At 35.0% G+C, this 129,154-nt stretch overlaps 3 protein-coding genes across 7 annotated transcripts in view; all 3 read left to right on the top strand.

The window, feature by feature from the left end:
• LOC142336404 (rab proteins geranylgeranyltransferase component A-like) overlaps positions 1-43,387 on the top strand; it is a 94,593-nt gene extending 51,206 nt beyond the window's left edge. Inside the window, exons 2-18 of one of the 3 annotated variants that reach the window (XR_012758904.1) lie at positions 9,957-10,015; positions 10,094-10,160; positions 10,241-10,313; positions 13,435-13,562; positions 15,888-16,047; positions 16,641-16,757; positions 18,918-19,032; positions 19,707-19,825; positions 20,109-20,215; positions 22,416-22,688; positions 40,394-40,454; positions 40,529-40,625; positions 40,867-40,968; positions 42,205-42,359; positions 42,621-42,923; positions 43,051-43,128; positions 43,198-43,387. Coding sequence is in view for 1 of the 3 variants with exons in the window: in XM_075385205.1 (XP_075241320.1) it covers positions 9,967-10,015; positions 10,094-10,160; positions 10,241-10,313; positions 13,435-13,562; positions 15,888-16,047; positions 16,641-16,757; positions 18,918-19,032; positions 19,707-19,825; positions 20,109-20,215; positions 22,416-22,688; positions 40,394-40,454; positions 40,529-40,625; positions 40,867-40,968; positions 42,205-42,359; positions 42,621-42,872 (1,875 nt within the window). In the remaining 2 variants the exon portion in view is untranslated. Of the gene's footprint in view, positions 1-9,956; positions 10,016-10,093; positions 10,161-10,240; positions 10,314-13,434; positions 13,563-15,887; positions 16,048-16,640; positions 16,758-18,917; positions 19,033-19,706; positions 19,826-20,108; positions 20,216-22,415; positions 22,689-40,393; positions 40,455-40,528; positions 40,626-40,866; positions 40,969-42,204; positions 42,360-42,620 lie in introns of all 3 variants that reach the window. The other 2 variants (XR_012758903.1, XM_075385205.1) reach the window with 2 other exon arrangements.
• Positions 43,388-53,134: 9,747 nt separating this feature from the next.
• Positions 53,135-113,456, top strand: LOC142336406 (lysosomal Pro-X carboxypeptidase-like). 2 transcript variants are annotated; one of them, XM_075385210.1, is made up of 10 exons: positions 53,135-53,276; positions 63,503-63,646; positions 64,326-64,437; positions 72,597-72,756; positions 78,394-78,551; positions 80,254-80,426; positions 108,300-108,461; positions 109,055-109,251; positions 112,330-112,474; positions 113,182-113,456. In XM_075385210.1, exons 1-10 carry the CDS (start codon positions 53,232-53,234, stop codon positions 113,278-113,280), a joined length of 1,395 nt encoding a protein of 464 aa, XP_075241325.1. In that variant the 5' UTR covers positions 53,135-53,231; the 3' UTR covers positions 113,281-113,456. The 2 variants fall into 2 exon arrangements, with proteins under 2 accessions (XP_075241325.1, XP_075241324.1); XM_075385209.1 differs by lacking the exon at positions 53,135-53,276 and adding an exon at positions 62,579-63,054.
• LOC142336405 (uncharacterized) lies at positions 84,095-104,546 on the top strand. 2 transcript variants are annotated; one of them, XM_075385207.1, is made up of 6 exons: positions 84,095-85,479; positions 92,381-93,137; positions 99,478-99,948; positions 100,510-100,648; positions 102,411-103,336; positions 103,980-104,546. In XM_075385207.1, the coding sequence occupies exons 1-6, from the start codon at positions 84,922-84,924 to the stop codon at positions 104,483-104,485; spliced, it is 3,357 nt and encodes a 1,118-aa protein (XP_075241322.1). In that variant the 5' UTR covers positions 84,095-84,921; the 3' UTR covers positions 104,486-104,546. The 2 variants fall into 2 exon arrangements, with proteins under 2 accessions (XP_075241322.1, XP_075241323.1); XM_075385208.1 differs by having other exon boundaries at positions 99,478-99,921.
• Positions 113,457-129,154: the final 15,698 nt, after the last annotated feature.

The raw sequence follows: 129,154 nt of genomic DNA on the forward strand, positions 1-129,154 counted from the left end.
GATTTGTACATGGTTAACTCAATTTGAAGAGGTAATTCAAGACGTAGATTTCTTTTCAGTGATGTCAGAAGAAAGAAACATAATTGAAATCTTCTCATTATATACAAGTTCCATGGTGAGATTTCAGAAAACCAAATAGCTAAATCCTTGACCGTATTCACGGGTTGATGTACTTCACTCCCAATATTTATAGAGCAATAGTACTTGGTTTTTCCAAACGATAAAAATTGTGTTTTAAAAGCATTAAACATCATTGAATTTCTCTGGCCCAATTTAAATAGGACTTCACATCATTTTGTAAAGTCTCCAAATGATAATTGTCAATGCTTTCCCATCATCAGCAATGAGGTGAAAACTTGACACACCAGCAGAAGGTAGGTCATGAATAAAAAAAAAGCAGTGGTCACAAAGTCGAGCCCTGTTTATATCCTCTTGAAACGGAAGAGCATAAAGAAACAAAAATTTTAGCCTTGATATATTGTTCTTTCTTCGCTCAATATGAAGCAAGCAACCGTAATAGTTTTCCGCCAATTCCAAAGCTTCCCAATTTGTTTAAAATCACTGACTGGCGAACACAATCATAAGTTTGGCTGAAATTTAGATATAGGCAGATACATCATCATTTTTGTCATGAGCTTTGTAAATTTCATCAAGATACATTACAAGTTCAGTTTTCGTTGAACGTCCTTTCATGAGTCCGTACTGAAGAGAGATTCTCTTTCTGATAGAAGGATATTAAACAACATAAATTATTTTCAAACACTAGGGACAATATACTTAATTTACTAATTGGACGGTAAGACTGAATACAGATTTGGTACAGAGAAGAAGGAATTGTCAATTAAAGTTCAAATTGATTCTGAAAAATGAGCGTTTGAAACATTTTGTTCGTCGTCAGGTTTAACGATAGAATAAAATTTTTTACAAAGTACATGAACTTGTCTTTGCCTCTATCTATTTAATTCTAATTTATAAGTTAAAAGAAAACCGGATATTGATTTTTGACACTATTTAAAGTTAAAATCAAATTTACAACAGTATTTTTATATTTTTGAAACCAAGATTGTTTTAATCTCTCAATTTTTATTTTTATTCCGGAGTTTTTGCAATTTACGGGTATACTGTTTTTTGTTCCTGAAAACAAGTTCTTACTTTCACTCCTGTCTGTCTTTAGCCTATACTTGTTGAGGTTGCCAAACTTTCAAAGTAACACGTACGAGAATAATTTTTGAATTCCAAAAGTGAAACTTTTCAATTTGGAGTAATACTTAAATGTCATGTCCCGTCCCATGTACTGGTCACGCGTATTTTGTTGCTTTTTGATGTATATCGCTTCTATAGCATCAGTTTTTTAACCAGGCGACATGAGTCTCCTACTTTATTCAACCATTCAATGAGGTTTTGTCCAACTAGGGAATCTTTCACTTTATCCTCCAAAAATCTAGCGATAACATATCTGCAGTTTTTGCTAACGTAGATTGACCTACATCCAATACTTGTAACTTTGAATAATATGTGCGTTTTCAGTTTTTTTTAAAAGAAGATTTTAGGGTGCGCAAGCAAATTCTTAAATTTCTTGTTGTTAAAGAAAATATAAATATCCCACAATTTTTTAGTTTCCTCGCAAGTTTTGAGTAATGTTTCTTCTATTGTGAACAAATAAAATCGGTTGAACCTCATTTGTTTTTTTGTTTTTAGGAATTTGAAGTTTTTGAAATGTTGTTCATTTTTGGGAGCTCTGGTGTAACTTTTGTTTTCGTGACTACTTTATCCTATTTCTTATTAATAATACTGGAAGACCACTCAATTGGTTACTGACTTTCAGTCCAGATCTCCTGATTTTTCATAAGAGCTACATCAAGAGATTGCTAGTCACTGGTTACATTGTACAGTCCCTTGTGCAGTCCAATGAATCCTATTTTTCCTATGTTGTAACGGTGCACTGCTTCGAATAATTAAGATCATGCCGGTATCAGTCGCTTTTTTAAAACAACGACATCTAATTTCTCCTTCAACGTTAAGATTTAGGTTCAGATCTGGGATCTCGAAGTCTCTATTACCGTTGAGTCTCTCGAGAACCAACTGTTACTTTTTGTTAAGAGAATTTGCCTAATCAAGGTAATATAGAGGGCTCTCCTTTACAGTGCACCTTTTCGTCCACATACCTCTGGAATAATTTTAAATCCTGCGTGTAAATCTATTATATCTTTTTCTTCAAATCCCTACAAATTCCTGCATTTTTGTATTCTCTGTGAGTAAAACTCTTCGAACGAAATCTATTTTTGAATGATTTGCTCTCAATTTTTCCCACGGAAAAAAATGCATTTGTTACAATCAATGCATTTTTTACAGTGAATTCCCTTCATGACAAAATTTTGGTCTCTCATGTCTAATTTGGTGTCCGCAAGTTGTTTTTAGAAAATTTCATCCAGCAACATGCCAAAATTGTCACCAACCAAGCACACCTAGCCAAGCTGTCCAAATAAGTGTACCACAATTTATTACACTTAAAGTGAACATTCGCTACAGCTAGTCTCAAAAACCTCTTCATGGCTGACCTCGGAATCTCAGGAACCTCTCCATTGGAGTTTAGTTCTTTTAGCGCAATTTCATATGACTCCTCAACCAGTACATTGGTGTAACAGCATTTAAGATCAAGAGATACTTCTAGCTCTATCTTCCTCCAAATTGGTAGCATCTAAAGCCATTCTGGCATCTCTCGATTTCGGCTCAACATTTGCACCTGGTAACCTCTGGAAAAAGGAAGACAGAACTTTATTGAGATTTTTTATCTAATATCGGGTATTGATAGAACAGACCGAAGCTGCGGACCGTTTTTATCTTTCCCTGTTCCATTGGTTGATGCTATATCAGTTTCTCATTTTTTATGTTTAGATCGTCACTTTGTCCCTTAAGAGTTTCAAATCGATTGGCACAAAGGGTTTCAATTACTTTATTTGAGTATGTTTTCTCTTTCATAACACAAATCATTGCCTCTTTTCATAATTTTTTGATATATCGATTTTTCAGCAGTGCTTTGAAAAATTTTCATGACATGATAATTAAAACTATTTGTAACCATCTGAAGAGAAAAAATGAGAATTTCTCAAAACCTTTACCAAGAGATGTAAAGGAAACCAATTTGTCAAATTAAAATTACTTCTGATGCTTAACACAAACGTTTGCGAACTTTACGTTCATCGTCAGGTTAAAACTGTTTCACAAATCATTAAAACATAAAATGATTGTATTTTTAGTTTTTTCCGAGATCACCATTTAAAAAATTCTTGGAATTATCTCGTAGAGTTAAATTAACGATATTCTCTTTCAAACATTATTGCCAATCATATTTACAGCTGATATCAACTTCTTTGAAGACAATCTTATTCCAGATTTTTGGCCATGCTTTTGTATATCTAGGGTAATTCCGAATTTCCCCTAACCCTAAGTAGCATTCTTGTGAAGGTTTTGCTATTTTCGTTTTGTCATGCACAAAATGTTTTTGGCGTTGTTTATTTTTCTGAAATCAAAATTATGGTTCGAACTAATTTTCAGTGTTTGTTCCCATATAATCGTTGCGTGTGTTTGATCTCGGCTTGAAATCAAAATTTTTCTGAAATCAAAATTATGGTTCGAACTAATTTTCAGTGTTTGTTCCCATATAATCGTTGCGTGTGTTTGATCTCGGCTTGAACTTGTTCAACTTGCTTTTGTATATAGCTTCACAGCTTTGATAGTCAGAGAGAGAGAGAGAGAGAGAGAGAGAGAGAGAGAGAATTTCAGGCATCTAGAATTTTCCATTCAATGTCGCTCGTGAAGGCATTACATTCAACAAGATATTGACCCACCTGTGAATTTTTCTTGTGGTGTTCTGATAGTCTAGTATTAATATGCCGATTTTTTCACTCAAGATAGATGGATCTGCATTTATAACCCCTTATCTCATATAACAAGTTGGATTTGAGTCTCTATCGATAGATAATTTTACGGCGGGGAGGCACGATCCTATATTTTCTCGTTGTGAATACCAGTTGCAGATCGCATAGTTTATTGAATTCGCTTGCAAAAATTTGAGAAAGGTTGCCTCTGTGTTGTAAAAAAAATTGTTGGATTATCATGAGATCTATTCTTATATTTTTTATGCTGTTTTGGTTTTGTTTTCAAATGGTCTTTATTTCATTTTATTATCTTTTCTAAAGTCTGGTTGACTATTTGTGAAGAACATTCATCTTGATACTGATATTTTGTCCAGCATGTTTTTTTTTCAAGCAGCTGATCGAAGGCCAACCAATTGGATTTGCAATAAAAACCATTTAAATCGTCTCCTGAATCACAATTTTTATGCTGAAGTGGTGCACAGCTGCAAAAATTCAGTATTTATGTGACCGTTGATTTTTGATAACAATGACAGGTTATATTACCTTTGCTGCTCACACATCCGTTGATGTCAGGAAAAACCAAAACCTTTTCCATGTTCATTTTTTCCAAAGTAAACTGCAGTTTTTTGTTAAAGGTTTTAGCAAATTTGAAGTACTCGTCCGAGTCGCCACAAACAGTGCCAAAACGGCCATCCACATAATTATTGAACAATTTCATCCACTCAGACGACTCTGTGTCTGTTGATAGTTGGAATACGTAAAAATCCAAACAACGTCCTGTATGTTGGCGTATTCTTCATTTGTAACCTTTTGGCATTTTGCATAAAACCAGTTTGTTGCTTGACTCACAATCTACTCATTTTCCTCTGGAAGTCGTTCTCCGATTGCAGTCTTTTCAATTCCCATTTTGATCATAGAGATTTCACTGAGCTCCGAATTTTGCAGTGATGCCTCAAACGATTTTATCCACACGTTTGCTAGTAAAACAGCCATTGAATCACCCATAGCTAGACCTGATTGTACATGCCAGATCCTGTAACATTTAAAATGAACATTCATCACCTCTGGCCTTCATAAACTTTTAATTGCGGGCCTTGGCATCTCTGGAGCTAGTTTTCTTGAATAGAGTTCTCTTAGAGCATTTTGTATAGCCTCTCCAACCGGCACCTTGGTGTACAAACTATTTACGTCAAGAGATATTATCAGCTCGTTATCTTCAAGAGAGAGTGACTCTACGGCCTTTTGCAGTATCTTGCGTGCAGGTTTCAATGTTTGCGGTCGGTTGTTTCTAGAAAAACAGTGCCCGAAATCTGTTGATGTTTTCGTAATTGCCACCAGGTATCGAGAGAACAGGTCGGATAGGTGTATAGTTTTTAGGTATCTTTGATAAGCCATAAAGCCTCGCCGGTTGTGAACCAGTTGATCTGAGTCTCCGATGAATTTGGTCACTGATTTTCGCTTGCTTCTGAAAGAACTGTTGAAGGCTGTTATTTATCTGTTTTTTAATTTTTTTTTCATTTTTTATCACAATTTCATAGGTTGCACTGTTTTTTTAAGCTGATCCGTGTCTAGAACATCAAGTTTTCCCCTGTACGTTGACTTCTTCATCACACAGAAACCGCAGCCTTGGTTAAATGGTACCGCCATCAAATCTTTGGCTCTTAGGAAATCATGCACATTTTTAACCCCTCTATTCATTTGGGATTCGCGTACATTTTTTTGGATACCATTTTGCGGACGCCTCAATTTCACAAAGCTTCTCACCCTCCGTTTTCTCGCGTAATTCACAAGTTTGTCAATGTCTGCGAGGAAGTGCACCTCATTAAACTGGTCTCTCACAGTGTGTTTAGGTCCGAACGACAGGATGTCAAGTAGAAACTTTGGAAGTTCACCGCCATCCATTATCACAACAGTACTATCCATTATCAGTTTCTCATTTTTTATGTTTAGATCGTCACTTTGTCCCTTAAGAGTTTCAAATCGATTGGCACAAAGGGTTTCAATTACTTTATTTGAGTATGTTTTCTCTTTCATAACACAAATCATTGCCTCTTTCCATAATTTTTTGATATATCGATTTTTCAGCAGTGCTTTGAAAAATTTTCATGACATGATAATTAAAACTATTTGTAACCATCTGAAGAGAAAAAATGAGAATTTCTCAAAACCTTTACCAAGAGATGTAAAGGAAACCAATTTGTCAAATTAAAATTACTTCTGATGCTTAACACAAACGTTTGCGAACTTTACGTTCATCGTCAGGTTAAAACTGTTTCACAAATCATTAAAACATAAAATGATTGTATTTTTAGTTTTTTCCGAGATCACCATTTAAAAAATTCTTGGAATTATCTCGTAGAGTTAAATTAACGATATTCTCTTTCAAACATTATTGCCAATCATATTTACAGCTGATATCAACTTCTTTGAAGACAATCTTATTCCAGATTTTTGGCCATGCTTTTGTATATCTAGGGTAATTCCGAATTTCCCCTAACCCTAAGTAGCATTCTTGTGAAGGTTTTGCTATTTTCGTTTTGTCATGCACAAAATGTTTTTGGCGTTGTTTATTTTTCTGAAATCAAAATTATGGTTCGAACTAATTTTCAGTGTTTGTTCCCATATAATCGTTGCGTGTGTTTGATCTCGGCTTGAAATCAAAATTTTTCTGAAATCAAAATTATGGTTCGAACTAATTTTCAGTGTTTGTTCCCATATAATCGTTGCGTGTGTTTGATCTCGGCTTGAACTTGTTCAACTTGCTTTTGTATATAGCTTCACAGCTTTGATAGTCAGAGAGAGAGAGAGAGAGAGAGAGAGAGAGAGAGAGAGAGAATTTCAGGCATCTAGAATTTTCCATTCAATGTCGCTCGTGAAGGCATTACATTCAACAAGATATTGACCCACCTGTGAATTTTTCTTGTGGTGTTCTGATAGTCTAGTATTAATATGCCGATTTTTTCACTCAAGATAGATGGATCTGCATTTATAACCCCTTATCTCATATAACAAGTTGGATTTGAGTCTTTATCGATAGATAATTTTACGGCGGGGAGGCACGATCCTATATTTTCTCGTTGTGAATACCAGTTGCAGATCGCATAGTTTATTGAATTCGCTTGCAAAAATTTGAGAAAGGTTGCCTCTGTGTTGTAAAAAAAATTGTTGGATTATCATGAGATCTAGTCTTATATTTTTTATGCTGTTTTGGTTTTGTTTTCAAATGGTCTTTATTTCATTTTATTATCTTTTCTAAAGTCTGGTTGACTATTTGTGAAGAACATTCATCTTGATACTGATATTTTGTCCAGCATGTTTTTTTTTCAAGCAGCTGATCGAAGGCCAACCAATTGGATTTGCAATAAAAACCATTTAAATCGTCTCCTGAATCACAATTTTTATGCTGAAGTGGTGCACAGCTGCAAAAAGTCAGTATTTATGTGACCGTTGATTTTTGATAACAATGACAGGTTATATTACCTTTGCTGCTCACACATCCGTTGATGTCAGGAAAAACCAAAACCTTTTCCATGTTCATTTTTGCCAAAGTAAACTGCAGTTTTTTGTTAAAGGTTTTAGCAAATTTGAAGTACTCGTCCGAGTCGCCACAAACAGTGCCAAAACGGCCATCCACATAATTATTGAACAATTTCATCCACTCAGACGACTCTGTGTCTGTTGATAGTTGGAATACGTAAAAATCCAAACAACGTCCTGTATGTTGGCGTATTCTTCATTTGTAACCTTTTGGCATTTTGCATAAAACCAGTTTGTTGCTTGACTCACAATCTACTCATTTTCCTCTGGAAGTCGTTCTCCGATTGCAGTCTTTTCAATTCCCATTTTGATCATAGAGATTTCACTGAGCTCCGAATTTTGCAGTGATGCCTCAAACGATTTTATCCACACGTTTGCTAGTAAAACAGCCATTGAATCACCCATAGCTAGACCTGATTGTACATGCCAGATCCTGTAACATTTAAAATGAACATTCATCACCTCTGGCCTTCATAAACTTTTAATTGCGGGCCTTGGCATCTCTGGAGCTAGTTTTCTTGAATAGAGTTCTCTTAGAGCATTTTGTATAGCCTCTCCAACCGGCACCTTGGTGTACAAACTATTTACGTCAAGAGATATTATCAGCTCGTTATCTTCAAGAGAGAGTGACTCTCTCTAAGGCCTTTTGCAGTATCTCGCGTGCAGGTTTCAATGTTTGCGGTCGGTTGTTTCTAGAAAAACAGTGCCCGAAATCTGTTGATGTTTTCGTAATTGCCACCAGGTATCGAGAGAATAGGTCGGATAGGTGTATAGTTTTTAGGTATCTTTGATAAGCCATAAAGCCTCGCCGGTTGTGAACCAGTTGACCTGAGTCTCTGATGAATTTGGTCACTGATACTCCCTTGCTTCTGAAAGAACTGTTGAAGGCTGTTATTTATCTGTTTTTTAATTTTCATTTTTTATCACAATTTCATAGTTTGCACTGTTTTTTTTAAGCTGATCCGTGTCTAGAACATCAAGTTTTCCCCTGTACGTTGACTTCTTCATCACACAGAAACCGCAGCCTTGGTTAAATGGTACCGCCATCAAATCTTTGGCTTTTAGGAAATGCACATTTTTAACCCCTCTATTCATTTGGGTTTCGCGTACATTTTTTTGGATACCATTTTGCGGACGCCTCAATTTCACAAAATTTCACACCCTCCGTTTTGTTCTCGCGTAATTCACAAGTTTGTCAATGTCTGCGAAGAAGTGCACCTCATTAAACTGGTCTCTCGCAGTGTGTTTAGGTCCGAACGACAGGATGTCAAGTAGAAACTTTGGAAGTTCACCGCCATCCATTATCACAACAGCACTATGGGAGCCATTCTGCAGTAGTCTATCCTGTCTCGCTGACAGTTTTTAAAGTTTTCCATTACGTCTATTTCGAACAATTGCGCAGTGGTTTACCAAGGGAAGCTTCAGATAAGGTGGTTCGAACATCGTCCGTCCTAAAGCATAGCTCATTTAATGCCGTTGTTCAAAGTGGTCAGAAGACCAACGGCAGCTTGATAGACTGTCATAAAAAAGCATTTAAAGCATTCGCAATGGACGCGAAACCATAATGCATTGTACTTCTGATCTCATTTTAGGTTAGAGCTCTCTTGAGTATAAAAAACGAATGAGTATAAAAGAAAACGAAATACGAACAACGCGTGGCCGACGTGTTAACCCGCTAGTGTTTGCCTGCTCTGGTAGCGCGGGACCTACAGCTACGAAAGCTCTCATGCATGTCCACTAACATCAGCGAAAAGAGCAAGGAACCGTACGCTGAGGTCGTTTCTGATATTCAAAGATCAGTTTCGCTCTTCGAAGCTGCTTCTCCTGCCTTAGAGGGTTTCGGTCTAACGAAAAATAGAAACGGAAAGTTTGTCCTCTGCCATTGTTCACGATGGACGGTTGAACGGTTTCTAATATTTTGTTTTTCTTGAAACCCTTTAAGTTTTGAACCAAAAAACCCACGTTTTCAAGTTTTTTTCTTGAATATAACCGTTGGCACTGAGCGTAACCGAAGCACAAACCCATGCTTTGAGTCAGACAAATTTTTGAGCATTACTGTTCCTTAATATTGCGAAGTTATTTTCTCGTCTATTCATTGAAATAGCGTATGTATATATGCGGATATTGAGGTTCATATTTGCGCCTACTCATACACCATTTATTTTCAAACACTTTGCTTGTTTCCTATCTCTTCTTCATTTGATCGATAATTAGTCAAAAATGTGGGGTCAGAACATAATATGTGAACGAACATCACCGAGCGTTCTGCATTTTTGCTTCTCTGTTCCGAAAACGCAACATCACGCTGAAGAAGCCGAATCGGATCTTTTCCGTTTGGATCCCCCCAAGTACGTTATGCGCCCCCCAGTTGCAGAGCACGGGCCATTACATAGTAAATCAATATGTAAAAATATGGCACGTGCGTCTGGGGGTGCAAATAATATGCGCCCTTTAAGCTGGGGGGAGGGGGCACAAACGCAAAAGATCCGCCGAATCTTATGAGCCGTGCACTAAGTTATTTTAATCGATATTGACTTTTTCAGAAGCGTGAATGAGCGAAGAGTTCCCTACTGAGTGTGACGTCCTTGTTTTAGGAACCGGTACTTTTTTCGCACTAGGCTTATCAAGTACTAAGGTGTCTGGCTTTTTCTTGTTTCTGATATGAAGACTATTTTTAGGGTTAGTGGAAAGTATCGTTGGAGCTGCTTGCTCTAGAATTGGGCGGAAAGTTGTCACTCTAGATAGGTTTGTTCTGATTTTCAAAAAAGCATGCCAATTAAATGAACTAAAATGATGCATGGTAATTCCAATTAATGTTCTTTCAGAAATAGTTTTTATGGAGGAGACTGGGCAACGTTTTCTGTAAGAAATCTTCGCGAGTGGCTGGCAGCTCAGACGGTAATTTTAACATTTCGATTGAAAGAGAACACTATATAATTGTATAGGTATAGCTGTCGCTAAATGTACAATAAGTGTAAAAGATTTATGTAGAAACAAAAATAGTTTTTATTGAAGTTTAACTGGTCACAGGTCATTTTGAAGCGGAAGTCACGCCATGTGCTAGCTTTTTGGATAGGAACTGCTGTTGACTCGTCTATCAAAAATTTTTTCAATCGACTTTTGAATGCCTGTTAACTTAAACTTGTATCTGGCAGGTACAATGGTAGTGAGTTCCACTTCAACGGTACTTGATTAAAGAATGATTTAGAGGAAGAAACAGATGGAATGTTCCCTACAAAAATTATTTGGTTAGTCCGCTTGTTAATCCTATAGTTGGCCGTAGCTGTCTTATACCGTTGAACGAAGTTCATAGCAATTATTGTAAACATGTGCCTTTTTATGCAAAATTTTTGCTTGACCGTTTTGACTTTTTGAGTGACTTTTACGCCCTTTTTTGCGTTTCGTGTGATCTAAAATCCTCTCTCAATTACAATTTCAAGCAGCTGAACTCAATTGGCGGCAATTTAATACTAAAAGTCAAATGAAAAGTGCGCCGAAATTGGTGCCATTTTTCACTTTAAATCTTAATAGTCGTATATGTTAACCTCTAATGGGGTTATTTGAAGCCCACTATTAATTTTTTTAGTCACATTTAGGCTCCCCTCCCCCTGACTGAAGCAGGCTGCATTTGATTCGAGCTAGCACTAGTCGTTCGAGAGAAATTCTTCCCATGTTTAATCGGTTATGTTATTTTTACGTTTTCTTAATTCATTTGACGGTTTGATACTAGAACAAAAAAAAACGCATCAAAGCCCAATTCATCTGTTTCTCCAAAGAGAGCACCAAAGTTGAACTGATTTGAAAGAGACATAAAGGAGAGTACCCTCAATGTCTAATGACAAGTGCGTGAAAAAACATGAGTAATACTGTGGTGGGAAATCTATGTTGTACAGTTTCTATAGTTTTGATGCCAACAGCAATATTTTTCATAATTATTTTCTCTTTGTGTTTGAAAACAAAGGTGAGTTTGAAAACAAAGGTCTCTGGTAACACCTAAATATTTGTACTGGTTTGATTTTTTTTACTATCACAACACCTAGGCTATACCTTATTTAAACAGCTCTCCTGGCAGACTTTGCGACGTAACACTGCTTAAGCTACGCAATTTTTGAGTTTGAAAATGCCCCAAATCGATTGAAGTCATTTCTCGCAACTTCTGGCGTTGCAGATTTTCGGCATTTTAAATTTTGTGTTTTAATTTAAGTTGCGGTTGAAGTGTTAATCTCGAAATACGATTGAATTTCCCTTTTTAGATTTTTAGGCAAATTTGACTGTTAGTATTGATGGCCAAGAAGCTTTTCTGTCTTTTTACTTAGCTCTTCATTATTTGTTCTCAATCATGACTGGTCTCATTGGCTTCCTATGGATGTTTCAGGGAATTTTTTTTTACTTTGAGGTGTTTCGTCAGTTTGGCGTTTCATTTTATTTCAGCCATTTTTGTGTTCGTTTTTTGTTTTAAACATCTATGGAGACTTTTTTGATTATATTTTTATTTTTTGGTATTTAGTTGTTGAAAAATATTTAAGTCAAGTGCAGCCTGTTATTGTCTATTTCTAGTTATTTCTAAATAACTAAATATTTAAGTCAAGTGCAGCCTGTTATTGTCTATTTCTAGTTATTTCTAAATAGTTCTCCTTTTTTTGTGAATTTTAGATTAATTTCCGTCTTTCTACGTGCTATTAGTGCTGTTTGTAAGAAGAGTCCAATAACTGATTGGCCTCATGATAGTGAAATATTTTAAATATTTTCTCGCTTTTTCAAAAAACCTTTTTGCCTTCTTGTTTTAATTGTTTTTAATGTGCCGTATATGAAGTGGCTGAACACTGAAATTGCAGAATTGGTTTTTAAAGGATACAGAAAACAATTATTTGAACGATGCGCAACTTCAGGAAATCCGTCTGTCTACGGCACTCACTAAATGGGGTTTCGAATTCGTAAACATGTACTTAGTTCATTAGTGCATAAAACTTTCTTTGACTTCTTAAGTGACGTTTCCAGGCTTGATTTCTTCTTTTTATTGATATAACGATTTCTCATTGTAAAATAAAGTTTGTTGCTAATATAAAATCGATTGTGAGCAATAGCAAAACAAATCAAATCCACTGTTGCTTCTTGGTTAAGACAAACTGTTATCCTGGATCTGGTGGGTTTGAACCCCTGTTACCAGGATTTTTGCAATTAAAATACCCTCCTGTAGTTCGAGAGCAATTTGCTTTTATAAAAGTGACATCATTTCCTCAACTAATTGGCATTTAGTTCAAGACTGATTTGTGTATTTTTTTAAAAATCATAATTGAGTCGTTTCAATTCCTGAATGACTTTTAAACAATATTAAGTTGACTTAAGGTTACTCTAAACCCCTTCAAGGTCAATAAATGACTCCTAATTATAACAATCCCAAGGAAAAACATCCCCACGGGAATAAACCCCTATTAACTTTCAAAGAGCTACACATACCGCATTTGGCCGTGGGTTGCGGGCCATGGCCTGGCTTAGCGGTCCTTGGCACTTGATAATAAATTTTCACAACCGAAAAAATTATCACGACCAAAATTCGACGTTAATATGGATGATTTTCCTATTAGAGTCAGGGTTGGGGTTCTTTCGGTGGGGTTTCTTTCTAGATGTGGCTTCCTTTTTATCTTTTTGGATCAGTTTTTGAGTCAATTGTGTTATCCGTTTTTGACTTCTCTTGGAAATCAGAAAGAGGAGTATGCACCATGTGACAATATAGGGAAGCTGAGCTGAGCCCCATTATGTTGAAATAGAAAAAAGTGACACGTGTTTTAATAAATTTACTATCTAATTGGCTATTGGACTACTGTCGAGTTTTCTATGAATTGAAACGATGCTAATGGGCCGAATTGAACAATTAAGAACGGGCATCGAAAAGCAGAAGTTTAATAGACGTGGATTTACTAATAGAATTGCTGGAAAGTTTTGCTTGTTCTGCTGTATTTACGGGCACAGAAATTACGCAGATTTTACTGTTTTGATTTCAAGCTTCATGAACTTTCAGGTTTCAGAAATAAACTCAGACTTGACAAAATTGGTCTCACTGTCTCTTGGCACCGAAGACGTTGCTTTTGACATTCCTCAGCTCACTGCGCCAAACATATCTCACATCGACTACTGGTGCTATTCAAAGTAAGTTTTATTTGTGGCCGGTTTTCACTGGTTGATGGAATTGTTATGCTTGGAGATGCCCAAAAATTGTCTTTATCACCGACGGAAACCTGAATTTTGGGCTCCTGAAGCTAATTTTAAAAATCAAATCACTTTTGTACATTAAGATGATGCATCCGCCCAATTTTCCTGTTTATAATTAAGATTTAGAAAATTTAGAAACGTTGTAGTGGCTGGCGTATGTATGTGATGAAATTATATGTCAAATAATTAAATATTTTTGCTACCAATTATTCGCTAATTATGTGAATCAGGTTTCCAGTCACAGCTTTGTGAGATTTTTACGAGTATTGAAAAGTAGCTCAGACAAATGCAATGGAAATGCAATCGACCTTATCCTTCGTTTTTGTGACGAATGTCTCTATCACATATAATTTAAGTTTTAAAATTAAGGATGAAATTTGTTTGGTCTTAAAGTTTTTCCGGCAAAATGGTTTTTCAATTTCTCTTGAACGAAGTTTGAAGCAATCATTGTAGAGGTGTTAATGCCAAATTTGCTTGACTGTTTTGACTATTACGCCATTGACTTCTTTGTTTTGCCTGATCTAATTTTCTCTCATGCAGAAGTGTCGGCAGCTGAGCTCAATTGGCGGCAGTTCGCTACTAATGGTCAAATGAAAAGTTTTCCATAATGCTTCTCAGCGTTGGGTGGGCAACAATTGAAATTTTTGCTGAAAAATTTTTGTTACCAGATTTTTTATTTTTGTTATTTTTCCTCCATTTTCTCGGTTTTTACCTTTTGATTTATCTCTCGAATGACATTTGAATAGGTAACGCAAGATGTGGAGAACCCTTGTTTTTGAAGTTGCAACTTGAGGAGAATTTTCAAAAAGTTTATAGGTTTCAGTTTTCATTTCGATTCGAATACGGAGACTTCTGGCCGTATGAAATCTGTTTACACATTTTGATGATTTTCGAAGTCTAATAAAGGGGTGAATTGTTCACATCGAAACATGAAAATGAGCGTTAAAGTGAGCGATAGTGAGGTGTAAAATTCTCATTGATTTTTAACTATAGTGAGAACAGTGTTTTGACAAAAATTCTTGTTACCGATATTGGTTTTTTTCGTTAACATGAGGCATTTGGACTTATTCTTTCGGAATTTTATCGGATTATTTAAATGACTCGATGGAAATTCATCCCTAGTCATTTCTAAGTCTAATTTTTTGTTTAATCAGTGAAAGTTCTTTGAATTGTAGTTCACTACCTGTGCTGTTATGTTTTATAATCGTTTTGCTTCACCTTTCGTAAATGCTTTTCGGTTTACTCAAGTGAGGATTTTCGTATTTGCGTTGTGACATGCCTGACTCTCAGTTTTAACTGAATGGAATTTAGCATTCATTCAACAAATTTAAGCGATAAAATGAGTGCGGTCAACGTCAGAAGTCCAAAAGCAAATGAAAATTGGTAAACCATTAAAGCCCGTTTATTAATTCGCAGTGCATTAGGTTATCTTAATTTGTTAGTTCGAAAGCTAATTGGTATTGGTACTAAACTGAATAATTTTTTAGTTTAGAAGGTGAATTCATAGAAATTCTATTCCAACTAAAACAGCACACAAAATTAGAACAATTTTTGAGACTCCGAAAAGTAGGTCTCAGATTTGTATCTTTCGTTTGTTTTCTGAATGAAAATTTGACGTCAATGGGCCAATGGTGGCTGTTTTCTGACAACATACCGTCTGAAGTTTACTTACAGAATGAAGTTTTGTCTCTCGTTTCAAATGTTGATCATGTAAATTTGGACATTTTGTCTACGCTACTGCCTAAGATATAATCCTGCGTTTACTGTAATCTTTTCAAGGCAGCGGAAAATTGTTATTATAATTTGGCTCTCCAGAGATCTCATTTTAGCAAGTCAAAAATGGCCAGATTTGAGCTCGTATTTGAGTATTTTTGTTAGCGGTTTCATATTTAAAATCACGTGCGTCTGTAAATTAAGTGTATAAACTACTGATTTACGACGGACCGCTGTTAATGGCATGAAGCGAGGCCGGAGGCCAAATAAAACTATCAATATAGAGCATCGAATTCACTAACTAGCATGAGTTAATATATCTGTCTAACGAACAAAACTGTTCGTCATATCTGAAGAGGTCTACTGCCCAATAATATTACCTATTACAGGAATGTTGACGGAATAGCCAGTATTATTGACAGTTGAAGTAATAGGTGGTAGCACTTTTTTGGATTGAGGGATACACAAATCACGCACATCGTTTAAGTAACAAAAATTTCCTGTAAGGACGGTTAACTGAAGTAATTCAGTTATTTTCTGTTCCAACAGTGATGCAGACGGTGCAATCACAGATGATGTATCAAAAATGGACGATACTGACTCAAATGGTTCAGAACCAAAGGCAAACGAGTTGCGTGAATCAAAATTGAAACTGATCGATGATTTGGACAAATATGGAAACAGATTTAATATCAGTCTATGCTCAAAGGTTTGCAAAAGTTTATATTGAAGTTCTTTGAAATTCACTGTCAATTGTGTTGTTGTCTGAAAAGCCTCTCAACTGATGGAGAGCTGTAGCTTGAATTCCATCTGGTAATCATAAGAACTAAATACATGATTCGAACGTGAAGGATTCGCAAGTCTCTTGATTACCATAAGGCTGTATGTATAGTATCCTGGAAATTTTTATTAGCTATAAAATTGCAAATGAGAAACTGCAAATAGTGCATATTTCAATAAATAGTAGAACTGATCTTTCCCCACAAACTGCTTCAATTAGCCTAAAACTTGAATATCTTATATTACTTAAGACCCAATTCGGTAACCAATAAGTCTGCTTGTGAGCATATCGGTTATGTATTTTCATCTTGATGCGCAATTAGTAAAGCGAGGGACCTTTGCAATTATTCTTCGTTATGGCGTACGGTCTTCATCACCCAAGCAAATACCACTCCCGCTAGTTTAATGGGTGCAAAAGTTTGCAAGAGGGTTTGCGCGTAAAGTAAAAAAAAATCATCAATCCAAACAATTCGTTTTAAAAGGCCTTAAGATGCAGTGAACAGAGATTATAATAGTTTTTAGATCTTGATTGCTAAAGGGAAAATGGTCAAATTGCTGGTGGATTCAGCCACAAGTCGATACTGCGAGTTTCTGGCACTGCATGACCTGAACTTTCTATACAACACCAAGATTGAAAAGGTTAGTGCTTCATCATGTTTTGTTTAGACATCTACGTATCAGTCACTTTTTTCCGGTTGCTAAGCTTTACCTTAGCGAAACGAAACTGCAGTTACCATGTTTGTGTTCTGTCTTTTTACGAACAGAATGTGAATATTGTTTTAAGGCGGTTTCGTGACTTTAAGAGGAGTAGCGGTATTCTTCGGGTTTTTACAACTCGAAGAGGAGCAATGGTATTCTACAAGTTTGTATGAACCAAAGGTGAGTATTGGTCTTCTGTCGGTTTTTACGAACAAAGTCGAGTTTACGAACTGAAGTGAATTTAGTTATAGTATTCTTTGATTTTCTAGTTTTCTAAGCGCTCGAGTGTCAGTGAAACAAGATGCGGAAGTCAATTCAGCTCGTGAAAGTAAACGTTGTGACCAATCTGTTGAACAAAAGTTAAAATCAGAGGAAAATAATGATTTCTGATGCATCCTTATAAGGGGGGAGAGCGCGAGAAAACAGCGAAAAAAATGTTCGCTAGCCGAGCAAACTTTTTCTGTTTGCTTGGGCCGTTTTCCAAGCAGGTTGGCTTTTTAATTCAAAAAGTTTTTCAATTTTTTATCGCTTCAAAGCTGTAAGTTGAGCGGAACTATATTGCGGTGCTCTTGGTTTTTTCCAATTCAAAGAATTTGAATTGTATTGGGGCGCTGTCTTCTTTCTTAGATCTGTTCACACATTTTCATGATTTTTGAAGTCAAATTGGAGTAGTGATTTTGGTCACGCCAATCAGGAAGTGGAGCGAAGAAGTGAGTGGTTTTGCGGTGTGAAATCTTTTACCTCTAATCTTAAAGTAGAGTGAGAAAACGGTGTTTGGACAAAAATTCGCTTCCTCGCTAGTTATTTTTTGTTCACATGCGGCAATTTCACTTTGATTTTTAAATTTTTTTCTGATTTTTCTAGAAGTGGTTTTTCCCAATTCACTCATAGTCTGTTCTAGCCTCTAGTCTAGTATTTTTTAGTCAGTGGAAATTCTTTGAATTGTACGTCAGGACTTGTCCTGCTATGTTTTTTGTTTCGTTGTTGTCTGACGCTCTTTTTCGCTTTACATTTGTTCACACAGCAAAGCTGAAAAAGTCAAGTTTTCTGAATGACTATACCTCTTACTAACGGTTTTTTTCGCGCGTGACCTCATTTCTCAGTCTCTCTAGCGAAAGTTTCTTGCGTGATTAGATTTTGTTCACATGTGACTTACCTCACTCAATAAAATGACTTTTGCATTTTAAAACTTAAGTTTATTTTGAATGAATTTAAGGTCATAGAAACTCATGTGTAATAAAGGTCCCTAATGAAAAGGCTTCTGTGCACTGAATTTCAACAAGCTTTTTTAACTTATCGCTGTTTTTTTTCACATAGCTTTTCTAGCGGCGTCGATAAATTTTCAACTTATATCTGCATCTGTTTCTATCTCTATTATACGGCACGCAAGTCTGTTCTTTCGCAGCTATTCCGGCAATCTGCTAATGTTTATTAGTAAATGCTGAATAGTTTTAGAAGCAAACCCAATTTTACTAGAAATTGAGTTTGCTAAATATAATCTATTGAAAATGCAGGGCTAGATTAGTTTTTGAGCATCGGGCTGTTAATTTCTGCTTTTCCTGTTTCCGTCCCAACGTCGGCTAGTGTCGCAATCGCGCAATGGTGGCTATTTTCTGACAAGTTGCCGGTTTTGTGTATGGAGCAGACAATCTCTTTCTGGAAGCTTCTCGAAATCAAGTCCCCTGCTCCGACGGCTGGAGCTATAGACATTTCAACTGCATATAATTTTGCGCTGCTGACTTTAATGTTTTTTTTGCGAAGAGATACCGCTCAAAGTTTGGGCATTATTTGCCGTCGGTGGTCTCTTCAAAGTTGAGAGCTGTTTCTTATGATCAGATTTTAATTTTTTTTTTCGTGTGAATGTGACGAAATTATCTTTGTTTCCTATTACGCAATTATGAGATATTACATGTTCTCAAATGTGGGCATTAAGTCGCGTTGTAGCTATTATAGCTTTTCTTATCTCTAAGTGTACGATTAAACGATACTGCTCAATAGGCAATATTTGATCGCGCTGAAAATCATAGATGTTCGAAGTTTTTTTTGCCTCGCTGGTATAAAGGAGGAATTTTTGGCCAGTTGGCAAACTTTTGTTTGCAGGTTCCGTCGTCCAGGGCAGATGTGTTCAAGAACAACTTAATTTCTCTTGTCGAGAAGCGGCAAATGATGCGCGTCCTAGAGTTCTGCATGAACGACACAGCTGAAGTAACAGAAGGTGAGTAAATCGTTCCGCACGCTCGCTTTGTTCAGAAATAGAACCATGTCACATGTAATAGACATGCATATTTGAATCACTAGCAGTCAAGCAGCATTATACCTGCCGCGAGTAAAAAATGCAAAGCTGTATTTTCAAATTACCATCGTTATTCATACACAATACTACTACGTTTCGGCTAGCTGAGAATACTACAGTTCAAATGTTCAGCCCAACAGAATTTAGAACACGTCGAAAATATTTTACCGACATAAATTGCATCAAGGCTTTCTAGATAAAATCAATTGCAGGACAGAATTTTGTCTGGTTGTAAGAAAAACTACATCGATTGTATTCAACTTCGTTGTTCGAAAAATCGAGCTGTTGGTATATGCAGAGGAATTAAACACGCGGAGAGGATTATTTCAGGTTTTTTCGTTTTGATTTTAACACAATACATTTCGAGAGAACTCACGTTTGTATTTTTAGCGCAGCACAAGTAAAACTATATTTTATAAACAAGTCACCGACATAAATTGCGTTACGTACAATCAATAGCTAGCAATCAGGAAGCAAAATGTGCGCTTCAAAATTTTGTAGTTAACAATGCAAGAATTTACTTTTCGTATTTCGTCACGTACTGTTATTAATATTCAGAGAGGTGCTTGGTGTGGTATTTGATTGACATTGTTTAGAAGAACTTCTGATGTGCTTTACCGACTACTTACAAAATGTTCATTCTGTCAGCGAGAGACTATCAAACATCATTCTACTTCATGTACTGTACGAAGCTTCGGATGCGACTACCAAAAAGGTATAGCGTTTTTTCACCCTTCCTTCCTTCCTTACGGCTTATTCAACATTAAAATAGTAACTCTTAATAAAAAAACATGGTGTAGTAATTATTCAGATCCGGATGATCAGAGCTCAAGTTTGTTGAAAAAAGTTATTTGTCGCCAACTCAATTGATACAAAAGATACTGAAATTTGTGATTCTTTGTATAGAGGTATTAACAGCAAGCAGAATTAAGTTTGCATTCAAAATCTTGAATTTATTTTTGAGAATAATTTGTGACTTAATTGGGATATTTTTGTAGTGTCTGGAGAAATTGAGGCTGTTTTGTGGGTCCCTCGGAGTGTATTCAAACTCCCCTTACCTCTTCACTATGTATGGCGTCGGTGAGCTTCCTCAGTGCTTTTCGAGGTAAGCATCATACCAATTTGCCCAATAGTCTCAACCCAGTCAGTTCTTGGTGTAATAGTCATTTGTACGACGTTAAAAACTCGCAATTGAAAAGACTTTATTCACCAGTATTATCGACTACGAAAGTTGTTACAAATAATGCTATCAGTAATTATATTCTAGTTTGTCTTTTTCAATGCAAAATTTTTGCTTGACAGTTTTTCTCTTTTTTTATCTAGAACATTCTTTGACTTGAGTGACGTTATCGCACTCTAGTTCTTCGTTTTTGCGTTATCTAAATTTAAGTCGATCTCGTTCTGAAATAAAGTTCGTTGGTAAAAGCGATTGTGAGCTAAATGAAGGCAAACGGTAGTTGAGTGGCTAAGATGTCAGTCTACAAACTTGGAGGACAGATGTTCGAACCCCTGTAGGGTCGTTCTTTTTTTCTCCCAAAAATACTTCTAAGCTACACGCCCGGATAGCAATTCATCTGGCGTTAGTCGTCTTTCTTATGTTTTGATTTGGTATCGATACTGGTCCTGTATTCTCTCAGTAAGAAAAGAGTATGCCTAAATCCTTACTTCTGAGCTTCTTGTGGTGTGCTAAGATTAGATATTTTCTAATAAAATCGGAATCCTCATGTAAACAAAGATGTGAAACGACCTGCTGTCCAAAGTATATTAGCTCAGACAGGTTTGGGAACTTACAAATGTTGTCAGAGAACAATTAAGCAAAAATCAGTGGTTTATGTTTTACTTTTTATTTTTTACTTTTTTATGTTTTTCTGTCACTCTAAACTCTTTCAAAAGACAACTGCTTCTCGAGTAAAATGTAATAAGGAATTTTATTTAAATTAAAATAACGTTTAAGGATGGCATCAAGAACTCGTCAATTCTGTTCAATACCTGTTGCGTTGCAATTTATATTCCAAAAAGTCGATTTAGCAACTATTTGGGCAAACTGCCAGCTTGATTTACTTTATTTCCGCTGATTTTTTGTGACATTTCTCAGGAGCCTAACTGACCAAAACTCGGCAAATTAATTAAGTGGCATCAAATAGTCTTATTATAACTGCAAAGCTTTAAGCTGAGCGGAGCTATACTGCGGTGCTCTATACACAGCAAAGCTGAAAATGTCAAATTTTCTGAGTGACTTCTTGCTCTCGGTAACGGCGTTTGCGCGCAGGACGTCATTTCTCTCTCTCTCTCTCTCTCTCTCTCTCTCTAGCAAAGGTGTTAAGATCATTTGCGTGATCTTACCTCACTTAATCAAATGACTTTTGCACTTTTAAACTTAAGTTTAATTTGATTTAGTAAGGTCAAAGAAACTCATACGTATTTTAAGCGTCACTAATGAAAAAGCTTCTGCGGAATGACAAGCTTTATTAACTTATCAGTGAAAGTTTTTATACATAGCTTTTTGGGCGGCGCCAATAATTTTTTCAACATATATCTTTATCTGTTTCTATCTATATTATAAGGTATGCAAATTTATTTCGGAGCTATTCCGGCATTCTGCCGGCTACGTTATCTGCCTGCTTGGGAATCTGTAGGAGTAGAGACGAAACACGAAAAATGGAATAAGTTTTTAAATGTTTTTTTCTCCAATACAGTTAAACAGCATTTAACACAAACATAGCGAACAACAATTCTGCTTCACCAAGCCCCGGGAACACAAGTTTTATGCATGAACACAAGGTAATTTTGGCGGTGAGAGTGGGAACTCAACAAACGTAAAGCTTTCATCAGATTTTTTAGGTCTTTAACCAATTCTATAAAGAAACAGATGATTACTCTGTGGATCTGACGAGCCCAGGCATTGTTGGAAACGGTTGAAAGTTTCTAAAATTAAAAATAATGAAACATTAACGGAAAAGTAAACGCAGTCGAGGTAAGGAAAGTCAAAAGGATCTCCAAATAATTTTTTTCCTGTTGAAGAGTTCTCATTTTCTGGCATTACCACGTTTATTTCTGCTTGAACTATACCTACCGGCCAACTTTGACTGTACAAAACTAGCCTGTATATTTCTCACTCCTACTAGAGCTACTCGGATCAATTAATACGATAAATATTAATTGAAAGTTGTAAATTATCCTTGATTTTTCCAAATTTGACTTGTTAAAAATAGCCTTTAATTAGTACATAATGTTTGAATTTAGCTCTAATCAATGTTGGTGTGTTGAAAGTTGGCCTTGAGGAAAGACAGTTAAAATGCTTTCAGAATGAACGCCATCTTTGGTGGAATATTCATTCTCGGATCAGAAGAAGCGCCTCATAAACTCCTCGTTACCAACGGAACGAGTCAAGAGCATTCGTTGTCGAACTCTCGGGAAGAGCAAGCCGCAACTGACGATCAAATGGACGAAGATCGTGCTAAATCGATTGTCCGAGGAGTTGTTACTGCTTCTGGAAGGATTGTAAAGTGTAGATATCTTGTGGCCAGTTCAAGTTATGTTCCGACGTCAATGTTGCCTACCTTTGTCACAATGAAGAGGTGAGATTTCAAATGTTTGTCTTATCACATTTCGTCCTCAAATAGATGAACTGGTAAAGTGCGAGAGCATAAAGTCTCTGTTCAATTTCTAAAGTTTCAATTATCTCTAAGTATACGATTCACTTGAGCACGAATCGAATCCCCCTGGTGACTTCTGGCCTTGCCCGCTCATACTAGCCTCCTAAACTTAAGCAAGTGATCAGCAAAGCCAACCCCCTTGCCTGTCGCTCGAGAGATATTCATCCGACTGCAGTTGGATATATTTGATTGGTGTCATTTTGTTATGTCGGACTCTTTTAGCCTTTTCCGTCGAAGATTTTGAAATATTATATCAACTTTTGTAGGAGTGGGATTTAAGTAATGGCAAAACTTCATGTAGTGGGTTATATAAAAGTAATTTGAATTTTTTGTTACGTTTCGTAATGATCACGTAAGGGCCGAAAACTTCTATACCGTTTTTGGTCACCCAACGGAGACGGGTGCAACCGTGTAGCCTTTTTTTTTTTAAAAAAAGAGGACTTTTTATTAATAGCCGCACAGCGATAGCTGGGGCTATTATTGGCCTTCTCTTGGTTTTTTTACGACTCGAAGAGGAGTATTGGTTTTTTTAATTGCTCTCAAACGAAGTTTGTAGCAATTATATTAGTCCTGTCGGTCTTTTTTTTTATGCGATTTTTCGCTTGACCAATTTTTCGTCTGACGCTTTTGACTTTTCGTCCTCAAAAACGGGATAAACAGGTAGCGCCCAGCGGGCATTATGTGCTCTTAGAGCCTTTCAGGTCTGTTTCAGCTCAAACTGTCTTGGAGACTTATACTTATACTTATGGTGTGAGGGGCGGTTCTTAGAGGTTGACACCCCCCCCCTTTGTTGAAACCCCCACCCCCACTATTGGCTCCACACCCCCCACCGCGCTTTTGCCACCCCCCCCCCCACCCAGTGCTGCCCCCATCAGCCCCCGGTGCACCCCCCCCCCCGTGGCTAGCTACTGACCAAGCCAACCGGTCGTTTGAGAGCAATTCGCCCGACGTTAGTCGGTTATGTTCTTAAGGTTTTTTTTACCGGAAATGCTATTCGTTCAGGCGCTGTTTTGACCTAATAGCGAAAGTGAGTAAAATTGCCGTGTGAACTAATTTTTTCTGAGCGAGAGAAGTTTTTTGATAATGCGCCGCGTTTAGTGAATGACTTTTTGACTTTAAAAAGTAGTTTTTGACTGAATGGCACATATAGATAACCGTTTTTAGCCGTTTTTCGTCTAAGTGGCCCAGTTTTTTTGCCTGTAATTTGGTTTTTTGTAGAAATAAATTTTATTCGATGCTATATTGAAATTTCAACCTCAGAAATTGCTACCACAGTGTTTTGCAGAGCCCGAAAATGAGTTTCAATTTCAAAATTTGATTATATTTCTTTATTTTTTTGTTAGTTTTTGACTTTTTTCTATTAATTTCTTCATTTTTGGATCCTTTAACCGTCTTTTTGTCAAAAATCAGATAATATGGCAACTTCCTTTTGACAATTCATATACTCAACGCCTCTTTCTACCTCGATGTAATTTTGTTTTATAAAATTGTACATTTGCTTATCCAATTTTGGTAGTCTTTTCCCGATTTTTGTCCGTTTTTTGTTTGTTTTTTGGTTTTAATCACTAGAAAGAGTCTTTTTGTGCAACATGAGGGACGTTTCAATACAATATCAATCTTTTTTTGGCGTTAAGTTTTTGAAAAACACTTAAAACTTTTTCGTAAATGCAGTATTAAAAATTTTTTGACATTTTTTTCAAAATGTTTCAATTTTTTTTATGTTTGAATTCTGCTTTTTCCTATTCTTTGTTCTCTTTAGGAGAATAGATCTTTGTATCGGATTACTCGTTATCTTTTCTATGTCTCGAATAATCTATATATTAATCGCGTGAGCACATAAGGCGGCATGTTTTAGAGGCATCACTGAGCAGCATGTTTTAGCAGTACTACCGAAGAACACGGTTAAGTGGTCGCTTAAATGGGGTAAATGACCAAAAAATGGTGCTTTAAGGTCATTGAGCGATTAATGTTTCTAAAAGGTCATTGACCAAAAAATGTTACAAAAAGTTCATTGACCGGAAAGTGTTGCCAAAAGGTCATTGACCCAAAATGTTGCTAAGAGGTTGTGTCATCTAACGAAAAATGCTTTGCTAAAAAGCCAGTTGCCGAAATCTCTTTGTAAAAGGAAACGACAATAATCGGTGTTCCAATAAACAAAAACAATAGTGTAGAAAAAATCATTGGCGGATTAGTTGTTCAGAAAAGGGTCTGTGACAAAAAAACTTCTTCAGAAAACGGTCTGTGACCGAAACTCTTTTGATAAATAAATAATCGAAGATACTATACGGCACTAAGAGATACTATGATAACTCTCTCAATAATGATATCTCAACGATAAGTTTTTAAAAAAGACATCTGAAATTTATTTTGAAGCACATCTATATATTAATCGCGTGAGCACATAAGGCGGCATGTTTTAGAGGCATCACTGAGCAGCATGTTTTAGCAGTACTACCGAAGAGCACGGTTAAGTGGTCGCTTAAATGGGGTAAATGACCAAAAAATGGTGCTTTAAGGTCATTGACCGATTAATGTTTCTAAAAGGTCATTGACCAAAAAATGTTACAAAAAGTTCATTGACCGGAAAGTGTTGCCTAAAGGTCATTGACCCAAAATGTTGCTAAGAGGTTGTGTCATCTAACGAAAAATGCTTTGCTAAAAAGTCAGTTGCCGAAATCTCTTTGTAAAAGGAAACGACAATAATCGGTGTTCCAATAAACAAAAACAATAGTGTAGAAAAAATCATTGGCGGATTAGTTGTTCAGAAAAGGGTCTCTGACAAAAAAAATTCTTCAGAAAACGGTCTGTGACCCAAACTCTTTTGATACTGAAATAATAAATAATCGAAGTTGTGTCAAGACGAAGAGGGTTTATGACCGAAAAAAAAACACTGTTTTCCGTAATTCTTTGTCAAAAATATGTTGTTGATGAAAAAGGTTGTCTTAAAAATTTGTTCAGGAAAAGTCACTCACCAAAAATGTCAGGGATTAAAAGCTGGATGATGGAAGTTTGGTTTGTCAAAGTTTCCCTGTACGAAGTTTTTTTAATACAGAAGAATTCAGCAAACAAAATTTGTGAAGTGTAAAACATCCAAAAGGTGCCGATGCAAAAACCAAACTTAGGTACCAAAAAATTATATGACAAAACTGAGGTCTTGAAATAAATACAAATTTTTTAGCGCTCAGTAGAGAACATTTTCTGATTAAGGGCTCTTACTAATAAGTTTTTGCATAGAAAACTTGACAGGTATATATTTTTCCGTCATTATTTTTTTTCGAGGAATGTTTTGTTAATATTGTTTATTTTGTCCACCTCAGTTTTGTGTTTGATGACTTCTTAAAAGCATTGGCAAAGGCTTGCCAACGATTCCTTTTTATCAGCACATTCCTCGTATTAGACACATCCATCGTGTTCTCATTAGCACATTCATCCTCTTTATGAGAACCGGAATTAATTGCCTCACCAATGATCTGTTTTTTCTTCTTTTGAGCTGTTGTATCTTCAGTTTCTTCAGGTTCTTTCTCTGTCTTTCTTTTTTTCTGTTGTGCGATCTTCTATTTTTCTGTTCCTCAAGTGTTTTCTCTAACTTTGATATTTTTGCACTCACATTTTTGCTTTTTGCACCTGGTCACTATCTTGCACTTTCTCTCATGATTTCGGCTTCTTTCTTTTTCCAAAACTGTCCCATTTTCCTTCATTCTATCACTTTCTTTTTTTTCTTGCGTTCTCTCTCGCTCACTTTCCTTTTTCCTCCTTTCTCTCTTTCTTTTCTGGGTTGTTCTTTTCTTTTTTTCTGATTTTGATTCAATTTTTGTTTCCTATTGTTTTTCTTACGGTGGGTTCCTGATGTTCTTATGGTTTTTGTTGTATTGTATTCTTTCTGTTTTTTCCTCTCTCATCTATTTTGATTTTTCGTTCTCTTCTTCTCGTTAATTCCCTTTTCGCTTTTGGCTCCCGTTGGCTTTCTCCCAGACTCTTGTTTTTTTTTCTGTTTTCCTTCACTGCATTCAACCTTCTTTTGTTCTGTCTTTTTTTTTTCGCAATTTTAAAGCTGTTTGCCCTCCGACTCATTACATGTTTCTGCTGCTATCGATCTCTTTCTCTCCCTCTTTATACCTCATTCTATCCGTTTTGATTTTTTTAGTGCTCTGTGAGAACGTCTATTACTCTTAACTCGAATAAAACCTCTCTTCTTCTCTTTGACATATTTGGCTCTCTTCATTTTTTTAGTGTGTCCAAAGTAGTTTTGCAAAAAACTCATTGGAACGATCGCATTTACACCAGTTATCACGAATAAGTGTTTAATGAACTATCAGTAGTTAACGTTTCAAGATGAGATGCATTCAGATAGCCTTTACGGACCTGCTAGTGAACAATGAAATGTATTCGTTTTTCTTGATTTTTAAAATTTTTTTTCGACTTTCAAAAATCAGGAATGTCTTTTAATTACATTGTTCCGTACATTGTCCATATTCTTCACATTCTAGTTAGTATCATTCTAGCTTTTTCCTGGCACCTACATTTTTTTCGGTGTATTGATTTTTTCGGTTGTTACAAAATTGAATCATTTCAGATTTTTCTTAGATTTTCGTAATTTCTTTGTTTTGCAATTGTTGTCATTCAACATAAGGCAGTACTGAGAGTTTGGTAGCAATCCTTTTCAAAAATTTCCACTTCTTACTATTTACTGCAACTTTCTTCCGGCCTTGGTAGTAATTCAAACGATTTTTTGCCTTTGAATATTCTGCTACTTATGTCTTCTATGATCAATTTAATTTTGCAATTAGTATGAAATCATGTAGTCTAGCATATGTACAACAAACAAGAATTATGTGTTGTTTTTTGTCTTAAATGCAGTGATTAGAAATCTAATTGTAGTGGTTTTCTGGTACTTAAATTTGAGCATTCTTTTTGAAAAATTTATCGTAGTTTCTTGATTATTATCTGCCGATTGCTTTCGCGATTTTTTTGAGATTAGTATCATGAGCTATTTGAGGGCAATTGATGGCCTTGTTTATTTTTTCAGTTGAGCAGTTATTTGACCATTTTGACTATTTCGGACTTTTTTCGACGTTACCAAACGTTTTCAATAATATCAAATTTTGCTGCATCTTGTTTCTCTCGGTGACAGTGTTTTAAGTTTCACCAATTTATAGATCAGACCTGGGGAGGTAATGAGTTAAAGGTTTGATACAAAAGGTAATGGCTTCCGCTGCAATAAAGGTTTTTGTTTGTGAATTTTTGACGCTTCGAGTCGCTTCCGGAATTCTTCCGGCTATGTTTTTTTTATTTCGTCGTCATGATTTTTGGTACGACCATATGACGTCACAGCCACTTTTTGTTCATTCGTTCATGCAATTTCAACTGAATTGCATGTGTGACGTCATTTTTCGCTCTTAGTGGAGCGAGTTTTTTTGTTCATGCGCGTGATTAAATTTTTGGTCACACTTGACTTACCTCACTCTCAAAAATGACTTCCTCACTTTGAAATTGACTTTTATTTACTTTAATTCAAAGAGATAAGGTCAAATGGGTGTGTGTCACTCTAAATGAAGGTTAATTGAGATCAGCTAATAGAGGCAGCAATAACTTATACAGATTTTTAATCAAAATATAACAGATCAGCCTTCAATGAAAAGACGGGTTTTTTTGGTCTGTCTTTTTTACTGTTTTTTTTAGACTGACGATCTACGAATCTATTGCGGCTATTTTCTGGCAATCTGCCAGCTATGTTATTCCATATAATAACCGGGGGAGACCGCAAACATCTAATAAGACACATGAAATTAGAAAGAGATTGAACCGTAAGGAATTGATTGGATTGTTTTGGCGCGCTCTTTTTAAGATCTCTTCACGTCAATGAGAAGTCAGAATAGAGTGGTCATTCAGGTCACGCTAGAGTAATATAGGGAGCGTAAATGGAGTAAGTTTCAAATGCGATTTCTTTCCAGCTTTTTTAAAAGTGATGTGATAAATTGGCGTTTGAACAAATTTTCGGTTTTTGAAAGCCAGGTTTGTTTTACAATTGGGCTTTGTTTCCGGTTTTCTTTTTTTTCTGGTTCTCTTAAGTAATTGCTTTGAAAGGTCATACATGTGTTCTTATATTACAAAGAAGATTTTTTGAACTCATCAAAATGCAGTAATTGTTTTTGACTTCGACCCTGTTTGTTTTAATCGAATAGCATTGATTTTTTTGGGTTTTGTCAATATTTTTTGTTGTACTGTTTATTAGTCTCTGTAATGACTGGTCTCATTGGCAGACTAGTGAGGCATTGTAAGAGCAATGCTATAGTTTTAATTGATATTTAAAGGTTTTTAAACTACTCTGTCACAACTTGTTTTTCAAAGATTGTTTAGCAAGGATTTTGTCTTGACGATTTTTTTAGTTGTATTTCTTGTTAATAGCCGCCCTAATATTCTCAGCCGGCTATTATAGCGCTCCTATTTTTTTAAGTCGCTTTACCTCATTTTGCCGCTTTTTCAACATTTTGCGTAATATCTTTTTGACTTCTCTAGGCTAGTTTCTCTCTTCTCTCATTCTGCTAAGAGTGATTTTGAACATCAGTTGCTCAGCAAAGCAATTCAAAATGAACAGAGTCAGTATAACAAATTGAAGTCAGAAGTAGAAACGGGATAAACCCATAAAGCCCAATTTTAGATGCCCGCTATTTGAACGTCGTTCCTATAAGTCTTTGTTACCATCTCTAATGCTTATTGGTATTGATAGTAGCCCCTGTAGCATCTCTCTAAGAAACAGAAGTACGTTATGTTCAACTACGAAATGCCATCAAAATAAATCGGACTTAAAAAATGTTTTTGTACAAAAATCTTTTTTCAATATCTTCTATTCTTTCAATCCCAATTATGCTTATTGGAATCAACGGCGGCTATTTTCCGGCAATCTGCCGGGTATGTTTGTTGTTTTTGTTATCAATTATTCTCATTAAAAAATCTAATTAATTGTTTGAGTTATTAGTTAAATCTGGTCATTAGTTTTTGAATGTTTCTTTTAATAAACTATCAGCGAATGTTTGAGTTTGCTTGTGTTTGTTGTTGCTTTTAAACTTTTTTGATTTAATTATTTTTGTAGTTTGGCAGCTTTTGTTGTTTTGCTTGTGGTCCACCGAGTTTTCTCAAATGAAACAGTTCTCTTTGATTTTTTATTGCGGCGTTATTGTCGTCAAATTATCGGCGTCAGTTATTAGCTGACTCTTTGTTGACTTGGATATCATTTTACGAAATTTTTTTTCCGTAAACTTTTGAATCAGGCCGTCATTTTTTGTTCTTTTTGTCCCTTTTTCACCTAAAATGCTAATGGCTGTTATGCCTCCGGATGTTTTTTCTGTCGGTATCGAGGATTTAAGTAGTTTTTTGTTTTCTTTTTACTCCACTTTTTCAAAATTATTGATATATTCCAAATGTCTCATTTTTTGTCTTCCTTGCTTTGTCTGTTGTTGATTTTCATAAGTTTGTTGTGTTGTGGACTTAATCTCAGAACATAAAGCGTCAACATTTGTTTTTTTGATTTTCCTTGAAACTCTAGTTTTTTGAAAAATTTTTTTTAATTGTATTAAAAGTTGTTTGTTATTTGACCATATAGGATCATGTGCTTTGTTGATTTTCAGGTCCATTTAATTATGGAGTATAATTTAAACTGAATTCTTTGGAGTGTAATTCAAGACTTGCCCAGCTATGTTTTTTGTCGAATAAAAGTTTTTAGCTTTACCTTTGTTTCTATCTCGTTCAAAACTTCGCCTGAAAATTTTTGACTTCTCTGGGCTAGTTTCACTCTTCTCCAATTCTGCTCGAAATGATTTTAAGCAGCTGTTGCTCAGCAAAGTAATCTAGAATCAGCCGAGTCAGTATCGAAAGCGAATTGGAAAACAAAACCAAGATGATCCCATGAATCCAATTTTCTTGTTTGCTATTTTAATCGTATTCCAAAAATCGTATTCATCACCGACCGAAACCTGACATTTGGGCTCCTGAAGCTAACTTTAAAAATCAAATCACTTTTGTACATTAAAACGGTGCATCCGCCCAATTTTCCTGTGTATAATTAAGATTTAGAAAATTTAGAAACGTTGTAGTGGCTGGCGTATGTATGTGATGAAATTGTATGTCAAATAATTAAATATTTTTGCTACCAAATAGTCGCTACTTATTTGAATCAAGTTTTGAGTCGCAGCTTTGTGAGATTTTTACGAGTATTGAAAAGTAGCTCAAACAAATACAATGGAAATGCAATCGACCTTCTTCGTTTTTATGACAAATGTGTATCACATTTAATTTAAGTTTTAAAATTAAATATGAAATTTGTTTGGTCTTAAAGTTTTTCCGGCAAAATGGTTTTTCAATTTCTCTTAACGAAGTTTGAAGCAATCATTGTAGTGGTGTTAGTCTATGCCAAAATTTCTTGACTGTTTTGACTATTACGCCATTGCCTTTTTTTGTTTTACGTGATCTTATTTTCTATCATGCAGAAGTGTCGACAGCTGAGCTCAATTGGCGACAGATCGCTACTAAAGGTCAAATGAAAAGTTTTCCATAATGCTTCAGCGTTGGGTGGGCAACAATTGAGAATTTTGCTGAAAAGTTTTTGTAACCATATTTTGTGTTTTCGTTTTTTCCTCCATTTTCTCGGTGTTTCCTTTTGAATTATCTCTCGAATGACATTTGAATAGGACGCAAGATGTGGAGAACCCTTGTTTTTGGAGTCGCAACTTGAAAAGAATTTTCAAAAAGTTTATAGGTTTCAGCTTTCATGTGGAGTCGAATACGGAGACTTCTGGCTTTATGAAATCTGTTTACACATTTTGATGATTTTTGAAGTCTAATTTGAGGGGTGACTTTGTTCGCATCGCAACATGAAAATGAGCGAATAGCATTGATTTTTTTGGGTTTTGTCAATATTTTTTTTGTTGTACTGTTTATTAGTCTCTGTAATGACTGGTCTCATTGGCAGACTAGTGAGGCATTGTAAGAGCAATGCTATAGTTTTAATTGATATTTAAAGGTTTTTAAACTACTCTGTCACAACTTGTTTTTCAAAGATTGTTTAGCAGGGATTTTGAGTCTTGACGATTTTTATAGTTGTATTTCTTGTTAATAGCCGCCCTAATATTCTCAGCCGGCTATTATAGCGCTCCTATTTTTTTTATTTCGTCGAATAAAAAAATGTTTCGCTTTACCTCATTTTGCCGCTTTTTCAACATTTTGCGTAATATCTTTTTGACTTCTCTAGGCTAGTTTCTCTCTTCTCTCATTCTGCTAAAAATGATTTTGAACATCAGTTGCTCAGCAAAGCAATTCAAAATGAACAGAGTCAGTATAAAAAATTGAAGTCAGAAGTAGAAACGGGATAAACCCATAAAGCCCAATTTTAGATGCCCGCTATTTGAACGTCGTTCCTATAAGTCTTTGTTACCATCTCTAATGCTTATTGGTATTGATAGTAGCCCCTGTAGCATCTCTCTAAGAAACAGAAGTACGTTATGTTCAACTACGAAATGCCATCAAAATAAATCGGACTTAAAAAATGTTTTTGTACAAAAATCTTTTTTCAATATCTTCTATTCTTTCAATCCCAATTATGCTTATTGGAATCAACGGCGGCTATTTTCCGGCAATCTGCCGGGTATGTTTGTTGTTTTTGTTATCAATTATTCTCATTAAAAAGTCTAATTAATTGTTTGAGTTATTAGTTAAATCTGGTCATTAGTTTTTGAATGTTTCTTTTAATAAACTATCAGCGAATGTTTGAGTTTGCTTGTGTTTGTTGTTGCTTTTAAACTTTTTTGATTTAATTATTTTTGTAGTGTGGCAGCTTTTGTTGTTTTGCTTGTGGTCCACCGAGTTTTCTCAAATGAAACAGTTCTCTTTGATTTTTTATTGCGGCGTTATTGTCGTCAAATTATCGGCGTCAGTTATTAGCTGACTCTTTGTTGACTTGGATATCATTTTACGAAATTTTTTTCCGTAAACTTTTGAATCAGGCCGTCATTTTTTGTTCCTTTTGTCCCTTTTTCACCTAAAATGCTAATGGCTGTTATGCCTCCGGATGTTTTTTCTGTCGGTATCGAGGATTTAAGTAGTTTTTTGTTTTCTTTTTACTCCACTTTTTCAAAATGATTGATATATTCCAAATGTCTCATTTTTTGTCTTCCTTGCTTTGTCTGTTGTTGATTTTCATAAGTTTGTTGTGTTGTGGACTTATTCTCAGAACATAAAGCGTCAACATTTGTTTTTTTGATTTTCCTTGAAACTCTAGTTTTTTGAAAAATTTTTAATTGTATTAAAAGTTGTTTGTTATTTGACCATATAGGATCATGTGCTTTGTTGATTTTCAGGTCTATTTAATTATGGAGTATAATTTAAACTGAATTCTTTGGAGTGTAATTCAAGACTTGCCCAGCTATGTTTTTTGTCGAATAAAAGTTTTTAGCTTTACCTTTGTTTCTATCTCGTTCAAAACTTCGCCTGAAAATTTTTGACTTCTCTGGGCTAGTTTCACTCTTCTCCAATTCTGCTCGAAATGATTTTAAGCAGCTGTTGCTCAGCAAAGTAATCTAGAATCAGCCGAGTCAGTATCGAAAGCGAATTGGAAAACAAAACCAAGATGATCCCATGAATCCAATTTTCTTGTTTGCTATTTTAATCGTATTCCAAAAATCGTATTCATCACCGACGGAAACCTGACATTTGGGCTCCTGAAGCTAACTTTAAAAATCAAATCACTTTTGTACATTAAAAAGGTGCATCCGCCCAATTTTCCTTTGTATAATTAAGATTTAGAAAATTTAGAAACGTTGTAGTGGCTGGCGTATGTATGTGATGAAATTGTATGTCAAATAATTAAATATTTTTGCTACCAAATAGTCGCTACTTATTTGAATCAAGTTTTCAGTCGCAGCTTTGTGAGATTTTTACGAGTATTGAAAAGTAGCTCAAACAAATTCAATGGAAATGCAATCGACCTTCTCCTTCGTTTTTATGACGAATGTGTCTATCACATTTAATTTAAGTTTTAAAATTAAATATGAAATTTGTTTGGTCTTAAAGTTTTTCCGGCAAAATGGTTTTTCAATTTCTCTTAACGAAGTTTGAAGCAATCATTGTAGTGGTGTTAGTCTATGCAAAAATTTCTTGACTGTTTTGACTATTACGCCATTGCCTTTTTTTGTTTTACGTGATCTAATTTTCTATCATGCAGAAGTGTCGACAGCTGAGCTCAATTGGCGACAGATCGCTACTAAAGGTCAAATGGAAAGTTTTCCATAATGCTTCAGCGTTGGGTGGGCAACAATTGAGAATTTTGCTGAAAAGTTTTTGTAACCATATTTTGTGTTTTCGTTTTTTCCTCCATTTTCTCGGTGTTTCCTTTTGAATTCTCTCTCGAGTGACATTTGAATAGGACGCAAGATGTGGAGAACCCTTGTTTTTGGAGTCGCAACTTGAAAAGAATTTTCAAAAAGTTTATAGGTTTCAGCTTTCATGTGGAGTCGAATACGGAGACTTCTGGCTTTATGAAATCTGTTTACACATCTTGATGATTTTTGAAGTCTAATTTGAGGGGTGACTTTGTTCGCATCGCAACATGAAAATGAGCGTTGAAGTGAGCGATAGTGCGGTCAAATTGCGGACGGTATTGAATTGCCAAAGAACCGGTTGTGCATATTTTTTGTCTGTTTGGATTTTCAATCTTTTTTGGTCCTTTTTTAATAGGCTAAATGGCTATTGTTTAGGCGCTCTCCTTTTTTATTAATTGCTCTCAATCGAAGTTTGTAGCAATTATATTAGTCCTGCCGGTCTTTTTTATGCGATTTTTCGCTTGACAAATTTTTCGTCTGACGCTTTTGAAGTTTCGTCCTCAAAAATGGGATAAACAGTAAGCGCCCAGAGGACATTAAGTGCTCATAGAGCCTTTCAGCTCTGTTTCAGCTCAAACTGTTTTGGAGACTTATACTTATGGTGTGAAGCGCGGTTCTGAGAGGTTGAAGACAACCCCTCCCCACTGTTGACCCCACCCACCACCGCGCTGTTGCCCTCCCACCCCACTGTTTCCCACCCCCTCCCCATCAGCCCCCCAGTGCCACCCCTCCTCGATCAACTGCGAACAATCGCTCCCTAAAAACACTCAATTTTATACCAATTTTCACAATTTTTTTCAAGCTTTTTGAAAGTTTTTGTCAATTTTTGAGTTCTTTCAGCCTTAGGTGTCAAGGAACCTCCTCTAGGTGTTTATAATAGGTTACTGCGTAGTTTCTAATGGCAGTGGAATGGTTTAAATTTTTTAACATCACGAATTTTTGCATTTTTTTGACAAAACGTGCAAAATTTTTCAATTTTTTTGTCTTTATTTTTCATTTTTCACGTCTTTCCAGACGCAGGGGCCAGAAAATGTCCTTAAAGGTTTGATAATAAGTTATTGAAGGATTTTTTTGCCATGGAATAGCTTTCATTTTTTTTAATATAACGAATTTCAGCAATTTTTTTTATAAAACTTGCGTTTTTTCAAGTTTTTTGAAAATTTTTGACATTTTTTGGGTTTCTCCAGCCTCAAGAGCCACCTCCTTTAGGGTTTGATTATTGGTTACTGCATAGCTTCGAGATGTAATGGAATGTTTTTCGAGATTTTAATATCTGCAATTAAAAAATAGCAATTTTTTTAGGTTTGTTGAATTTTTTTGACTTTTTTTATCATTTTTCCGGCACCAGGATCCAAGAGATCTCCTCCAAGATGAAATGTTGTTGAAGATTTTAATATCTTGAATTGCAGAAAAGTTTTGAAATTTGCGATTCTTTTTTTCTTGTCTTACATTTTTTCGCTGTCAATAACTATTGTTTAGCATGCTTCTTTGAGACAATATTTTGAAATATATTTTTCGAATTTTTAGTACTTATGGTTTTCATTGCCAACTTTTATTGGTTCTCTGACAGTGGAATGATTTAGGTGATGAAAAGAGGTTTCCAAATCTGCAATACTTTGACTCTTTTTGCTTTTCGTTCGAATGGCTCTCTGCTTTCTCTCTACGCTTTCTGATAAAGGTCTGAAGGTCGTATGAGTTTGCATGTTTTGCCCTACGTAGTTTTTCGTCTTGATTTACATTTTTTTGTTTTCGAGATCAATTTTCACGTGTCGCAATCTGATTTGTTTTCTATTGTTTTTAACAACATATTTTCTTAAACTAATAATTTCTTAAGCTGAATTTTGTGAATTGAGTGTATTACCATACTATCTGGTATTATTTAACACTGATATTAATGTCAACTGACTCCACATCCTTCCAATGTGATAAAAGGATTCTTTTTAAGGAGGGATGGTAATAATAATAGTGGATGTTGGAACAATTCAAGTGAGCCGATCAATTTTCTTTCAATACGTTTTTTTGTAAACAAGTTGATTTTCGAAATCCGTATTATGTTGTTCAACATGTCTCTGAACTCATTTATGCTCATAATCCGTTGCTATCTCTTCTCCGAAACACGTAAGTCTGCGGGCTAGCTGTTTGTTAGAGGAGGCTATCTGTAGCAACAAAATCCTTCCCGGTAAGGAAATGGTGTAAGAGGACTGTGATTCTTAGTACCTTAACGCATAATTGATTTTAAAAAATCTTAAATTTCTTATTTTCCTATACGCCACAATTATTTGGTGTTTTAAGCTTTTACGATAACCGCTGATTTATTATTTTTTCGTCATGATTTGGGTCAAATTGCGGACGGTATTGAATTGCCAAAGAACCGGTTGTGTCTCTTTGGATTTTCAATCTTTTTTGGTCCTTTTTTAATAGCCGCCGTCAGCCTCTTAAACGGCTAATGTTTAGGCGCTCTCCTTTTTTTTAATTGCTCTCAGACGAAGTTTGTAGCAATTATATTAGTCCTGCCGTTCTTTTTCATGCGATTTTTCGCTTGACCAATTTTTCGTCTGACGCTATTGACTTTTCGTCCTCAAAAACGGGATAAACAGGAAGCGCCCAGAGGGCATTAAGTGCTCTTAGAGCGTTTCAGCTCTGTTTCAGCTCAAAATGTTTTGGAGACTTTTACTTATGTTGTGAATGGCGGTTCTTAGGTTGACGGCACCCCCACTGCCCCCCCTATTGCCCCCACTCCCCACTCCACTGTTCCCCATCCCCTCCCCATCAGACCCCCGGTGTACACCCCCGCCTCCCGTGCTATTGATGAAGAACCGATCGCTATAAACACACAATTTTATACTAATTTAAGCAATTTTTTTAAAGTTTTTTGAAAATTTTTGTCATTTTTGTGTTTTTTCAGCCCTAGGTGTCAAGAAACCTCCTCTAGGGTTTTATCTTAGGTTACCGCTTAGTTTCCAGTGGTAGTGGAATGGTTTCAAAATTTTAACATCACGATTTTTTTTGCTTTTTTTGACAAAACGTGCAAATTTTTCCAATTTTTTTGACATTAATTTTATTCACTTTTGCGGACGCAGGGATTTTTCGTTTGACAGATTTTTTCGTCTGACGCTTTCGACTTTTGTCCTCAAAAACGGGAAAAACAGGTAGCGCCCAGCGGGCATAAGTGCTCTTTGAGCTTTTCAGCTCTGTTTCAGCTCCAACTGTTTTGGAGACTTATACGTATCGTGTAAAGGGCGGTTCTTAGAGGTTGAAGACACCCCACCCCCACTGTTGACCCCTCTCCCCCGCTCTTGCCATCATCCCCCCACCATGCTGTTGCCCCCCACCAAACTGTTGCCCACCCCCCCCCCACCTCCCTCTACATCATCCACCCGGTCCAACCCCCCCCCCCCCCCACCTCCCTCTACATCATCCACCCGGTCCAACCCCCCCCCCCCCCCCCCCCGTGGCTCCGTTTGAACAACCGATAGCTAAAAACACGCATATTTATATTATTTTTCACAATTTTTTCAGGCTTTTCAAAAATTTTTGTCATTTTTTGAGTTTTTCAGCCCTTGGTGTCAATAAACCTCCTCTACTGTTTTCTTTTAGGTTACTGCATAGTTTCTAGTGGTATTGGAATGGTTTCAACATTCAAACTTCACGAATTTTAGCATTTTTTTGACAAGACGTGCAAATTCTTTCAATTTTTTGATGTTTTTCATTATTCACTTCTTCCCAGATGCAGAGGCCAGAAAACGTCCTTAAAGGTATGATAATAAGTTACTGAAACAATTTTATTTGCCATGGAATAGCTTTCATTTTTTTATGACAAATTTTATCTATTTTATTTGATAAAACCTGCATTTTTTTCAAGGTCTTGTTGGTTTTTAGGTTTCCCCAGCCGCAAGACTCGAGAAACCTCCTCTAGGGTTAAAAAGTAGGTACTGTATAATTTTTAAATGGAATGAATTGTTTTTTCAGATTTCAACACCACGAATTTCAGCAGTTTTTTTTGACAAAACTTGCAGTTTTTAATTTTTTTTAACATTTATTGTCAGTGTATTATCGCTATTGTCAGTTTATTTGTCATAACTGTCATTTATTCAGATGAGGTTTGACAATGAGATACTAAAAAATGTTTGTTGGCCATGGATTAGTTACCACTTTTATCACTAATTTTAGTAGTTTTTTTGCAACTTCTAATTTTTTTCAAGTTTTTTGAAATTTTTTTTATCATTTTCTTGGTTTCTCCAACCTCAACAACCACATAACCTCATAAAGTTTGAGTTTAGGTTACTGCATAGCTTCTAGATGTAATGGAAGGTCTTTCAAGATTTTAAGATCAGCAATTTTTAAAATTATTTGCAATTTTTTCAAGTTTTTAATCTTTTTGACATTTTTATCATTTTTTCCGGCACCAGGGTCATAGGGACCTCCTGAAAGGCTCCAGGAAAAGCTCTCGCATAGTTTCTAGATTCATGGAATTGTTATCAATATATTAATGACCCCAGCTTTTGCACTTTTTTGATAAAATTTAATTTTTAATTTTCGAAATGTTTTATCATCTTCCAAGTTTATGGTGGCTTTTGAGCCATTAAAACTAATTAAAGCTTAAAATAGTGATACTGGATAGTCTTTTGAGATGATTAAATGGCTTTGAAGATTTTAATGTCTTGAATTTTAGCAAGTTTTTGTTAAAATTTGCGATTGTTTTCAAAATTTTTCATTGTTTTAGTCCTTTTCTGAGTTTAATTATCCTTACTGGCCAACGAAGTTTTCAGGTCCTGCAGATGGTTTATTCGACATAACTCAGGAGAGAACAAATAGTTTTGAACATTTTCACTGCAAAATCTGGAAGCTTTATTTTTAAATTTTGCAATATTTTGCAAATTTTTTAATTATCAGTTTTCTATTTGATTTGTTTACTAACAAAGCTAGAAAACTAAAATTTGAAGAGTCGAATCAGGCTAGCGCTAGCTTCAATAAACCGTGGCTAGCTATTGACAAAGCCAATCGCTTGCCGGTCTTTTGAGAGCATTTCGCGCGACGTTAATCGGTTATGTTTTAAAATATTGTACATTAAGTATTTTCTTCCTTGTCTAGTTAGGATAATGGTAAGCAGTGGGGCTGTTTCCGGAATTCTATGGGGTATATGTTTAATTGCTCTCGTAGAGAAGCAATAATTGTAAACGTGTGTCTTTTTAATGCAAAGTTTTTGCTTGACGTTTTGGCTTCGAGTGACTTTTACGCCCTTGACTTTTTGTGGCTGTTTACGCCCTTGACAATTTAATTCTAAAAGTCAAATGAAAAGTGCACCGAAACTGGTCCCATTTTGCACTTTAAATCTTAATAGTGGTATATGTCAACCACTAATGTAGTTATACTTATGGTGTGAAGGGCGGTTCTTAGAGATCACCCCCCCCCCCCCCCACTGTTGCCACCCCTTCAGCCCCTGTGCACCCCCCTCCCCCGCTGCGCTCACTTACGCCCCTTCAATTAAGCTAAAGCTAGACTATCTACTGACGAAGCCAACCGCTCGCCGGCCGGTTGTTTGAGAGCAAGTCGCCTGACGTTAGTCGGTTATGTTTTAAATGTTAACATTGTCATGTTTTAGCATCACGATGTCACGATTTTTCTATAAAAGGCAGTCACAGTTTAAACTTTGGAGAACATCGCTAAAGTTCATTCGGAATTATTATTTTGCTCAACAATTTGATTGAAACAGCGAGTTTAATCGCTCCCAAGCATTGTTTGTGGCAATTATATTAAACCCGTGGTCTTGTCTTGCAATTTTTTGCTTGGTGGATTTTTGTCTGACACTTCCAACGTTTCTTCCTTCAAAAATGGGATAGAAAGGTAAAGCCAGGAAGGCAAGAAACCGCTGAACGGCTCTTTTTGAGTTTTGCTCTGCTCTGCTATTCGGCCATTATGCTACTAGGCTTCGGAGCTGCCGAGAAAACGTAAAACCATTGTCTTAATGGCTGTTTTGATCCCCTCATTACACCCCTTTCTCCGCCCCTTATGCACCGCCTTGTGCTTGTCTCATCAAACCCAATCTGTTACCGAAGCCAAACGCTTACTGGTCGTTTGAGAGCGATTCGCCCGTTGTTATTCAGTTATGTTTCATAATTGTTACCCTGATTTTCTAATTGGCTTATATGTTTGTGTATCCATATTTCTTCAAATATATCTGAAGAGAATATTTAAAATAAGAAATAAGCTCTGCGATGAATTCTGTTTAAAACATCAGAGTTGAATTGATGTGTTTAGATCGTATATTCGGGCAATATTTGTTACCAACAGACGTCTAGATCCTACGAAAGATGCATCGGTGAGCACTTAAATGGTAGCCGTGATTATAGATCACATCCAGTGTCGTATTTAATTTGACTTTGTTTTGTATAGGTAGTCTTGGTCAGTATAGCTCCTCCGAAGGGCCGAGAACATCCACTCCGAATAATTGAAGAAACTTCACAGGCCTGCTCAACTAGCGAGAGCTTTTGTGAGTTTTGTTAATTCTAAGCTGGTTTTCCATGAATTTAAAACAGAAAATTTATTTTTTTTGTCTGAAGAAAAATTGGATGCTAGATATCCTTTGAAGTTCTCAATTTGAAAATGAGTCTGTTAGCTAAGTTCTGAAGTAAAAAGTGAACATTTCAAGTGCTGGTAAAGCTGGTTATTTTGTTCAATTTCGATGATTTCAGATCGGGTTATTCCTTGTCTAAGTTGTCATCTTATTACAGATCTACTGCAGGCTACGACGGAAGATGAAGACCCGTTACTCTCACCTAGGGAACAGTTTGACCTTTATTTAAGTGGATTAATCCAGCCGTACTCTATAGACGGTAATTTCCAATTTTTACTTTTTACTGTTTTGCATTTCTGACATCCCAAAGCGCTGAATCAGAAGTTTAAGGAGGAATATATAAAGTGTTTTTGAAGATAATAATTAATGCTAGACAGGCACGGTAAGATTTCCGTAAGATAAATAAATTTAAGTTAATGTACAATTTTCACATTAAGTACCGTGGATTGGAATCAAGTGTTCCTGGTAAGTTCACTGGAAAGATTTGGAGACGGTGAACAAAATGCATTTTCACTGTCATAAATTTTTATAGCTGCGAAGCTGTAAGCTGAGCGTAGCTATATTGCGGTGCTCTTGGTTTTTTACAATTCAAAGAATTTGAATTGTATTGGGGCGCTGTCTTTTTTTTTTAAGATCTGTTCACACATTTTCATGATTTTTGAAGTCAAATTGGAGTACTGATTTTGGTCACGCCGAAACAGGAAGTGGAGCGAAAAAGCGAGTGGTTTTGCGGCGTGAAATTTTTTCGATCTAAATTTAAAGTAGAGTGAGAAAACGGGGTTTGAACAAAAATTCGCTTTCTCGCTAGTGGTTTTTTGTGCACATGCGGCAATTTCACTTTGATTTTTACGGTTTTTTCAATTTTTTGGATCGGATTTTTTTCTAAATGGTTTTCCCAATCTATTCATAGTCCGTTCTTGGTCTAGTTTTCTGTTTAGTCAATGAAAATTCTTTGAATTGTACGTCAGGACTTGTCCTGCTATGTTTTTTTTTGTTTCGTCGTCTGACGCTCTTTTTCGTTTTACATTTGCTCACACAGCAAAGCTGAAAAAGTCAAATTTTCTGAATGACTTCTTTCTCTCACTAACGGCATTTGCGCGCGTGACGTCATTTCTCACTCGCTTTAGCGAATGTTTTTAGGTTATTTGCGTGATTAAATTTTGATCAAACGTGACTTACCTCACTCAATAAAACGACTTTTGCACTTTAAAACTTAAGTTTAATTTGAATTTGTTTAAGGTCAAAGGAACTGATTTGTGCAGCAAAGGTCTCCAATAAGAGGCTTCTGTAGGTTGAATTTTAGCAAGCTTTATTAATTTATCGCTGAATGTTTTTTAGCCTAGTTTTTTGAGCGGAGTCGATTTTTTCAATTTAGATCTGTATCTGTTTCTATCTCTATTATATGGCACGCAGATCTATTCTTTCGCAGCTATTCCGGCAACCTGCTGGCTATGTTTGTTTTTTTTGTCGTGTTACGGAATATTGATAATTTCAGAAAATCCTGATGTTCCTGAATACTTGCTGTCGTTATACTTCCGATACACTTTTCTTGAGACCAGATCGCCCTCTCACAAGGATGGACAGTTTGATAACTTGTTTGTGACTAGTGGTCCAGACAGTGATTTGGAATTCGATCATTGCGTTGAGCAGGTCAGTGATAGCTTTTCCTTCCAGGCTAGGGGAAATCTTTTGCAGAGAATGGGAAATCGTGATCTCTTATGTACATGACCGAAGCTCCGAGCTAATTTTCCCAAAATTTGCTGTTATAACGGTCTTTTCGGGCCAATAATTTCAAGCAATTCATTTGCTGATATTTTTGAAGGTAACGGAAGTTTAAAACATAATTTTTTAAGAAGTAACGGGATTTTGGCTAATAGAACCAGATCTTACACTAATTTAATCGGGTTTCAGGCCGAAAGCATCTTCAGGCAAATATGTCCAAGTGAAGAATTCCTGCCGAGGGCACCGGATCCGGGAGACGTCATTATTGGCGAACCAAATGAAGTGGCCAATGATAACTTAATGAAGGAGCCTCAGGATTGCGAGATCCCAGTTGAAAATGATGGTGACGTTTCCAATTCCCAGAAATCAGCTGAGGCGGAGTGTGCTATGGAGACTGAAAATCATAAACATGAAATTGTCGAAGAAATATCGAACGAATGAATGCGGGCAACAATAATTGCAATGATAGACGCTTTATCGATCGGCCATGAAGTAAGACATCGCTTGATTTGTCATTACTTGCGTTTGTTGAGTTTCAGGGATATTATAATTGATTGACCTGTAGTTTTGTATCATTTTGGTCTGAAGTTCTTTGAAAGTGAATTGTTCTCGTGTTCAGACAAGGCCTAAAGTGGCAGTCACCAGAATTTGTTGCGGACCAGACAAGGGACGTATCACCTGATATTGTGAATTACAAGTCAGTTCAGAATCATATTGGCAAAACTTAAGCATTTATGTCATCAGAAATCATTGCTACTATTTACAGAACTGTGAACTGAATGAATGACGACTTTCTTCTCTCATAACGTGTGGTGCTTCTGCTTTCTCTCTCTCTCTCATTTTGCTTAAGTAAGTTGTGCCTGCCCTGAGCAAGTAAGAGCACAAGTAAGGTTCATCTTAATTTCTATTGTAATATTATTAATAGCCGCCCTCATCTTCTCAGCCGGCTATTATTGCGCTCGTATTTTTTTTACGACTCGAAGAGGAGTATTGGTTTTCTTAAGGTTTTTTTTTACCGGAAATGCTATTCGTTCAGACGCTGTTTTGACCTAAAAGCGAAAGTGAGTAAAATTGCCGTGTGAACTAATTTTTTCTGAGCGAGAGAAGTTTTTTGATCATGTGCCGCGTTTAGTGAATGACTTTGACTTTAAAAAGTAGTTTTTGACTGAATGGCACATGTAGATAACCGTTTTTAGCCGTTTTTTCGTCTAAGTGGCCCAGTTTTTTTGCCTGTAATTTGGTTTTTAGAAATAAATTTTATTCGATGCTATATTGAAAATTCAACCTCAGAAATTGATACCACAGTGTTTTGCAGAGCCCGAAAATCAGTTTCAAGTTCAAAATTGGAACATATTTCTTGATTTTTTTGTTAGTTTTTGGCTTTTTTCTATTAATTTCTTCATTTTTGGATCTTCTAACCGTCTTTTTGTCAAAAATCAGATAATATGGCAACTTCCTTTTGACAATTAATATACTCAACGCCTCTTTCTACCTCGGTGTAATTTTGTTTTATAAAATTGTACATTTGCTAATCCGATTTTGGTAGTTTTTTTTCCGATTTTTTTCCGTTTTTTGTTTGTTTTTTGGTTTTAATCACAAGAAATATTTTTTTGTGCAACATGAGGGACTTTAATTTCGTTTCAATACAATATCAATCTTTTTTTGGCGTTAAGTTTTTGAAAAACACTTAAAACTTTTTCGTAAATGCAGTATTAAAAATTTTTTGACCTTTTTTTCAAAATGTTTCAATTTTTTTATGTTTGAATTCTGCCTTTTCCTATTCTTTGTTCTCTTCAGGAGAATAGATCTTTGCATCGGATGACTCGTTATCTTTTCTAGGTCTCGAATAATGAACAACGAAATATATTCGTTTTTCTTGATTTTTAAATTTTTTTTTCTACTTTCAAAAATCAGGAATGTCTTTTAATTACAGTGTTCCTTACATTGTGTCCATATTCTTCACATTCTAGTTAGTATCATTCTAGCTTTTTCCTGACACCTACATTTTTTTCGGTGTATTGATTTTTTCGGTTGTTAAGAAATTGAATCATTTCAGCTTTTTCTTAGATTTTCGTAATTTCTTTGTTTTGCAATTGTTGTCATTCAACATAAGGCAGTACTGAGAGTTTGCTAGCAATCCTTTTCAAAAATTTCCACTTCTTACTGTTTACTGCAACTTTCTTCCGGCCTTGGTAATAATTCAAACGATTTTTTGCCTTTGAATATTCTGCTGCTTATGTCTTCTATGATCAATTTAATTTTGCAATTAGTATGAAATCATGTTGTCTAGCATATGTACAACAAGCAAGAACTATGTGTTGTTTTTGTCTTAAATGCAGTGATTAGAAATCTATTTGTAGTGATTTTCTGGTACTTAAATTTGAGCATTCTTTTTGAAAATTTTATCGTAGTTTCTTGATTATTATATGCCGATTGCTTTCGCGATCTTTTTGAGATTAGTATCATGAGCTATTTGAGGGCAATTGATGGCCTTGTTAGTTTTTCAGTTGAGCAGTTATTTGACCGTTTTGACTATTTCGGAATTTTTTCGACGTTACCAAACGTTTTCAATAATATAAAATTTTGCTGCATCTTGTTTCTCTCGGTGACAGTGTTTTAAGTTTCACCAATTTATAGATCAGGCCTGGGGAGGTAATGAGTTAAAGGTTTGATGCAAAAGGTAATGGTTTTCGCTGCAATTAAGGTTTTTGTTTGTGAATTTTTGACGCTTCGAGTCGCTTCCGGAATTCTTCCGGCTATGTTTTTTTACTTCGTCAAACTTTTTTTCGCTTTACCATTTTGCCGCTTTTTCGACATTTTGCGTGAAATCTTTTTGACTTCTCTAGGCTAGTTTCTCTCTTCTCTCATTCTGCTAAAAGTGAATTTGAACATCAGTTGCTAAGCAAAGCAATTCAAAATGAACAGAGTCGGTATAAAAAATTGAAGTCACAAATAGAAACGGGATAAACCCATAAAGCCCAATTTTAGATGCCCGCTATTTCAACGTCGTTCCTATAAGTCTTAGTTACCACCTCTAATGCTTATTGGTGTTGATAGTAGCCCCTGTAGCCTCTCTCTAAGAAACAGAAGTATGTTCAACTACGAAATGCCATCAAAATAAATCGAACTTAAAAAATATTTTTGTACAAAAATTTTTTTTCAATATATTCTATTCGTTCAATCCCAATCATGCTTATTGGAATCAACGGCGGCTATTTTCCGGCAATCTGCCGGGTATGTTATTCATTGCTCGACTAGGATCGAGTGATGTTTCAATTAATTTTCAATTCAGATTTCATTAATTTAAATTCTTTTTGAGGTACCCGTATTCTTCTCACAGGCAGTAGCGTCAAACAAGTAAAGTACACTGACAAGTACAGTATGCTTTAAATTTGAACTTAATATCTGTTTTTCCCGAAGGAAATTTGATTGCTTAAACAATTGGCCTTTGTTTCATTGCATAAAAAAATTGGCCAACTGTAAGATATATTTGTGAGCTATATAATTTTTAAATAATTGCTACTTGGAGAACCAAACAACAAAGCGTACGCAGTTTCAGTAGAATCATGTGCAACTCTGATTGAGGTTTATCGATTCAGTAAAGAAAGTGATCGATCGGGCCGTGTTTGTGTATTTTTAAGGACTTTTGTCAGATTTCTTTATAATTGACAAAGAAAAAACGATTTTATGGTAAAGTAAGGAGTTCTGTGAGGGAAGTTTTATTATTATTCATCAACTAATTGGACTCTTATGAAGATGTGAATATATTCATTTTAATGTCTGTTTTCAGTTGCTCTCGAACGAAGTTTGAAGCAATTATGGTAAACGTGTTTTTAATGCAAAATTTTGCTTGATCGTTTTCTTCTTTAACATTCTTTCAGTTCCACTTCTGGGGTGACTTTTTCACGCTTGACTTTTGATTATTTGAGTAATTTGAATTGAGCGTATTTAGATAGAAATTAAGTCACTAAAATAAAACCATTGTGATCAAAATCCGTACAAAGCACGGGTAGCGTAATGGTTATCCCCTACCGACATCCGACAGTTTCAAAACAATTCCAAAAACTAAAAAAAATAGTCCCAAAATTTTCAATTTTGCAAATAGTCCTAAAATAGTCTCAAAGTAGTGAACAGACAAAACAGTCCCAGACAAAAGAGTCCTAAATTGCAAAATAGTCCCAGACAAAATAGTCCGAAGAAAACAGGCAAAACAGCCCCAGACAAAACAGTCCGCTGAAAGCGCTCGGTAGGCAGATCAAAAAGAATTGGAGCTTCCATCTTGAAAGCTTTGAAGTCGGAAAATCAAAATCACCGTGGTGCGCAGTGGTAAGTGCTCTGGACGCACATTCGGAGGTCGCTGGTTCGAGCCCGAGTGGGGAAAAATGTTTTCGCAAAAATAAAAAATTGCGGGGAAATCAGATCGGAAGTGGTAAAAACTGGGAAAAGTGTTTAAATCCGGAGAACCCGGCCACGGGTTGTTGTGAGAGAGGAGAATATGAGAAGCTAGTTCATGATCGACTTTTTGCAATAATCAAATCGCTACTAGCGTTGTTTTTAAACTTGAAAAATTTTAATAGAAAATGAGTGAATTGAATTACAGAAACTAAAGGATTACAATAACAAAAGCAACACCTGTTAGAGTTTGATATTATAACTTCAGACTTCCAAAAAATCTATCATATTCTGATGCTGGTACTTTTGAACAAGTTCTTGTAAATTTGCATCATTTTTTGCGTAATTTGCTTTCTTTGGCCTCTTTACTTGCTGGCTAGCTGTTATCTCCACCATTATATCTGAGTTTTTTTGTTCGTCTTTGCTTATCTCAATCAGTTTGGGCTGTTGAGGATGTTTTATATTGACCAATTTTACAAAGTTAATGTTCCACAGAATTGTTTGTTCGGGCATAGCACTTCTTTATGCGCTCACAGCAATTCCATTGTTCAATCGGAAATCGAGGTTTTGTCTCTGTCCAGTAGAGTTGTATCGGCCGATTTAATTGTCTTCAAATCAGTTGAAAATTGGCTGACATTCGTCTGGGCAAGGTGACTGCAATTTTTCATTGCTGGAATATTGGCTGCTGTTTCTTGTTTCTCTCTAGATGTCTTTTTGGGCAGCAAATAAGACATCAACTTTGTTTGGCGGGGTCTCGTCAGCAATTGCTGCTGTCTTTTAATCGTGGTGCTCTGTCTTTTAACGTTGAGTGGAATTTTCTCTTTTCAATATCTGCTGGATCAGGTAAATAGCTATGAATTGTGATAACTTTGTTATGCCTTCTTCGTTATGCCAAACATCGTTATGCCTTCTTTTATATGCTTTCCAATTAAAACTAAACCTGTCATTGATTTTAACAACTAGTTTTGCGTCCCCTTTTAATATTTTGATAATTTGATTCCGTTTAGCTTAATTTTGGGATTAGCTTTCGTTAAATAATGCGTTGAGTCAAAATTTGTAAAATTTTGGGATTTGTTTCTGGTTTTTGGAACTGTTTTGCCTGGGTGTGTGTTGTCTGGGACTATTTTGCAAGTTAGGACTATTTTGTCTGGGACTATTTTGTCCGGACACGCCGAGAGTACCCTAGTTTATGCACCATATAAGTTTCCTTAGCCTCTTAATCGTTTGCATCGCCAGTCGTTCGAGAGCGTTTCGTCCGACGTTTTTTGGTTTTTGCTTCCTTTCCAAAGTTTTTGTTACGAACCTTTTATCACCCTCTATTAAGATCTATCTTTTGTTTAAGCTTTAATGGGCCCAGTAAATGAATTTGCGCTTGACATTAGTTTTTGTGGCTTGGCTATTTGCCCTTGACTATTTGTGGTAAAAAAACACTCGGAGTGCGCTTTTTACCACAAATATTGGTTTTGTACTTTTTACCACATTCTTTTTCTCACTATTAACCTGATTTTTGCTTAATTTATTTATAGTATTTTCAGTCAACTGAAGGCAACGCATACTGATTTTTTAAAATGATGATGGAATCTCTAATTGTTCTTACCAGTAACATGAAGTTGAACCTTTTAACATTTTTATTTAATAGCCGCAAAGCGATAGCTGTGGCTTCATTGGCCTTGGTTGTTTTCGCCGTCAAAGTTTTTGTTACGACCATATGACGTCACGATCACTTCAAATCTGCTTTTTTTTTCGTTCATGCACGAAATTTTAACGAAATGCGTTTGTGACGGCCTTTTTCAATTTTTAGTGGAGCAAATTTTTTCGTTTATTTGAAAGATTAAATTTTGATCATACGTGACTTAATCCAAAATGGCTTTCTGCACTTTCAGATTGATTTTTGCTTGCTTTAATTCAAGTATATAAAGTCAGCTGAGTGTATCCACTCTAATTGAAGGGTATTTGAAGCAAATTTTCCATCAGGGCGATCGACGGCAATCAAAAATAACCTTTTTGTATAGAAAACTTTGAATGATTTTTTTGTCTTTTTAGCATGCCAATCTTTGAAAGTTCAAAGAAGTCCTGAAGAATGTTTGGTTTATTTTTTTTCACTTTTCTTGCTGGCGGTAACCGTCAGGGTTGCATATGATTTATGAGTGCACGTCGTAGCAATTCGGACGAGTTTTGATGCATCTTGCTGAAATGAGAACGTGAACTTGTGTTGTACTTTGCCTGATAACTTGTCCAAATTGAAATGTTCGTGTTACAAGTTTGTATGAGCGCCGCCAAGTAAGTATTCTCCAACCAGATGAAGGCGAGAGATTGAGACAAGAATATTGACGGGGCATCTTCCATCCAATTCAAGTAAAAGTTTTTTAATTTGACAGTGATAAAAGAAGTCATCCAATTTTAAGAAGAATGCTTCATTTCACATTTAGATGAGTGAACAGTTCCATACGACAGCTAAATTCTCAGCTTTATATGAGTGTAAGCATCTGATGAGGTTTCCAGCATTAAACTAGGGGATTACATAGGAACTTTCAGAATTTGATAAAGCGAACGCAGTAATTGAAGTCGTGTTCAACAAACTGGTTGTATTGGCTAATCAAGATTTTTTCTGCACAGAAGGGCTACTTTGTCGGCTTACCAGTTCGTAGAGATTGGAAATTTTAGCGTTTAACTAGGCTTGAGAACAAAAACATGTGAAGTAAAACGAAACTCAACATGCTTGTGTTTGGACTGGCTGAAGAAACAATCAATTGTATGGGGACCAGAATAGGAACTTTCTTTTGTACCTGAACGAAATTTTTGTTCTCATTATCATGTGTGAACAAACTAATGCTTGTTTTTTCATTTAAAATGGTTTATATAGCCTGATAAGAGGTGGGACTGACTAGGCACAACAATTTAAATGTAACTTGATAAGGTGAAGGGTGAAAAGGCTGATTTGCACGTGAACATTTTAGACACAACGTGGACATGGTCACCGAAAAAAGCAAAACTCTTGAAAAGACCAGTCTGAAATGTGGGGAATACGAAAAATGGCAGCTGAGAAGAGTCAGCTGTTGCCTAATGCTGTTCTGCAGCGGCTAAGCAGAAAACACAATATTATTAAGATGTAAAGTTGTCAATTATTGAGGGTTATAATTAATCTGCTAGAAAGATATGCATTTCGCACATATAGACTGTAAACTTATCTGGTCATTTATGACAATGTAAATGACGACAGGCTGAGTTTACAATGTAGCCCTGAAGTGTTCCAAGTATGTATAGCGCTCGCCAAGTAAGTTCATCTCTTCTCTGCCTCATCACCAGAAGAACCTCTTGCTGATCAGGTCTCTTCAGCTCATCGTTCAGCCTCATAGCAAGTGAGCTAAGATTGAACTTTTGATATCACGATAGAGCCTAAATTCCTGAAAAGCTCGACTCATTGAGGTTCCAAATCAAGATTCTTATCACCTTAAGAATTAAAGAATACCTACAAATTCGTAGGACTGGAAACATCGTAGGAGTTAATAAATTGTTAAGATGAGGGAACGAACTGTTTCAACTTGAATTTGCGGGCAATATTTGCCTTTTCGGGTGTTTTGGGGTAAAGCGAACGCAGTTCAATAGTCAGTTGGCTGAAAACTTGAGTTGGATTACCGCCTTATTTTAATGATCCATGCATTTATGCGTCGAAGATTTGCAATGCAAGTGCGCTGATAGCAGTTGAAAACTGTAGGAGACATACACAAATTCTCTGCCATGTGACTCTCTTTGCACCTTCAGTGAATTATCAAGCAGGTTATAGTCTTTGCCCATGAGTACATTTAGATAATCGGTTACGGATTTAGAAGGCTCTTTCAGCTGATTGACAACTTCGAAGTTTTCTGCTTGATTGTTCATCTGTAAGATGTCCAAGTACGTATATGCGCATGCCAAGTAAGTGCCGACTCTCGTCCAAGCAAAGAATGGAGCAGAAAGGCCCAGTTTGTTAAAGTAAGTTGCTCAGATGTGATGGAAAGTTAGTATTTTCCAGTTGTTACAAAAATTAATTTCAAATTTTTTATCAGCTAGATCAATTTCAAGTTGAAATATTTGATCTTGAAGCGAACGCACCCCAGACTTCGGTTGGCAGAAAATCTAGACCAGCAGTTTTTAATGATGAGACTTCGGTTTTAAACTTAATAATGGAAGTTTGCCAGATTTTCAGCAATGTTTGAATGCTTTTTATTAGAAGCCGTTATCCTTTCAACGGCTTTCAATTAGGACCTCTAATTTTTGTACAATTCAAAGAATTTGAATTGTATTGGGGCGCCTTCTTTTCTCACAGCTCGAAGAGTAAGAATGGAGAAGTGTCTTTTCATAACGTTGTTTTACTGCTGATCAATTGTGAAGAGAAGCAAAATTAGTGATTTTTTGTTCATACCGCTAGTTGTGGAAGAGCAAAAAATTTGAGGTGAACTTTTTTGTTCACCTGTGCCCTTTTCCAGCAATTTTTTTGTTTCAACTATTGTTTTGTGCTTTAGAGCTTTGAATAGGCTATAGTGATAATAACATTAGGGTTGCTTTCAGTGAGTTTTGAAATTTGTAAAGTACTTGAGTTTTCAGCAAATTGGGAGCGTTTTCAACTGTAGGATAGTTTAGCAATTTTTTGTATTGTTGCGTTTTATTTCATCTATTGGGAACTTATTAGACACGATATGCTTTTGGGTATTTTCAATTTTAAGTTTATGATAGTTTTGATGCATAAAGCAAAATGTATTGAAAGAAATAATTACAACAATTTGTCAATTTCTTGCTCATTTTCTCAAAATAAGAGAATTTTGTTGGCCTATGATGACTTGCCTTCTCTTTGGTCAATCATTGAATGATACCAATTGCACGATAGGTTTCTTTTTCTTATGTTCAATATTTTTTATGAGGAAATAATCAAAAGTTTTCAATTTCTTGTTATAACTTTTTCGGCTATTTTACGTTTAAAGCAAAATTTTTTGCTTGACCCTTTGAGTGCTTTTTTACAACGTTATTTGCTCAAGTGACTTTTTCAAGCTAGACATCTGAATTTTTGAGTCATCTCAATTGCTCTTATTTTTAAATAAGGTTTGTTGCTAAAATAAATTCGATTTGGAAGTGATTAATTAGCAAAGCCGCAATGACTAATTGACTAAGATTTTGGACTGCCAACTCGGAGGTGACGGGTTTGAAGCCCTCTCTGGTCTTTTTGGGACACATAAAAATCTAATCCTTATCTCCTCTAATTTAAATTGCCCCACCTGTCGTTCGAGAGCAAATCACTTGACGTTAATTGGTTTAGTTGACTTCAGATAGATTTTAGTTGTTCTAGGATACTTGCGTTACTGCAATGGTGTTTTTTTGGGCGAAGACTGTTCTTCGAGTCGTTTCCGGAGTTCTTCCCACTGTTAATTTATGAAAGATCTGTTCCTACATTTCGATGATTTCTGAAATCAAATTGGAGTAATGATTTTAGTCTCACAGAAACAGAAGTCGAGCAGAGAGTGAGTGGTTTTGCAGCGTTAATTTTTAAACTTATTTTAGAGTAGTGTGAGAAGGCGGTTTTGAAAAACAATTCGCTTTGTGGTTTTTTTTCACAAGCGGAAATTTGATTTCGATTTTTGTTTTTCTTTCTAAATAGGTCTTGAAATCCATTTTTTTTGTTTCCAGGTCTTGTTTTTTTATTTAGTCAACACAAAATTCTTCTCGTGGTGTTTTTTTTGACTCGTTTGATCTTTCGATCACGATTTTCATTTTTTTGAATAACGTAGTTTTCACGTTGGACTTACCGTTTCACTCACTGTTTCAACTGACTATAATTGAAATTATTTCATTCATTGAATTACGGAATTTATTCAATGGCCAACGTCAAAAGAGCAAAATCAAAAGAGGCAGGATAAACTTAAAGACCATTGATTATCAAGTTTCATTAGAGGTATTCAATAGCCTTCAATTTAGAAGTTGAAACTAAGTTTAATTTTGAAATCTAACTGAAACTGACTCCAAATTCGAACAGTTTTTGGGACTTAGAAAAAAAACATCATTTTTTTTTCTTTTTCAATCTTGCTGTGAGTCAAGGGGGTCTACGGTAGCTATTTTTGACAATTGCCGGCTAAGTTTATCAAAGAAAGATTGGAGGAAAAAGTAAGATTTTCTGGCTCCTGAAAAAAAATTGCACCTCCAAAGAACAATCAAGCTTCCATGTCATTGAAATTCCAAAAGTAATCAAAATAAGTTTTAATATGTATCATCCAAAATTTTCTTTTGATTGTTTGAACGATACAGAAAAATGGACAATGACACCGCAGCTTGTTTGTTGTCGGTGGTGTTCAAGTACGTATATGCGCGCGCCTAGTAAGTACCGACACATCCAACACAACCTCACAGCCTGATAATTCGACGGAGGATCAATTAACGGCAATGAGGTTCGCTGTCAGTGCAAGTTGTGGCTGTAAGGTGTTAACAGTAAGTTTTAATAGTTTGTTCGACTTTGTGGACAATCAAATAAATCGATGACAACGTAATTGCGGTGCTGCTGCAAAAGTCGATTGAATAGGTTTACAAATTTATTGGCGTTGCATTTTGTAAATGCATCCGTTCGTCGCTATAATTTGCGAAACGCCGGAGGATATCATCTTTCAACCACATTACGTCATTTTACCACATCAATTGCGTTGAATTTTAGAACTTAAACTGGTATAAGAGTGCGCGTTGTCAGGAAATAAATGTGTTAGTAATTGATACCCGCAAAAGGATAGCTGTGGCTAATATTCGCCTGCTCTTGGTTTTTTAAATAGCCGCCCTCATCTTCTCAGCCGGCTATTATAGCGCTCCTATTTTTTTTTTACTTCGTCGAATAAAAAAATGTTTCGCTTTACCTCATTTTGCCGCCTTTTCAACATTTTGCGTGAAATCTTTTTGACTTCTCTAGGCTAGTTTCTCTCTTCTCTCATTCTGCTAAAAGTGAATTTGAACATCAGTTGCTCAGCAAAGCAATTCAAAATGAACAGAGTCAGTATAAAAAATTGAAGTCAGAAATAGAAACGGGATAAACCCATAAAGCCCAATTTTAGATGCCCGCTATTTGAACGTCGTATTAGTTACTTCTCTCTAATGCTTATTGGTGTTGATAGTAGCCCCTGTAGCCTCTCTCTAAGAAACAGAAGTATGTTGAACTACGAAATGCCATCAAAATAAATCGGACTTAAAAAAATGTTTTTGTACAAAAATCTTTTTTTTTTCAATATCTTCTGTTATTTCAATCCCAATCATGCTTATTGGAATCAACGGCGGCTATTTTCCGGCAATCTGCCGGGTATGTTTTTCATTTCAAAGAATTTGAATTGTATTGGTGTGCTGTCTTGTTACGACTCGATAAGCGAGCGAATATTTTGTTCACCTTCTGAAGCCATTTTTTAGTTATAGGCTTTTTATATTGTGTAAGAGGTTATTGTAAACAAAATTAATACATATTTTTTTAAAAGTATTGTTGATTTAACGCTAATTGGAAGGGTGTTTGCTGATTGTCTTTTTGCGATTTTTGGCCCATTAAATCGTTTTATTGAACTTTTTGGTTAATGAATTAAAGCCTCGTGCCTGTAGGCTTTCTTTACAACAAAGAATAATTTTTGCTACAAAGATGCCTCTTTCTATGAAATTTTACAAAAAATTGTCAAATTTTACACATTTCATTTTCTCATTTTTTATCCTTTTCTTTTTCCTCGAAAATAGAGATGATTTGTGATTTCATTAAGCTGGATTGATATTTTGTTGCTCGTAGGCAGTTTCTATTACCCATTGAATGTAGTTTTTAGTGTTACCAAGTAGATTTCACTATGAATTTTGACGAATAAAAGCTGCAATAGTAGTACAGCATTTCACAATTTCAAATTAGGCGATGTTTGTGTGCTTCTCGTGGCTTGTCCAACGTTGCGTGAGCAATTAAATTGTCTCTTCAAGAAATAATGTTTTTCGTTTGCATTTGTACCTGTAGGAAAAAAAACCTAAATAAATTTCGTGATTTTTTAATTTTGTGATTTTAAATTGGATTGTCGTTTTTTCTTCTTAGTTGAGATATCAAATACTTCTACTAGTTTTTTCGGTAGAAGTATCTTAAAACTGATATCAAATACTTTAACTGGTTGTTTCAGGAATTTTTCCGGCTATGTTTTTTTCGATCGTTAGTTTTTTTTGGATTTATTTTGAAACAGGATGGAGAAGTCAATGCTGCACGTGAGAACTGAATGTTTAGGTCAAACAGCTGAGGAACATAGAGAGGAAAGAATTTTTTCCCGAAAATGCGGCGTATTTTAGAGAGAGCAAGAAAAGTAGGTGCAAAAAAATCTTTGCTGAGCGAGCGAAATTATTTAATCACATGCTGTTTTTCGAAGCAGCTTTTTTAGTTTTCACTTTACTGTTTCAGGTAAAGTGCTTTTTTAAACCGTATTAACAAGTAACTGTAAGTTTTGGAGCATTTCAATATGAACGTGTAACCTCATATCAATCATTTATTAGAGTTTTAAATGCAATCTTGAGCTATTTTTCTGAATTCGCCGTTTTAGACGCTTTTTTATTGGTTTATGTACTCTTTTTCGTGTTTTTTTTGTCCGGGGTATTTTTTGGTTAAAATATTTTTTACATTTCCGTGGCCTTTCGATTTTGTAATTATTCCTTAAATTTTGCTTTTGTTCAAGAAAATAGGCTATATTTAAACAACTTTTTCCTTAATTTTACTGTATTCGAAGATTTTTTGCTTAATTCACTTTTTTTGCGGTCTTTATATTTTTTCCATGGTAAATTGTTTAATTAAGATTAATTGTTTGATTTTTGTTTTTAAATGAAAACTGTTTAAGAATATATTGCTCACAGTTTCATAAAAATAAACATACTTTCTGCAGTCTTTTTTTAGTTTTTTTGTCTTGCCCATGTTTGACGTATTTTCCAGAGCATTTGGGTTTCCTATGGGTGTCTAATGAATAAGTGCGCATTGTTTTTTAAAATGTTTTGAGAACAGTTACTGAGACTGCGATTTTTAAAGATTTTTATTAAAAATTGTAGCATGTTTTTATTATTTTTCTTTAACTCTTCTTTTACTCGTCTTTTTCTCCTCTTTCGCATTGTATCGCTGGTCATACTTTCTCAACGTTTGATAATCATTTGTTGAACACGATGAGTTCTTGCCAGACTTTTTTCAAACAATGCTTTTGCAGTGGCAACTTATGAAAAATTTCCAAGCAAAAATGTTCTCAATTATTTCTCTGTTAATTGTTTTCCGCCGTTGTGTTTTCAAATTAAATGATATAATAAAGTTAGTAGTTTTGTCAGTTAATGGTTGGCTAGAGTGTTAGTGAATTAATTGCTCTCAAACGAAGTTTGTAGCAATTATATTAGACATGTGGGTCTTTTTATGCGACTTTTCGCTGGACTGATTTTTCGTCTGACCCATTTGACTTTTTTCCTCAACAACGAGATAAACAGGTAGCGCCCAGCGGGAATCAAGTTCTCTTGGAGCCTTTCAGATAGCCTCACTTAACCTAAAGATAGCACCTAACTTAAAGATAGCCTCACTAAACCGTGACTAGCTACTGACGAAGCCAACCTGTCGTTTGAGAGCAATTCCCTCGACGTTAGTTGGTTATGCTTTTTACTTCGAGTCAATTCCGGAGTCTTCCGGCTATGTTTCTTGTTTTTTTGATCGATAGTTTTTTGAAGTGTATTTAACATAGCCGAGTGTATTTAAAAACATCTGAAAAGCGAATTGAAGAACAGAGAGAAGCGAGTGATTTTCATTAGCTGTCGTTTTTTTGAGACGTAACAAGAACAGTTGCTGTGAAAAAGTTCTGCTAAGTGGCCCTTCACATGCTGCTCTTTCAAAGCACGTCTTTAAGATATAGCTCCAACTTTTTCAGTCAATGGTATTTCACTCAATTATCTAAACTTTTAATAGTACTTTTGGGATCACGATCTTAGTCATATAATATTATTCATACGCAATCTTGAGCTATTTTCGTTTTTTCACCGTTTTAGCTTCTTTTTTTGTGGTTTTTATACTCTTTTGCAGGTTTTAGTGCCGGGATCATTTTGATCAATTTTTTGCTTAATTCTTCCTGATTTGAAGTTTTTTGCCTATTTCCTGTTCAAATTTTTGTTCAACTAGAGTTGCTTGTAGTTTTTTCTTGCTAAGTGAACAAAAAATGTTTTGCTTGCAGATTTTTTGAAATATAATATAATCATTTCTGCAGTTTTTGCAGTTTTTACTACTTGCTTATGTTTTAAATAATTTTCAGTGCGTTCAGGTGTTGTGTGGGTGCTCATTGAGTAAACAGGAACTGTTTGAGGACATTTGTTGCGAACTGTTGTTGAGACGTAGCAATTTTTATAGATTTTTGTTATGAATAATAACAGGTGTCTTAGAATTTGTCTTAGTTTTTTTTCTTTTGCTCGGTTTTTATTTATAAAGATGTGTGGTTGGGAGTGTTTTGATATTCATTTGCTGAATACAGTTAAATCGTATGAGATTTTTTAAAATCAATGATTTTGAAGTCGTGACGCATGAAAAGTTTCCAGGAAAGTATATTTATATTTCGATTCCCCCCCCCCCCTGATAATTTGTTTTTCCTGTTGATTTAAACTGAATGGTGTAATGTAATTGAAAATTTTATCAGTTAGTGGTTAGCTGGGGTGTGAGCTGAATTTTACTTGGAATCAGTTTTGGAGGCCTTCGGCTATGTGTCACTTTTTTACGACAAGAAAAGGAGTAATGGTCATCTATTTTATAATCGGGCGACTTCTATTTTGTGAGGATCAGTTTCATTGGAGGTCAAATGCCGCACGTGAAAATCAGAGACCGAAATTCTAGAACGGTATTCTGCTAATGCCTCTTTCTGACAGAGATAGATAGATAGAGAGAGAGAGAGAGAGAATGAAAGAAAGAGAAAGAGAAAGAGAGAGAGAGAGAGAGAGAGAGAGAGAGAGAGAGAGAGAGCGACAGCGACAGCGACAGCGAGAAAAGTTAGTGTGAGAAACATTTTGCGCTAAGCGAGCATATTTTTTGTTTACTTGCAGCTTTTTGAAGGCGGTTTTTTTGTATTAATCCAAACGTTTTCTGCCAAAAGTGATTGTCTCATTAATCTAAGCGATTAATCGTATTTTTTGGGAACCACTTTTGACACTTTGAAGTGACTATTAGTGTTTTAGATGCAAGTTTGAGCTATTTTGAATTTTTACCAATTTTTTATCGCCTTGTTTTTATAGCATTTGGTGAGTTTTAAATTGAACTTTGTTTATTTAGTGGTTTTGGTGATATTTTGATTGATAATATTTTTGAGGTATATTTCTTAAAGAAAGTAGACTAATTTTAAAAAATTCTGGCGCATTTTCTCTAAGTTTTTTTGCCTAGAATTTAGGATTCTTGCAATTGTTATTCTTTTTCTTTTTTTAACTTGGAGCTATCCTTCAGGTAAATCTAACAAAAGAGGCACTTCAAGGTTATGCATAACAGTTTTCACTGACATAAATTATACACATACTTATTTTTTCTTGATTTTTTGTTTTCCTTTTTTTTATTGCTGTTTCCTTGATTGCTGTATGTTTCTTAATAAGAATTGGGTCACTAATTGAGCAGATAGTCTCAAAAGTCTTTTGCAAAACTGTTCCCGTGGAGTTAAAATCTAAAATTTTGACGGAAAGCCCGAAACCATAAACTAACTGCTGTTAATACAATAATTCAATCTCGAAAAACGAAATCAAAATCAGAAACGAGTTGATAGGCAGACTTAAGTCCCAGATTTAGATGCCTGATGTTTGAACTGGTTTCTTTTTTTGTCTAAATTGCCTGGTTGAGTGTTATTTGGTATCGATACTATTCCTGTCTTCTCTCGCTAAGAAACAGGAGTATGATTAAGTACAAACAAACCCATTTCAAACTTTTTGTTGTAAAACAAGCAATTATTCTGTTCTTTTTTAACCCCATATTCAATGACCCCCAGAATCAATGGCGGCTATTTTATAGCAATCTGCTTCGCATGTTTTATTTATAAATTGTCAGTACTTGCAATACTCTGTAAGTGATTAAACTTGTCATCAGGGAAACGATTTTTATAAGGTTTTCTGATGTTCGTGTGTTTATTGAGCTCCCTTAGCGTTCTTAATCCAGAAATAAGAACAAAAATTTTTGAATAGCAGAAGCTGTGTTTTATAATACGCCTTGTTTTAATTTCAATTTTGATATGGAATATATATTGAAATGGATATCTGGATACACATTTCCTAACATAATCGTTTTGCAAAACTTTTTGTTTTACTTGGAGACAAGGAAAAGATAACAATGTTTGTTAGTGACTTAGCGGTAATTGGTTTCCTCAAAATGGTTGTGATGATCTTCAACAGACCTTCTACGATCGCAAGAAGATCGATGACTTGTTGATGTAGCTTTGTTTGTTTGTTTGTTTGTAGGAGGGTGCGGGCAGAATATCTTGTATCCCAATTTGTTGCATAATAGCTGTTTTTTGAAGAAATTCGCTTATTTGTGTGCTCAATGCATTTCTAGCTTTTGAAAAGCTGAGTAAATGATAAGGCATAATACAGCCAACTCAATGTAAATATAAAATTGTTGATCATAATAATTTTGTTCAAAATGTTTTGATGCTTTAGTTAGGTTCTATATTAAAATTGGGTTCTTTACTTTCCCTTTAAGAATGAAATGACTGAAAAGTTTTATTTAAAATTTTAAGTGTAATGTTGCAATCAGGGAGTGCAAATCAAGCAACTTTAAAAAAAAATTAACGATTAGACATTGTTAAGGTTTCTTGACTTGATAGCTCTCTCCAGAGGTTCGGTGATGTTCGTGTGAATATACGATTGCACAGTTGCTATTAAATGGTGTAACGCCTTCCATCAATTTTTAACGTCACTTATATTCTTGACATCATGTTTGACTCACAGAGCGCCTTGTATATACTTGGGCTTTTGGCATTTTTTTTAAACAAAATGACCTACGTTTAAAAGTGAATCGTGTAATGTTAAAATTGGCTATTATGGCTTTCTTTTTTATTGTCCAAAGAATTTGAGGTGTATTGGGGCGCTGTCTAATTTTTACGACTGGAAGAGGAGTATTCGTGGAGCGTCTTTTGTGATACTTTTTTGGAAGGTATTTAAAAGAAGATATAAAAGTCAATGCTGCATGTGAAAACTAAGTGTTCAGGTTTAACGACTGAACGAATTGAGGAGCCATGAGAAAGAGTGGTTTTCTGTTCATTTTTGTTGAAAGAGAGAGCGAGGAAAGTAGGTGTGATTTTTTCTAAGCGCGAGAATTTTTTTTATCACGTGCGGTTTTTTCACAGCGGTTTTTTTTAGTTTTAACCCTGTTTCAAGCTTTTTTAGAAATTTTTAAATTCTTCATTTTTTGGGAGCTGTGTGGTTGAAATTAGTTGCTCTAGTAGTTTTAGTTGTCTGTCAATTGGATTGATATTTGTTTTGAGTCGTTTTTGTTAAAGAAAACTGAATAAATGTCAACAAATTTTTGCCGCTTTTTGTCTGTTTTTTAAGGCTTTGGCCCATTTGTTCTGATTTTTACACTGGCTGTAGTTTTCTGGGGTTAATTCTTATTTGTTTCACAAATTTTTGTTTTCAGATTATTTGCTCTTTACATTTTTTAATTATTGTTTGGTATTTTTTTCGCGTATTGGATGACTGATATAGCAGAAAAAAAGTGATTTTTTTCTGAATATTGGATAGGTTGAAACTTGAAAGCTTAAGCGGGCACTTTTCCTTTGAATAAATTAAACAATTATCTATTTTTTTCAGGTTTTTCTGTTTTGCGTTTATTCACTATTGTTTAAAACTCGTTCGCCAAGTATTGGGCGGATGACTGACATATGAGAGTATTGTCATTAAAATTTTTCTCTGAATAAGGGTTCGGGAACAGTCGCATTTAAGCATTTTGTAGAGAATTTCGTTCGAGTTTTAAGGAAAATATTCTTTTGCGGTTTTGTCTATTGTCATCTTCTTTTGTTTTCATCAGGTTTTTCTTTATGAACCCATTATGCGAGGTTGTCTGTCAGTTCTACTTGTATTGCAGGGTATGTTTTAAATAGTATTTTGGAGTTTCAACTTAAATTAAGTTTTATCAGATGCTATATTAGTTTTTGTCAGTGAGCTGATTTTTTCCCGTTGTTTCAGAATGCTAAAATAGTCAATTTTCTACATCGAGTCGTTTCCGGATTTTTTAAGTCAAATTGAAGTGATGATTTTGGTCACGCCGAAACATGAAGTGGGGCTAAAAATGAGTGGCTTCGATTTTTACTTTTTTTCCATTTTTCGAACGGATTGTTTTCTAAATGATTTTCCCAATCCATCCATTGTCCATTCTAGTCCTAGTTTTTTGCTTAGGCAATGAGAATTCTTTGAATTGTATGTCAGGACTCGTCCTTCTATGTTTTTTGTCAAGATCTTTCTTACGAAGTAATGACGTCACAATCACTTCAAATCTTATCTGCTTTTCGTAAATTTGTTTGTCGTTTTTTTTTTTCACCCTTAGTGGCGAGAGTTTGTTGTTCATTCGTGATTAAGTTTTTGGTCTCACATGACTTACCTCATTCTCAAAAATGATGTTACCTCACTATGAATTTGATTTTTCTTGACTTTAATTCAATGAGATGAGGTCAAGTGAGTGCGTGTCACTTTAATTGAAGTGTATTTGAGGGCAACTAATAAATGCAGGAATAAGTTAAGCAGATTCTTAATCAAATTATAACACCTCAGTATTAAAGCAAAAGAAGTTTTTTGGTCTGTTTCTTCTACTGTCTGTTTGAGGCTTCAGATCTATGAAGTTATTGCGGCTATTTTCTGGCAATCTGCCAGCTATTGTTTTGTAGTTGTACTTTGTATTGCCTAGAAGTTTTATTAATGTCTTATTAATGGCAGGTCACATGGGCGTTGTAATGTGGCATTGGATTTTTTCAATTTATTAAATTTGTTTATGAAACATTGTTGTAACTCAAAGGTCTATTTCCGAAGATTTCTCATTTGGTAGGGAATATGGATGAGTGGGTTTGGAGCATTTTGTGCCAGCTTCGTTTTTTATTTCGTCAACAGGATTTTTGTTACGACCATATGAGTTCACAATCACATCAAATCTTCTTTTTGTTCATGCAATTTCAACTGAACTGCGTGAGTGACGTCATTTTTCACACTTTTTGGCCTGTGTTTTTTGTTCATTCGCGCGATTAAATTTTTGGTCACACGGCTTACCTCACTATCTAAAATGACTTGCTTACTCTGAATTTGACTTTTTTGCTTTAATTGAGAGAGATAAGGTCAACTGAGTGTGCCACTCTAATTGAATGTTTTTTAAGAGCAGCTAATAGAAGCAGCAATAAGTTATACAGTTTCTTGATCAAAATATAACATTTAAGCTGTTAATGAAAAGATTACATTTCTTTCTTGGTCTGTCTTTTACTGTCTTTCTGAGACTGCAGATCTACGAGGCTTTCGCACTGTAGGTAGCGCCTTGTCAAGAGTCTAAACTCTGAGGGTCAAGAGTTTCCGACCACGTCAAGTTTCATATTTATGTGTGGAAGTTTCCTCAATTTGTCTTTAAAATACATTGGATTGGCGTCCTGGGACATGAGCACTGATGTATGACTGAAATTATAAATTACTAAATGTGTTTCATCGCAGAATTTTTCATAATAGTTTGTTTATTACTAGTATAAATGGTTATATTCAATGTGATTTGCAACATTGCGTTTATTCCTTTTGATTTTGTTAGCAGGATGCTTTCTTTTCTGGTAAATTATTGTGGCATTGTGAAGTTGCCATGACATTTGGTTGCTTCAAAGTAATCTGAAAGTTTGTGATCAAATGTTGACACAAATCATGCCTCAAATCAATGTCAGGTGGAACAATTCAAGCTGAATGTTGCTTGAGAAAATGTAGGCTTGTTTGCTTAAATTAACTCCATTTTGAGATTATAACGATTCTGCTCATAACGATTCGCGAAATTGTTTTGTCAGTTCGTTGCATGGTTATTATTCAAGTTAGTTAATAAGTTATGAAGATTTCGATTACTTTGGCGGTGGCTTTAAGCCTGTTGTTCGTAGTATATGTTAGTGCAGGCAATTTGGGTAATTTTAAGTTGCGACATCGCTTTCCGAAGTTCAAACCGAATCGACAGAAGTTTTTTGCTTCCCAAAGTGGCCAACAGGCAGAGCCTAATTACAAAACGTATTACTATGACACCACGGTGAGTTTACAGACTAAACTTTTCAACGTCTTTTCACCTGAGTGCATTTAAAAAGAGGCAACTTCTCTATTGTATTGTAATTATTATCGTGATATAACTGTTCCTATTTTTGCCTATTATAAGGTCCAATCTCATGTTGACATGAACTTACAGATGTTAATGTAGACGTTGAATTATTTTGTATTGACTGAAGTAGTGGCAATTTTCGAAGTGATGTTTGCGGTGGAATTAATTGATTTTTGTTATATCGGAGCACCAGTCGACATTAAATTGTTTTCACCTCTTTCAATGAATTGATCCATACTGTAGTCACATAGACAGTTGTTACTTAAAGTAATGTTCAAACTAAACTTAAGAGGTCAGTGTCAATTTTTCCTATAGAACTAAAGATTTTGAACAGCTCTAACATATTGAAAGACTATTGTCATGTCGCCATTTTTTGCATTAGATCGACAAATTTGGCTTCACGACGGAGGAAAAATTCAGCATGCGCTATCTTCTGAATGACTCATTTGTGGGAGGAGTGACAAACCCACCCATATTCTTCTATGCAGGAAATGAGGGAGATGTCACTGGTTTCGCTGACAATACGGTGAGACGGTTTTTGAACCATTGGTAGTCAGTTTGATTAGCTGCTCTCAAACAAAATTTTTAAAGCAATACTGTGGGTAGTTAGTATTTATCCGTTTTTTTTGCTGCATCGTTTTTTTTGTCTGGCCGATTAGAATGATCGTTCTTAAAAATGGATAAAATGGTAAAGCTTGAGGGCACTATTTTTTATCAGTTATCTTAAAGCTTTACTAGTCTCTAACTGTGCGTTTCGCCAAAACTCTTGAGGAATAATTTGATTGTGTAAAGAGCAATTTTGGTAGTTTTGGATACCTTCCTATGATGTATGGGAAAGTGACGCCCACGCCCAGTGAGTGCGGGGTATGGGACAGTGAGCCCTCCTTACCCAGTGACATTAAGACCTCTGCTTGCTATTCATAATACCTCTGGCCATTTGACGTGTTATTTTCATTTTACAGCATGCTTTATGGCGACAGATAGATTGTAATGCGGGGGGGGGGGGGGGGTCATAAACGTACGGGTGCGGTGACAGGATAGATTTGAGGTTTTATACATTACTAAAAAGCATTACTTAACTTGATTTTTCTGGAAATAGTTTCTCCACTTAAAATGCCAATTGCTGGAACTTTAGCATTTAATGCAAACGCAATGTTCTGTACCTGCAAACAAGATATCAAGTCTTAACACGTGGTTTGTTTAAGGGAGTGATGTTTGAGCTTGGACAAGAGATCGGTGCCCTGGTGGTATTTGCTGAGCACAGGTATTACGGAGAGAGCAAAGTGAATGGAAACAAAGACTACAAATATCTATCAGGTTTGTAAATGGAGCCGAATTTAATCACAAGTGATCCATCCCAGTGATACAAATACATGCAACAATTTCCGGGTCTTTCCCATTATAGTCCCTCATGAAATTATAACCCTCATTATGGTATATTTACCATGATGGGGGGGGGCTATAATCTAAAGACCTGAATTTCCGAAAAAAGTAAAGAATATCGTAAATATTAATTGAATTGATTCCTAAGTTAGACATTTCTTTATGGAATCTTAGTGAAGCGCAAAATTCTATCAGTTAAAATCATGAACAGATTTTCTTTTAGACACATCTTTAAATTGCAGCCCACACATTCGGGTTTGCAATGTTGCAGGATAATCATCATGACGAGCCTGATCTTGTATTAGTTATTTCAGTCTAAATTTGGTTGATGTAGATCTGGTAGTTGTTTTAGTCTCCTAGGAATTAAAAAATTGAGCACACTAGCGCCATTACGCGCATCGATGTTGCTTTTGTTGTTGACATTTAGGACCTCAGGATTCGGCCGTTTTAGAGGCTTCTGAAAGCTTTTTTGTTTGTCTACTAAATTTTACATTATGCGAGGCTTTTTGGGGTGCCATTGGTTCCTTTCAGGGTTTTAGCAAACTTTTGATTCGATTGCTATCACTAAGGTTGTAATTGCTCTCAAACGAAGTTTGTAGCAATTATTTTAGACATGTTGGTCTTTATGCAATTTTTCGCTTGACGGATTTTTTGTCTGACCCATTTGACTTTTTGTCCTCAAAAACGGGATAAACAGGTACCGCCCAGAGGGCATTAAGTTCTCTTAGAGCGTTTCAGCTCACTAGTCTCCAAGTATGCGATTCACAGAAACTGTTTTGGAGACATACTTATGGTGTGAAGGGCGGTTATTTTAGGTTACCCCCCCCCCCCCACACACACACACACACACACACAACACCAATCCACTCCCCACTCGCGCCACTGTTGCTGTCTCCATTTGCGCTTTCTTCATCTTTTTAAAACTGTTTTTCATTCTCACTTTTTGTATGCCTTTTAGATTTGCTTCTAAAATTGTTTGCCTGGGACCTTTTTGAAACTTTTAGGAATTATTTGAATGTTTGGCACTCTAGTTTGTTCTAGACTAGATTATTTTTTTGATTTCTTAGGGATTGTTAATTTGATGCCTTGCTGAGTTATTTGTGGCAAAGGTAGGATATACGATTGATCTGGAACAGTATCACAAGGTTTCTTGAGAAGAATAATAGTTGTGACACCAATTGAGTCACTCCACTGTAATTCGAGGCGTTTTGACTTTGAATCGTTTTCGGATTACTTACGGCTATGCTTTATCTAAGTAATAGAGTTCTGGTTGTCGAACAAATTCGGATATTGTTTTAGGAATTCTTTTTGCTGAAACTGTTTGTTGAATAAGAGAGAAAACTTCTTAATCAAGAGAAGATTTTTCGAAAGGGTGTCGTATTACTCAAGGATGCCTATCCCTGGCATATCTTTAAACGCAGTTTCTTGATGTAATATTCATTTTCTTGACACAGTGAATTGTTTGGCAACATTTATTCTTTCGGATTTTTCCTCTACCTAATTCAAGTGACTGGATCTCACCTGATTTGCATTATTTGCTGTTTTTTTCTTGTCTTACATTTTTTTGCTGTCAATAAATATTGTTTAGCGTGCTTCTTTGAGACAATATTTTGAAATATAATTTTCGAATTTTTAGTACTTATGGTTTTCATTGTCAACATTTATTGATTCTCTGACAGGTGAATGAATTAGGTGATGATAGGGGTTTCCAAATCTGCAATATTTTGACTCGTTTTGCTTTTCGTTCGAATGGCTCTCTGCTTTCTCTCTACGCTTTCTGATAAAGGTCTGAAGGTCGTATGAGTTTGCATGTTTTGCCCTAGGTAGTTTTTTGTCTTGATTTACATTTTTTTTGTTTTCGAGATCAATTTTCACGTGCCGCAATCTGACGTGTTTTCTATTGTCTTTAACAACATATATTCTTAAACTAATAATTTCTTGTTTTAAGCTGAATTTTGTGAATTGAGTGTATTACCCTACTCTCTGATATTATTTAACACTGATGTTAATGTCAACTGACTCCACATCCTTCCAATGTGATTAAAGGATTCTTTTTAAGGAGGGATGATAATAATAATAGTGGATGTTGGAATAATTCAAGTGAGCCGATCAATTTTCTTTCAATACGTTTTTTTTGTAAACAAGTTGATTTTCGAAATCCGTATTATGTTGTTCAACATGTCTCTGAACTCATTTATGCTCATAATCCGTTGCTATCTCTTCTCCGCAACACGTAAGTCTGCGGGCTAGCTGTTTGTTAGAGGAGGCTATCTGTAGCAACAAAATCCTTCCTGGTAATGAAATGGTGTAAGAGGACTGTGATTCTTAGTACCTTAACGCATAATTGATTAAAAAAGTCTGATATTTCTTATTTTCCTATACGCCACAATTATTTGTTTTTAAGCTTTTACGATAACCGCTGATTCATTACATTTTCGTCATGATTTGGGTCAAATTGCGGACGGTAGTGAATTGCCAAAGAACCGGTTGTGTGTATTTTTGTCTGTTTAGATTTTCAATTTTTTTGGTCCTTTTTAATAGCCGCCGTCAGACTCTTACACGGCTATTGTTTAGGCGCTCCCCTTTTTTTAAATTGCTCTCAAACGAAGTTTGTAGCAATTATATTAGTCCTGTCGGTCTTTTTTATGCGATTTTTCGCTTGACCAATTTGTCGTCTGACGCTTTTGACTGTTCGTCCTCAAAAACGGGATAAACAGGAAGCGCCCAGAGGGCATTAAGTGCTCTTAGAGCCTTTCAGCTCTGTTTCAGCTCAAACTGTTTTGGAGACTTATACTTATGGTGTGAAGCGCGGTTCTTCGAGGTTGAAGACACCCCCTCCCCACTGTTGACCCCACCCACCACCGCGCTGTTGCCCCTCCCACCCCACTGTTGACTGTTGCCCACCCCCCATCAGCACCCCCCCCCCCCCCCAGATCAACCGCGAACAATCGATCCCTAAAAACACTCAATTTTATACCAATTTGCACAATTTTTTTCAAGTTTTTTGAAAATTTTTGTCATTTTTTGAGTTCTTTCAGCCTTAGGTGTCAAGGAACCTCCTCTAGGTGTTCATAATAGGTTACTGCATAGTTTCTAATGGTAGTGGAACGGTTTCAACTTTTTAACATCACAAATTTTTGCATTTTTTTTTAGAGAAAACGTGCAAATTTTTTCAATTTTTTGATCATTATTTTTTTCATTTTTCACGTCTTTCCCGACCCAGGGGCCAGAAGTTTTTTTTTAATATAACAAGAGGAAATTTTTTTAATATAACAATTTTTAGCGATTTCTTTGAAAAAACTTGCATTTTTTTCAAGTTTTTTGAAAATTTTTTTAGGTTTCTCCGGCCTCAAGAGCCCAATAGGCTCCTTTAGGGTTTGATTATTGGTTACTGCATAGCTTCTAGATGTAATGGAATGTTTTTCGAGATTTTAATATCAGCAATTTAAAAAAATAGCAATGTTGTCAGGTTTTTTGAATCTTTTTGATTTTTTTTATCATTTTTCCGGCACCAGGATTCAAGGGATCTCCACATGCGGCAATTTCACTTTGATTTTTACTGTTTTTTTCAATGTTTTTGATCGGATTTTTTTTCTAAATGTTTTTCCCAATCAATTCATAGTTCACTCTAGGCCTAGTTTTTTGTTTGAACCAATTTTCCATTTCTCGCTAGTGGTTTTTTGTTCACATGCGGCATTTTGACCTTGATTTAGTTTTTTTCAAAATTTTTTAACTGAATTTTTTAGAAATGTTTTTTTTTCCAATTCTTTCATAGTCCCTTCTAGGTCTGTTTTGCTGTTTAGTCAATGAAAATGCTTCGAATTGTACGTTAGGACTTGTCCTGCTATGTTTTTTTTTTAATTCGCTTTACCTTTTGATCACGTTTTTCGTTTTGCATAAGTCAAGATTTTCACGTTTGACTTCTGACTTACTTCAATCGCTGTTTCAACTGAGTGAATTTTATTTTCTAGCACGTTTTAAATTACGTAATGTAGTGAATTTTGTCAATGTCAAAAGAGCAAAGTCAAAGGAAACGGGATAAATCGATAAGCTTTGTCATTAAGTCCTTTAGAATTAGGTTATCAAAGTTCATTAGAGTGTTTGATAGCTGATATCGGTGTTCAGCTTATTAGATTTCATTTTAGAAGCTGAATTAAAAATAGTTTTTTAATTTAACTGAGATTGCACGCCAAATTAGAACACTTTTTGACACTGAACGCCAAAATAGAAAACTTTTTGACACTGGAAAAACACTTTTCAATACTCAACGGCGGCTATTTTCCGACAATATGCAGGATATATTTAAATCTTGTAATTCTGTCGTCTCCACTAATTTGCATCTAAAACTTTGATTTGAACATTAGATACAAAATGAGAAATATGAGGAAAATTTTGCTGTGCCAGAATAACGCTTCTGGGAAACGTTTTTGTCAAGAAACTTTGTTTTCGTAAGTCTGTAAAAACAAGCTAATATGTGCTTTTTTCTTTTGTTGGCATAGCCCATTTTAGCTTGCAGTTCACAATAGTATGTAATTGTGAAGTACCAATTATGGGCAGTCTTATTCTACTCGGGAAAAGGAATAGAACAGGAAGAAATTTCATATTGGTCTTCCTAAACAAAAATAACATAGTACATAATGTGTTCCACAGAAATAAGCTAGGTAAATATAAGTCTCTATTCTATTTTTTCTATCGCGGTTTGTGTGAGGGTTTTGGTGTTTTTTTCTGGAACGTTTTTTTAATTCCTGAGTGATTTTCTCACATTTCAGTTTTCATCAGTATGAATGACCTAAGTTGCTCTCGTTCTGAAATAATATTTGTTGTTAAAAGTGATTCTGATCGAACGGATATTAGGGCAATTGTAAAGCTTCGGCTAAGATGTGATGGCTTCTTCCGGTTTCGGACAAAAACTCCCACGGAAATAAAGCCACCAAAAATTAGGAGGTAGAAAAATCCCCACGGAAAGAAACCCCCAAGGAACCCCCTTCATGGAAATAAACCCCCACTTGACTGTCAAAGGGATTAAAAATCAATCAAATTGAATTAAAGATAATATACTCTAACACAATTGCACTGATAGAAAGCGAAAGATTGAAACAGATTCTCAAAGTGACATGTTTGAAGCAATTGCTCCCAAATATTCTAATAGTTCATATTCGTGTGCGGCACAAAGAATTCGTTTTTTTTCCGTTATTCTCACTCTCTTTATTTACCTGCTTCCCCCTTATTCTTGTGCCACGGTAAATTCTTGAAGCAATTGTTGTCTGTGTATCGCCTCCCAAAATTTCTATTCATCGGGTTTGTTAATTTGAAGCATCAATTCAATACCTCCATGGAACCTTCTTTTGCATTGTTGGTTCTCGGTAGGTGCTCAATCGTTCGATGATACAAATTCCACATTGTGGTATGAAAGATGGTTTTTGCCTACTCCAAATGCCACATGTGTATCTTGTTTTTCGTCTGGCAACAATGCATATATGCATGGCACTGCTATTCCATTCTCAAAGCAATGCACAGTAAAGATCTGATAAATGCTGCTGGGACAGCTTTTGAATATTACATCAACAAGCCATTCATTGTTGTCACTCAGCAATTGCAAATTGTGTTGTGTTCCAAAGACCAGAATTTTTTTTTCCGATTACGGAACATTTCCGTCTTCAAAGAGGAAATCATTGTCTCTCTTTGTAGTTGAGTACTTCTCCGGCCTTTCAAAGTCATGGCTCTTAGGAGATGGCCATGATCCTCTTTGTTATTGTTTAATATCGCGGGTACGTCTTTTAATGTGGGATATTGAAGGCTTTTGCACATTCGGCGCTGGCGGTTAGAACATTTTTCGATAGAATGCATTCTTGTAGAATTGTCGGCGCTGGTGGTTAGAACATTTTTCGATAGAATGCAGTCTTGTAGAATTGGGTCCTCTTTAATCCGGTTGTTAATTTTGTAAACCTCAATTAGCGTCGAGTTGGGTGCGTGCGTATGGTGATAGGACGATTGTCGAATAACTTGATCGTTAAGTGTCTAAATTTGGTGCTTACACTGTGCTTTGTTTATTCATTGTCCGGACTCCCACTTATTAGAATTTTTGAGTTCTCCCTTCTACTTGTTAGCGAAACCTTGTTATATAAGCTCTGTTCCTCCTTTGTTGGTTTTAATGTAACACAGTTTGTCTTAGGTTTCCGTTTAATCGGAACTATGGTTTTTGATTTAACGTTCGCTAAGTTACAGAATGAGCTTGGTTTGAAATTTTGCTGAAATCGTGTCATACTAATTAGATTATGATAACAAAATGATTGCTGTGAGTTGTATGTAGACGCATTTGATACAACACGTGCTAAAATTTTGAATAACCAGTCAAGTAAGCTTAAAAGTTTGGTTTGTTCAGTTTATCCACCGCCAAAACTCTTCCTATTGATCTGAACGCTAGTTGTCTCTTCCCCACCGTAGGGCAAGAGAAAGCACCATGACTCTGTTTAGGTAGCATAGCAAGGAGGATGGGTTGTCAACCCTTTAAGCAGTGCTCCTTATTGACTGCCCAAAGGAAGCACAAATTTGAAAGATTAAACATGTGGTTTAGACGGTACTATTATTGAGTGATATTTTAGTCTAGGGTAGGTTTCAAGGGCCCGCACCTCTTTTACTTCTATTTTTCTGCGTTTGAATTTCATGTTTTATAGAAGCCTTAAAAAGAATCCTTTGGAAAAATTGACTGAATCATATCCCATTGGTGACACTGAAATGCATAATTTATAAAGTTAAAGCGTTAATACGTAATGTAGAACGTTAAAATCACGTGAATTTTTTTAAAGCGTGTCTGATCAAGTTTTTGCTTTGATGGTTTTCATTTCACTCTCATTGTCTTTCTTTCAATGATAACATGGGTTTTTTCCTATGGTGTTTTTTCCTTGTTTTTTGTGAGGGTTTATTTCCTATTATAAACAGGGGAGTTTCGTGGGAGTTTATTTCCTAGACCCGTTTTTCTAGCACCCATAAAACAATAAATTATGTAAATTTAAATTTCCAACGTCTGTCGTTCGATAGCTATTCATCCACGTTAGTCTGTTTTCGTTTTTGAAATCAATGTTATTCAATATTTTCGATTACAGACGCCAGCCGGGGTGGTTGTTTTTTAGACTTGTGTTCTTTCTCAGGTGACGTTGAACATAGACTTGGAGTTTTTCTTAGAGGAACAGAATTAGCTGCCCTTGACTCTATGCATTGAAGAAACATGGCTTGAAGAATAATGTAAAACGGTGCATCTTAGATTTTGCTTACCAGCTGATAATCATAAGCAACCGGGAAAGGTCATAAAGAGACGCGGTTCAGATTTTTTTTGCACAAGTAGGACAAAAATGCTTCAATAATCAGACACAAAATTAGTTAAATTCAATCCAAGTTCTAATTAAATTGTAAGTTTTTACCTAAATTTTAATCGCTGCTTAAAAAGTAAAAATTGTGCAAATTTTATATCCTGTTATTTTATAAAATTGTTGATTGATGCTTACACAATAGAGACTGCTAAGTTTAAAGCAGGTAGCTGATGCTGTTTAAAGCTTCTCAAATGTAAGACTTCTGATGATTAAAACTTCAGTAACTGATTACTATACTGTTGAAATTGCATTGAATGAAATCATTGAAAAATCCAAATCTTAATAATAAAAGATTTAAAGAAATTTGTCAGCCCTTCAAAAGAATTTAATGCTGGAATGACTCATATTCAAGCAATATAACGTATACTGAATTATATAACGCTACATTTGGAATCAGCTGCTCATCAAAATCTATTCCGGCTAGCTTACTGGCAGTTGTTCTACCCTGGTTGAGTCGGGATCCTTATATTGTCTAAGATATCTTATATCCTAAGATCTGGATAGATAAATAGGTATCATTCAGGTTCATTGACAAGAGATTGTACAAGACAACCATTCGGAGCCGACTGGGTAGTGTAAGAAAGATGAAGAGCAAAATATTCGTGGTAGTTTTAGCAACTTTTACCGGAATTGTTGTGATGCTTGTTAAATGTTTCAAAAATTTCATTTATTGATTGCATGTGTCTATCTAAATTTCAAAGAAAAACAATATTTGGTCTCATTTAGCTGAGTTGGCTCTGGCCGACTACGCGGAGTTCCTGGGATGGTTGAAAGCCGGTGGAGGCTACCCTAATTGCGAAAAGAGCCCTGTGGTAGTGTTTGGAGGATCGTACGGTGGCATGTTGGCTAGTTGGATGAGAATAAAGTACCCATTCCTGGTCATTGGGTAAGTCTTTCGTTTGTGATTTCTGCCACTGTATACCTGACGAATTCTGCTTTTCATATTGCAGACACTTGATAATCATAGGAATTATTGACTCTGTAAAAGGGATTTTCCTTTATTAATAACCGGGGGCTATTATTGGCCTTCTCTTGGTTTTTTACAATTCAAAGAATTTGAATTGTATTGGGGCGCTGTCTTTTTTTTAAGGATCTGTTCACACATTTTCATGATTTTTAATAGCCGCCCTCATCTTCTCAGCCGGCTATTATAGCGCTCCTATTTTTTTACAATTCAAAGAATTTGAATTGTATTGGGGCGCTGTGTCTTTTTTTTAAGATGTGTTCACACATTTTTCAATGACTTTGATCTTTCAAAACGGGATAAACAGGTAAAGCCCAGCGGGCATTAAGTTTCATTAGAGGCCCAAAGTGGACGTTAGTAGTCCATCAAGTGCTTAGAGTGTTGCGGCTGCTCGGATGGGCTCAATTCAAGGTTAAAAGGTCATTTTTAGGAGTTTTTGGGCTCAAAATGGTGCAATTTTTCATGTTTTTTAAGATGTTTTTGAGTTTTTTGTTTGATTAGTCTTAGGTTGAAGTTTTTAAGAATTGATGAAGGCCTTTTGTGAAACAAAATGGCCTGTTATGACCATTTTATGAGCTATATGTTTTGGTATTACAAACACAAACACACAAAATGATACCAGTTTTTGCAACTTTTTTCAAGTTTTTTGAAAATATTTGTCATTTTTTGCCTTTTTCCAGCTTCAGGGGCCAGCAAATCTCCTTTAAGGTTTGATAATAGGGCACTGTATAGTTTCTAGTAATAATGGAGGTGTTTTAAACATTTTAATGTCTCGAATTTTAGCATTTTTTTAAAATCTGCAATTTTTTGAGGTTTCCTAATAAAGTTTGGCAATTTTTGATATTTGTCCATTCTCAAGTGCCAGGAAACCTATTCCACGGTCTGAAAAAGTTACTGCATAGTTGTTAGTTTCACTGGAGTTGTTTTCAACAATGTAACCTTTCGAATTTTGAAAATTTTCTGATAAAACTTGCAAGTTATTTAATTTTTTTCAAAACATTTGTCTCTTATTCAGTTTTTTTGCCTGAGTAGCCAGATAACCTAATACAGGGTTTGATAGTATGTTATTAAATAGTTGCTAGGGGTAATTGGATGGTTTTCAACATTTTAATAGAACAAATTTCTGTTTTTTGAAATTTAAAATTTTTTAAAATTTTTGCCTATCGATCTTTGAACCAATTAATTTTTTAAGGCTTGGAATTGGTTTACTGGATAGGCTCTAGAGACACTAGAATCATTTCTTAAGAAATGCTTCTGAAGATAATAATATCGCGACTTTCAGCAGCCTTTCATAGAAGTTTGCATCTGATTTCATTTTTTTTTAAAAATTTTTTGGTCATTTTCGAGTTAATCGATCTTCAAGGGCCAATTGATTTTTTCAGGCCTTGCAGATATAATACTGCACCAATTTCAGAAACAAAATTTGGTTTTGAACATATTCTTGAAATAGGTATATTTAAAGGGATCAAATTTTGCCTTAGGGGTAAAAGCTTAAAAGTTTTAGCAATGATTATATATTTGTTTAGTTTGATTGTTTCTCAGTTTTTTTGTGATAATTTTTGATTTTGTTTGTGTTTTAGCTGGCATCGTTGATTTGATCTGCTGGTCGAGTAGAGTAATTCTAAGTTGTCTTTCAATTCTTTGAATTGTATTTCAGGACTTGTCCTGCTATGTTTTTTTACTTCGTCGAATAAAAAAATGTTTCGCTTTACCTCATTTTGCCGCTTTTTCAACATTTTGCGTGATATCTTTTTGACTTCTCTAGGCTAGTTTTTCTTTTTTCTCATTCTGCTAAAAGTGATTTTGAACATCAGTTGCTCAGCAAAGCAATTCAAAATGAACAGAGTCAGTATAAAAAATTGAAGTCCAGAAACAGAAACGGGATAGACCCATAAAGCCCAATTTTAGATGCCCGCTATTTGAACGTCGTTCCTATAAGTCTTAGTTACTATCTCTAATGCTTATTGGTATTGATAGTAGCCCCTGTAGCCTCTATCTAAGAAACAGAAGTACGTTATGTTCAACTACGAAATGCCATCAAAATAAATCGGACTTAAAAAATGTTTTTGTACAAAAATCTTTTTTTTTTCATTATCTTCTATTCTTTCAATCCCAAGCATGCTTATTGGAATCAACGGCGGCTATTTTCCGGCAATCTGCCGGGTATGTTTTAAGTCAAATTGGAGTAGTGATTTTGGTCACGCCGAAACAGGAAGTGGAGCAAATAAGTGAGTGGTTTTGCGGTGTGAATTTTTTTTCGCTCTTAATTTAAAGCAGAGTGAAAAAACGGTGTTTGAACAAAAATTCGCTTTCTCGCTAGTGGTTTTTTTGTTCACATGAGGCCATTTCACTTTAATGTTTACTGTTTTTTCGATCTTTCGGATCGGATTTTTTCTAAATGGTTTTCGCAATCCATTCATAGTCCGTTCTGGGTCTAGTGTTCTGTTTAGTCAATGAAAATTCTTTGAATTGTACCTCAGGACTATTATCGTTGTTTTTCTACATCATTTTTTTCAAATTTATTGTTAACCTACAAATATCCAGAACTCCACTTTTGTTTTGTTTGTTTTTGTGTCTGCCCTTATTCTCTGCATTTTAACATGTCTCAGTCTATCATTTTCCTGAGACCTATAGTTTTAATGGGCTCTGCTTTTATCAGTTGCAAAAAAAATTTTAGTCTTCGTAGATTTTTATGTTGTTTAGAATTGATTTCATTTGACATAATGCGGCACTGAGAATTTGCTTGAAATGCCGTTTAAGCGTTTTGACTCATAATTGCTTTCTGCAAAATTTTATTTGGGTCTTAAATTTGATTTAAAACGTTTTTTCGCTTTTGAATTATATCATGTTTTTTTGTCTTTTTCTTGATTTGCTGTCCTCTGAAATTGATATCACTGTGTTTTTGAGAGTCTAATGCGTTTTAAATTCTACTTGGATTTAACTATTAGAAAAAGTCTTTCTGTGCACTAACAGGGATCCTATTTTTACTAATAATTGAAAGGTTTTGTGTCGTTCAGTAATTAAAATTCTGCTAAATATTTTTTAAGAGTGCAGCTCTGAAAACTTTTTTTGAAAATTTGTTTGCAATATTTCATTGTTTCCGTACTTTGAACCCTGTTTCTAAGTTCGGAACTGCTAAATATTTCTCATGACCGCAGTTCTGAAAACTTTTTTTGAAAACTTGTTTGCAATTTTTTATTGTTTCCGTACTTTGAACCCTGTTTCTAGATTTTAATCTCTACAGCAGAATAGCTACGCGATTTTCTGCGAAATAGGGAAATGTATTGTTTTTCTACATCATTTTTTTCAAATTGATTTTAACCTCCAAATATCCAGAACTCCACTTTTGTTTTGCATGTTTATGTGTCTGTCCTTATTCTCCGCATTTTAACATGTCTCAGTCTATCATTTTCCTGAGACCTATAGTTTTAATGGGCTCTGCTTTTATCAAGTGTTAAAAAAAATTTAGTCTTCGTAGATTTTTATGTTGTTTGGAATTGATTTCATTTGACCTAATGCGGCACTGAGAATTTGATATAAAACGTTTTTTGGCTTTTGAATTGTATTCTGTTTCTTTTGTCTTTATCTTGATTACTGAGGTTTTTTCAACTGTTTTGATGTTTTTAGCCTTAATGCATTTTTGGCTCATTGTATTGTTTTATCAAATTGATTAGTAATTGAGTTAAAGCCTCATGCCTGTTGATTCGTCTAATACAAAAGACTTTTACACTTTTTTGTTCTGATTTTTCTCTTTATCAAAAATAGAGATGTTTGTGAGCTAATTAACGCTTGGCTGATTTTTTATTGTTGGATAACTAGTTTTCATTGCATGAAGCAACGGTTTTTGGTTTTACCTGTTTTTGTACTACTTGAAAAATAAAATGAATTCTCCTAGTTACTCATGTTAATTTTTTCTTGCACGTTTTTTTAAATTTTACTCAAGATCGTTGTTTTTTCTTTATTAATGCGTTCTGCAAGGAGATGTTCGTTTTTTTTTCAAAAGCCGATTCTTTCTGGGAATACGAATTGGAGTCATTTCCGGAATTCTTCAGGGTATGTTTTTCGTTTGGCTTTATCTTTTGATCACGTTTCCCGTTTTACAGAGGTCACGATTTTCACGCTTGACTTCTGACTTACTTCATTCACTGTTTCAATTCAGTTGATTTTAATTTCTTTCACCTGTTGAATTACGCAATGTAGTGAATACGGTCAAATTGAAAAGAGTAAAATCAAAATAAACGGGATACATATATAAAGCGCGGTCATATTGCATTAGCTTATCAAAGTTCATTTAAGCGGTTGCTAGCTGGCATTAGTATTATGCGCAATAGCCTTTAGATTAGGAGGTGAATAAAGTGTTAATTTAGAATCTAACCAAATTTGCAGAATTTACTCACAAAATATGAACAGTGTGATACCTACAAAGTTTTCGTCAATTTCTATCTCTTAATTTCTTTTTTCTTATGTTTGAATAACAACGTGCGTCAAACGAGTCAACGGCGGCTAGTATCCGGCAATTCGCCGGCTGTGTTATTGTTTCGTAACTATGGGCTGATAAAGCAACTTTAACAATTGGTAGATAGATAACGAAAAAAATCGCGGACAGCTGTTATCGGTAGGGCAGGGGCAATAAATGATAATTTTGAGAACCTAACAATTTTACTATTGTGCATGAAAGTTGGAGTTAGACGGTTTGGCATACTTTAAAATTAGCCGGTGCCGCTTTTAAAAGTTTGAATTTGAGTGTTAAGTGTAATTCATCCTCCAATTGAGAACTTACGTTGTATTACTTTTCTGTTTTTTGCAAGCTACTTGAAAAGGATATGTTATAGGATTTTAATTTAAAATTGTCTCACGAGCTCCATTTTTGTCTGCTTTTTTTTCGTTGCCGCGAAGTTAAATGAACTTTAATTTTTATGAACATTTAGTAGTCAAAGATCGATAGTGCGCATCTAAGTATTGACAAACGTATTTGCCCTAATTCTTGAGTATTAGAGTCTTGAGTTTTTGATTTCAAATATTAAATTTCAAAAATCTATTTGGGTTTTTTCCTTATAGAGCGTATGTGTTTCATAAAAATGACATTCCCAATCTAGGCCAGAAAGTCTTGTGCTCTATCAAAGAACTGGTGGTCAATCTGTCTATCTGATTTCTTTAGTTGTTTCAATTCCATGGAAGGCCACAAGCGTCTATCGCGGCTTTTTTCCGGCAATCTGCCGGCTGTTCCATAATTTTTTTCGTCTGCTTTTTTCCGTGCTGATATGCAATCGTTCGTTTATCTGCCCTTTTTGTTTAATCAAAATCATATTAAACTAGAGAACATTTAAGCAGAGCTGGATATTTGGCTGAAAAAAGCCGGCCTGGCATATATATTACCCGTTTTTTGAACAAAATGTTAGGACGATAATTGAATGGATTGTAGCGATTAAACTTTGTCATAGTCATTGTTAGTTGTGTTGCAGGCAAGAATAAAATCTTAAAAAATATTTCTGTTCACTCTGTAATTTTTTGTCATATTTGGAAACATCTCTCAGACATTCAGTCTCTTCATTGTTCCAGTGCGTGGGCTGCATCGGCTCCTGTGGCCTGGTTTGAGAACTTAACTGACTGCAACTCGTATAACTACAAGGTGTTCAAGGACTTCAATGCTGCCAATCCCAACTGTCCACAGAACATCCTGAGGTCCTGGTACGTCGTCAACGACTACTCAAAAACAGGTGATGATGGTTTGACTGATAACTCATTGATAATGGTTTTAAAATGAGGAAATATTGAAGACTGAGCATATAATTTCTAGATGTGAGTGCGAATGATATCTGAACGCGTTAAAATATCATAAGTTTCGAAGAATGCTTTTGTGTCACTCACAAGCTGCTTAGCAATACGAAGTATCGCAATATTGCATGTACTATAGAAGGATGGTATCACATGTGGGATCTTTTTCGACCCCCCCCCCCCCTTGCTCGATTATTTTTTGCAACCCTCTAGCCCATAGCAATACAGACTAGCATCTATTGAAAAACGTTAACATAATTCAAATTGAAGCGAGCAATTCATCTGATTTTTCTCAAATTGGGTTATCCTTTAAATTTTCATTACGGTCTATCAACTTTTTACAGTGCATTATTTACTGAAACACGACATTTTTTATCGGATCTTCTGTATCAGTTATTTCATACGATCCACAATAGGATTTCCTAAATCCGTTTATCATTTCTTTTAATGTGAATTTTCTGGCTTGGAAATTTTCTGTACATATTTCAATAAGTATTATTATCATATGAAAACTATCGTTTGTCAAGTTTTTAAAGATACATTTATATGCAACCTGACGAAGGCGGGCATAATAGCAAAGAATCAAAATAACTCGGAATATTTTAAATCATTTTATGCTGTCATTTTGACCCGGTTAGACTTACGCCCGCTATCAAACAACGATTTAAAATCAGCTTAGTTTTGATAGGTTGCTCGGTTTTAGAAGAGAGAAAAAGAACCGGAAAATTAGGTCATTGTCCTTATTTACTCTTTTCAGCATTATTGGATTTGATGCTGTCATTCAATCCTTCAATCGAATGATGACGTCAACAATTTAGCCCATTGTTGATTTGAACCAAATTCAGATTTCAACTGATTATTTTCTCTTTTTATGTATGTAGTTTAAATTGTTAATGTACGTAGTTCTCTCAAATTATCGATCTCCGAGGAATACGCGCGCCGTTAATGCTATAATAATTTTTTGGCGAATATGGGTTTCTGCCCCACTCAGCCTGTGGGGGCTATGATGTGAAAGAACCGTTTAGTGCTGCCCTAAAACCTTTTTGTTCTACTTGCTTTGCCATTCAAAAGCGTTACGTATCTTGCACTGCTTTATTGGTGTTAGATCGCCAGTTTTACCTGTTTAATGTCACTATTCTTTCCTGAATTTTTGAATTCCGACTTTAGATGTTTCTCAAAATTATCCTAAAAGATCTACAAAATGTCTATCTTCAAAAAGATCTACAAAAAAGATCTACAATAAGATCTACAAAATATCTATCCTAAGAGATCTTATCTGGTTGCACGAATGCAGTTTATGTTCCTTATATTATCAATATAGCCACTAGAATAATAATATCTAATATATTTAACCAAGATGGGGATATTAATGTGAAAACCCGAAACTCGCTGCCTTGTGAATAATCATTTCAGTATTCATGCCTTCCAAAATAATACGCATATTCTAATTATTTGCGCAACCGAGCTGACGGAACTTTTGATAATGGGACATTTGAAAGTGACTTCGTTCAGTGTTCGACAGTTTTTTTCTTTGGTTTTTCAAATTTTTCTTTTCCAACATTTCAATTGGAATTTATTTTGAAGGATTGTTACCGGAAGCGATCCATTTTCTCATCGTCTATATTTTTCACTTTTCTTGTTCAGACGAGGGACGTCAAAAATTGACAGATTACTTTGACTTGTGTTCTCCCCTGAAAGACGCCAATTCTGTGAACAACCTGTTCTCAGAATTAGCCGATGCCTGGAGCAGTGTGGCCATGGTGAACTACCCCTACCCCACTGAATTCCTTCAACCGCTTCCTGCGTGGCCTGTCAACGTAAGCCACATTCAATCTCACTTGTGATTCGTTCCTCATTTGTTTTCCATTATTATTCATGATTGATTTGTTTTAATCTCCTTTTCTGCTTTTGGTTTTGTTTAGAATAATTAATCATTGTTGTTGCGAAATAGCAATGTTGCTTCTGTTATTCCCACACCCACACATTGAGGTTAACAAATGACAAGTGCTATTGTTCCCATTGTAGTTATTTGAAGTGCGCTGATAATTTTGGCTCTCATTTCAATCTTTTGTTTGATTATTTCCTGCTTGCATTATTTTGCCTTTGCTTTGTACGGCAGTTTTCTATCATATTGACGACAAAATTTCAATTACGGAATAATGATCTTTAAAAGGTCACGAATGGAACTTTAACAGCTTAACTTTTGCGTGATGGTTTATGCGTCATTAATTGCTCTTAAACAAAGTTTGTAGCAATTATATTAGTCCTGTGGTCTTTTTATACGATTTTTCGCTGGACCCTGTGTCTGACCCTTGTAGCTTTTCGTCATGGGTAAAGCCCGGAGGCCATTAATTGGCTCAGCAGCTTTCTTCATGCGGTTCACTAAAATTGTTTTGAGGAGACAATTTCATGACGTGAAGGGCTGTGCTTAATCTTGAAAGTTTGACCTCTAATAGTGATCTATTTCCTTGCGACTTGGAGGCGTTCTGGTTTTTCGTTTTTACGACTCGAAGATGGGTATTGGTTTTCTTGACGTTTTCTTAGGACTCGAAAGGTAGTAAAGGTAGTATTGGACTCGAAAGGTAGCATGAAACAGAGAAGTTTTCCTGATCATGCGCTACGGTCAATGAATGACTTTTCGACTTTGAAAAGTGCTTCTGAAAGAATGGCACATAGAGATGACAATTTTTAGCCGTTTTTTGTCCATTTTGCTCAGTTTTTGTTCTTGTAATATGATTTTTTGTAGCAATAAGTTTTGATCAATGCTTTTTAATAAGTATTCCTATGACGTGATACAAAGTGTTTCTGAGAGCTTAATAATGCGTTTCAAGTGCAAAATTGGCACATGTCTCAAATCTTTATTTTTTTGTTTCTGGATCTTTGAGCGGATTTTTTTTTCGAATAAATCAGTGTATATGGCAACGTCTCTTTGATCGTTCATTCTTTGAACGCCTCCTTCGTCTTGAGGTGCAAGAAAATCAAAAATTCGAGTTGTTAATAAAGTAGGTCAAAGTTGTTTTGGTGAAGAAGTGAATTCGAAGAACCAACAGAAGAGATAGTTGTTTCTTTGAGCGAGATGTTTAGTTGAGCGAGATGTTTAGGTGTAAAAAATTTTTTGCTAAGCGAGTGAATTTTTTTGATCTCGTGCGGCTTTTTCAATCTTTTTTGTTTCGAAAAAATTGTTGTCTAAAAGATATTTTGAACTCAAATTGTAACTTTCAGGTTGTTTTGATTGCGTTTTGAAGTTTATCGTAATTAAAATGAGTTTCACACTAATTTCATGACTTTTCATCTATTTTGGCTCTCAAGCTCTTTTTGAGATTTTTGGCACATTGTTGTGGTTTATTGGTTTTACTTGTAACTAAGACTAGGCCTAATGCTTGTAGGCATTTTTTAAAATTTAAATTGGAGACAATTTCTGTGGTACCAAGTATTTTTTCTTCGAAATTTACGAAAAAAATGAGAAATTCGTTACATTTTTTCTAAATTTTATGGCTTGTCTAAAGATGTGTGAGCAATATTGTTGTCTAGATTACTTGAATTTTTATTTTTGATTTGTGTTTGTACTTTTTACGTTGTCCTGCATGTAGATAATAGTGCATTATGTTTACCAAATCCATGTTGTTAGCAACTTCAAAAATTTTTGTTGGCTCTGCTCTTTATCGGAAGTTGCACTTTTATATCTCAAACTGGAATTTGGTTGGTTCATAATGATAAGTGCTACGTCGCCACTTTTACGGGCTTTTTTTTCTTTTTTCGTAGATCCCCGCAACTTGGTGGACGTCCAGTGGCAAAATATAGTTTTCAGTGGTGGTTAACTTTTTTTATGTGGTAGTTTTGTTCTTCCATAGCTCATGCAACATTTGCAATCTTTGTAGCCAAAGTTTGGTGCTCATAACCTTTTGGTACATGCTGTTTTTTACGATGTATCCATCGAGACCACATCAAACTGAATTTTGGTTCCAGTTAGTTTTCAGGCAGGTGGTACATAGAGTTGACCCTGCAATAAGTTCAATGTCTCTAAGAATGAGGTGTAGAATATGGCAGTCGCAAGTTTTCTTGTTGCATGCAATTTGGATATTTCGTCCTTAAAATTATCTTTTAGAGAAATAGTCCGATGTGTTACTCGGAGCTATTCTCGTGAATATAGGATTAGTTGCTTTCTTTAACAAAATAGTTTTGTAGCCCGATTTAACTCGTGGCTCTAAATTTTTCTGTTTTATTTTTCTGCATTGCATTTGCTGTTTGAGTGGTATTTCATAGGCAGGAAACTATTCATTGTCATGCATATATGTTTTTTCTTTTATACGCTGTCTCAATTAGCTGAACTGTGCTTTTCAAAGCTGTCTAGACAAATTCAATCCGGATAGATTATAAATTGATGCTTTGTAGTTGAAAAACTGTTGAATTCACATCGAGGCTACGCCGTGTGATTTCTGTTCACTTCTTTGTTCAGGTGTATTTTCCTGTTCAATAGAGCTGCGGCCATTTCCCAGGAGGTTTGTTTTTCAATCAATATTGCACCGTAGATAATTCTTTGGGCTTTTCCCGGTCCTTTATTTGAAATTCTAAGTTAAGTTTGCTTTCAATGTCACCACTAGCCCCGTTCGCCCCCTCCCGGCCTGATAAATATACTATGTGTGCTTGACTGGAAGATTATATAAAGAGCAGTAATTGATTTTTTGCGATTCCATTGTATCAAGTTTTTTTTTCCACAGAGTTTAGATTTAATGAATGGCCATAGTGCGTAATCAGGAATAGCCAAATAGAAAACCCGCCTCTGACCAGCCTTCCACGATTATATTGTAAACACTTGTGAGACTCTTATAAGATTATACACTCGAGACAAGAGCGTTTTAAGATTTCTGCTAAGATCTTGCAAGATATGCATTTGAATTCGATTAAAAACACGTTTTATACCGATATTACAGTTGTTCTTTGTTTCTCGACCTGCCGCGAAAAATTCCATAACCTCACATGAACAAATTGATGCGTTTTTTTTTGCATTGATATTGGTTTACAGTGTGATGTAAAACCTTGACAATTAAAAATGGTATTACATTGATGCAGAAATGTCAAGTATAATTGGCCATTGTTAGACATTTTACCAACTGGGGATAGGCAAAGGGAAATTTTTGACTCGTTGAGAAACAACCATTTTCATCCTTATATACCGTTGGGAGCTTTACTAAAAACATTTCCAACCTTTCGCATTTTTCCAAAGTTAAAAAAATTTAATTATTTTTCGAGGTTCTCGAGGCAGCTATGAATTTTGCATTTGTCTTTCAATCAATAGTTTTGCTTTCTGATAGCTTTTGTTTGCGGAAGTTAGAAATCAGTAACTATGCATCGAACAGTTGCTTTTAATGCTCATTAGATTAAAAATGGAAATCCGCTTGTTTACCGCAGGCGTCTTTGTGTACCGTTTTTGAAGTACTTTGTGTATTTGAGCGCAATTATTTTGTGCATTTTTGCATTGCTTAAAACATCCGATTTACGCAAGCAAACATTTTGTCTTCCTACATACATTTAAAAAATTTGTTGTTTCCGAATTCCATAAATTATTTCTGCGTTTGTTTTTGTTGACGTGTAAAAGTATTCTATTAGTGACCACATTTAGAGGGATTGTTTTTTGCCGAGAATTTCAAAATACCTCTTGCTTTTGTTAATCTAAATTGCATTCGTTTTGCATTTGATGCAACAAGGCTCTTAATTCTGACGCCTAAAAGGTTGCCTATAGTTGCATAATTGGGTTTCAAAGCCTTTATTTGCTCTGTTTTGCTGAGAAGTTGTTTTGTTTACCATTTTTTGCATCAACAGTTCAACGGTCACTTCAGGTTCTATTACGTAAGCAATTTTTATAAAGTAGGCTCCCATTTATCGGGTACATGGTTATAGAGTGTACTCTTGAACTGTCGTTATATATATCTTTTTCGTCCAGTTTGAAGTACCCGATTGCATAGTTGCTTCAAATTAACTATCTTTAATTTGTTTTCCAATCGTCCCATTATAAACAACAACATTTTACTGCAACATTATACAGCAAACAATTTTCTACTAATAAATTAAGCTGAATATTAATGAAACGTTTTACAGCGAAAATTTTTCCAAATTAAATTAAGCTGAGCTGTCTATCAATCAGTTGTTTTATTCGTTACTTTTTATGTCGCAGCCTTAAATCAATTTAGTTCTTAATTATAATTCTGCATCTTCTATTGTTTGTCCGGCGACCAATTTATTCTGACAATTTAGTTCCTCGCCATCCGTGACGTCATTTGATTTCAAGTTATTAAAAATTGTTGGTCTGTTGTCATGTCGGAGAAGGAAATTCGAAAAAACCCTCGCGTTTTCAAACAAGTATCTCTCGACGAAACTCGAACAGAACCCGTTTGGCCAACATTTTCCGAGAATATCCCTCTCCGAAATGACCAGCAACCAAGCCATTCAATACTGAAAGCGGAGGAATCGCGAATTGACGAGATCAGTACTGAAAATTCGCCTTCTAAAGCATCTTCAGTTCAACTGAGCGATGCAAATACTAGACAGAAGAAAGTGAGCGTTCACACGAAACGGAAAATGTGGGCGGGCTTGAGACGTCAGAACCGAGATTCTCAGAAAAGCAATAAAACTGTCCGATCATCGACAGGGTTGAGTGTTGGATCCAAGTTGGATGAATCGGAGATTTCTTCACGTGAGTTGTCGGCAAAAGCGTCCGAATCGAAATCTGTGAAAGATCGTGTTCAGTCGTTTATGAAGTTGAGGTGGGTCAAGAATGTATTCGAACGTCAGGAGTCGGAGGAACCTCCGATGACAGCGTACACACAGAGGCTGAAAATGATGCACGAGAAGGGACCTTTTGATGACATTCAGGTTAGTTACTTAACTCTCTTTAATAGTTTCTCTGAGCTCATGTAATGTTTGCAAGAGTTTCATGCTTGAACGACGTATTTTGACCCCCCTCCCCCGGAAAAAAACGTGTGTTTGGTATCGTTTGAGATACCCTGTAGAATTCAATTTTTTGCTGCAAAGAGTCGCTTGATTTTTTTTCAATCTTGGAACATAACAGGTTTTATAGGTTTTAAGAAATTTGGGTTTTTTTTCCTTGAAATCGACCCCGGCAAAAGTTTAACAGAGAACCTAGACTCTCTGAATAGTTTACTCGTTCATCTTATACAAAGAAATCTGCAGAGGAAGCGAACATCGGTAAATTTGTCAGTCGACTTGAGCAACACAGAAGTGTAACTTTTTCAAAGGTTGTCAAAAGTCAAGAATTTGAATGTTCTCAAAGTTTTTTTCAAAAAGAAAAACAGTCAAAAAGGCTGTCAAAGTAAATGAGACAATAATGCTTGCATAAAAGTAAAAACAGTGGAAAATTCAAATTGTTTGGTTACTTTACCTATTTTCATAATAGTATCTAGTGAATTGAATGGTATTTGAATTTGCAAACTTATTGTTAAACCACAATTTCTGGCTTGGCTCATTGTGGTTTATACAAAATATACAGCTAATTTTTCTCCATTTCAGTAATTGCTCCCAACGAAGAATGAATCAAATTTTGTCACCTGTGTCTTTTTATACAAGATTTTTGCTTGGTTGTTTTGACGTTTCAAGTGTTTTTTGCGTCTTTGATTTTTGCGTTTTACGTTTTACGTTTCTTCTCTCATTCATAATGTTAAGCAGCTGAAATTAATTTCTGGCAGTTTTTTTAAATAAAAGTCGAATGAAAAGTGCGCTGAAATTGGTTTCATGTTCTATTTTAAATCTAAATCGAGGTTTATAATAACGTTTGAAACTTGGTAGCATAATTTGAACCCCTTTATTGGACTTTGTGGCCCCCTTTTCATGCTACCCCCTATGACATAACCGGTTTTCATTAGTATCGAGAGCAATTGGTCGCACATTTGCCATTTATGGTTGAAACTTCTCTTCAGAATATATCTAAAAGTATATATTCAGAAAAAAAAGATAAATGCTTTTTTTCACATAAATAAAGATTAGTGCTCAAAATGATTAATCAGTTTTTATTTTCCTTCTAATGATATACTGAACTTTTTAGTTGTCTGGTTTGTTATGGTAAAATGCATTCATAAAAATTTCTAACTCTAATCTCCAAAGTTTATCAGAAAATTCAAAAATCAAACGACATTTGCGGAAAGATCATATATTAATCATCATTCTTTATTACAATCCAAAGAATTTGGTTTGTATTGGTGCTCTGTTTTTTTGTGAGATGTTTCTCACCTTTTCCATGACTGAGCTTTTGAATCGGGATAAACAGGTAAAGCTCGGCGGGCATTGGGTTGCAATAGAGGGCCTCAACTGACTTTTGTAGCATTTTAGCTTCTTAATGTGCTGAAACTGCTGTAAGGCCTAAATTCTAGCTGCAAAGGCAATTTTTCCTTAATTTTGTTAGTTTTCTTTAATTTTTTTGTTAATTTAATTATTTTAAAGGTTGGTAATAGTCTTTATGGTTAGTATGTTTTGCCGAATTTTTTTTAAGCAAATGTTTTTTGTTTTATTTTGCTTGTGCCACAACTTTATTACCAGAGTCAAGGCATTTTTCGCTAATTTTTTCATGTATTTTCAAAATTGTCCTAATTTTATAGGGCAAAGAGACTTTTTAAGGCATGGAAAGAGGTTAATGGCATGTTTTTAACAACGCAGAAAAGATTTTGACGATCTGGATCTTATTTTTTTTTCAATTTTTAATTAAATTTTTTGCTAATTTTTAAGTTTTAAAACTTTTTCATGTTTTATTTAGTGACCAATGAAACAGTTTGTTTTCAGGCTTAAGTTTGAGTTAATGGATACCTTAGTGACTAATGAAAAATTTTGATGTTATAAACATCACAATTTTTGGCAACTTTTTATTATTTTTTGCTGTTTTTTTTTAAGTTTTTTTTCGTATTTTTTTTTAAGTTTTATGTTCCTTTTCGATTTTTTTGTCTAAGGGGCTACGAAATTTTTATTCACACTTATATGTATAGTTAGGAATAGATAATAGCATTAGAGAAGCAATTTTTAATTTTTCATGATTTGTAGCTTCTTTTTTAGTTTGAAATATTTTCCTATGTTAGGATCAGTTTCTGCCCTATGCGTGGCTCGTGTATAAACCGAATTTTCATTGAGGTCTGCTTGTTTGCTATTTGTTGTTTTTGGCAATAAATTGCCGGTTTTGATGAAATTAGTGTCTCTGAACTGAACAACATAATTAATTTTTCAAAACGTTTTTTCTGTGGACCATAACAATAATATTGATTTCAATTCTTCTTTGGTTTGTAGCTCAGGACTTGTCCTGCTTTTTTTTGCGTTTCAGTCAAGCACAATATCTCAAATTCTCTGCCGTTTTGTTTTTGATGGTTATAGTGCAGGTACAGCTGCATTTCGCTCAACCATTTCCGAGAAAAATAATTGCCCTCAAATGAAATTTGCAGCAACTATTTGTGCCTTCTTGATTATTCTATGAATCGAAGAGTATTTGGTTTCTGCCATTTTTAGCCGGAGCAATGGAGTTTGCATTAGTGGTTTTGTTTGTATTAGTGGCCGTGATAATCAACTTATAATGCGACACCAAGAACCAATTTAAAGTTTCAGCATATTGTTTTTATAGCTGCGAAGCTGTAAGCTGAGCGAAGCTATATTGCGGTGCTCTTGGTTTTTTACGACTCGAAGAGGAGTATTGGTTTTCTTAAGGTTTTTTTTTACCGGAAGTACCATTCGTTCAGACGATGTTTTGACCTAAAAGCGAAAGCGAGTAAAGTTGCAGTGTGAACTAATTTTTTCTGAGCGAGAGAAGTTTTTTGATCATGCGCTGCGTTTAGTGAATGACTTTTTGACATTGAAAAGTAGTTTTTGACTGACTGGCACATATAGATAACCGTTTTTAGCCGTTTTTTCGTCTAAGTGGCCTAGTTTTTTTGCTTGTAATTTGGTTTTTTGTAGAAATAATTTTTAATCGATGTTATGTTGAAATGTAAACCCCAGAAATTGATAGCACAGTATTTTGTACAGCCTGAAATTGCGTTTCAAATGCGAAATTGGCACTTATTTCTTGATTTTTTAGTTAATTTTTGGCTTTTTTTTTCTATTAATTGCTTCATTTTTGGATCTTTTAGCTGTTTTTTGTCAAAAATCAGTTAATTTGGCAACTTCCCGTTGATTATTAATATACTCAATGCCTCTTTCTACCTCGATGTAATTTTGTTTCATAAAATTGTACATTTGCTAATCCGATTTTCGTAGTTTTTTGCCATTGTTTTTCAGTTTTTTGTTTGTATTTTGCTTTTAATTACTAAAAATAGTATTTTGCGGAACATGAGGGACTTTAATTTCGTATCAATAAAAATTCAATCATTTTTTGGTGTTAAGTTTTTGAAAAAACAGATAAATTTATTTCATAAATGCAGTCTTAAATATTTTTTGACCACTTTTTTGCAAAATGTTTCATTGTTTCGTATGTCTGAAGTCTGCTGTTTATTGTTTTATTCTGTTCAGCAAGTTGGATTTTTGTCTCGAATGACTCGTTGTCTTTTCTATGTCTCGAATGCTAATCAATGAAATATACTTGTTTTTCTTGATTTTTTTACATTTGATTTTTAACTTTCAAAAATCAAGAATTGGTCTTTTTGATACGGTGTTCCTAACATTGTGTCCGTATTCTTCACATTCTCGTTTTGTCCTGGCACCTACTTTTGTATTCCTTATATTGATTTTTTCAATTGTTAAAAAATTGAATGAATTCAGCTTTTTCGTAGATCTTGGTTTCGTCGGTTTGCAATTGATTTAATTCAAAATAAGGCAGTATTGGGAGCTTGCTAGAAAGTCTTTTCCAACATTTCGACTTATTACTATCTATTGCAATTTTCTTCCGGGCTTGGTATTGTTTTTAGACGATTGTTTGCCTTTGAATATTATTCTGTTGCTTTTGTTTTTCTATTTATTTAATTTTTGAATTAGTATGAAATCATGTTGTCTAGCATATATACAACAAGGAAGAATCATGTATTATTGTTGTCTCAATTGCCGTGATTAGAAATCTAATTGTAGTGGTTCTCTGATTCTTAAGTTTGAGCACTCTTTTTTGAATAATTTTGACTTTCCTGTCTTTCATCTGCCGTTTGCTTTCGCGATCTTTTTGAGATTAGAATTATTAATTATCTGAGGGCAATTGATGGCCCTGTCAGCTTTTTCAGTCTATCACTTCTTTGACCTCTTTAATTTCGGTTTTTTTAACGTTACCAAACGTTTTCAATAATAAAATTTTGCTGCATTTTCTTTCTCTTGGTGACAGTGGTTTAAATTTCACCGATTTTTAGATCAGACAAGCGGAGGTAATGAGTTAATGGTTTAATACAGAAGGTAATGGCTTCAGCTTTTTGTGAAGTTTTGGTCCTTCTAGTCGCTTCCGGAATTCTTCCGGCTATGTTCTTAAGGTTTTTTTTTACCGGAAGTACTATTCGTTCAAACAATGTTTTGACCTAAAAGCGAAAGCGAGTAAAATTACATTGTGAACTAATTTTTTCTGAGCGAGAGAAGTTTTTTGATCATGCGCTGCGTTTAACGAATGACTTTTTGACATTGAAAAGTTTTTGACTGAATGGCACATATAGATAACCGTTTTTGCCGTTTTTTCGTCTAAGTGGCCTAGTTTTTTTGCTTGTAATTTGGTTTTTTGTAGAAATAATTTTTAATCGATGCAATGTTGAATTGTAAACCCCGGACATTGATAGCACATTATTTTGCATAGCCTGAAATTGCGTTTCAAATGCAAAATTGGCACATATTTCTTGATTTTTTAGTTAATTTTTGGCTTTTTTTTCTATAAATTTCTTCATTTTTGGATCTTTTAGCTGTTTTTGTCAACAATCAGTTAATATGGCAACTTCCCTTTGATAATTCATATACTCAATGCCTCTTTCTACCTCGATGTAATTTTGTTTCATAAAATTGTACATTTGCTAATCCGATTTTCGTAGTTTTTTGCCAATTTTTTTTTTGTTTTTTGTTTGTATTTTGCTTTTAATTACTAGAAACAGTATTTTGGGGAACATGGGGGACTTTAATTTTGTTTCAATAATAATTCAATCATTTTTTGGTGTTAAGTTTTTGAAAAAACAGATAAATTTTTTTCATAAATGCAGTCTAAAATTTTTTTGACCACTTTTTTGCAAAATGTTTCATTGTTACGTATGTCTGAGTTGTGCTTTTTTCTTGTTTTATTCTGTTCAGCAAGTTGGATTTTTGTCTCGAATGACTCGTTATCTTTTCTATGTCTTGAATGCTGATCAATGAAATGTACTCGTTTTTCTTGATTTTTTTAAATTTGATTTTTACCTTTCAAAAATCAAGAATTGGTCTTTTTGTTATGGTTTTCCTAACATTGTGTCCATAATCTTCACATTCTTGTTTGTATCATTCTAATTTTGTCCTGGCACCTACTTTTATTTTCGTTATATTCATTTTTTTAAGTTGTTAAAAAATTGAGTGAATTCAGCTTTTTCTTAGATCTTGGTTTGTTCGGTTTGCAATTGGTTTAATTCAAAATAAGGCGGTACTGAGAGTTTGCTAGAAAGTCTTTTCCAACATTTCTTTTAATTAGTATTCATTGCAATTTTCTTCCGGGCTTGGTATTATTTTTAGACGATTTTTTGCCTTTGAATATTATTCCGTTGTTTTTGTTTTTCTATTAATTTAATTTTTGATTTAGTATGAAATCATGTTGTCTAGCATATATACAACAAGAAAGAATCATGTTTTTTTTAATTGCCGCGATTAAAAATTTAATTGTAGTGGTTCTCTGATTCTTAAGTTTGAGTACTCTTTTTTTTTGAATAATTTTGACTTTCCTGTCTTTTTTGAAAAGTTTTTATCTGCCGTTTTCTTTCGCGATCTTTTTGAGATTAGAATCATTAATTATCTGAGGGCAATTGATGGTTCTGTCAGCTTTGTCAGGCTATCATTTTTTTGACCATCCTAAAAGTTTCAGACTTTTTTAACGTTACCAAACGTTTTCAATAATAAAATTTTGCTGCATTTTCTTTCTCTTGGTGACAGTGGTTTAAATTTCACCGATTTTTAGACCAGACCCGGGGAGGTAATGAGTTAATGGTTTAATACAAAAGGTAATGGCTTCAGCTTTTTGTGAAGTTTTGGTGCTTCGAGTCGCTTCCGGAATTCTTCCGGCTATGTTTTTTGTTTTGTCGTCTGACGCTCTTTGTTCGTTTTACATTTGTTCACACAGCAAAGCTGAAAAAGTCTAAATTTTCTGAATAACTTCTTCCTCTCACTAACGGCATTTGCGCGCGTGACGTCATTTCTCACTCGCTTTAGCAAAAAGGTTTTAATTTATTTGCGTGATTAGATTTTGATCATACGTGACTTACCTCACTCAATAATATGACTTTTGCACTTTAAAACTTAAGTTTAATTTGAATTTGTTTAAGGTCAAAGGAACTCATATGTGCAGTAAAGGTCCCTAATAAGAGGCTTCTGTGGAATGAATTTTAACAAGCGTTATTAATTTATCGCTGAATGTTTTTTACCTAGTTTTTTGAGCGGCGTCGATTTTTTTCAATTTAGATCTGTATCTGTTTCTATCTCTATTATATGGCACGCAGGTCTATTCTTTCGCAGCTATTCGGGCAATCTGCCGGCTATGTTTTCCATTTAAGAAGTTTTTCCTAACCCTGTCTCCAATTTTTTGTTGATTTAGGCCCTCTATCGGCATCTTTTTGTGTTTAAGCCCACTGTATCTGTACCACTGTTGTTTTAGGACGATGACTGGAAAATGCAATGGCGTCGGCGAGGTCAGCGACGCACATTTGGAGTTTGCTACTTTGCTCTGGCCATCCTAGTATCAACTCTGGCTAGTTTAGTTATCATGCTACTCCTATTCCCTCGCAGCTCTCTTAAGTGCCATTCTGATAACTCAGAGGAACCCTGGAAGGTTCCAGAGTTACCATCAAATTTAGAGCCCAAAAACTACAACATATCATTAGTTATCTACCCTGAAGACGGTTATTTATCAGGAGTTTCACAAATATCAATATTTGTAAATCGAACCACCAAGTTTATTATCTTACACGCAGTTGGTTTGAACGTTACCAACGTTTCAGTTTCAGAATATACGGTTGCATATTGGTTTTATCATTCTGAAACTGAATATTTTGTGGTGAAGCTTACGCAGTGTATGATTCCATTCGAAACTGTTTTGGCAAGAATCGAGTACACCAGTGTCGTATACGTTCGAAGTAAAAGTTTTATCGATGGTATTCATAATCAAAATCGAAGCAAATCCAAACATGAAAGTTCCATGCAGATGTTGAACTCCGAAGGTATCCAAAATGAGAAGTTGTTTGACGTTTTTGCGTTTCCAGCGTTGTTCGGTTCTGCGAGACGCTGGACTCCGTGTTTCGATTTGCCTGAATACAAATCGAAGTTTTTAATTGCAGTGAAGCATCCATTACAATTCAAAATGTTAGCAGACTTGCCTGTTGTATCCGCAACTAAATTTTTGGCCTCATCTTTTGGTTAGAAAAGTTTTCAGTTCTCTGGGTTTCGTGTTCTCAACTTTGTCAAACCGTAGCAACTCTGTTACAAATTTCGGATCTTTTCCGTTTTTTGCACCCAGCTTTGTGCGTGCATATTATTTGCAACCCCAAAAAGCACGTGCCATCATTTTGTAAAATGATCAATCCAGCTCTCCATGTAATGGGGTTGGAACTTTATACCAGCTCTACTTTTTTGTTCAGACAGTTTCGGCCGATCAATCAGTTCTTTTGTGAAGAGATACAAAAAATGGTATCTGGACAACCCACGAGAAGCTGAATCGATTGTTAAAGAGACATTTTCAATTTTTTGGGTTCAAAATTCTAAAGCAAGTAATTTTTAAGTGCTCTCAAACGAAGTTTGTAGCAATTATATTGGTCTTTTTATGCGATTTTTTGCTTGACCGATTCCTGTCTGACCCATTTGACTTCCTTAAAAACGGGATAAACAGGTAGCGACCAGCGGTCATTAAGTTTCATTAGAGGCCCTTAGCCGCGTTTAGTAGTCCTTCAAGTGCTTCATTAGTGTAGTGAACATACTCGGAAGCCGTAGTTTAAGGTTAAAAGTTCATTTTTAGGAGTTTTTGAGCTCAAAATGTTGCAATTTTTTGTTTTTTCATTTCTCAAATTTTTTTTTGTTGGACCAGTCTAAAATTGAGGCTGGTTAAAGTTGTTAAAGGTCTTTTGCGAGACATAAATACTTTTTATTACCATTTTCAGAGGTATTTGTTTTGATACACCAAACAAAAACACGCGAATTTATCTCAATTTTTATAATTTTTTTCAAGCTATTCGAAAACTTTTGTAATCTTTTGAGTTTTTCGGTGTCAAGGAACCTCCTCTAGGGTTTGATATTAGGTTACTGCATAGTTTCTAGATGTAATGGAATGTTTTCCAACATTTTAAAATCACGAATTTAAGCAATTTTTGTTTAAAGAATTTGAATTTTTTTCAAGTTTTTTTTGAATATTTTTAAATTTTCTTCAATTTTTTTCGGCACCAGGGACCTCCTACAAAAGGTTTAATAACAAGCTGCTGCATAGTTTCCAGAGTTAAAGGAATGGTTATCAATATTTTAATGGATCGAGTGTTGGCGAGTTTTTTGATACAATTTATTCCTTTTTCAATTTTTCGGAAAATTAGTATCATGCTCCAAGTTTTTGGATCTCTATGAGCCGGCGAAACTATTTAGGGCTTGAAATAGGGATACTGGATAGTCTCCTCCTGAGACAATGAAATGGTTCTGAAGATACTAATTTTACGAATTTTAGCAAGGTTTTTTTTAAATTTGCAAATGTTTTTAAAATTTAACTTGTTTAACGATCATTACAGGCCAACAAATATTTTTAAGTCTTGCAGATGGTTTTAATGGCAGAACTCCTCAGACAAGAAACGGTTTTGAACACTTGTCACTGCGAAATCTCGAAACTTGTCTTATTTTGCACTTTTCAGTTTTTTTTATGATTTAATTTATAACAAGGCTAGAAAACTAGAAGTTGCTGAGTCGATTCTTATCATGAAAAATATCCCTAGCTCTCTCTCTCTCTCTCTGTCCTTTGGGGTTTCTTTCTTCTCTTTTGTTCGCGTTTCTTCATCTGAAATGTCGTTGGTTAATTGCTCTCAAACGAAGTATTTAGCAATTATATTAATCCTGTTGGTGTTTCTAATGCGATTTTTCGCTTGACCGATGCAGTGGCCATTAAGTTCTATTAGAGCCTTTCAGCTCACTAGTCTCCAATTATGCGATTCACAGAAGCTGTTTTGGAGACTTATAGTTATGGTGTGAAGGGCGGTTCTTAGAAATTGATCATCCACCCTCACCCCGCCCCCCACATCAGCTCCCCATCCAACATCCAATCACCACCCCTGCACATCATTCGAGCCCCCTTCCACCTTTGCACCCCCTCCCCCACTGTTGAACCCCCCCCGCTGCGCTCACCTCACGCCCCTTCAATTAAGCTAAAGCTAGCCTCACTAAACCGTGGCTAGCTACTGACGAAGCCAACCGCTTGCCGGTCGTTTGAGAGCCCGACGTTAGTCGGTTATGTTAAAATATAGTTGCGAAAACGTTCATTTTATGAGACATCCTGTGGATTTACCTCTAAAGAGGAGCCCATAAGAGATTAGAAGAAACTCATTAGGCAAGAAATCTCAAAGAAAATACTGAAATAATATATTTGAAACTTGATTGCCTTGCGATATACTCTTGATCAACAGTTGACAGATATCCTATTGAACTTGCTCATTGTTATTTTGTGCTCATGAGAGTGTACCAAACATAAATTATTATTGGTTTCATAACTCCGTGAAGTGCGAACTTTTTAATGTTACGCAATTTTTGGCCGAGCGATGTCATTTGTTGAGAATTATTAATGTGGTGCTATTAAAAAGGCCTTGGGGAAAATCAATTGTTGAAGAGACATTTGTATTTCTAATATTGAGTTATAGGAGAATGAGAAAATTGGGTCCTGTCAATAGTTACATATCCCATTTGAATTTTTGAAAACAATTTTTCAAAAATTGCAAAAAATGTTTAGACAAATTTTTATTCCGATTAACCTAAAGACACTGTTGCTATTAGTGATATAATAATAGTAAAAGTGTTATTTTCAAAGCTAACTTTAAAAAATCACTGACTGTTTCTTTCTCACAAACTGATTTGAAGCGAAGTTTTGTGTTTAAACTCTGCATATATTATTTGCCTTCTCTTGATTTCTTCTATTTCGTCGCCAAGATTTTTTGTACGACCATATGACATCAGATCACCTCAAATCTGCTCCGACTGAATTACGTGCGTGAAATCATTTTCCATTCCAATTGGAAGACGTGACGTCATTTTTTTGTTCATTCGAGGGATCTAAATTTTGGTCACAGGTGACTTAACTCACTCTCAAAAATGACTTTTTCCACTCTCAGAATTATTTTTGCTTACTTTAAATTGAGGAGATAAGGTCAGTTGATTGTATGTAACTCTAATTGAAGGTTATTGGAGAGCAGCTAAAATGAACAGCGATAAGATATACAGCGTCTTAATAAAAATATAACTTCTCACCAATTAATAAAAAGAAATTTCTTTTGGGTCTGGTTTTATTGTCTTTTTGAGACTGCAGATCTACAATGATATCACGGTTATTTTCTTGAAATCTGTCCACATGTTAGGAGATGCCAATATGAGAGCTTGAGACCAAGTCGTTTAATGGTTAGTAAACTAGCACTACAAGTAAGAGATGAGAATGCAAATCCAGTACTGGTCCAATCTCACCGTACTTGCGCCTGCTTAGACCCCCTACCAACATATGGGTTCAATTTTTAGAGAGTTAATTTTTGAGAGTTGAGATGATTTTGCAGGAAGTATTTTTTACCTAAAGGTTCTTAGAAAAAAACAGTTTTTCAGCTTTTTATTTTTAGCCTTGTTTTTCTTTTCTTTTTTTTTTTTTTTTTTTGGGGGGGGGGGGGGGGGGGGGGGGGGGGGTTCGGTTTGTTTGCTCAGTTTTGCAGACCTGAGATGGAAGCTGAAAGAGGAGAGAATTTATCAGATCAATTATGTAGAGTTTAATTGAAACAAAAAACTTTTCATCAATTTTTTCATAAATTTTAATGATGCGTGCAGTTTTGATTATTATGCATAGTTTTTACATTGCCAACTTTCTCCAATTTCTATAACAGAGAGGTTTGAGACTATATGCGCTGAGACATCCTTGTTAAAATTTTTTTTCGTTTTCATCAGCTTTTCTTGCGATCGTGTACTTCCCGCCAATCGTTGCTGATTTGAATTAGCGTGCATTGACTTTGTTTGTTTTACAATATTGTGAATGTATTTTTGTCATCCATGGCTACCATCTTAGAACTGAGTTTCATGTGGAACGTTGGTTGATTCTACTTATCTCTTTGGTTGTGTGTTCGAAGTAATTTTGATCTGTGCTCTTTGTGACAGAGATGAACTAGAAAATGATGAACTAGATGAACTAGAGATTTTTAGTGACGAATAATGCTTCACGTCTCTGTAAACAGAGCAAAAAGGAAGTTGAAGTTTTCTGCTACAGATTGTTTTAATGCTGCAATCTAATTTTAATGGCTATGGAACAATATTGGTGACAATTATTTTCAGTCTTCTTGGTCTTTTTATGCATTTTTTGCTATCATTTTTTTGCAAATGGCCGGCCTCTCTGCACTCCATCCTCGCATTTCCCCATTTTTCGTGCAATGAACTCTTGTATTTTTTGTGCCTGTAATGATTAAGCCTATTTTCATTATTAATTGCTCTCAAACGAGGTTTGTAGCAATTATATTAGTCCTGTCGGTCTTTTTTTATGCGATTTTTCGCTTGACCGATTTTTCGTCTGACTCTTTTGACTTTTCGTCCTCAAAAACGGGATAAACAGGTAGCGCCCAGCGGGCATTAAGTGCTCTTAGAGCCTTTTAGCTCTCTTTCAGCTCAAACGGTTTTGGAGACTTATACTTATGGTGTGAAGGGCGGTTCTTAGAGGTTGAACGCACCCCCACTGTTGACCCCCCACACTATTGCCCCCACCGCCCCCCACCACGCTGTTGCCCCCCAACTGATGCCCCTCCCTCCCCATCAGCCCCCGGTGCACCACTCATCCCCCCATCCCCCGCCCCCGTGGCTACTGACGAACAACCGATCGCGAAAAACTCGCTATTTTATACTAATTTTCACAATTTTTTTCAAGCTTTTTGACAATTATTGTCATTTTTTGGGTATTTTCAGCCCTAGATGTCAAGAAACCTCATCTAGGGTTTGAAAATAGGTTACTGTATAGTTTCTAAACGTAATGGAATGTTTTTCAAGATTTTAACATCACGAATTTTAGCATCTTTTTGACAAAACGTGCAAATTTTTTCAATTTTTTAGACATTTATTTTTCCTTATCCGCGTTTTTCCGGATGCAGGGACCAGAAAATGTCCTTACGGGTTTGATAATAAGTTACTGAAAAAATTTCATTTGCCACGGATTGGCTTTCAATTTTTTAATATGACAAATTTTATCAATTTTTTTTTTTTATAAAACTTGCCTTTTTTTCAAGTTTTTTTGAAAATTCTTGTCGGTTTTTAGGTTTCTCCAGCCTCAAAAGCCACAAAACTTCCTCTAGGATTTGATTATAGGTTAGTGCATAGCTTCTAGATGTAATGGAATGTTTTTCAAGATTTTAATATCAGCCATTTTAAAAAATATTTGTATTTTTTCAAGTTTATGAATCCTTTTCAATTTTTAATCATTTTTTCCGGCACTAGGGTCATAGGGACCTAATCAAGGCTTTATGATAAGCTGTCGCATAGTTTCTAGAGTTAATGGGATGGTTATCAATATTTTAAAGACTCCAGCTCTTAGCAATTTTTTGATAAAATTTAATTTTTTTCAAATTTTTGGAAAATTGTTATCATATTCCAGGTTTATGGATCTTCATGAGTCAGTGACACTATTTAAAGCTGGAAATAGGGATACTGGATAGTATCTTGAGACAATGAATTGGTTTTGAGGATTTTAATATCTTGAATTTTAGCAAGGTTTTTTGCTATTATTTTCGAGATTTTTGAATAATTTTGTCCTTTTCTGAGTTTAACGATCATTAGTGGCCAACGAAGTTTTTCGTCTTGCAGATGGGTTACTTGAAATAACTCCAGGACAAAAAATAGTTCGGAACATTTTCACTGCGAAATCTGGAAGCTTTTAGTTTCGCAAAATTTTGCAAATTTTTAATTTATCGGTTTTTTTATTTGGTTTACTTACTAACATAGCTAGAAAACTGAAAGTTGCAGAGTCGAATCAAGATGAAGCTAGGCTCACTAAACCATGGCTAGCTACTGACGAAGCCAAACGCTCGCCGGTCGTTTGAGAGCAATTCGCCCGACGTTGGTCGGTTATGTTTAGTTTTCCCCAATTTAGTTGATGTTTTTGATGACAGCGTTTTATTACCTTCGTTAAATAATTTTTGATCTTCCGGTGTTTCTTGTCGAATCATTTTTACGGTTATTTTTTGATAAAATCTAGATCAATTGAGTTTTAAAAGCTTACAGCCCTTGTTTTTGATTTTTTAAAGCATTTTTCTGTCAGAGGATTATAATGAAATTTCCAGTCAGTTCCAGCTGCTGTTCAAATGTTTTTTTTTAAAAAGTTGGACGTCAGATTTCCAGATTAGGTATAAATGTTTCTCGGCTACCTGGTGAAACTGATACGGGTTTCAATTGAGATTATTGTGATGAAAGAAAGATCAATATTGGTCAGTTTTGGTCGTATCAATTTATAGAAATGACAGCTGTTACTGAAACTGAAAACTTTTCCCGTCATGACGACAATTGGAGGCACTGAAAAGGAGTTATATATCGGTGGCATCGGTTTTGTGTTAATAAACAGTCTCACATCGCATCAATATCTTGATCTTAACTCTTCGCGTTTATCATTTTACGGGTTTGATCACGTGAAGGGACTGTTTGTGGAAAATCTTATGAAATTATCTCAAAATGCCGTGAAATACGTTAGAAAAACGTTTCCTGTTAATAGCAATCCAACTTTTGTAGATATCAATTTAGTCTACTCAGTTAGCTGTGGAAATGTGCAAACGTCGACGTTATCATCTCATGAGATTTTAATCGGAACAGTCCAAACCGAACACCACAATGGGAGTTGTGTGACTAGGTTGAACCCGACGATAAAGAGACGCAGTTACGGGGAAATTGCAGCTAGAACGATTGAAAGAGTTGTCGCAAGGTATCGAGCGTTGCTGATTCCGATTCCTTCGTTAAAAAGTTGGGAGAAGTTTCATTTAGTTTTTGGTAGGAATTAATTAAGCAGCTGTTTCCTCCCAGTTATGACTATAGTTAAAAACACAAAATAGCTGCGCTCGCCTTTTCCCAGTCGATCCGAGATATCTAGTCGCTATAGAGAGTTTATTTGACCTTCATGTGGTAACTTTTGGATAATATTTTCCTCCTGTATCTCCAGTTGGAATGCGCGACAGCGTCAACTTAAATAACCATTGATAGTTCGGTTTAAGAAGTTTCAGCTCCGTCTCTCGGCAACTTGAGCTGGACTTGTTCATAGACAAGTAATAATGATACGGAGATGATGTTACGGAGAACCTCATTAGGATAGTTTTTTGCGCTGACTAGGTGTGCGTTTCTTGAATTTTTTTACGGAGCTCATTTCAAGACCGCTAAAAATTGAAGGTGGCTCACATAGCAAATGTATTTAAGTAATTTTTGGAAGCGAGGGTAAAAATTTTTTGTCTCAAAGAGCAAAAGATTGAATGAAGGTTTGTTACTCTGCAAATATGACAATTTGACAGTTCTACTATGATTTATTACGAAGGAAACAGTTGCTTCGTTTGTCTTTAGGATTACAACAGTTTCTGACAGAACAAATACTACTCGATTTTCTATCAGCAAGAAGTAATGATGCTGCAAAACTTTTTGAAGACGAAATTCAGCATTATATCGATATGAACATGGTGCAACGACGGATTAATTATCTCAGGTTGATGCAATTCAAGTTTCAGCCCACACTATCAGATTTTTGATATTATTGTGTATTAGGAGCATAAAATATTTTAATGATTTTTAAAACCTCTAAAATACGGAACTCCAATAGTTTTCATTTTTTAACTCAAGTTTGCTTGTGAAGAAACGAAATGGAGACAAGAGTTTAAATTTGACGTAAAAAATTGTAACTTGACGTTTTCTCCGCCGAAGTTCATGACCGGCCTCTAAAAGTGTAAAATATTGCCTATTTTTTCCTGCAATTTTTTTCAGAAATGTTGGCAAAGTTTTTTTCTGAAAAACAAAAAATGGTTAAAACAATCCTGCGCAATCAGAATTTCTATAATTATTCAAAATGGGTTTTTGTTGCATTTTTTGCTCAAAATTAGTCATATTCTTTGAGCATAACTTTTTTCAGAGTTACGTGGATACAGTTTGAGAAATCGTTTTGTTTCATTATCCATGATCATAATGAAAATTTTCAAACCTTGTCCATCAAAGAAATTTTTGGAAAATATCGGCTAATAGCATGCTTTTCACTTTCGAAAAGTTTTGTTTGTACAAAAATGTCCACTGTTATTTATAGATCTGATATTAATATTGTGATCCACTGATTTTATATTACTTGAAGAATGTTCTCTCGAAGTCTTTGAAATGAGAAAAGTGGCCCTGGACTGTTCGTTTCGTAGATATTTGAAGTGAAGAGACATTTAAGATAATGGGCCTTAAACTGTGAAAGTTTCAGAACTTTTGGGGGTCTTTTGCAGCCGTCTTTTTTGATTGCTCTTAAGAGCAATTATATTAGTCGTGTGGTCTTTTTTATGCAATTTGTTACTTCACTGATTTTTGTCTGACCCTTTTAACTCTCCGAACTGAAAAACGAGATAAACAGGTGAAACATGAAGCCATTAAGTGACTGAGCAGCTCTCTTAGAGCCCTACATCTTACTAGTCCCTAAATATGCAGTTGACCGAAATTGTTTTCAGACAATTTCATGGTGTAAAGGGCGGTTCTTAAACTTAAAAGTTTGCAAGTGTTGGGAACATGAAAGTTTTGCTTCAAAACCTTCTCTTTGATTTACTTGTTTCGTGAAACGAACAATATTTGGTCCGGGACTGCTGCTTTTTGAAATATTTGAAGAAAGCTACTTTAAGCCAGTTTTAAGCCAAATTGTACAAATGAGAAAAGATGGAGGACTTGCTTAACCGTGGCTTTTTTAAATTCACTAAATCATAGCTTGGCAACAAAGAGTTTTCATCATAATAGCAGAAATAAGCATATCTTGGAAGAATCACGTCGACTTTGTGGATTTCTCATAACTTCGTTTCGTGGCTTTTTAAAAGGTAATAATAAAATTTATTTACTTTTCAGGCTTTAAAGTCTGAATAAATGTGCTACCTTGGTAATAATTTCGAGAAAAACCGGTGCTTATAATAAGTAAAATATATAAGTTGCGTTGCTTTGATTTTTTTATATTTAAAACAACTAAATCATATCTGATTTTTTTAGGTGAAATGAAATCAAATTCTTAAAATTCTTAAATTCTTAATTTAAAAATAAATCATCAGCTGAAACGGAAAAAAAGTTACATTGTTCTTTTTAAGACGCGGGAATTCGGTGCTGTGGATAACTGGCCTAAAGTAATAATTTGCCAAACCAACGCCGAGGCGCCAAAAATAATAATATATGGATAATTTTTAATCGTTCTGGGCAACTATAGAGTAAACATTGCATCAGCATGAACTTTCAACTTACTACAGTGGAAAGGATTTACAATCTGATGATACAGTAACCTGGATTGGCTACTTCCAATTTCTAGCCAAGGAATATCCGAAGAACTTCGCAGGTTGTCTGAGCACATTGCATAACGCTCAAGTAAAGTTAAGGAAAGTTCTTCAAATGTTCGGAGAATGCTTGGTCCGAGAATCGACAAACAAAAGTTTTGAAGAATTCATTAGCACTGGATGTTCTTTCAGTAAAGTTATTGATGATTTGAGAACTTCCATACCTGTTTCGGACTATTCGACGGAAGATTATGGTGAAGATTTTGTTTACTTATGTCCTTTTTCAAGATACCAAAAAACTATGAGCTGCAAAAAATCTCGTTGCTCGAAAAAGTTCTTGCTGGCTTTAGTGGAAACAGAAAACAAACAGGGGCATATTGATGAACGAGCGTACAAACATCGAGACATTATGGCTACAAAATTTTCAGACGAAAAGTATTCACAATTCTGCGAGTCTCGACACGTGAACAAAATGGATGCGCTTTCACATGAACAAGCCATGAATAAAACATATTTCGCTATAGACATGATGGTTCTTGCCAAGTACGGTCAAATAAACCATAAATGGCTGGAATGCTTCATATCGGGTTATAACAATTTGGTACCTGTGAAAAGTTTCGAACAGCTAAATTTGGCTTCAATGGGTTTCCCCTATTGGGCGGCGAGAAATAAGACTTTTGCAATTCGCCTTTCCGTTATATATTCGGACCTGCTTTTCAATGCTGATGAAAAATGGATAAAGTCGTTATCTACATCTCAGCTAAAAGCTCTTGAAGGTCTTTGCATTGGGGAAAATTGCAACCAGTTTTCAGTTTGTGTCGGATATTTGGCCAAGAAATATTCTCATTGCGATCGATCGGGTTTAGAACTGCAAGATGCAGATGTTGTCAATTATTCAAAAGGTTCAATTGTTTGCAATTGCAGTTTTTTGGCTTTTTCAAAACAAAAGCGATAACTTAGTCGCATTTTTAACTTTGTCAAAATATACCAGGTCTGCAAGTAAAAATGAGTCAAGAAACCATATCGCAGTGCTTAGCGGAGTTCCAACAATTTTATATGAATGCTCAAGTTGAATAAATCTATCTAAACCTAATCGAGATTAAGACCCTTCTAAAAATTGAGAAAAAAATCATTTTTCACGGGTCACGTACCGACAAAAATACTATTACCTGCTTCAATTGTTCTTGGCAAATTTGGAATGTTTTTTCTTATGTAAATTTATTGCTTGACTGTTTTTCGATTTGTTTGATTTCTTTTCTAGAATGCTTTGCAATAGTGCTATTCTGCGTAAGTAAAAAGCAAAAGCTGATGCAAACTTGAACTTAGATGAGGTTACTACGGCATTTCTAAGGTTTATTTTCGCTTTTTGTAGCTAGGTGTAACCGAAGTATAAGACGAGTGGCTCCATTTGTTTTTGTAAAGTGACAATTTCATGAAAAAACTTCTGATTATCTCAATCGAGATAAGTGCGGGCAGCCAATCATAATGAGTCAGTCCTTTAAAACATCGTTCTATATGAATGCAAACAATTCGGTTCTTCTCAAGGTACGAATTCGAATTCAGACTGTCTCACTTTTTGGATCACAAAGAATTCCTCAAATCGAGAACTTATTCTTCAACTTGCCAATCTTGCAAACGAAGAAAATATGAGCGAAAATGAATCGAACACTGCGTACGCTAAATCTTTAGCCTCGATCACTGATCGGACAATTTTCTTCAAAGTTTTCGATTCGATTGCAAATGGAACAAAATCGAGTTTGCCTTCAACTCACACGGACGTCAAACAATTGTGCAATTTTATTCACGAATCTAGTTGGTTTCCGTATAAAGCAATGTGGATACTGCAATATTATAACGTATATAATTATTATTCAAGCCCTGATGATTTCAACGCCGCCAATTTTGAGCTATTTACTGAATTTCTTGCACAAAAATGTTTATCTAATGAAGTTATTACCGAAAACTTTGTTAAACTCTTGCCTATTGCATTTCAACCTGACTCGATTGAAAAGAACTGGCTTGAAAGATTCGGTACTGAAGTTTTAAATTAGAAAGAGTTGTTTTATTTTAGCCAATTTAAAATACACACGTTAATTAAATTTTCTTTTTGTTTTTTTTTTAGTTTGACTGTGCTTGAAAAAAAGTCATTTCCCGTCAAATAATTATTATTTGCCGGGAAATAGCACTCGTAACTTTTTTTGTTCACATTTGCTTACATTTTTTTACGGTTTGCTCACCTGTGTCGAAATCGATTATTCCGTCCGTACTATCCACCCGCGCCTTTCGCTTTCTTTCAATCGCGTGTTCTTTTATTCAATCGCGCGTTCTTTTATAAATCGGAATTTTGTCACATTATTTTTGCAACAATAGGTTACCAAGTTTTCGCCATATTTCGTAAACATTATACGCTGTAAAATTCACCAGTATTCCAATTAAAAAGTACTGACGCAAAAGGGAAAGTATTGACGAAATATTGACAAATCAGTCGAGATGTCAAAAACAGCTGTTTGCAAAGCAATGGATGTGTGAACGATTGCTTCAATTTTTTTTTTGATTTTCGAATTGATATTCAAAATTTTTATGTTGCCTTGGGAATCTGCACACCTGGTTCCAGAAAATGAAACCTGTATACAGAACTTTCATCAGATGAATCTTTCCTGGTTTCAAAGTAATAAATTAGTAACCAATTGACTTGGATGCTGGTAATAGGCAATGAACAGAACACTCATTCGTGGCAGTGTGAAAGTTTGCCGAAAAGTATCCCAACTATGCATAATAAAGCACAAATCTTAGAGGAAACTCAATTTTGAGGCTCTGTACATTTTGTGGTTAAAGTTTTTTCGTAGAAGGGTACGTTCTTTAATTTTTCTGTTATTCGAAACACAATTTAAAAAAATTGATTTAATTTTTTTATGAATTTGTGATTTGATAAACTACCAAACTACAAGATCGGGCTGCTCATGAGGATTATAGCGCAGCATTGAAAACCCGATTGTGTGGGTTGGAAAAATATGTCTAACCAAAAATCCGATTAATTAATTTGACACTTTCGGTTTTTTAAATATCATCTTAGGTTTTCCAAGTTCTCTGCTCAAGACACAATCCTCAAAGGTTCTATTCAGCGAACTTGATGTTTTTGCTGAATCAATTTAAGTTTAGGTACTTATCTCTAACAATGGCGAAAATTTTCTTAAATTTCCTCTAATAGGCTGAGTTTTAACAGTCGCTATGAGAACTGAGAACTGCGATTGTTTTTATTAATAGCCGCGAAGCGATAGCTGAGGCTCTTATTGGCCTTATCTTGGTTTTCACAATCCAAGAATTGGATTTTATTGGTGCTCTGTGTTTTTTTTTGTAAGAAGTTTCCACACATTTTTCATGACTTTGACAAAACGGGATAAACAGGTAAGGCCCAGTGGGCATTAAATTGCATTAGAGGCCCAAAGCTGGTTTAAGCTGTCCTTCAAGTGGTAAGAGTGTTGCAGTTGCTGGGAAGGCCTTAAGGAGTTTTTTGAGCCCAAAATGGTTCAATTTTTCACGTTTTTTGTCATTTTTCAAGTTTTTGTTAGATAAATTTTGAATTGACGTTTTTCAGAGCTAATAAAGGTCTTTTGCTAAATAAAATTTACTGTGACCAAATTAAAATTTTTTGTGACCTTTTTTTTGGTGTAGGTTTTGGTGCTGCAAAGATAAACACGCGAAATGATACTAAATGTTTCAATTTTTTCCAAGTTTTTGTCATTTTGGTCATTTTTTTGCGTTTTCCGGCCTCAGGGGTCAAGGAACCTCCTCGTGGGCTTAAAACTAGGCTAATGCGTTCTTTCTAGTACTAATATAATTGTTTTCAAGGTTTTAATAGCATGAATTTTAGCAATTTTTTGGTAAATTTTGCAATTTTTTTTGAAAATTGTTGTAGTTTTTTTGAGTATTTTTGTCTCCATTGGCCAGGGAACCTCCGCCAGTTTTTGATAGTGTTTTACTACATAATAGTTTTGAGCAGTGGAATGGTTTTTAAGATTTTCTTAATGATGACTTTTATCATTTTTTTTATACAACTTGAATTTTTTCAAGTTTTTTAAAAGATTTTGTTATTTTTTGATATTCTCGAGCCTCTAGGGTCAGAGAACGTACTCTGTGTTTGATAAATAGGTTACTGCATAGTTTTTGGTGGCAATGGAATGATTAACAATTTAAATGGACGAATTTTACCAATTTTCATTTTTGTTGCGGTTTGTGTCATATTTGTTTATTTTCTATCTTATTGGCCAATAAACCTCTTTCAAGGTTTGTGCCTGGAATAATGGGTGTATTTAAATAGATCGAATTCAGCCTTGAAACTCCACAATTTTCAGCAATGATCATATTTTTGTTTGGTTTTTTTTATTCATTTAGTTTCTCAACTTTTAATTTCGTTTTTCTGTCTTCGCTGGCATTGTTCAATTGATCTGCTGGTCAGGTACAATAGTTCTAAGTTCTTCATTCAATTCTTCGCATTGTGTTCCAGGACTTGTCCTGCTGTGTTTTTTATTTCGTGGTCAAGATCTTTGGTACGACAATATGACGTCACAATCAATTTTTTGTTCATTTGTTCATGAAATTTCAACTGAAATGCGTGCGTGTTGTCATTTTTCTTTCTTTGTAGACAGTGTCGTTTTGTTCATTCGCGTGATTAAATTTTGGTCACACGAGACTAACCTCACTGTCAAAAATGACTTCCTCACTCTGAATTGAACTTTTCTTCTACTTTATTTCAAAGAGATAAGTTCAAGTGAGTGTATATCACTCTAATTGAAGATTATTTAAGAGCAGCCAATAGACGCAGCAATAAGTTATAAAGATTTCTAATCAAAATTTAACATCGCGGCGATTAATGAAAAGAATACATTGTTTGGTCTGTCTTTTTGAGAGTGCAGATCTACGAAGCTATCGCGGCCTTTTTCTGGCAATCTGCTAGCAATGTTCTTTTCCTTTGGGTCACTTGAGATCGGGTCCATGGCCCAACAGTGATCTCTCTTTGGTCATTGGCATATATTTTGTAGATGAGTGCTGCTTTCTTGTGAGTTTTATTGTAGAAAACTATTTTACATGCGGTCTATGACATGGAGAAAACGATTTTATCCATCAAAAATGACTTGCGTTACCAGCCTAGATTCACCCATATTTCATTTTCCTATATATTTGATACCTTGGTTAACATTTTAGGGTGCGAACTTTTCATTTTTCCAGGCTTTTGTTTCAAATGTTAGCATTTGGTTGCTTTAAAGGTTTTTCTGGCTGTTTAGATTCTTTTTCTCAAGGAATTAAAGTATTATACAGCACTTTTTATTCACACGTGGCTTATGTATTGGTTATAGTTTTCTAATATGAGCGTAGCAGTCTTAAAGAGCTCTTCATTGGATTTTAAACACTTGCTTTAGTTAAAATTACAGCATCGAAAATTTGTATCATCAGGATTCCAGATCTTCATAAGGCGCGTGATTGATTGAAGTTTTCCAGTTATTTAATGAATGTATATGCATGACATGTTCAAAGTTGTTTCAGCAGATTTCGAGAATATGATTAGCATGAGATCATGCTATAACCATCACTGATTAAAAAGAGCCCGAGTTCAGTCTCTACTGGGAAATAGTGTAACAACTGCGGTCAAAATTAATAATGGTTACAGTTTTCACCGCAAAGCGCTCTCAAGTTCAAACGGTGAAAGCTGCGAATATAATTTTTGAAGATTTGCAATTTTTAGCGGTGAGGTTTTTGTTCACATTCAGCGCTTAAAATCGTAATTCTTACTTTTTTTAAAGCTATTTCTGCCGTTGACACCTCGGCCTGAGAGTTCTCGTTTTACATGCTTTTTGTGATTATTCTCAGGTGATGTGTGACTACTTGACTGATGGGAACCTGACAGATGACGAGCTAGTTAAACAGATAGGGGCTGCCTCCAAAGTGTACTTCAACTACTACGACCAGTACCCCTGCTTCAACCTATCAGAGGGAGATATTGGGTTGGACGACAACCTATGGGGGTATCAGGCAAGGCTTACTTTCACGCAATTCATTGATATGACACAACTGTCTTTTGATTAAGACATCTGTGTTTTTCTCTGTTGGCTAATTTGTTCATTTTTTGCAATGATACACCTGAAACGTGTCAGCAGCATAAAAGTCAATCTGTAATGCTTGATTCAATCTGTAATGCTTCTTGAAACTTAATAATCGTAGATTTATTTTTTTTTTGAATATTTGTAACTTCATTATATCTTTTGATGGGGAATTGCTGCTGTTCGCATTAATCAGTCTCACTGTAAAATATTCTGACAATTAAGTGTTTTTTTCTCTCTCTCTCTCCCTCTCTTATTACCGTCGGTATGACAAGCACGATCTGTTGAACCGAACAAAGAAAAACAGAATTTGCGCAATCTGAAAACGAAGAGATCATGCTCAAATGCAATAGAAAACAAAAAATATTGTTCGCACTTCTTGACTGACCATCAATAAGTGTGTAAGGTGGTCAAGCATAGTTAATTGAAACCTTCACCTCTTAATTTCCATATTTTTTAGGTTCATTTTCTTATCAAATAAACTGGTCAGCCAGTTTTTAGTTGTCTTATGATTATTTATTCCAGGCTTGCTCTGAGATGGTAATGCCAATGTGTTCAGTGGAGGGTGCCACTATGTTCCCTCCCCAAGAGTGGAATCTGGAAGAAGAGAAGGTGGCCTGTGAGGCCCAGTTTGCCTCTGTTGGCATCGGATTCCGACCGGACTGGATGGTGACTCAATATGGTGCCAGAGAGATCCACAGTGCATCCAACATCATCTTCAGGTAGATTATGAGAAGCTTGATAGAACAATTGCATAAAACACACAGACAAAACTTCGAATTAAACGAACCCGTGTTCAGTTGTTTGCGCTTGTTGAGAAGAACCAGCAAAAGGGCTGGATAGTGCTAATAAATGCTGAACGTATCGATGCCCTGATATTGGGTCTAGATTATTACATAATACATAATTTCCAGTGTTTCACTAGCTTGTGCTAAATGCTAAATCATTGGTACGACAAAAAGTTTTTAGTGCTTCTCAGAACTTCCCCGATTTTTTCGGAGCTAATTCAGTATTTTCAACAAATGTCTCCGCTTTGAATTAGCATTTTTCCCTCAATTTGGTCTGCTGTAAATCAACACTTTTCCTCATTAACAGTTTCTGTTCTCTTCAGTATGTTCCTTGACTTGCTTAGCGCTAAGGCCTCGTTTTTTCCAATTTTTGAGGACCACGAAACCCTTACTGGTGAATCGGTGGATTTTCCGTCATCAAATTTCTTTCCGATTTTTGCCCATCTTCAGAGACTGGAGAACATAAGTTTTTGTAGTAATGCCACTGGTTAGCGAATAAGAAATAGAAGGGATCTTTTTCGTTTGTGCCCCCCCCCTCCAGCTTAGTGGGCGCATATTATTTGCACCCCCAGACGCACGTGCAATATTTTTACATAATGATTTACTATGTAATGACACGTGCTCTGTAACTGGGGGCGCATAACGTACTGGGGGGGGGGGGGCACAAACGGAAAAGATTCAACAAACAAAAGAACTGTTGTAAAAGCTCCCAATTTTTCCCTCCTTGGATACTACCGCCAAATCGACTGCCAATTCAAGTCGGTTCTATACTAAAATGTGAAATCCAAACCTTCGGGAAGAAAATTTTTTTTTTTGAATTGGGGAAAACGCGTTTTTGGATCAAAGAAAATTGGGGGATCACTGTACTGTCCTCGGGGACAAGAAAAATTGCTAGTTTAGCACTCTGTGATTACTTAAATTTACTTTTTTAAAAGGGGATCCCGTTGATAACAATAGCAATCAATTTTAATAGATTGGTGCACTTTTGAAGAAGTTTTTGCAAACTTGTTACTTGCGAGTTTTTAAAAACTTTTAAACAACTGGAGACTAGCAGAAACAGCAACCGTAGGAAGTATTTTTGAAATAATCTATCTGAAATTTTCTCTATATGAATTTTCCGAGGAAGAGTTTTAGGCTGCCAATGGTTGCTATCAAAAGATATTCAGCCATTTCACTGCGCTCCAGGCCAGTTCTCAACTTGACAAAGCACTTTGATACAAAAACTGGTTTTTGAATTTCTGTCTTTTTCATTTCGAAAAATATTTTCAGAACTAAGAAATAACATACTTTTTTCATTGTTTCTCTATAACTATGGTATCTGATGTGCTCATAAAATAGTTATCACCGTTTCCCATGTTAAGAAATACAAAACTGCTTTTCTAAAAAATGATTGGTAATAGTATGCATATTTTGCTTCTTTTTGAACCAACTTACTTATTTTCTACTTATCATGTCTGCCGTACCATGAAATATCGTTTGCGACATTTTGCGAGTCAATAAACTACAAAAATTGCAACTCTTGACATTTTAGCTGAACTTCTTTTTTATATAAAGTTTTGAAAAAAATGAAGCATGACGTCTATTGATTTTAAGAAATGGCGGTAGCGTGGCAATTATCAGGATTTAATTCTATTTCATCATTATCGACAAAAAGAACTCCAAATATAACTTTTCAACTCCATGTTTACTTCTTTTTCTGAATGTGTAGCATCACCGAGTTTTGAGACTAAGCATTCTACGTAAGTTTTTTGTGGGGTTGTCTTTAGACAAATACCAAAGTGCTCACTTCGGAAACCTCTTGTTATCTTTTTTCCTTCCGTCGTCAATTTTTTTGTTGCCGTGTGTGCTTTGTGCTCGTTCATACCGGAAGGTACTTTATTCTATTTCTGGGGGTTTTGGTTCCTTCGCTTGACACGTTTATTGACCATATTGCAACACCTTATTTTGCTGAATTACGTTAAGAGAATTAAGATCAGATGATATCTCACAGCAATATTAGACACTTTATTCATCAGTTTTTTTAAAGAACAAGATGGCTCGCGCGAGACTGTGCGTAGCGCAGAATGTTGCAAAATATGTCTCAAGTTCGTCTAAAACTTCTTATTCTGAGAAGGAAATTTCTTTTGACTATCAATTCATCGAAACTCAAACTGAAGCATTTTTTCCGGAGCAACTTTGAGTACATTCGCAACCCTGATAATGATACAATTTTACTAGTTGATAAACCAATGTGCTATCAAATTTCTTATAATATGATACAGATTTTCACAGAAACTTAAAGTTCAAAAAGAGCACCAGTTGAAAATTTTTAGTTAACGAATAAAATGATATCAAAAACTGGAGTCAATTACTATGTCAAATTTTTTTGGCAAGAAAGTTGAGAAAATGGAGCAGTGTTGGTAAACATAACTTTTTCATCGTTTTTTTTTCTCAAATTATTTTTTGATGTTATTGCAAGATTTCCATAGGCGAAACATTCAATTTTGTGTTTATAATATATATATATATATATATATATATATATATATATATATATATATTCATAGGTTTTTAAAATTGTGCGGACAGTTTTATCAAATTTGTTTATATTTTAATATAGTGTATTAACAATTTTATCATAACTTAATTATTAAAATAATTCAGTCCCCACTTCCAACTTTTTTCACTTTTCCGGTCTTACTTCAAATTTTCCCAAAAGCTACCCTTCTTCTTTCTGTATTAAAGTTTTTAGTTTTTAAAATAAACATCGAAAGTAGTCTCCAAGGGCTACAAAATGATGCTTCTCGTTCGCTACGATGCGAAAACAAAAGTGAAAATTTGACTGAAAAAGCCGGCCTCGCGTATATACTCCCCCATTTTGATAAAAATTTTGGAACAATAAGTTCGATATGACCATCGCAGCCGTTTTCGGGTAATCTTTTTTGCGAGCTAAATTGCAAATGATTTTTAAAGTTTAACATCAGTTTTTGGTTCCACTTCCTGTATTTGTTCCTTCAATGGGTGGTTCTTTAGCAACGGAGATTTGGATCCGTGGCAGGCAGGAGGGGTGAGTGATAACATGGGCAACCCCACAATCTACATTTTTGCCATGACTGATGCTGCCCACCATCTGGACTTGAGGACCAGCAACCCAGCTGACCCCGACTCCGTCAAACAGGTATCTCTCCCGTCCGCTACACAATATTTTTATAAATATGATGTGTTTCTAGACGCAATCAAAGTTATTCTGATTTTATTACCTGGGTTGAGTGTCCTCCGGAAGTTCCTCCCATTGCTGTAAAAATTGGGTATGTAATCGTGCTAAAGTGTGGTCAGATCGGAAGGTTGTTCTGAAAGAAATGTGTCTGTGCTGCGGGCTGCACAACTATTAAACCTTTTTGAGAGATGAAATTTGACCGGGAGTTTGTGTTAAGGAAGAAAAGTTATGTAGAACCGACAGCATAGCATTAATTCCGGCACATAGTAAACGGAGGAGGTTTCACTCTACCAAATTTCTCACTACGGAGGTAAATACCTCAAAACTTTTTTCGTAACGTTTTGCAGTACAAAAATGCAAAATCCTTTATTTTGGCGCTCTCAATGGCTTCAGTTTTTAAGGGTGTAATTGTAGTCTGTTCATTAAAACTTGGGATCTATTTTCTTTCTGACCGGGTGAGGGGGGATACCTACGCACTACATAGCACAAAATGTTACTGAATCCCCCCGTTACGATTTGTGCTATGTAGCGCATAGGTATCGTGGAAGTTGCTGAACCAATAAGGCGGGGGTGGTTGGGGCGGAGGAGATTGGATCCGACAATTGCTGTTCAAGGGGGGGGGGCGACTTGAGATTCTAGGTTTGACATGGCGTGTTTGTGTGTAATAGGTGCGAGCAGCAGAATTTCTGATCGTGAAGGGATGGCTGAAGGACTACTACAAACACGTGTTGAGAATGTCACCGGCCTCTAAGTTGGCCCAGTGGTGAAAGGAAACAACTGACACACGTGGCACGTGTGGGAAAAGTCAAAATAATTCTAATAATACACTGCCAAGTGGTCGAATTATAAGATAATAAGAATTCAAGTATCTATTCCAAGATCTTTTCCGTTTGTGCCCCCCCCCCTCCACCAGTACGCTATGCGCCCCCCAGTTACAGAGCACGTGCCATTACATAGTAAATCATTATTTAAAAATGTGGCACGTGCGTCTGGGGGTGCAAATAATATGCGCCCACTAGGGGGGGGGGGCACAAATGGAAAAGATCCGTTTGTGATCCGCGCTCTGTAATTTGAGGGTGGGGGTGGGGTGAATAACGTACGGGGGGGGGGTCGGATTTCATTATATGTCATTGCAAATAAGAACAAAATGCTCATTCCTAAATGTACAAAAATGCATCGTCTTGAAAAATTTTTGAAAAAATTTGGATCTATTCTGTTTCGCCCCCCCTCCCTGTGTTTTTTACGCCCTCTGTTACAATTTATATGCTGTTATATAGCACGTGACTATGTAAAAAATAGCACATGCGCCTGGGGGGTGTAAAAATATAAGCCCACTAAGCTGGGGGGGGGGGCAAAACAGAATAGATCCAAAATTTTTTTTTTTTAATCTTCAAAAATGTAAATTTAAAGTTATAACCACAACAAGAACGTTTGGTTAAATATTTACATTTTCAAAATCGCCTCGTAAATATATGAATAGTTTGGTCTTTATACTTCAGTAGAAAAATTTCCTAAAGCCTCTTACTTGTCTATCTATTGGAACACGTTCATGCAGTTTGACCATTTCGCTGCTTAGTTTTTCCTTAAATTTGTTTTTAGTTTTCTCTTTTCGGATTTCAATTGGCAAATTATTCCATTTCCTAGAAAAATTTCTGATCAGTGACCTGTCACTCCATTTGGATTGGCACTTATTCTTTGGAAAAAACTGGACAGTTCTGCAGTTTTTGGTCAATTCGTACTTTTCAAGAATCCTGAAAGAGGAGTTTTTGGTTTCTCGACTACTCTGTTTATATTGTGAGAGGAGGTCAAAAAATTTAAGAAGACAAACTTTTTTAATGAAAAGCTCTGCTGGTAAAATTTTGTCTTTCAGTAATAGATCTCTTGCACTGTCAAACTTTTTGCGCAGGTGGCAAACCTTTATTCCCCAATTTATTTGTTTATTAACTCTTTGAAGTGACATAACCGACAACGATTGAAAAAAAATTGCACTGAAATTGAGATGGGACAAAACAAGTGATTTAAAAAGAACGATTCTTGCTTTTAGTGGTAGAAAATGTCTTACTAAGTAAATTGACCTAATAGCATTTGCCATTTTTGCTAATGTTTTGTTCAGCTGAATGTCAAAATTTAGATTGTTATCAATCATTATACCTAAATAACGACAACTTGTTTTTGGCTCTATGAAAATTCCATTATAAGGAAATTGTTCAATTTTTGATTCACCATTTTTTGAAAAAACCACAATTTCTGTTTTATCTCTGTTTAAAGTTAGCATATTTTGCCTCATATAACTGTCAGTACTTTCAAATACACTGTTAATTTCGCATAAGAGATTTTCATCGGATTTGGAATGACAAATAATGCATGTGTCATCTGCAAACTGTAAAACGTCCTCTCTTTTTTTCATTTTTTCAGGGAAGTCGTTGATATATATTAAAAAAATTAAAGGTCCGAGTACTGTTCCTTGAGGTACTCCGTGATTTATTGTCACCCAGTTCGAATATTCTATGCCGTTCTTTACGCATTGTTTTCTGTTAGACAAAAACGATTCTAGCATTGCAATTGATTCCGTACTAAATCCATATTTAGTAATTTTTTCGAGAAAAATTTTGTGAGATATTGAGTTAAAAGCTTTGGCTAAATCCAAGAATATACTAACAACGGTTTCGTTTTCTTCTAACAAACTATTCACTGATTCTGTCAACGATATTACTGTGTCATTCGAAGATTTTCTTTTCAGAAACCCAAACTGATTTTTATTGATTATTTCATACTTTTCAACATGTTCTAGCATTTGTTGGAGCAAAAGTCTTTCGAAAATCTTCGCAAGAGTCGGTGTAACTGAAATTGGTCTGTAGTTTCCTGCTTCCAGTGGATCCCCTTTTTTGTAAATTGGAGTTACATATGCTTTTTTAAGTATGTCAGGAAAAATGTTTTTTGATATACATTCGTTTATTGCAAACTGTAGATGTGTTCCAATAGACATTTTGCTACACTTGACCGAGACCTGAGCTATGGCTCACACTGAATTGTTGCTTAGATTATTAGCTAGATTTCCAGAATGATTGAACCAGTTTCAAGGCAGGGGTATTTCGACCTTTTGGTGGTGTTGTAAAAAACTTGTGAACTGATATTTAGTTGTGTGAACTGTTGCCGTGACCATTTCGATATAACCCCAGGAGGCAGTTCGCGGGTTTTTGTTGGGTTCTGAATGCCGTTGCGATAAAAAAAGCCTAGCATGGGATTTTCAAACATGCCATGATTAAAATACCAAAAGCTTCGGCATCAGTATCAAGTGTGGCAGTTCTGTTTTGTCGCGAAATGTCACCAGCGCTATTGAGATAATCGGAAGTAGTCTAAAAAATCGAAAATTACAAAATTTATTTTAAATCATATTTTGCCATTAAAATCTTCAAATTATGATGGAGCTGGAAATTTGAATGCACTGAAGGCACATAGTTATCATTTCAAAATTCTTTTTCTATGAACACTAATTTCTATAATTGAACGAGAACTGATTATAGAGAACAACTCTTGTGTTTATTGAGTATCAGTATAGGTTAAGAGGTAGGTATCTTGAGTGTCGAGTGACTGCTTGGGTTCTGGGGTCTTTGACAAACATGCCACCTTGTCCACACTGACCAGATCCAGACAACTGTGAGAGTCTGAAAGACATGCTCATTATAGTGCAAAGAGGCAATCAATATACTCGACCAATTTTAGAAACTTTTTTCTTTAAACGAAGTTTTGGTTACAATTAACCTGTGCAAAAAATATATAAAACGCTTTTATTCCTATGATGCTCATGTACCTAGAGCTTAATAACAGGCTCTAACCCCTACATTTAACCGTACACCACTAACTCCCGATTTCAAACGCAGAAAATCCTCGGAATGATTGGTTTGAGTTAGAGAGCCATTACTTTTTTTTCAACTATATGATAGGTATATTCGGTTTTTTGTTTTATGCAAAAATTGCAGTCCATTATTAAAAGAAAAGATCGTCCTAAATGATCAAAAATTGAGAAAAACAAAAATTTTTACGAAAAATTTTGAAATAGTGAGTAATACTATTGTACTTTGATATTCTCCTTTGTATTAAAGTGGCCTCATAATAAGTTTTGTTCAAAGATTTTGAGCTGCCCGCCTACGCTGAACACATGTTTCAAGCGGTAAACTTAAAAATGAATGTCTATTTTAAAAAAATGAATTTTAGGAAATATATGAATCTTTCATGTTCGATAGATACAGTTGCATTTTGATATCAACAATGCTCGAGAGAAAACATAGAGAAAATTTTTTTTTCGCCACCACGTTACTATCGTTTAATATAAGCAATGTGACACAGTTGGCTTTTTCGCTCAATGACTTTCAATTGAGTATCTTAATTGAGTCCTTGCTTTTTAATGCCTCAGCACGTGTCGTTCAATGACTTTTTTCTAACGGAAAAGTGTCTCGGTCTTAGACCATTTTTGCATCAACAGATTTTCAGTCGTTGACACTGTTGGCATTCTCAAATTTTCACTCATCCTATATATTAAATGCATGACAGTTTATAAGGCACCATGTTCAACGAAAGGCGAAAATGCATGTTTTAGAGGCCTCTGAAGAGCATCTTTAAGAGCTATCGAAGATCATGTTTAAGAGCTGTTGAGCAGCATGGTTAAGAGGGCAGATTGTGAGAGGTCAATGACCAAAAAAATTGCTCTCGTAAAAAGTCAGTGTCCGAAAAAGCGCAGACTGCAAAAGAGTCATTGACCTAAATGCAAAAAGTCTTTGACCTAAATGCAAAAGGAGTCAACGACCGATAATCCAGCTGCCAAAAAATTTACGCGCCGCAAAAAAAAACAGGGATGCAAGAAAAGTCATTCACCGAAAAATGTCAATTAGAAATAGAACCAAAAAGAGGGTATTGCTATTTTTGGCCTTTCAATGATTTCTTGTTATTCCGTTGACCATATGCTGGTTGCCAGTATATTAGGTTAAACTACTCTATTTAAATGCTCTCAAACGAAGTTTGTAGCAATTATATTAGTCCTGTTGGTCTTTTTCATGCGATTTTTTCTTAACCGAATATTTTTGACCCATTTGACTTTTTGTCCATAAAAAAGGGATAAAGAGGTAGCGCCCACCGGGCGTTAAGTTTCTTTAGAATCTTTAACTTCTCCTGAACACAAATAGTTGCAATGCTCTAATCGGAACTTTCTACGCAAAATGTTTGAGTGAGCGATATGACATTTTTGAACAATCCTCATTTGTTTTCGGTTTTGCTTGATCTGTGTCTCATGAAAGTTTTTAAACTGAAGCTTAATTAACTGCATCATTTGTTGACAGGTTTTTTCTGGATCAGATGAAGAGTTAGCTTGAGAAAAGAATTAATTCTATTTTTCTTTTGTACTCTCGGAGGCAGATCTTTTCTCTCTTTTTTCTTTGTTTATGTGCTCCTTCTTTCTCTCCTTCTTTTCTCTCTTTCTTTTCTTTCATTTCTCTTCTTTTATTTGTCTTTGTTTTTAATAGCCGCACAGCGATAGCTGAGGCTATTATTGGCCTTCTCTTGGTTTGTTTTTATTTCGTCGTCATGATTTTTTGTTACGACCATATGACGTCACAGCCACTTTTTGTTCATTCGTTCATGCAATTTCAACTGAACTGCATGTGACGTCATTTTTTGCTCTTAGTGGAGCGAGTTTTTTTGTTCATGCGCGTGATTAAATTTTTGGTCACATTTGACTTACCTCACTCTCAAAAATGACTTCCTCACTTTGAAATTGACTTTTATTTACTTTAATTCAAAGAGATAAGGTCAAATGGGTGTGTGTCACTCTAAATGAAGGTTATTTGAGATCAGCTAATAGAGGCAGCAAAGCAATAACTTATACAGATTTTTAATCAAAATATACCAGATCAGCCTTCAATGAAAAGACAAATTTTTTTGGTCTGTCTTTTTTACTGTTTTTTTTAGACTGCCGATCTACGAATCTATTGCGGCTATTTTCTGGCAATCTGCCAGCTATGTTCTTTGTTTTCTGTTTTTTCTCTTTCTTTTCTCTCTTTCCTTTCTCTTTCTTTTCTTTCTTTTGTTCTGTCTTTCTACTTTTCTGTTGCTTTTCTCTTTTTCTTTTCTGACGTACTGTTCTGTCTTTTGTCTTTCTTTTTGTTCTATTCTGTCTGCCTTTCTTTTCTCTTTCAGTTTGCTTTTTCGTTTTGCTTTTTCTTTGATTCCTTTTTTGTCCTTTCTGTTTTTTTTCTTTTGTTTTTCTCTTTCTGTTCGCTTCTATTTCATTTGAATTTCTTTCTGTCTTCGTTCTATTTCGTTTCTTCTCTCCTTTCTGTTTTTTTTCTCGCATTTTTCTCTTTGTTTTGTATTTCTTTCCTGTTTTTCTTTTCTCTGTCTTTTTTTTCCGGTCTTTTTTCGCCTTTCTTTTATCCAATTATTTTCTTTCTCTCTTTCGTTTGTCTTTAGTTTGACCCTCTCTCTCCTTTTCTCTTGCTTTTCTCTCTTTCCTTTCTGTATTTCTTTCCTGTCTTTCTTATCTTTCGTTTGTCTTTTTCTTTATTGTTTTTTTCTTCTGCCTTTCTTTTTGCTCATTCCCTTTTTCTCTTTTGTTACTGTTTTTATTTTTTGTTCTTTTCTCTTTTTAATAGCCACACAGCGATAGCTGGGGCTATTTTTAGCCTTCTCTCGTTTTTTTTTGTTGTCAGGATTTTTGTTACGACCATATGACGTCACAACCACTTCAAATCTGCTTTTTGTTCATTCGTTCATATACTTTCAACTGAAATGCGTGCGTGACGTCATTTTTTGCTCTTAGTGGAGCGAGTTTTTTCGTTCATTCGCTGTGATTAAATTTTTCGTCTAACTTTACTTATCGCACTCTCAAAAATTAGGTCCTCGCTATGAATTAACTTTTATTTACCTTAATTCAATGAGATAAGGTCAAATGGGTGTGTATCACTCTAAATGAAGGTTATTTGAGAGCAACTTATAGAGGCAGCAAAAACTTATTAATATTTTTAACCAAAATATAACATCAGCCTTGAATGAAAATAAAATTTTTTGGTCTGTTCTTTTAACTTTTTTTTTACTGCAGATCTACGAAGCTTTTGCGGCTATTTTCTGACAATCTGCCAGCTTTGTTTTTTTCTGTCTTGCGTTTCTCTCTTTTCTGTATTTATTTTCTCTCTTGGTTTTTCTTTTCTCTCTTACTCTTCTCTCTTTCATATCCTTTCCGTCTTTCGTCTCTTTCTTCTGCTTTTTCAGTCTTTTCTGCTTTTATTTTCTCTTTTATTTCTTTCAATTTTGCTCTTCGTCTGTTCTGCCTCTTTTCTGTTTTATTTATTTAGTATTTTAGATGTCTTTTCTTTTCCTTTTCTCTTGTTTTTTCTGCTGTTCTTTTTCTCAATCTTTTCTTTCGTTCCCTTTTCATTTCGCTTTAGTTTGTCGTTCTTTACTGTTTTCGTTCTGTTTTCCTTTTCTCTCTTGCTTTGCGCTTTCTTTTCTGCTTTTCTTTCCTTACTTCCTCTTTCTGTTCTTCTCTTCTGCCTCTCTTTTTTCTCATCTTTTGCCTCTGTCTTTTGTTGTTCTCTTCTTTTTTGCTCTTTAGTCTCTCTCTTTCTTTCTTTCTGTTTTTTCCTGCCCTTTTACTCTTTTTCTCTTACTTTTTTTCTTTTTTTATTTTCTGCCTTTGGTTTTGCTCTTCTGCTTTTCTTGTTTTTGTTTCTGTTCTTTTTTCTGTCATTTATTTTTCTCATCCTTTTTCTCTCTTTTTTCTCCTTAGCTTCTCTCCTTATTTTCCGTCCCTTTTTGTCTTCCTTTTCTCTGTCTTCTCTGTCTTTTGTTTCTGTCTTTCTTTTCTCTAATTTCTCTCTGTTGGTTTTTTCTGCCTCTTTTCGTTTCTTTTGTCCTTTTCTGTTCTGTCTCTCTCCTTCTCTTTTGTTCTTTTTGTCTTCTGTCTTTTTTTCTCTTACCTTTTTTGTCTTTCCTCTATTACTTTTCTCTTTTTTGGTTTTTTCGTGCCTTTCCTTGTTCGCATTCGTTTTCTCTCCTTCCTGCCTCTGTCGTTTCTCTATATTTTCTCGTTCTTTTCTGTCTGCTTACTGTTTTTTTCTCTCGCTTTTCTCTGTTTTTTCTGTCTGTCGTTTCTGTATTGCTTTTCTGTCTTTCTTTTCTCTTTTCTCTTGCTTTTCTTTTTCTTTTCTCCCTTGCCTTTCACTTTACTTTTCCCAATTCTGTTTCTTTCTTTTACCTCTTTCTCTTGTTCGTTTTTTCTTTTTTCCTCATATTTTTTCGTTTTTCCTCTCTAGGTTTTTTATCTCTATCTTTCATTTCTTGTTTTTCTCTTTTCCTCTCCTGCTTTTGTCTCCTACTTCTCTCTCGCTTTTCTCTTTTCTTTTTTGCTTTTTTTCTTTTGTCTCGTTCTTTTCTGTCTTTCGTTTCTCTTTCTTTTCTCTTTTTCGCTTCTCTTTCTTTTATCTCTTCCTTTTCTGTCCATCTTTTTTTCTCTACTGTTTCTCTGTTTCTCTCGCTTTGCTCTGTATTTTCTGATTTTTTTCTCTGTCTTGCTTTTCTCTCTTTTCTGTTTCTCAATTCTGTGTGTTTTCTATCTTTCTTTTATCTCTCTCTCTCTCTCTTGTTCTTTGCTCTTCCTTGATTTTCTCATTTGTCTCTTTTCTATTTTTCTCTTCTCGCTTTCCTTTCTGCCTTTTTTACTTCTTTCTTTCATCTCTTTTTTTCTCTTTTTCTCCCGTTTTTCTCTCTTACTTGTCTCGTGCTTTTCTCTTTTCATTTTTACTTCTCTCTTTTGTCTCTAATTTTTCTGTCCTTCATTTCTCTTTCTTATCTCTCCCTGTTCTGTCCATCATCTTTTTTTTTTCTTTTTTCTTTTTCTTTTTTTCTCTTGCTTTTCTTTTTTCCGTTTGTTTTTCTTTTCTCTCTTTCATTTGTCGTTTTTGTCTTTTCTCTTTTTCGTCTTTTCTCTCTACTTTGTCTTTTCTGTCTTTTTTCTCCCCTTTTCTCTTGCCTTTTTCTCTTGCTTTTCTCTCTTTCCTGTTTCTGTGTGTTTTCTATCTTTCTTTTACCTCTTTCTCGTGTTCTTTGCTCTTCCTTTCTTTTCTCATTTGTTTCTCTTTTCTCTTTTTCTCTTCTCTCTTTCCTTTCTACCTTTTCTACTTCTATTGTTTGTCTCTTGTTTTTCTCTCTTTTTTCCTGCTTTTCTCCCTTACTTCTCTCTTCCTTTTCTCTTTTCTTTTTTACTTCTCTTTTTGTCTCTTATTTTTATGTCCTTTATTTCTCTCTTTCTTTTCTCTCCCTTTTCTGTCCATCATTTTCTTTTTATTTTTCCTTTTTTCTCTTGGTTTTCTTTTTTTCCGTTTGTTTTTCTTTTCTCTCTTTCATTTGTCGTTGTCTTTTCTTTTTTTCGTCTTTTCTCTCTATTTTGTCTTTTTTTCTGTCTTTTTTCTCTCCTTTTTGCTCTTGCTTTTCTCTCTTTCTTTTCAGTCTTTTTTTCTCTTTTTTTTCTGTCTCTCTTTTGTCTTCTGTCTCTTTTCTTTTTCGTTTATTTCTTTTCACATTCCTTTCTGCGTTTCCTCTTTTTTTGACTGTTTTCTACCTCCATATCTTTTTTACGCTCCTCAAATATGAAGCCTATCGTATTAAATGCGTTACGCTAAGCCACCATGTAGAAGTTTGCTATCTGTACAAGTCTTAGCTTTTCTCTCTTTCTTTTCATTCTTTTTTTCTCTTTTTTTCTGTCTTTTGTCTTCTGTCTCTTCTCTTTTTCGTTTATTTCCTTTCAGATTCCTTTCTGCGTTTCCTCTTTTTTTGTTTGTTTTCTCCCTCCATATCTCTTTTTACGCTCCTCAAACATGCAGCCTGTCGTATTAAATGCGTTACGCTAAGCCATCATGTAGAAGTTCGCTATCTGTACAAGTCTTAGCGCTCCTTAAATATGCAAATTATCAAAGCCAAAAATATTGAACACAAAATTGCTCGTACTTGGGGGTAATATACTAAATCAAACACATCGGTAACGTAACGTAATACCTATGACTGTTGAACGAGTGGCATATGTTCCAGCCCGACGTGGTACGAGAGAAAAATGAATTTTAAAACTTCTATTCTGTTAAATGATCTTGTTATGCTTTTGCGGGCCTGCTAGTTGATTTTAACCAAATGCATGCAAAAGGCAATGATGCATGTTTAAGGGGCGTAAAAACACGTGAAGAAGAAGGAGGTAAAACATGGTGGTATAGTCACTCTCATAAAGTTGCAACGCTGTCGAACGTTTCAAAGGTCCAAGGTCATTTTTAACCTATGTAGATATCAGCAGCATTTTGACGTTCATTTGGAAGTCGAGAGTTTTTCGAACGTCCGCTTGCGGTGTAAAAGATTAAGATAGAACATATCATTGGTATACTTCACAATTTGGCTGTAATTACATTACTTCACAGAGTGATTCCATGACCTGGGTTAGAATGGTTTTCAACGAAATTTTTGGTTGCGACCAAAATGAAGCCAGATAATTAACCTGGATGTTAATAAGATCGGCGTCTTAACCTTGAGTTGAAACTTTTAGACGTTATTCTGCTGTCTGCTCCAATGAAGTTGGAATATATTCCAGCTGGGAACTGAAAAGGAGTGTCTCTTAAGTCAACGTAGCTTTCTCCATAAGTGGATGCATCGTCTGGGTTGCAGGTTCCACCTCCAGCATAGCCTGAAATCAATTTCGCTTTCAGGGCCGAGAGGTCGATTATAGGAAAAGACCAATAAAGTCAAAGCGGGATTTTTGATACCGTCATTAAATAGTCCAGATCACAAGTAACTTCGAGCCCATTTTTTTAAGCACAAAGTAATTATTAGAGCGTGATTGTTTTCATTGCTCTAGGCCTGATAACTTGGGGCAAATAAAATGTCGCGTTAATGTCCTTGAGAAAGCAAAAAGAAACTTCTGAGAAAAATACAGATCAGAGAAAATTAAATCACAATATTTTTTCTTTCATCATTGCGAGTTAGTTCAGCAACTCAAAACAATATGAAGGCTCCAAAAATGAGTATTTTTTATTTTAAAAAATTCCCTTATCTTTTTCAAAAGAAAATTGCAGTCAAATTTGTTTTAATTAAGGAATGCTAAAAAGCTGAAAAATCAAACCAGCCTAACAATTACAAGCTTATCAAAAACAAAAATGCAACTAAAACAATTACAAAAATTGCCAATGCATCCGGATCGAGATGTGAGCGCCATTTCAGCGCAATATTTTGTAAGAAAAGCACTTTATGCGTTCAAATGCGCTTGAATTTTTCAAAAAACAGCTAAAAATCTGTTCATAATGAAAATACTCTGAAATGTGCTCAAACTTAATGAGAAATGCGCTCAAATTTTAGCGCATTTCTTAAACAATAAAATTTTCACCGCCTTTTGCAATCATTTCTGTAATTGTTACCATTTAATTTCGTTTTACATTAAGAATTAACGTTTTCTAAGATATGCGCGGAAATGCGCTGACATTAACTAAAAAATGTGCTGAATGTTGTGCAAATTTCTCAAATATATTCCGCGCCTATCTTACAAAAACATTTTATTAATATAAACGCAAATTAAATTCAAACAATTTTGGGAATCAGCAGTGCAGTGGATTAGGTTACGAATACGAAATAGGTGAGAGCGGCTCAAGGATCAGGAAATGCCAAAATTTAAAAAATTCAGCGGTATTTTGCACATTTACATAATTTTGAAAAAAATCTCAACCCGGGAGCTGAAAACAATTGTTTATTCCATCATTATCTGTTCAGCAAAGATGCAGCTCCGATTAAATATTAAACATTTGGCACATTTTGAGGAGCTAAAACTAAAGCAAATGTTAATCCTTGTTAAACTTCAGTGTTAATTTTTGAAAATTGCCTCTTCGTTTGTTGAGATAGTTTTTTGGAGGAGTTTGAGGTTCGTTGAACTTTTTGCAGTTCATACTAATAGAAATTGACAATAACGTTACATCTGCACTAAATACACAAAGGAACCAACGAACATGATTTGTTAAGTTTTTTAGTTCCTGTTAAGATTTTTTGACGTTAACTTGTTTCAGAAATTCACGTCCAAACCTCTTAATGATAAAAATGGCGGCAGTGAATAAAAGCAAAATATTCAGTTGAAGAATTTTTCTTGTTAAGAATGATTGTTTTTGTTTGAGGAATTCATTATTTTCTATCTTTTTTTTAAATCTTTGACGAATCTTTGGAGCACGTCACGCCCAAAAGTAGCTTTGTGTTTGACTCAAGTTGAATTAGAATAGTTTTGATATTTTAATCAGAAGACGTTTAATTTTTTTGGTTATTAAGATTTTTATACGATTGAACCTTCTTGATTTCAATCAAGCTGTTTTTTTTGTGGAAAGACTAGGATTTGATTCCGAATGAGGACGCTCGGTAAAGTGCGTCCACGCATTAACCAATGTTTTTGTTAATTATTTTTGACTTAATTGTCCATCAAATGAAGATGAGATAGAAAAACTTCAAAAATAACTTTGTTTGAAAAAAAATAGTTTATCAATTTTAAAAAATCGCTGTTAGCTATAACGAATATACAAATTAAAAAAAATTTATTAGAGCCAATGATAACTGCAATTAGGGAGAGTAAGAGATAAGAGAAAAAACGAAATCAACAAAAAAAACAAGCTTCACTTCAGTCCAAAATTCAATGTCTATCCATTTTTTGAAAAATATTATTGAAGAATTCAAAATAGCTTCACATTAAAAGCAAACTAAACCAAATGGCTTGCATTTTAGCTGTAAAGATGTAGGAACTATCTTCATTGAAAAAAATTAACAAGTTGACAGAAAACAAAAAGAGCAAATTCGGAAAATCTTTTTACATTTTTCAAAGAGAATTATATTCGAAGTCATAAAAACAATTAGCTGTCAACTGAAATCATTCAGCAACTTCATTCATACCTTCATGCAAAACCTTTGAGATCTCCAATATTCAAAATGTCACAGGACTACAAAAGATCAAATACAAGCAAAACAAAATTTATTTCAAATTTGCAAGGAAACGGTGTCGAAGAAGATGCGATCAAAATCCATTAACGAAAAATTTTGAATATATTTAATTGCGCCTTAATGCAATTAAATTTTGCGAGTTTCAACGCCATTAAAGTGCGACTTGTGATTATTTTGCCATTGATGTGATGATGGGACAAAAGATAACCTAAAAAAAGGAGAATGTGGATAAAATAAATGGAAAATTTATGAAAACTCGTGATATCAAGGCAAAAAAGAGTTATTCAAATAATAAAGCAACAATTGGGGCTTCATTATATTTCACTGGAGAAAAATGCGACCTCTGTTGTTAATGAGACTACGCACAGAGATTGCATAATTAAGATTGAAATAATATCAAAAAACCATTATCATTCAAAAACAAATTTTTAAAACCGTGAGACATAACAACCATAATTCTTCAACTTAAAAATTTTAAATAGACTTATTACATGCGAAACTCAAAGTTTTGCAAACGTTTTTATGCAAATGGTACTGAAGCAAAAAAAAACATTTTTTTGCTGAAATTATGTATGTTGGTTTGTCTCCCATTTGCCCGTATATTTGATTTATCAATAATTGAGGTTTGATTTGAAATTATTCTGGTCTGTAACTGACATAAAAACAAAAAAGGCAAAATATTTCAAAATAACATACAACTCCTCATTAAACTCCGAATAACTTTTAGTTTAAAATGGCAATAAATAATATGTTTAGTAGCTCCTTAGATGACCAATTTTAAATTTGGTTAATTAGGCTCAGTCATAAGACTACAAAATGAAAATCAAAAGCTTGAAAATCTTAAGAATTCATGAAAAATTTACGAAAAAACTGGTCGGAGCCATTAAAACTATGGGTTTTTTCACAAAACACAAAATTGTTTCATTAGACCTTATTTGATTACAAAGGGACCTCTTATTAATTGCCCCTTTAAATGAGAAAAGATTTTCTAGTAATTGGGATGATAGTTTGAAAAAAAAAATCAAAAAAGACAGACCCAAAATACAACCCGAATCCTTTTTCATCGGAAAACTCAACGATGACACCAAAATTTTTCTTTCTAATACTGCTCGGCTTTTGAGAAATGCATTTTTTCTAAAATATTTCGTAATGCGTTTTTGCAATCGAAAATCTTACCGTCTCAAAAATAAACTATGCGTTCTTTTAAAAAACTATCGGTTATAATTAACAAAAAATATCAAAGTGTCATTTCAGGGATTCTTTTCTAGAAACCGAGGAAAAGTTAGTCCTTGTCTAAGTAAATAAATACTGGTCAGCGGCTTTTATGTCTGCACTACCGGTCAAACTGGACGAAGTGGTCAAAATAGGCAAATTTGATGCTATTTTTATGAAAAAAGGAAAGAATACTGAATTTTTGAAAATTTAGCTAAAAATTTCGTCAAAAATGTGGGAACAAGCAGTTCAACAACTCCATTTTATCTTTAAACATAAAATCAATGAGAGTATTTTTCAACAAATATTTCATATTTTGCAAACTTTGATCAAAATTTAAAGAGTAATTACAAATAATGTGGGCGGATCAACAGAAGATAGGTCACCCTTCACAAATCTTCACAAACCTTCACAAGTCTCTGTTAATCCTCGGAAAAAGCGAGATTCAAAAAAAAGTCGTTTTAATTTGAAATTCTACGCTTGACTAGATTGCAAGTGATATCACTCACAATTCTGTTTGATGAATATATGTAGACACGAAAATTGACTGAACAAAAAAAACAGTTGAGTTTACAGTTCTTCGTCGACTAAAGTTGGTTGGAACAATTAAGCCGTCTACTTTCAATCCGAAGAGGTAGTTGAAAGAAGATTACAAAGTTTACGTAAAGAAGATGTAAAGAAGATTACGAACATAGATTATGCTAGATTTGATGTGTCTGTCTTCTTTTGTTTTTGTCTTTTGCTGAAAAGCACTCTGCTTTTGAGCAAAAAGATTTTTATCAAGCTTCATACATAGCTTCCATTCTTTGCAGAAGAACCAGAAAAAAAATGAAAACTTTGTTTTTGCTGCAATTTGTTTTTTTTGCATTAATTCTAAAAATCTTTTTAACAGCAATATTGTTAAAACTCCACCACTTTTCTTTTTCTCAACGCTCATCATAAACACAAGATGGAAAAAATAGAAGAAGGGATTAAAAGTAGTTTTGGATAAGTTGTTGACAGACCAAGCTTGATATAAAGAATTCGGTGTTTCTCGCTTGTCATCAAATTCCACAATCGCGGATTTCAATCACGATATTCCCAATTTTGATTAAATTTGAACCCCGCGGAAGCCTATAAAGCCTAATATTAAAAGATGGGGAGTGTACAGTGCTGACATTTGCAAGCAAATTTGCTTGCTCAAAATGTAGGTTTGGTAACATAATGGTAGTATTCTTGTAGAAAAAGTCAATTTGATTACCTTTACAAGGCTAATACTCAAACTCCTAAAACTAAAACTATCACAGAAAAACTTTGAACTTTTTGCTTCCAAGGATGTGGATTGAACAGATAATAGCTGAGCAACAAAATTTAAACACGATATCTCATCTCAACCTTTCTGACACGTAAAGCAACATACTTTGATTTGAAAAACAACTTATGATTTTCAGTATTGTTTGTGTAATCTAGCGTTTATGAGTGCGTATGTGTATGTGTTTGTTAATGTGCGTTTTTTTTGTGTGTTCTGTGCCTTTGCGTGTATGAAATTTTACTGATGCCTTCAAAAAACTCTTTTTTCAAAGCTTTGGCAGTTTAATTTTGTTTCGCGCGATCTTATAAAATCATTTTTGTGTCACGATCTTGCAATTTTAAGAAAACGGACGCGTTATGCTTCAATATAGCCTATCTTTTTTCACTGTTTGACAAGATTAAGTGCAGAAAAATTTAGTTTTTTACTAATGCTGCCCATTTCAGCTGGCAAAGTGAATAGGCAATAATTACAAAACTAAAACCACATGGTACTGAGTATATATACTCACCTGAGTAGCTGTTTTTCGCACAAATATATAAAGATCAGGAAAATAAGCGAGCGCAAAAAGCGGTGACACGCTCAAACGTTGATATTTCTGTCGGTAGTTTCGCATTTTAAGTGTGCGGAAAATGGTGACAATTTATTGGTTCTAATCCTTTGATATTGTCACAGACTCTAACCTAGACCTTTGATTTGGGGGGATTATTTGCCAATTTACGCATTCCTACTGTCACCGCAATTCGCATCAATGATTTAGCCAATTTTGTTTCGATTTGTGTACGTTTTGTCTACAACATTCGCTTTGTCACTGATTTCAGCAACTTTGATTTTCGAAACGTAATGATCAATTAAAAACAATAATCCAATTACATAGTCTGAAAAGATGGGTTTTGATAAGAAATCTACAATTTGTCTATGCATATCTTTTTATTGCTCTGTGTTTTTTGCCATGTCCCTAAAATAGCTGAAATGTTTTCAGCACTAGCACTTAGCTAGTTTATAATATCTTGAAGTTGCTAAGTACCAATGAATTGTGGTTTCTCGTTCTCTCTCTCTCTCTCTCTCTCTCTCTCTCTAACTCTCTCTCTCTCTCTCTCTCTCTCTCTCTCTCTCTCTTGCTCTCTCTCTCTCTCTCTCTCTCTCTCTCT

Source organism: Convolutriloba macropyga, chromosome 3 (genome assembly GCF_964194025.1).
Source record: "Convolutriloba macropyga chromosome 3, txConMacr16.3, whole genome shotgun sequence".
Taxonomy (NCBI): Eukaryota; Metazoa; Xenacoelomorpha; order Acoela; family Convolutidae; genus Convolutriloba; species Convolutriloba macropyga.

What these genes read in the sequence shown, in the direction of transcription:
- LOC142336406 (XM_075385209.1), top strand. Translation starts at nt 62,863, where the DNA reads ATGAAGATTTCGATTACTTTGGCGGTGGCTTTAAGCCTGTTGTTCGTA. An exon ending in ACAACCTATGGGGGTATCAG is followed by an intron (nt 108,462 to 109,054) that starts GCAAGGCTTACT and finishes TATTTATTCCAG; the next exon opens with GCTTGCTCTGAGATGGTAAT. An exon ending in GCATCCAACATCATCTTCAG is followed by an intron (nt 109,252 to 112,329) that starts GTAGATTATGAG and finishes GTGGTTCTTTAG; the next exon opens with CAACGGAGATTTGGATCCGT.
- LOC142336405 (XM_075385207.1), top strand. Translation starts at nt 84,922, where the DNA reads ATGTCGGAGAAGGAAATTCGAAAAAACCCTCGCGTTTTCAAACAAGTA. An exon ending in ATTTTTGGCCTCATCTTTTG is followed by an intron (nt 93,138 to 99,477) that starts GTTAGAAAAGTT and finishes CGACAATTGGAG; the next exon opens with GCACTGAAAAGGAGTTATAT. An exon ending in CGACGGATTAATTATCTCAG is followed by an intron (nt 100,649 to 102,410) that starts GTTGATGCAATT and finishes AACTTACTACAG; the next exon opens with TGGAAAGGATTTACAATCTG.